This window comes from Grus americana, chromosome 8 (assembly GCF_028858705.1).
Source record: "Grus americana isolate bGruAme1 chromosome 8, bGruAme1.mat, whole genome shotgun sequence".
NCBI lineage: Eukaryota > Metazoa > Chordata > Aves > Gruiformes > Gruidae > Grus > Grus americana.
The window spans coordinates 9092722-9229497 of record NC_072859.1 but is presented as its reverse complement, the minus strand read 5'-3'; the positions used below and the strand labels follow the sequence as shown (position 1 = coordinate 9229497).

Genomic DNA, 136776 nt, shown 5'->3' with positions numbered 1-136776 from the left:
CGCTGACTGGCTCAGCTCCCTGATGTGGCTACAGTTCCTCTGCACTGAGGTGCTAACTACTGCAAAATTATCGAACCCAGAGCCAACAGTTTCTTGGGGTAAAGGCTGGAGGCTGCTCTGTAGCAGGTCACCATGCCAGGCTGGGCATGCATCCCCCAGGGAGGGTGTGAGCACCAGCAGAGGTGGGTGCCTTCACACCCTCTTGCGTGTAGCCAAAGCTGCTCCAAACGAACGAACCCTCTGCAGTTATGGATGGGACTATATGGGAAGGGGGCCCTCTCAGGCAGCTGAATGAAAACAGATTAAGGCAGCAAGTGTGTTTATATGAATATGAGCTTAACCCACTAACCAGATCAATCAAAGCTGCAAGCGATGCTTTTCCCCTGGAGGGCCTCGCTATTCCTGCGCCTGTTCCTACATCGCTGCAGGAAAAGAAGCTTTGCCTGGCATATACGGCAGCTGCCCTCCTACATCTGGACCCGCTTTATCTATGCAGGCCAGCCACAACCTTAATTTCCAACCATATTAACAAGCGATACTGGAGATTGCTATGAGGGACCTGTGGCCGTGCCAGGTATGGCAGGAAGGCCTCACTTCTGAGTTGGAGCACCAATATAGTTGGGATGTGAAGTCTTGCAAAGCAGGGCAATTTAGAGCACAGTCCTGGTCGCTTATCACACTTATGCTGAATAGTGCTTCACTTACACAACCTCTAAGGTTGCTTCTTCAGTGAGGCGAAGCCAGCTGACTATTTGTTAATCTAATAACTCTTACTTGCGTTTACTGTGCAGCTTAATATTGTCAACACTCCTTCATTTCGGTGTGAGATTGCTTTTACAGTGAAATATAACAGTAGAGGTTAATTTGCAGAAATGTAACTTTCCAACAGGCCCATATCGGTGGAGTTTATAGCTGGAGAGATTTGCACATCATCACACCTGGCCTCGCGCACACCGCAGGCTGCTTACCCGGTTACTTCTGCACCTTGTGTTTGCCTTGGCCATACCTACTGTTTTCTTCAGCGTGGAGCACACCTGTGTTTCCAGATCACTCGTGAGCCCTGCTGAACCTCCCGAGACCGTGTCTCTCGGTGTCCCGTGCCTGCAGGTCCACGCTGCCTTACCTCCCAGGTATGCTGGGTGGCAGGAGACGTTGCAGAGCAGGCAGCGTGCAGGACCTGAGCTCAGAGAGTTTAACGGTGAATCAAAGCACTGGGCCATTTGAGCCAGGTCAGAACAAGGTTTAAAGATTTTAAGGGTCCCTGTTTGGAAATATGTTAGTTGGTTGTCTGTGTCATAAATCTCCCCATTTATCCTGCTGGAGCTGAATGAATAATTGAAGAGAGGTTTGTGGCTAATTGATTTGCTGATCAGTGGAAAGAAATCATGAATAATTTATCTGATGAATATTATTCAACCAGCCGTAAAGCTGGTCAGTTTCTGAAAATAATTAGCTGCAAACACTCGATTTTTCAGCCGATGACTTTGTCTGTTTGCAAACGCACCTCACACTTCTCACTCTCCAGAGTGGATCCCTGTGGATTCCTCCCGGACTCGGTGCAGAGGCTGCCCTTCAAAACAGCCTCAGCACTTCCCCATGGCTCTTTCGCTCCATCCCCTACTTCATGTGCAACTGGCAGGAGCTCTTTTCTGCTTCATCCTCACATTGCACAGCTTCCCCTCCCTGCCCGTGTCCTTGCAAGTGCAGGTGCTCTGGGTTGCACCGAACTTTCAAAGTGGGATTCAGCAAACAACCTCCACGCGGGGATCAAGGCGTTTCGCAGCTTTGTTGGTGGAAGGGGAAAATGCGAGTGCATATGTGGGTGACACCATTTGCTCCTGGCTCTTTCCAAGCGGCAGCTTTGCTGTGTTGGTTTAGTCCCGCTGAAGGTACCTGTACATCCAAACTTCAGGGCAGAGATGGTGCCTCTCGCCTGCACGGCTCGGCCAGCGAAGGACCGGAACAGAGGGCTGAGGCAAGCACAGCAGAGGAGGAATATCCTACCTCTGCACCAGGGCAGAACCAGGCTCTAATTCCATTTTTAAGCTTACACCTTTAAGCAGGCCACATAAGCCTGTCATTTTTCCTGTCCTGGTCCGCCCTTTGCAGGCATCCCTTGCAGCGCCGAGCGCACTAAGCAGGCCAGACCTGCACAGCCACCTCTTCTGGATTCAAAAAAAAAAAAAAAAAAAAAAAAAAAGAGGAAAAAAGAGATTTTGTGGTTTCTTTAAAATTTCTGTTTATTTGCCAGTTCTTGCATGTTAATATTACTGAGAAAACAAACAATCTCCGGAGGCTAGTTGATGTTATTTGCCTTCTAGCAGAAACCCTATCAGATTCTCCTGTGGTTCCCAGATCTGGTGGGGGCAGCTCCACTCCCTCCTCCTTTTCCACCCCCAAGCAACACACAGGCACCCTCCCCATTGAATTAACGTCATCCTTCCCCTGCAGCATCCTCTCTGAGTGACTTCCTGGGCTCACAAGCAGTCACAAATTTGCTCTCTCCGTGGCTGGGGATACCAAGCAGCAGGATCCAGGAACTGCCTAACGTGTACGTGCTCCTGTGCCAGGCTGCTCTTGATGAAAATCTCCTATTCCAGTTGAACCTGGGGAAATTTGGAAACCCCTACAGAAATCCGGCTATGTTTAAGTTTGATGGAAATAGCACACTTGTCTGAGGGCACGAGCTTGCTGTCCCCGTTCGGGTGCAGAGAGCTCCCTCCCTGTGGGAACCCCACGAGTTTGTGCTGCACCCGCAAGCCTTGAGCGGTTTGGGGGAGTGATTTTGTGGCGAGCTCAGAGGATGCCCAGCCTCGAGCAGGGCCCGTGAACGCCCCTGAACGTGAGCTGGCACTGCTGCTGTACCCTTGAAGGGGTGCTGCTGCAGTCTGCGCCCGCCTGCAGGAAGTTCACAGCCTGGGACCGGGGGGCTAATTTCATTATGCGATATTTGTAACCAGAGTCAGGAGTTTAATTACCTCTTTCCTTTTCTTGCTGGCTCTCGGCAAAGCCACGTCCGCTTTGCTCTGTGCAATGCTCAGCCATGCCTGCGATAAAGTGGGCTTGTTGCGCAGCAGGGAGGTGGGGGATGGAGGCTGCAGATCTAAGGGTCTGCAGTTGAAGTTCCTGCTTTGGGCGCTTGCCTCTGGCCGCAGGTCGCCGATGCCAGGCTGGGAATTTGCACGTGGTCCTTATGGTCCAGGGAGAGGGGATGTGCACGGTCCCCTGGGTCTGGGACCCCAGCTCCCCTGGTGCCTCGGAGCGTCCCCCCACGCCGGGCTGCAGCAGCTCCGTTGCTGTGTGCAGCCCACGAGGGTCAGGATGCAGCCCGGGACAGCAGCTCTTCCAGGCCACTCACAGCTGGCGCTGGGGGCCCAGCCAATACCCCTTCTCCTTCGTCCTCTCTCTCTCGGGACTGTCCTCCCACGGGACTCCGCGTGCTGCCAGGGCCAGCTAACCCTGGCTGCTGGGGAGCTGGGGCTGCTCCGCCACCCGAATTTACAGTGCTTTAATGTATTCCTGCCCGCCCCTTGCAGCAGATGCTCTGTGTAAATCATCACCGCAGATGAGCCATGCTGCTCTACACCAGCTGGGACTTTTGGCCCTAGAAGACTTTGTTGTGGCCTCCAATAAATACGAGAGGCATTAGCCCAGGCTGAGCCGCCTGTCAGCCCACCCAGAGACGCTCCTGCAGCCTTTACCAGCATTGGGGGAGCCGGGATGGTCCCGAGAGCAATGGAGAGGAGACGTCTTGCCTGTGCACATCCCTTTGCAGGGGGAAAAGGACTGTGAGAGAGTTGTCCTTGATGCCCATCCTATCTTGATGCCTTTATCTTTGCAACCAGCTCTGGAGACAGCCTGCCTGCAAGCAACGGCAGCGATGCACGGGTATTTTTCACCTTCGGATTTGCTGTTGAGCTTGTTTAGGTGGAGGATGGGCTTAATGGTCCAGGCTTAGCAGAAAGAAGGGGGAAAGTTTGCTCAAGACAACCTAATTGATCTTAATGAGACAGGAAGGGCTTTGTGCTGCAAACACCAGTGTTTGTTTTGTGGGTTTAATGCGATTTCTGGCGGGGTTTGATTACTCTGGGGAAGTCCTCCGGCCTAATAAACAGAGCCATAGGGAATTAACTCTGATAATTTCAGATGCTGCTCTCAGCCCGAAACAGCACAGCCTTCCAGGGTGGAAACAGAGCAGGGAGGAAAAGGTAATTGCAAATGGATTCAGTCAGCTCCCAATTACCAGACAGTTTGGGCTGCTCTGGTGGGTGGGCAGCGACCAGGGCTGGGTGCCCAGGCAGAGGGGAGTGGGGTGACACCGAGCACCCTCAGGCACCCAACGGGGGCTGGTGCTCCCAAAGAGCCAGGAAATTGTCAGTGGAAAGGCTTGTGTTGTTCTTTTATCCAGTTGATAATGATGAAAGCAGTTCTTTTCAGTGTGAAAATTATTTTTCAAACCTTGGGCGTTTGGATTGTGACTTTCCTAGAAAATGGTGTAATTCCTGCTTTCCTCTAAACTGAAAAATGGGACCACAATGTGGTTTTGTGCTTGTATTGTATTGGTATCTCCTTAAATGGAAGGGGAAAAAATGACTTTGAATCTCAGAGCTGCTGCTGAAAAAGTGGCTCTCCAGAGAGCAATGGTTCCACTGAGAGGTTTCTTCATGCCTGTTAGCGGCTGCCTGTCCCCGTGGGCTCCCTGGGGTGCATCCCTGTGCAAACCTGCCCCAAGCGAGGGATGGGGCGAGGAGCTGGCCGAGCTCGAGATGCACCTTGCTTCTGCAGCCATGCCCCCCCAGCCGTGGCCGAGAAATGCCCCGAGATGCCAAGACCTGGCATGCCTCGGGAAAATGAGCACGGGGACGGTGCCCAGCTCCCGCTGCCATCCCCGGCACCGCTTGCTGCACCCTCGCCGGGCACCTCCCTGCTTGTCCCCCCGGCACGGTTCTCCTGCTGCTGTTGATGCCAGGGGAAGGCAGGCAGTGCCCTCGAAGGGACGCCAACCATCTGAGTCAAGTGATGCCTTCTTACGGCAAGGGGAGGAGTTGGGGAAAACACAGCCGTTTCTTAGCGCTTTCCTTCTAGACAAGCAAAACATGGAGACAAATCACCTCAAGCTCTCCTTGCTTCCATCAGGAGGAGGGAAAGGAAATGCTCATTCATCTTTTTTTTTCCCCCTTTCTTTCTTCTTTTTTCCCCCTTTGCAAACAAAACTCACTAAAAAGATCCTCCCTCCCTGAAACTCCTTCCCCCTCCTCCGAATCCATCCCTGTGGATATGGCACATGGCCGGTACAAGGCTCTCACGGCTGTAGGGACAGGACAAAGCCACCTCCCCATCGTCCCCAGCCCATCCTCGCTGCTCAGCCTCCCGCCAGAGAGGTGCCAGCGCCGCGGGGACAGGCAGAGTCACGGTGGCAGGGGCTGAGTCACGGGCAAGCCATGCCTCTGCATCCCAGGGAACGTCATGGGAAGAGCGGAGAGGGAGATAAAGATTATTTATAGCTGCAAGAGCAATTATACGGAGCTGGTGTAGAGGAGCTGGCAGGCTGCCGGCTGTACAGGAACGATCAGCCCTGGGAGGCAGCGGGCCGGGGGGCCGGGGGGGGAAGGCTGTTCCTGCCGGGGCATGCCTGAGCGTCCGGCTGGCTGCGCTCCGTAGGAAAACCAGGAATAATAGTCACTGTCCGCCTCTGCCTTTTCCACATCAGCATAGCGCTGGGTTATGGTCCCCTGCTCCCCATTGCTCGGCTTCCTTCAGAGCCTGGAAAATCCCCTTTGCTGTTTTCTTGCCCCCTTGGACCAGGGATTTGTTCTGCTCATCGCTTTTACTTCCCAGATCAATTTGCTGCGTCTCACATTGATTGCTGTCTTTTTTCCCACTCTGGCTGTTGGTGGCTTTTGCTTTTTATTGCTAATTACTCTTCTTGCTCCTCTGCTGGGGGAAATACTTCCCGGTTCGTTTTTAACTGATGTTAAGGGTGTTAAACAATATTTACTAGAGATAAATATTTTTAAATCGGTGGCTCTGGACAGGCTTCTGGTGGCTGCCTGGCTTGCAGCTCTTGCCAGGGGCTGGTGATACCCTGAGATACTCTCTCGTACACAAACACGTCAGGGCTGAGACGATGCCACGATCTCACTGTGCAATTTATGGTTGGAGACCAAACGACTGTATTGGGAATGCACAGCTGGAGACCACGCGGGTGAGACAACAGCTCCCCGCAGAAGCCCAGGCAGCTGCAAAGTTGGGTTATATTTAATTTCAAACGCCTGGAAGGTTCCCGTTTGATTTCTCCGAGGATTTCAGACTGAGAGCTAATAGGGGTACAGTTGAGGTACGGCTAAGGCTCTTTGCAAACAGCGTACGGGCACTTGCTGGGCTTTTCCGGAGAAGTTGGCACGGTGCTGATTTCTTTGCTCAGCGAGGAGGAGAGGTCCCAGGCGGGAGGAAGGCCAGGGAAGGGGGGGTTGCACGGCCCGTGCACATCACAGGCAGGGCAGCGGGCAGGCAAGCTTCAGGCAGCAGCACGGCCGCAGGAGGACAAACAGCCCAGAAATGGCTCTGGAGGCAACCGATGGCCTTTCAATGTGTTTTAGAGAGAGACAAATGATTCAGGCCCAGAGCTGCGGAGGAGCAATTTGGATAACAAGAACTTCTGTCTGATGAGATAGATCTGTCAGCAGAGGTTTATTAATCCGAAACCCCGGCTGAAGCTGTGTGGTGGGTTGACCCAGGTTGGATGCCAGGTGCCCCCCAAAGCCGCTCTATCACTCTTCTCAACTGCACAGGGGAGAGACAATATAACGAAAGGCTCGTGGGTTGAGATAAGGGCAGGGAGAGATCACTCACCAATTACCGTCACGGGCAAAACGGAGCCGACTTGGGGAAATTAGTTTAATTTATTACCAATCAAATCAGAGTAGAGTAATGAGAAATAAAACCAAATCTTAAAAACACGTCCCACCACCCCTCCCTTCTTCCCAGGCTTAGCTTTACTCCCAAATTCTCTCCCTCCTCCCCCCCAGCAGCACTGGGGAATGGGGGTCAGGGTCAGTTCATCACACGGTGTCTCTGCCATCCTTCCTCCTCAGGGGGAGGACTCCTCACACTCCTCACAGCTCCAGCCTGGGGTCCTTCCCACAGGCTGCGGGTGGATATCTGCTCCACCATGGCCCTCCATGGGCTGCAGGGGGACAGCCTGCTTCACCATGGTCTTCTGCAGGGGAATCTCTGCTCCAGCACCCGGAGCACCTCCTCCTCCTTCTTCTGCACTGACCTTGGGGTCCACAGAGTTGTTCCTCTCACATCTCTCCTCTCTCTGGCTGCAATTGCTGCTCCTAGTTGTTTTTTTTTTCCTTCTTAACTCTGTTATCCCAGAGGTGCTACCACCATCTCTGATGGGCTTGGCCTTGGCCAGAGGCAGGTCCGTCTTGGAGCCGGCTGGCATTGGCTCTATCAGACACAGGGGAAGCTTCTGGCAGCTTCTCGCAGAAGCCACCCCTGTAGCCCCCCTGCTATCAAAACCTTGCCATGCAAACCCAATGCAAGCTATAAATCAAGGACCGGAGCTGCTGTTCTTGCTCCTTGCCCTGTGAGTCAGCCGGCTTGGCGAGGCAAAGGCAGGGGAAAGCTCTGCACATCATCCCTCCTTTCTCTTGGTTTGTTTGGGGCTTTTTTTTGGTTTTTTTAGCCATTGGAAAACTTAAAAAAAAAAAAAGAGGTTGGGAAATTTCACCAAAGCCTCCGTTAAAAGGCTGCAAGCTCAGGCTTCAGAAATTAGGCAAGGCTAGTTTTATGGTAGTTGGTTTGACCTTCGTTCTGCCCCCATTTACATTACGATGCAGTGTTTAGTTAAATGATCACTTACTCCTTTCTCCTGGGGCTTTTCTCTCATTCCAGCGCACATGGAGCAAAATTAAAGTTGCACAGGAACCACAAATCTGGCCTGTCCCAACATTTGAGTACTTAACTTGCCGCCTGAGCAGTATTTCTTTTAACAGAGCTTTTTGGCCGTAGTATCCTAAATAATTCGGTACCAGTTCCATTCCCACAGAATCCGTCAGGTAATTAGCTCTTGGTTATGAGTGAGCAGCATACAGCATTGTTACATTGCACGGTGTCACCGTGCTACGGTTTTTCTATTAAAGCGGACTGGTTGGGAAATGCCCCAAGAGGCTCTCTTGATTCACATGCTGCAGACCAGGCTTCTATATTAAAAACCCATTTAAAGTTCCCCAGCAAAATGTGTGAATTAGAAAAGTTAAATTGTATTAATTCTTTCTCGAATGTCCCAAGGATAAGCAAAGCCAGGATGCTGCTCTCTGTTCCCGTACGCTGCTCCGTGCTAACGTGCGCTAATTTTCCTGGGGAGCTGGAGACATCGCTGTCAAGCGGTGCTCTTACAAATAGGTTACTGGAGCTTTGTGCAGGGAAAATGGGTTTATTTTCTGCAGAGAGGATGGTGAATTTGCATCTCAATGAATACTTTTTCCTTGAAGGAATTTTCCATTGTAGGAGTAATAAATTCTTCTCGTGGGTAAACTGCTCCCAACCATCTCACCTGTGGGATGCGCATTCCCGCAGCCTCATCACGAAGGTGCTGGCAGGGAAACCCTGGCCTGGCCAAAGGGTGCTATTAAAAGGCAAGGAGTGAAGACAAGCCACCCCTGCTCTGTGGGCTGCCTGCATTGCACAAGTAGCCGGGCTGGAGATGACTGGTACCACGGGCAAAGCTGCCCGACGTCTACCTGAGGCTGAAAAAGCCAGAGCAGCTGGAGCCGAGGAGAGGCCATGGGGAGGGAGGGGGTCATGAATTGTAGCTGCATGGGAAGACACGGCTCTGGAAAGGAGCAGATAATCGCGGTGGTGATGAACTGCATGAATCATTTAGAGGGATGTAATCTTGCGCCATATGTTATGTGTCAGTACGTGGAGAACGTGTCACATCCATTAGGATAATAATTGCACAGTTCATCTTCTTTTTTGGAAAAAAAACCCCCACAAAACGTTCTCCAGACTCAGCAGCACCTGTAGGGCAGAGATAGGCTGCCCGTAGCACCGCGTTCCTGCGGCGGAGAGACTGGGTACCAAGGGCAGGCTGTGTCGAAGGAGAGGAGAGGGAAACCGCTGCGGGAAGGGAGCTGGGGGGAGGAAATGTTGCTTCAGGAGGCCAAGAGGGCTAAATAAAACATGAGCTCTTCTGTGGGCATCTGCAAGGAGGTCAGGATGGATGCCAGGCCCTGGGTGTAGGAAAGCCAAAGGCTTTTGCACACTCACATAATCCTTATTTCCAGCCAGAAATGCTCTGGCCTCTGAATTTTGTTAAGCCTTGTCATGAGATCAGCCCCCCCCCCCCGCTGCTAGAAATGCCCTCCTTGCTAGGGCTCTGCCGCGGTGCTTGGTGCTCCTGCCCTTCTGCAGCCCCCTGGGAGGCTGTGCCCGAGAGCCCTGCAGAGCAGGACGGGTGGCACGGGCACGGGGCGAGCGGCTGCCGTCCCCGAAGGACCCCACGCGCTGCGGGGGCAGCAGGCGATCCCTGCGGGCGGCGTGCGCGGGAGGGGTGGCCACGTGTGCGGCCGAACCACCCTTCCAAGGTGCGCAGGGTGTCGCGGCTCTGGGCAGGAATTAGTTTTCATTAGCAGTTTTCCAGGCTTTTAGGCAGCCAAGCAGCCATGCCTGAAAGACTCTGGGGTGAGCTGTCACTATCGCAAAAAGGTAGCTAAGCTCCCAAATCCTATTAGAGGAAAAGGAAGAGATACTGCGAATGGCCCGAGGCAAGGCAGCATCCAGCTGTGACAGCCAGGGAAGGGCAGCGTCACCTTCCCGCACACCTCGCCGTACCCCACACCTCACCTTCCCGCACACCTCGCCGTACCCCACACCTCGCCGTACCCCACACCTCACCTTCCCACACGCCAGCAAGGCTGATGGTCTTTTCTCCCCCAGACCAGCCACATCAGTGCAGCCCGTATCCTTCCAAAACCACACAGCATCCGTGGTACCCACTGTCCCTGCCGGGAACTGCCCGTACCACCCACCTTCTGCCACCGTCCCCCCGGGCTCCTCTGCCCACTCCCGGCTCCGTGAGTGCCTTTATACATCGAGGAGCTAAAATCCAGCCCCCCGGCTCCGCCATTGAGTAAAGCCGTGGCTGTGGATCCCCTGCCGACTTATACTGGCTCGGCGGGTGAAGGTGACTGTGCAAATTAAGCATATTTAGCCTCCCAGGCTTCTGTGAGACACTTGATTCCAGCATTACATGACGTTTCAATTTTAAAAAATAGTGCTACCTAACGTCAATACAGCATAAGTTAAGGGGCAGAAAAATTGGCCAAGGCTAGGAATTGCCATCAGCAGGGAGTCATCTCCCAGGACTGCCGCCGGTGAGGCGGGGAGGCCTCCGGGCTATCCCGTGCCGCGGGCAGGGAGCAGTGCCCTGCGACGGGCAATGCCCGGGATCAGTCCCACGGGCACGCACGGGCCCTCGCACACACGCGCGGGGATGTTTGAGGGGACGGGGCCACATTTTCACTCCAGGGGACTGATGGAGAGAGAGCTCTCGTGCACAGCCTCTCCCGTCTCGTGCTGCCCGTCCTGCCGCGGAGCGCTCGGGGGGGGAGAGCATCACCCCAAGTGGGGGGTGTCTCTGCTCAGCTCATACACCATTGCTTTCCACACTCCAGCATTGATTTTTTGGTCCAAAGGGCTGAAAATAATCACACAAGGGAACGGTGGGCTGACTTTTCTTTCCAAGCAATTTTTATCCTTCTCTGATTGCCTGGAGTGTTCCTTGGACTTTCTAGTAATAAACTGCCAAAAAACCACCAGTGGTCCCTGCCGTTTCTGTATCCTTCTTAATGGCAGAGCACTGCAAAGGGCTCAACAACCTCCCCACCACGACACGGGGGAACGGCGGCTGCCCTGCATCTCCAGCTCCCAAACTGGGAGGACTGGGAAATTTTTCCTTCACCAGAAATTCCAGAGGAAATTTTAAGAAGAAAATGCCATTACTCAGAAGGGAACGTGGCCGTGGCTGGAGGTGCAGCTGGGTGTTTGCCTAGGACGTGCACGCTTGTTGGAGATCCGTGGGGCTCCTTTTCGGGTCCAGCACCCAGACCAGGATTTTGGGGAGCAGACACCAACCTCACACCCCCCAGAGCCATTTTACTTCCGTGTGCCACCCTGCCGGTGCAGGGGAGGCTGGGAGCAGGGGAGGATGAGAGCACAGGCAGCTCCAGTGAACTTGCTGAGGCTTTCCGCGTGTTATACTCGCCATCGAGTGATTTTCACCCCACAGCAAGTTCGAGGGAGTGCAGTGCGTAGCGAAGAATTACAATAAAAATGAATTATTCTGGCGTGAGAAATTTTTCTCCTTGCCATTTGTCAAGCTTTCTGCATCTCGTTCCAAAGCAAAGAAAAATCACCCGGCGATCCGTCAGAAGGGAAGAAAACTATAAAGCCTCTGCACCAGGTGTGCCGGTGGGAGGGCACAACATCCGAGCAGCCCCCGGGGTGCTCAGGCTGTCTGCCGGGCTGCTGGACACCCCCCCCCCAACCCCCCTGGTGTCGTACCCCTCCGACCCCAGCACCAAAGCAATTTCTGACAAAATAATCTGCAGCAAAATAACTGGTGTATAACGTGGGGCAGAACAGTCCCGGGTGAGGCTGTTTCCAGGGCGAGGGTTTATTTTGCCCCCGTGGGAGCTGGAAGTGGGGTGGTATCGCAGAGGTTGTGCTCTCCTGACCCCCCCCGTACAGCGTGCCGGGGAGGATTCACCTGCAAAGATGAATTTCATATCGATTTCTATAGCGAGATGCCCAGTCTGCTGCAATTCTTTATCAGGAAGCTGAGCAGCACACAGTGACGGGAAACTGCAAGGAGGGCTTGAACTGCAGAGGGGTTTTCTGAAAATCCAGGAGAAACTCGTATTGACACAGATCTGATGGAAATAACTTGGATTTTTGTTAGCAATATAGGGAAATGAAGCAAATTGCTGCCCTTCCCTCTTCTGTCCCAAAAAAGTAATTTTGACTTGGTCAAACTTTGGGAAACTGGAATGGAACGGAATTTAGCTTGCATTTTTTACACTGTTTTTCGCCCCAGAAAAGTTGGGGCGGGGGGGGGGGAAATAAAAGAGTCAAAGATTTGTCACAGTACACTGAGATTTATTTATTCAGAAAGCAGAAATCTAAATTTTGACCTCCCTGATGCCATCCCCAGCCCTGCTCCAGACTTGTACTGGGGTTTGTTAAAGTACAAAGGAAATGCCATATAAAGGAGGAGGAAAATATTCTGTTCTAAAAGGGACAGATGAGCAGATGGGGAGTTTAGTAGGGAATGTGTTTCTTCTTTCTTCTGAAGTGAGATTATACCCAAATTCACAACTTCCTCTGGAAGATTTTGATGAAGTACCATTTTTTGACCGAAATGACTGTGTCAAAAGGTGGCCAGCCAACTCTATTCTGCTTTACCACATCTGTTTTATCTGCGAATGCTGCTTCTCTCAACAGACCAAGGACTTTCTCTCTATTCCCTTTTTTTTGGCCTAGAAAAGGTCAATCTCATAGTTTGTTTGAACTTCGTAGAAGAAGCTGTATTGAACTTGGCATATGTCATCGGGGGTTGGAAGGGCTGGGGAACGGGACAATTCGGCACACACGGCAGAACTGGTGCTCAGAGCAGAGCACCAAGAGGGGACCGAGGTGACTCCAGGGGTGCTGGGTCCCCTCACCGTCCCCTCCTGCCATGCGGCTCGGCCAGGGTCTCCGGCCCCTCCGCTCAGATGCTCTCGTTAGTGCTGCTGGAACCGTAGCGCTGATTATGGCCGCCGGCCCTGGCGGATAACGAGCCGCGCGCTTGCTCAATCCACCAGCCGCGGTTCTCAATGGTTCAGCAAACGCTGGGGACGGGACACAAGCATTTGCCCGGGGTCCGCGGGAGGTGAGGGGCTGCTCCCCGGCCAAGGAGACCGAGCCCCGCAGACCTCCCACCCTCCAGCCCCCCCGTGCCCCCAGCCCGGCGGTTTCACGGCTGCTCACGGTTGCAGACATCGGATCCCACCAGTTAGCTAGGGGCAGCCCCCTACACCACGGGCAGAAGGAGCAGAGTATCAGCAACGCCAGAAACCTCCATCCTTGCCTTGGGAAGGGTTGACTATGTGTCCTGAGGGTTTGCTCCCTGTCCTTCGAGCTCCGGGTGCTGCCCGCAGTACGCTGCGTCTCTGTCTGAGCGGAGGCTGCCTGCACGGTGCCAGCTGGCAGGAGTTCCCTTTGACAGCCCGAATCTGTCAGCAGCCAGATACCTTGAACTCCGGAAAGTACAGCTGTAGATATTAAAGGAAAAAAAAAAAAAAAACAAAAAAAGGGCTGTCTTTTCAAAGAATTTTTTTTTCTTAAGAAAAGGAAGCCACAAACCTTTATCCTGTTCAAAAAAAAAAAAAAAAGTTTAAATATCAGTGCTTTTTGCTTTATTCTGTATAAAGCTGTTCTTAAAAATTGCTTTGCAGAGGGGTGCTTTGCCCCCACCCAGCAATGCTCCCCGGGGCCAGGCTCTGCCTCAGCACCACCCTGCTTTTTCAGGGTGCAGAGCTGGACAAGTCAACGAATCTCTGCTCTTTTGCTCCTCTGACAATTTTGAAGAGCAGGAATGACCTGTCGTGGTTATTTTGTGTCAGTGTCAACACAACATAACACTTCTTCAGACTTTTTGGTGGCTCAGAAATACCAAATAAATTAATAATGTCATTTACCGTTATGCAAGAAACCATTTCCTTGAATTTCAAATGAGAGAGGCTTTCAGATGTGACTGGTTTGTCACTAGTTTTAGGTTTCCCTTTGAACACAGCTAATAATTCTGTTGCTTCGAATTAAAAAAGGAAAAGGAAGTATTACATATGGAGTGAGTTTTGCAACTCAACTTCACCATTTTTTTTTCTCTTTTTTGAGAGTGACGAGGCAAATCCAACTTCCCAAATTCTCCTCCAAGACATTTGGCCGAAGGTTTCCCCTGGCCCTGAGCAGCGATGCACAGGAACCCTTGGCTGGGAATGCGATGCCGGGAACTTCACCGCTGCCTTCTCTGACGGCCAGTGCCACTCCTCCATCCCCTCCATCTTCTCCATCCTCTCCATCCCCTCCATGGTCTCTCCCAGCCCGCTCTGGGGAAACGCTGCTGCTTCTCGGAGGTCGCAAGCACGCGTGCCGTAGGAACCTCTGTGCCTACCAAACCTGCTCTCGGATAAGCAAGAAATACACATTATCTAATTAGCAGTGTCCTGTAAGAGCAAATATTTAGCTAGTGAAATCAAGGTAAGGAAAAAAGAGCTTGTTTAAAATAGAGCCAGGTGGGCTTTATACAAATGACATCCTTCCCAAAAGCAATGTCGCTCTCTGAGCTCGTGGAGACATTGTGTCCCCAGCACGGCACCTCTGCCTGGCCACGTACCTCAGCCAGCTGGAGACCGAGCATGAGGGACCTCGACACGACTTTGAGCCCCAAGCCCGGCGATCACCCGCTTTTGCAGCAGAAAGGCAGTTTGCACGGCCTCCCTCTGCAGACACCCCGGTCCCGGGCAGGGCCAGCCCTGGGGAGCACGCCGACCCCCCGCCCCGCCGTAGGGCAGCCTCGCGTCCAGCTTGCATGGATGGTCATCTCCTGGCAGCGCCGAGCACTGCGGCTCTGTGCTGGCTCCTCACCGGCACGCTCCTTGCGTTGGCTCCTGCCCACGTCCCCATCGCCCTTCATCCCCTGGGGCTCGTTTCTCCCTCTCCACGGGTACGCACAGCTCCAGCGCAGGACCCTCATGAGTGTTACTGGTGAGAAATGTTTACTGGGAAGCGTATGTGAGGTTTGTAGTCAGAAAGCCCCAGATATCCAGTGAAACCTTGCACTTTCTATCGGCACTCCACCTTTGCTTTACTGCTTGTGCTCACAGAGCGGGACCAAGCAGCCCCATGCGCCAGAGGTGACGCTTGGGAGTCACGAGCCTTTCCAAGGCTGCCAGAGCCAGAGCGCACCAGCTCCTAGCTGCCACGAGCAGGGGCAGAACGGGGTCGGTCCTGGTGCTCAGCCCCCGCGCATCACCCAGAGGCACCAGCATCTCCCCCTGGGGTTATTGCTATTGGGCTCTGCTGGCTTGACTCATGAAGCTTGATGTTTTCTCCACGCGTTTCAGATCTCTCCTGAGCTCCAATTCGCATCTCTCTGCGAGTTAACAGAGCCATCGCTCCGCCGCGTTCCCTGCAGGACCAGCTCCCCGCGTCCCTCACAGACCCCAGGCAACGAACGCGAGGGACTGTCCGTAGGGAAAGCAAGAGCAGAGCCTTTCCTCCAGAACTGGCCTTAACTACGCACTAAATTTGGGTTAATTATGAGCACATGCTCCAAGATAAAACTTGAAGCAAGAGCTGAGCATCAAATACACAATGAATCTGATTAACGTGAACACAGCTAATTAGATTTGAATCTGCCCACAATATCGTGTGCGTGCTTGAAACTGCTGGCTTTATGGGAGTAATTAAAAAAAGTTAAGTGGGGCTGGATTCACACATTAAGCAGCACCAATGATTTCCTTTTAAGCATGTGGTCTTTCCATATATTGTTGTTTTATTTGATTTCTTGAAGAAACTGTTAGTTGTGGACCATTTATTCCTCCAGAAGCTGTCAGATTTGAGTTCCCAGAGCTGCCGCCGCACAGGGAGATGGGGATTTGCAGGAGGAGCCATTCGGCATGACCCTTTAGGGGAAAAAAAATGCCTCCTGCCTGGGAAATCACCTGCAAAAGCAGCAAGGACAGTAGCCTGGCAAGTACTTGGCCAGCCAGGTTGGGTTGGTCAGATCCAAACTTCTCCCAAACCCCCCCAGGGGCGTCCCATGGTTGGGAATGATGGAGATCAAGGCAGGTCCAGCCTATGCAGGCTGTCCTCCTTGCTGCGAGCCTGTCCTGCTCCTGAGGCTGGACCACGGCTGCTGAGCACACCTGGGCAGCACTGGGAGGTGGTGGGTAGGAAGCTTCCCAGGGGCAGCCCAGGTGATGGGAATCGGCCTGGGGCAGGGCTGCTGGGGGATAAAAGGCAGCTCTGGGCTCACAGTAAGGTTTTTGGGGTGGGAGCAGGGCTGGGGGTGTAGTGCAGGCTCTCAGGAAGAATTGGAAGCTGCTGTGAGGTTTTTCATGCCAGCTCTGGGATACTGGAGGGGGAGAAGATGATGAATTTTTGGCTGAGAAACTGGTGTTTTGCTTATTCCTATGACATCTAGAAATGGTGAGTACCTGCAGGAGCAGCTGTTCTCCCTAGGGGGGTGGGGGCAACCAAGGGATGGAGCCTCTTGGAGCTCTGTTGGGGTGAGCCTGGACATGGGGAGGCTCCTGGAGAAGGGCTGTGTGTGACAGCAAATTCTGCTAGTCCCCCCAAAACACAGTGCAGCTCCTGGGTCCCTTGCAGTCTGCTGTCTAGTGATGGAGGGGGCCTCTGTATGCAGTGGAAGTACATACATTAAATAAGAGGTATCACATGCGTTAGAAGGGCTTAGCCCCTCATGAAATTGGACTATGCTGAGTCCTTAAGGCTGTTGCTTTGGCAATTTATTTGATTTTACTTCGTCAGTTGTAAAGGAGGAGGGAGTTGCGCTCTTGGTCTGCGTTTCGTGTTTCTAACTCTAGCTTCTCACCGCCACATAAAGCTGTGGTCTGGTTTAAGCTCCTGACAGCCTCTTGAGGCCTGGAAAGCCACCATGGCTGAAGCTGCTCGTTAAAGGTTGCCCTTGCGTTCCCATCCTCTGGTCAGTGGGATGGGGTGTCCAGCCGGGACCAAAGCCCTGAATGCACCCTGCAGCACGCACAGTCCCTGACGTGCATCTTATGCCCCATCCCTGCTGCCCCGGGAGCCTCCTGCCTGGCTTTGTTGCGTCGTACCTGGGAAAAAATGGCTTTTTGTTCAAACTGTTTACAAAGCGAGGAAATGAACTGCAGGGTGGGGGAGATGCAATGGAAACCTGCCTGGGAATTTCAGATACTAGTGCATCCAGCAGAGGCAGTCGGCTTTACTTAATTAAAGTGATTGTTGTGCTGAAATACCTAATTAGATTCAGGCACCTGTAGCTAGACAACCGCAGTATTATGCATCAGCTATCATGGTGGAGATGTCGCTGCTGCAGTCACCAGCTCTGGTCTGGCGCTGTGTCAGATGGCTGCCCTGGTTCATTGGGCTGTCTTCTCTGGGCACAGCTCACGTGGGTCGGAAGCAGGGTGCCGGTGCTGTGTCCCCCTCTTGGGGACAGCCTCTTGTCCCTGCCTGTGGGACCATCCTGGAGAGATGGGAGAAAGCGTTGCATCCCTTGGTCGTGGCGCAGTGGGCTGCTACGTGCTCCCACAGCTGAGATGTGTGTCACCTCTGCCTGCTCCATCATCCTGTGCTCTGCTCAGCAGCCGCTGCCCTTCAGGCAAACCACTTCTCAGGCTGAAACTTGTCACCCAGGTCGCGTGTTGTGTCGCTTCCCAGGGCACATGCCTGCCACAGCCCACGGTACACCAGGTGGTATGCCCTGCAGTGCTTCTGGGAACAATTTTCCAGCATGAAAAAAATGAGCTTGACCTTTTGCGTGCACCTTTCAGCCAAAGTGCCTGAAGGTTTAGCTGATCAGGAAATATCTTCTGTCACCATCCTGGTAGCAAACACTTAATGGGCACTGAGACAGGCCATAGCAGCAGCCATGGGTTTCAGGAAAGGTGAGTTTCTAAGACTCCCAGCCCTGAGATCAGAGGCTGGAAAAGTTGGATCTATGGGATATGCTCCTTGTTGGAAATGCTCAGCTCACACAACCATCTCCAGGGCTGCGATGAGCTGGAGCAGGCAGTGATGTACATGCTGGGCCCCTGTCATGCATGTTGCATGCACAGTCCTGGGGGTGGAGGGTGGTGTCTGCTTGTGATGAAATAGCCACGTGGCGATGTGCAGACCCTTGGGTTGGTGTCACTGCCTGCTGGTACGGTGCAGAGCTTCCTTCCAGCTCTGGCAGCAGCTCCCAGGACCTGCCACTTGCAAGCTGCCTGTGCAACGCCGACGTGGTGCACAGACCATCACAGCACCCCGCATCGGACACCACAAACCCTCCAGACCTTCCCCAAGCTGGGATCACTGGGAGAAGGGTCTCCAGGGCATGGTTTCAGTGGCTGAGCTCAGGTGGCTCTGTCAGGCCATCTGCATGGGAGCTTGCTGGAGTCAAGACCAGGAGAGTGCCAAGTGCTGACGTGCAGCTTTATCGCATGATGGATCCAGTGACGGAGGGAACTGGGAGTTAATGAAGCCAGCCGTGGAGTTAGACAGGTGAGGATTGCTTGTGTTCTCTTAATGGGGATGAATCACCAGCGATGCCTTCCCATTCCTTACTGCCGGAGCAAGACGGATGGGCTCCCCCACCGCCCCCAGCCCTGCTCAGGAGGTGCCGCAGGGGCGTGATGCAGCAGGGTGCCTGGCCGCGAAACTGGAAGAGGAACAACCATGCTTCCTGAGGAGATGGGATACTGCATGGGGAGCAGCAGCCAGGCCACAATTTTGGGTGCTGGGAGGGAGAGCGAAACTCCCCTGAGCCGCCGGAGCAATTTCATGAGTCACTGAATCCTGAATTTCACTCCAGCCCACCCATCTGTCATGACTTGGCTGCAAGACAGAGTCATGAATGAGTGATCTTCCCACACAGAGCAGAGCAGAAACAGACGGGAAAACGCCCTGTATTTTCAAAGTGGAGGTTTTGATTACCACGGAGCACAATAACTGACAAGCGCCTTGTGGAGTAATTATTGTTGTGAAAGTAAAACCACCACCGCTTGCCATGGGATGTGCTGCAAAGCACTGCTTTGGCAGCACAAGATGCAGCACCAAAAAGGGATGTCTGTCTTGCAGCATGGCAATGAATGTGTCTGGGGACGAGGAATAGGGGGTCTAACGGGGAGAGGGAAGTGTGGCCACAGAGCGTTGAAGCCTTTTGCCTCTGCAAGCTCCTCCGGGAACTCAGCCAGGATGTGGCAAGGCTCCAGCAGAAGATCCTGTAGATCATTGTAATGTGACTATGTCTTACAACTGCACAGTGTGTGCAAGAAAGGGATGTTGAGATCAGCTGAGCTTTGTCCTTTTAGAAACTGTGAGCTGATCTATTGCCCTGTTTGAAGACCTTTGACAGCTCAGTGATGCTCGCAAGCCCCTCTGCCAGCAGCAGGGGACAGGGAGGCTGGAGGAGATGGGTGTGTGGTCTGCTCCTCATGCTGAGCCCTCTCCCTCCCGTCAGCTGTGCAAATTGGAATTATTGCCACAGCATTTCCCAGCCTCCTTGGATCCAAAAGCACATCAGTACTTATTTTGTTTAATTTAGGCTCAGTCTTCTGCAAGGAGCTTCTTACAGTTCTATCCCAAAAAATACGTTCAGAGGAAAAGGTCAGCTCTTCAGGGCCCAGCACTTTATAAAGCCCGTAGCAAGGGGATGTAATATTGCGGCTAGAGTAGAATTGGTTTCTCTGTTAACGAAACCCCCTCAGGTTGCTGGTGTGTTTGCCAGGCTCTGAGTAATTAATTTCTATCCATTTCAGCCATTTCCCAGAGCACTTCCCACGGGGCGCTTGGCACCCCCACTGCCCAGCTCGGAGCTGCGGCGTGCAGAAAGCCTTGCTGCTGGGAGGACTCCCAAGCCTGACAGTAGGAGCTGGGTTTGGAAATGACACTTTGACCCTCCTTGCTCACAAAGTCTTTGCTAGTGGCAAAGTGATATTTCGGGGCGGGGGGGGAGGGAGGGAACCTCACCTCTTCATTGCTCCCTGAACAGCTCACTTGTTCAGCTTTTACTGCTTGAGTAGTACCAGGCAATTTTGGAACCAGTCCTGGTCCAAAGTCCATTTCATTTCAGAGCAAATCAAACTCTCGTTGTTTTCTTCCAATTGTATTTCTGGCTTGTGAGGAGCTGAGGCAGTTCCAAACAATGCTCTTTCTCTTGAATGCTAATGACTACCAGGTTTTATGGAGCTATCGGAGATCTTCCCAGCAGACTCAATGTACTGGGTTTTCTTAAAGGGCAGGGGGGAGATTTTTTTTCCCCTCTCCTAGCTTTGGCATCCTTTTCAAACCAGTCATGGTTAGGATGGCTCCCAGTTCCCTGCGTGCTTCTGTAGGTAGTGCTGAGACCCCCGAGGACATCTTTCGCAGGGGAAAGAAGCTGCTCCATGCCTCAGCGGGCTGTGTGGCTTCCAGACTGGGGAGGGAGGTAGAGAGAAGGTGACCTGAACCTGTGTGGGAAAGCTGGATGTCAGGCTGGGTAAAGCCTTGAACCTGTATTTGGGGAAGCACCCAAACATGCACATGTACTCGTTATCAGCCAAGTTACCTTCCTAAACTCATTTGCAGAGATACATTTAGAGCAGCACTCTGAAGAAAAAAAAAATTTTCTTACTGGTTCAGTGACCAGAGGTTTTTTAAAAAAAAATCCTTATTTCACATTGAACGAAGCACTCGATTCAACTCAAAAGAAAATACTTTGTTTTTGTTCTGCAGTGCTTACCGTTCTCATTTAAATTTAGCTTGATTTCTAAATGAAACATTTCTAACGGATCACTGGAGCCTTTCAGGATTGTTTCTATTTAACATTATGACTTAGAAACCATAATATTTTGGGGGAAGGAAAAACACTTTGCCAAACGTACAATCATTTAGGTGAGTCTGAAATGGCAAACCGCCTCTAAACAGATGACTGTTTCCTGAGTCTTGTTTGGAGCCCACTGATGCCAAGTGGCTGGGCTGGTCCTTCCAGACCTGGGGGAGCTCCAGTTTTTTCTCTTTGCCCATCCCAGGCTGGGTGCTGTTTTGGCAGGGTGTGCAGGCAGGGCACCGGAGTCGACAGGCTTCATCCTGGGAGGGAGTGCGGCTGGTTTTGGTTGGGGGCACTCCCAGCCCCATCCTGGCCCTTTGGGTGCCAGGGTCTCTGCCCCAAGTCATGGGCTGGGTGGGGGGCTTTAAAGGCTCTTCCCCATTTCTCACCATGCCTCCCACACCCTAAATTATTCATTTTATTGCAGACATCTCATGAATTATTGATCCTGAGTTTGGTGTCTCCTAGCAACCTGTTTACTTATTCCATCACCATCCCTGTCCAGGCTCTTGGACACACACGGATTGTCTCTGGCCCTTCTCCCAACCGCCTCCCCTCGCTCCCCCTGCCCGGAGCAGGGTGTCACAGCATGGCTGAGCCCTTCCCTCTAGCGCTGCTGGGGGAGATGGGAAGGGTTTGCTCAAAGCTCTGAAATGAAACTCCTCCCTAAAAACAAAACCTGTGGGCTTGATGCTGTCTTGGGAAGAGTCAGTGCTACCCTGTGGATGCTCCTGTCTACCCTGAGCTGAATCGGCTGCTTCAAAGCTGCTTGCTGCTGCCAGAGCCCGGATCGCTCTGTGTGAGTCTGGGAGTCACCTCTTGGAAACCTCCGGGAGGTTTCCCGCCTCTGCAAAAGCAGGGAAAGGAGGACTGAGGAAAGCAAGCCAGCAGGGATGAACTTTTCCAGATAGTGTTGCTGGGAGGAGAAAAACCACCCCAAAACTACCTCTGTGTTGTTGTTGCAAACTCACTTCTTTGGCCGTTTCCCTGGGAGAGCAGATGACACAGAGCTTTGCAGCACTTCCCAGCGGTGGTGTCCCCCCTGTGTCTCCACCGCTGCCCCATTGCTGCAGCCTGCATGGCTGTTACAGGAGACCACCCTGCAGCGGGATGGGTGTGCAGGGGGGCAGCAGCTGGCCGTTGTCCTCCCCACCCAGCTGTGCAGGCGCCCTACTGAGCGGGGTCCCGGAGGAGCCAGGCTGGGTGCAGCTGGATGGAGCTGGGCTTCCCTGCACAGGGCTGCTTCAAGCGATGCCTCGATAGGCTGCTCCTTGGCAGAGTGTTCTGCGTGGAGGCACCTCGCTCAGATGGATGGGATCCACGTGCTGTGTTTCTCAGGATTATCCCTGCGCCGACACGGGGCTGGTGGCCACTGGACAAGGGGAACCTTGAGCACGTGGGTTCCCTTAGAAAACCTCTGCCCTTTATTGCTCCCTTCTAAGCTTCTCTGTGCTTTAAGCTGAGCCTGCAGCTGGCTGTGGGGCTGGCGCGGGTTCAGAAGGTGTACCTGGAGCAAACCTTCCCTTCCAGGTCCTGTGCTCAGAGCGGGTGCCTGACTGAATCCCCAGTGCCCCTGTGAAGAAGGGGCTGATGCAGCCCCATGCTACAATTTCCTATAAAATGCCACCTTCTCTCCCTATCTTTCATGCATAATTCAGAGGATCCTCTAAAAATAAAGTAGTGTAACGCTGTGGGGGTTTCAAAGAACCATGTTGTAAAGAGTAAGGGTAGCATAGGTTGTTCATTAATAAGGTAATAGCAGCGAGAACTATACCTAGCTGTTACACGTTGACTTACCTGAGTATACAATCATGTCTGCTACCAAATTGAGAGCCGTATAAGGTAAAATACAGTACATCTGCCTGTGGGGATGTGTTTTGAGTCTGCTTTGTCACCCCCAACTCAAGGTTTAATACCCCTAGGTAACACTAAAAAAATAAAAAAGCAAAATCCCACCCTACCTTTCGATGTCCTCTGCTCTGAGATACCTTACTGAATTCAGGTTTTATGCACTTAGGTCCTACTATCCAACCAGTGCTCGTCTTTATCCATAGTTAGTGACTCGGTATAACATTTGAAAGACCACAAAGGGCAAAGCTGGAAATTCTGTTCTCTCCTGTTTTCAGTGTGCTGGCAACCCACAAATTATCTGCTATAAATTCTTTTCTGATCAATGGACTGATATAGGATAAGGGAGGTCCTTGGGTTTTAATTATACCAATTAATTATGTTTCACTCTACCTGGAGAAAGATCCCTGCCTATTTGCCTGCAAATCTGTGGCGAGGGCAGGCGTTTCCGTGGGTGGGAGTGACAGGCGGGCAGCACAGTGGATCCCAGTTCTTCCCTTGGTTAATGGCCTTGGCAGCAAATCCCAGGAAAAGCGGAGCGTGATCAAAGCCGCCAACCTGCTCTGTTTGCTGCTCAGCCCTGGGCATTTCCAGGGCTCGCTAACAGCCTCGCCTGTGCCCAAAGGAAACCTGAGCAGCCAGAAGTGGGTGGTTTGGTCAGAAATAAGAATATGATGGGCAGCAGACAGGAGTCCCTTTGCATTTTCTGCTGGTCCATTAGGCCTCTCCTGATTTCCCAAAATAGCAACCAAAAGAAATAGTTCTTTTGTACTAGTATGATGATAATAAATGGTTTGGGAGCAGCTCTGTGCCCTGCTTGGGCAGGGATGCAATCCTGAGCTCCTCTGAATAAAGCATCCTGCTGTGCGTACCAGTGTGACTCCAAGTGCCAGCCCAGCAGTCTGTACTGGTGAGGTCTGGAAGACCAGGACAATCCCTGTACATTAGACCTCCTTACTCCTTTCTACGTGGTGGGTACTTAAAGGGCGGGCCTCAGCATCACAGGGTGCGGTGGGTAATAAGCATCTGCATGGCTTTGAAGGGTTTCTAGGCGATTAATTGACAATGAAGCTGTCACGGACAACTACACACAGCAGCGGGGCTGGTTTTGCTCTCGGATGGCCGTGCTCTGTCACGCCCCGCGTGTCGCCTGTGACTCTGCTGTGCAGCCGATGCTCGTGCAGCTGGTGACCACCATCGTTGTGCGAGTTTGGTGGGCGCCCTGCAGCAAGCTGCCCACGGGCAGGCCTGGGCTTTGCACGGGTATGTGCACAAAGGAGGTTCGTCCGAAGGAACGATGTTTGCAGCATCTCCAGTACCCTGTGACAGGCAGGTGTGTGGCGACGCTTCTGTTACAGCCTGAGAGACAAGGGCACGGTGCTAGGCGATGGCTGTAAATTTAAAATAATGTTTCTAGGCTGTTGATATAGCACCTCTGCTTCTGCTGCTTTTGAAACAGACCTCATCTCTTTTTTCCTGTTTTACTCCAAGCTCTCTGGAAGGCAATGGAGAGAGTCCAGGTCTTGCTGATGGTCAGGGCTCTCCTTGCCCGTGCCAGCCTGAGCGCGGGGCTCCAGCCCCACGACTGCGACTTCAGCGAGGCTGGGAAATGGCTGAGATATATCTTATTGGGCAGGAAATCAATATCTAGTTTTAAGATACTTTTCTATTGCTGTTGATTGCTTTATATTATATTAAGAAGCAGTATATTCACTTGGCTCGCTACTGGGTTATTTTAGAGCTTAGGAGTTCATGGCAATGTTGAATATATTTTTTTTGCTCTTCCATCAAAGATGCGAATTCTTCCCCATCCCCTGACCTTCTGTGTTAGCAAAAATAATGCTTCTTGCTTTGCCACTAATGGTTTCAGAATGGAAAATATGTGTAATTGAATTGGAGACAGCTGCTAGGATTTGCAGAGAGCCTGAAATAGTTACTGCAAGACACAAACCGCTGTGTGCATTTCACTGTGCTCCTACTCTCAGCGCAGGAGGGTTTTTCATTATGTGCTTATCAGCACGTCCAGGGAAGAAGAGATCCAACAGAGCTGTAATGCAGCAAAATGAAGGGAGAAAGAAGATGTGCAAATTTAGCTGTGCCATCTGGTAGCAGCTTGTGAAGGCTGCAGAGAATGTCCCTGGGCACCTTGGTGTTGCAGGGGCATCCAGCACTCAAAGCTTCTCCTTCACCAGGGTCAGAAAGCACAAACCTTGTCGAGGTCCAGGCGTTGAAGCGGATGGAAATCAGAGAAGTTCCCAGCCATCCCTGGGGCAATTAAGCAAGTCCTTTGGCTGCAGAGGAAGACACCCCTCCTGCACCCAAAAGCTGCTGTTCCCAGAGCGGCTGGGACATGAGGCAGCTGCTTTTTTTCTTTTTAATCTAAGCAAAGCAGGACCCCGGCGGGGGGTAGCAGAGCATGGCTCAAATGCCGGGGGGGTTGTGTAAGCAGGAAGACAGAGGGACCCTTGAGGGATCCTTGATCTCATTACCCATCCACGGGAACGGCAGGATTCACCTTTTGCCATATCGTTCCCACCGAATTACAGAGCGGCGCTGGCCGAAGCTCCGGTCACGGCGCTGGCAGGACTGCTCTCACAGGCAGCGTGGGCCGCAACGGCTCTCTGCGCTCTTCTGGACGGATGGGCAGCGAGGGCTAAATGCGAGCGCTGAGCTGAGCTGTGACACGTGAGGGCTGAAACAGCCTGCGGGGGCTCGGGTCTCCGCACACCATCGGCTCCTCGCAGCGAGGAGGAGAGGGCAAGCTGCGGCTCACGAGCTCCGGGCTGGGTCTGTGCTCCCGGAGATGCACCGCAGGTCGGGCCATCACCGGCGTCTGACACTGGCTCCAATGTTTTATTTCCCACGGAAGCGGCCAGCTGAGAATAACGCTGTGGAATAGTGCAGGGAGAAAAGGAAACTTTGCGAACACTGACAGCCTCTGCCTGCATCTGTGTTTGGTGAAAACAAGGTCGTTTCTCCAAGTACGGTTCCCTGCAAAGTGTTTCCGGCAGAGTCGATAAGCAGCTCTCCCTTTTGCTAGGAGGCTCCTTCGGGCCTTTTTTGAGATGCAGACAAAGACATCCCCTGTCTTTCAGAGCATCTCAGCTACAGTGGGAACGTGCAGAGCATCAAAACGACCCACCCCCCGCCACCACACACCTCTGCTGTGGCTCCTTGCAAGACGAGCGCCAAACCCGCTATGTCCTCGCCCCCCCTTGTCCCCTCAGCCCTGGCCATGCTTATCACCCCAGCACTGGGTAGGCAGCACCTGCATTCCTGGGGGTGCTGTGTCAGGCACCCCAGCTGACTGGCACCTAAATGGGCTTGTTTGGCCGCCACTGAGGACCTCTGGGGAACACCACCTTCCCGTCCCCAGCAGCGATGCTCTGCTTGGAGCAGCTCTGAGGACAGGCTGTTGCTCTTCCTCTGCTCTTTCAGCTGCTTTGCCTGGTGGAGGGGCCCACAGTCCTGCCAAGCCTACGGGCTGGTGCCACCTTGGTGCATCCTCTGTAGCTAGATTCAGCCCTAAAGTGTGGTGGGAATCTGCCCCCATTGCAACGAGGGTCACAGATTAAGTGTCTGGAAACAAAGTTTGGGGCAGGTGATGGTGCATCGGCAGTAAACCTGCCCTGCGACCAAGCTCTCCTCCGGCTGGCAGCAGCAGGCAGCTGCCTGTGTCAGCTTCTGCCTGAGAAAATGAGATGCTTGCTCCTCCGCACCTGGCAGGGTAACGCGCGCTCTGAGGGCTAAGCACGGCTTTCTGCTCCCCAGTCCTCAGGTGTGGAGGGCAGGCACTTTGTGTAGGTTACAATCACGCATTTCCAGCCCTGGGGGAAGGCTCTGCAGCCCTGCTTTCCATCCTGCCTGCAGGCAGCTCGGCCCCTGCCCTCCCACTTGCCTTCCACCTGCCCTGGCCAAGCGCAGCCCCATCAGAGCCCGCTCCTGCTCCTGCCGGTCACTGCTGGCAGACTCCTCCGACCGGCCCCTTGGGTTGCAGTAAGCGGCCGCGATCACCCCGTCCCGTGCCGGTGCACTTGTTGTCTTGCATGGGAACTTCTGTTTGAACAGAAGGAGCCTCAGCCACGCACCGGCACCCGAGCGATGCTGCGGCTGCCAGCTAGAGAGAGGTGTTCGGATATCTGCCCCTTTACAGTACTTTATAAATTTAGGTTGGGAATATTTGTTTTAATGGCGTGGCCCATTTAGCACATTCAAACGTCTCCTGCTGAAGTGACAGTTTTAACATTTCCCTTTAACCAGTACAGATTGTGCCACCCCTGGGTAATGTGTTAGCAAATCACGTTGTTAGCGCTGTGCAATAAACCACTTTTATCTCGTGCTGGGAGAAGCTGCAGAGACCTCACTGCGATCACGTTGGCTTCCCAAGCTGGGGGCCAGGGCTGGAGCCGGCTGATATTGGCTGGCCAGCACCATGCACAAAAGCTGAGCCTCTGCGAGGGGGTGATGCTCTACCTGAAGTGGGGGCGTCACGACTCTCAGGGGTGCTGTGCACCACTACACGAATGATCTCAGCACCACCCGAAGGCAGAACAAGCGGCAGAGGCTAAACTCTCCTCTGTCCTCCCATTGCTTGCTCTAAAGGACCGCCCTGGGACAAGGGGAAGGCAGCAACAGTGAACGCCGAATCCTTCGGCAGCGGCAGCCCTGCCAGTCCCATGCTGCATCCCTGAGTGCTGAAGAAATCTTAATTTGCGGTTTTCAAGAAGAATTAAAAATTGTCATTTGATGTTCCTTTCAAATCCTGGAGGTGAGAAAATGGGACGAGGTGCCTCAATATCTCAGCATCTCACCAGAGAGCCTGTGACGGAGGATGCCAAAGGAAGCTTGGCATGATATACTTATTATTCCCATACAAGTGAATTCTTCAGGTTTTTTGTCAGATGGCTCCCTTGATACAGACCCATCTATTTACTGAGGTGGCCAGATCTATGTAACTTTAAACACTGGGGGGGAAAAGAGTAAGCATTGGGGAGCATCAAGTTATTTGGGACATCAGAGGAACCTTTAAAGTTCACCTACATAACGACCTGCCGTCTCCTCCCTCCGTGCCCTCACACCCTGTGCTACACCAAGAGTAAAGCTGCAGGATGTGGCTGGATTTTTCTGGCTGATGGAGGTGGGCTTTTGCTCAGCGCTTCTGCTCAGCTGGGCAGTAATTCAAAAGCCAAAGGTAGCCCTTCAAGTCCTTCAAAAATAGTAATCTTTCTCCAGAAAAGCTCACGGACCCAATGGTAACTGCCATGTCAAGTCCGGTGAAACAGCAACCTCAGGAGAAGACAAATGGCTTTGTCCAGAAGAACCACCACCAAATACAGATGGAGGGATGTGCAGCCCCTGCACTACCCCCAAGGTGTAGCCCTCCAGAAAACTTCTTCCCACCTGCTGGGCTCCAGTCCAAGCCTGGTACTTCCCAGGGAACGTGGGCATCCCTTAGCCCCCTCCCACCCACGCCTGCTCCGCATGGTGCTCCCCACGCCATGGCCGCCTCAGCCTCTGCCCTGAGCCCCTGCGCCCACCTCCTGCCCTCGGGGGATCAGAGACACCCCCCGCAGCCCGGTGCTCTCTAAGCACGTGTCCAGGGCAGGCGTGCGGGCTCTGGTACGCCTTCGGTTGGATCTGTGCTGCAGGTGATGCTTTCTGGGTGCTGTCCTGGCACCATAAATTACATCTAATGTACATCTGTCACCTGCAGAAAGGAAAAAACCCAGATCTCTTTGGCCAGGCGTGTCTGGTAGGGCAGATTGCTGTAGAAGTTCAGAGCGATTTTGGCAGTTGTGCAGGTTGGAGGTTCCTGTGTTTTGCTATGGGGAGGAGAGGGCAGCACTGGCCAGCACAGTGCAAGAGCTCTTAAATCCTGTAGCAGAACTAATGCCGTGCATATCAGTTTTTACTGACCCTAAAAGCCACGGGATGAATTTGCCGCTTAAGAGGAGGTTTTTAATGTACTTTACATGCTTTAGCATCGTTAATGGCTTAATGAATTAGGCTAATTATGACTTTTGAGTTGCATATAGGCCTACATACAAATGCTTAGCCTGCGCCATGGGACTGAAAAGATAATTTCCCTTTCCTTTCAGGCCATTAGGCAGGCTGGGAAGAAGAGGAGATGCGCAGATGCTGAAAGTGGTTGGAGATGCGATGCTGTGCCAGGCAGCACTGCTGTGTACCTGACCGTCCGACCAGGAGAGCTCTGCGAGTGATGGGTCCCGGGAAGGCGGCTGAGGCCGAGCGAAGGAACTGGGAAACATGCGGAAAGGGCGTTGCATGCCCTTTGGGAGCCAGAGGGAGAAAGAAATGGGGGGGACGGGACCAGCAAGAGAATAAATGCAGGGGACAGAGCCTGGGACAGGGTGGCTGGGGAGGAGATCTGTGATGGCTTCAGTTCCTGCTGAAACACCACTTGCGATAAAGCTACGTGCTCTGCACCAAGACCGTTTCTGGAGCACTGAACCCAGCTGCTCGCTGGCATCCTTGTGCAGCCAGCCGTAGCGGGGAGCCTGCTCCGGCCAGGTTAGCGACCCAGCAGCCTGTGTTTCTGTACTGCTCCTATCCTGTCCCTACCACAGTCCTGCCGTGGGGACTCTGCAAACCTTGCCCCTGAAGAGCCTGGAGGTCTTCGGTTTGACTGTCTGCCCTGGGATGCTCAGGGCTGTTGCCATCATGGGAAGGACTTAGCTGCTGTCTCTGCCTAAGGGTACGTAATACACTGCCTCCAGATCTGCTGCCAGCACCATTTTTTTCCTTCACTAAGTAAAAGAGAAGAGGAACTGGTGCGCTGTAATGATTTTCCTCTCCTTAGGCTTGGCTGAATATTGATACTGGCTCAAACACGAGGAGGCACAGCAATATCGAAGGAGCAGCAGCCACAGGCAGGCTCTCAGGAAAGCCTTGCATCTCTAAACCAGGCCTGGCCTCATGGCTGCAAGGCTCCGAGAGAAGCAAAACGATGGTCTCTGCCCTGGATGCACAAGAAAAATGAGCAGCACGAGAAGGATGTGGATATACTGGAGTGAGTCTGGTGGAGGCCACCAAGGCGTTGAGGTGGGCAGAGCACGGGACAGCCGAGGAGAGGCCAAGGGCACCAGGTCTGCTCAGAAAAGAAGGGTTAGGGGGTGATACTGCTGTCTGCAACTACCACACAGGGGGGTTATTGAGAGGACGGATGAATTTAACACAGAAAGAAATTTAGAGTAAAGCTTCCCGAGGAACAGACCTGAAGGAAATGCAACACTTCCCACCGTCCCCACATCTCTATGCAACCTTTCTCCTGCCCCTCCTGAACGGGCAGAGTGCCTCGCATGGGTTTTGCTTGTACACCTCTGGTGGTTCCCTCCCGGTGCAATCTCTTCCTCTTGAAATAGCGCTCCCAGCAGCCACGAGATGGAAAGATGAGTTATGTCTGGCTTATGAAGTTGCCAGCTGGAGTTACAATGAACTGTACTTATATCATAAATCACGTGCCCGGCCCCTCTTCCAACCGTGGCTCGGCTACAACTTCTCTAATGGGAAAAACACTCCAAGGGTGGAAGCAGCACTATGTCCTGGTCAGGAATAAGAAGCTCACAGCTCCAGCTAGTACTCAGGTGAACGTAGGTTACCCCAAAACCTCTCTTAGAGGATTATCCCTCTAAAAATTTCACACTCATGATTCAGTGGGACATTGATCATGCAGGCTTTTATTAATGATCGAGGACTGTGATGATCAGCCAGGTAGCACATACGACGTAATTCTTCCAAAGTGCTGTGCAGTTGCGGATGAAGACACTGTCAGGATGCAGAGGAATTATGAGTGCTCATGAGGAGTTTAATGCTGTGCACAAATGGACTGATGAGCTCCTTGGACGAATAAAAAGGAAAAAGCTAAGCAGAGATATGGGCTGGTACTGGCACTTACTGACTTGCCTACGTATCTAAAAGCACAGGTAGGAAAACCATGAGAGCTCAGAGGAGGGTCATCTCTAAAAGCCACTTTACAGGGAGAAACCTAATGGTCTCAATCCATTTAGTTTGTCCAAAGATTGAGATGGTTTGAACACAATTTTGTAAGAATCTATGTGAGGAGATTATACTTCTAGGTCTATTTATTTAAGGGCTTGTTTATATACAGGGCTCTTAAATCTACCAGGCAAAGCCATAAAAAAGATTAAGGACAGAATGTTTTTATGCAGGGAGTGTAATTGACCCTCAGATGCTCCACCACAACTCCAGGCAAGCTGTTCCATCATGCGGCTCTCAAAGCCAGATTTCCATGACTCTCTAAAGAACCAGAGTGTAGCTAGAGGTAAAACCTCTTGCTAAGCCGGTTGGAACAAGCACACGATGCGCTGGGGGGTCTGAGCAATGCTCAGTGCCGCGTCTCTTGGAGCGGGTGCCCTCCCATGGAGCGAGGAGCACCCACGGATGGCTGGGGATGGGCAGCCCTGCCAGCGTCGTGCCGGGGCTGTCCCCACGCCTGGCCGAGGAGCGGGCAACAAAAGGAGCCTCCAACCAAAGTGTTGGCGTGCCAGGGAGGAGGACGGTGGCCAGCCAGGTGGCAGCTGACGGCCCAGGAGATGCCACCCACCCCTGCATCTGCACGCAGAGCCCACCAAGGACACCGGGGAGAAAACAGGCTCTGCTCCTCTGCCCCCCTCGCCGCCCGTTCCCTTTATTTTTCGCTGCCTTGTTGCTGGGTAACTCTGTTTGCCCAGCGTGGAGGGACTCTGTTTTCAGAAGAATTCAAACCCAAAGCATTTCTTCTTCAAACACAGGAAATGATTAATCAGAAACTTTGCTTGCTTTTTTTGTTTAGATTTTCTATATAACTACAGCTGGTAGGGAAAAAAAAAAAAAAAAAGAAAAGGAATAGGCTTAAAAACTTTTGACTACAAACACGAACAGATCTCTTTGTTGCTCTTGGCTAACCTCGCCTTAGAATTAAATCGGACTTTGAGGTTTCAAGGCTCTCATAGGTGGGTACCGCTTAAGACAAGCAGAGAGCGAGCCATGGATGTGGCGTGCCGGGGGGGAGAGTCCTTCCCCTGGCCAGGCAGGGGCCCTTGCCCTGTCTCAACGCACGATCTTCCAGGCCACGGGCTGCTCTTCATCTCGAGGACAACCTGCTTCTGCTGCTACGGCTGCGGCGTTTGCAAATGCCCAGCGGCTTCTCTACGTTAAGCACCCAGCCCTCCGCAAAGCCAGGAAAAGCTTCGGTTTCTCTCTTCTCTCACGGCACAGAGCCTGCTCACGCGGCTTGTCGCAGGCTTAAAGATAGCTTGAAAAATGGCCATCAAGCTGGACAGCCCAAATACCTCCCAGTGCTTTTTTCTGAGAGCGGGTCACCTCTCTGCAGGGATGGTTACGGGAGCCAGCAGCGCCTCTGCCTCGTACGCTGCCTGCGGGGACCTGGACTTTCCCTGGCAGACTTTTCTTTCCCAAGTGCAGATCAGATTAAACTGTTATCTCAATCTAAAATGCAATGGGTTTCTCTTCTGGCTGCCGCAGCCCACGTCAGAAGCAGATATTATAGCACAACACAGCCTGTGAAACGCTAATCAGACACCTAACGGGAAATGCTTAGAATAATGAGCTGGGGGGGGGGGGGGGGGAAGCTCTGAAATTCATTCCCTGTGGCAAGGGGGAAGCTGGAGGGAAGACAATTTGCTGTGGTCCAGGAAAGTGCTGTATTTCTCAAAAAGAGAGATGTGAAACAGTCCTAAGCCTATCTTCTGAAAATTGCTTGGCACGCATTAAATCAGTTAGCATTGGCATGATGGGATTTTTTTCATAAAGCAGTGGGTCACTGCATAGCTTTTATTTGTGTGTATAAATAACAGCATGTAGAGAAGAGTGTACAAATAAGAGCGAAGAATTCAGAAGTCGCAGGGAAGCAGCTCTGCGCCTTAACCTGGGCAAGACATGCCATGTCCAGGCTGCGATGAATTCGCAGCGGTGACCTCCCAGAGCTTTGGGGCAGGTCCTCCTCCTCTCCCTCTGCTCCTCCTGCCTTCAAGCCGTGCCCTGCCCCGACCCACACTCCCGCCGCATCCATTGCCATTGCACTCAGGCTTCGCCGCGGCGTTCATCAAAGAGCAGGCTGTTGATGGATGTGATCTCGTTGATCTCATGCAAACTCTGGTGAGAAATACATAATACATGATCCTGGATTTAGATATAGCAAGCTGAATCACCGCTTCTTCCCGCGTTTTAAAGACTCTTTTTGGCTGTACGGGACCTTGGGTCGGATCAGGCGTGGCGGGATTAGCTGGCTGACACCAGCTGCAGACAAGTGTTTTTCCTTGATGTTTGCAGGAGCGCCTGCATTTTCCCACCCACGTGATGCTCGGGCTTCATCTTCTGCCTCCAAGGCCAGGCAGCACGGGATTGCACTCAGAAACCGCGCGTGATTTATCGCACCTCCCTGCAGGAGAGACCAAAGGGAAATATGACTGACATCAAGGTACATAACTAGCCAAATCTTTTCATTTGGGTGCTGGTATTAGCAGCTCTTTGGTCGTAAACTCTGCTCAGAGGCTTTCCGCGGGACGACTGCTCCTACATATGCCCAGTCTGGACTGCAACCAGCTCCAACAAATAAATGGCTAAAAACCAGGTAAAATGAGAGGCAGCCTTTCCCCCAGTACCTAATGCTCACAGGAGCTGGTTTGTCAGTCCCCGACAGTGGGGGACGGCTCGAGGCCAGGGGAGCTGGCGTTCCCCCTCCATCCGCGCTGCTCTCCCGGCCAGGCAGGGGCAGGGGTGGGCACCGGCCAGCTCCGGCCAGCACAGCTCGCTCCTCCCTCGGGATTTACTCCTCCGAGCAGCTGCCCTGGCTTTTTGCTGCCGCACGATCCCGCTTGATTAGTTCCTGGAAATACGGAGCAATATTTCCATTGCAATTTATTACAGCCACTGAGATGTAAATTCAGGAGGAAGGGAACAACAGGATCCTGCAGGAAAAGGCTTTCAGAAGGCAGGGGGGAAAGAAAAGAAAACAAAACAAACCCCTCTCTCTTTATTAGCTTACAAAACCTTATTGTAACTTAACGCTGTGGAGGAGCCATATCTGCCTGGAGTCACGGGCAAGGACACTGCTGGGAGGCAGCGCTGAAGAAATCAGATGGCAGAGCAGAAAATAGGGGAGCAGGACAGGCACGGCACAGCAGCGAGTGCTGAGAAAGGGCTAACAGGAGGAGACGAGCTAATTGCACTTGGAGTGGATTTAGCAACCGTCTCTGTTCTCGCAGGATGCATCGCCCTTTGCACTCCCTCGGAGGGAGATAGAGAGGAGATGTTCTTCCGAATATTGAAAATCAATGCTCCTGTCGGTATTTAGAGAATTACTACCAGGTACTATGTATCAGTATTGCATCAGATAATGGTGCAAAATATGGGAAGAGTTGAGGTTTGCTGCTGTGGCTCCAAGGTGCCCAGCGGGGACCACGTGCCTCACCCAGAAGCAGCATCCCACCTCGGCAGCAGCGTGCTTATCACTGCACGGACGCCTGTCAGAGCAGCAAGAGCAGCCTTTCAGTAGGAGGAGCAGGCACTTCACTGGCACTTGGTTAAATTCAGACTGAAACCAGCCTGTGGGTGGGTGCTTGAATCCTCGCCAGTGGGAAAGAAGGGGGGGGGGAATAAAATTACTTCTTTACAAGTGACCTTTTTCTCTTGGGTTTATCTTGATTCTCAATGTTGTTCTCCATCAGCTGAAGAAGACAAAATGAAAGGCAAATTCATTTAATTAAAACATAGCTGAAAAAGAAAATACACTGATTAGAAATAATGATATCCTAGTGTAAATGTCCAACACATCCCACTTTGCAAGGCCAGGAGGTGAACGGTCCCCCTGCAACCCCTGTAAAAGCTCCGAAAATGGAGAGGCACCTGAGCGAGGGAACCCCAGGAACAGATTGAGCCAATTTTGATGTGGTTTGCAGGTGAGTCACGTCTGTGTGAGAGACGAAATCTGCTCGGGACATCATGGGAACTTCATAGCTGTGCTTTTCCAGCACACAGCCGCTGTGCTGGCCATCCCACTGGGGGCCAGAAGAGCATTTCCATGCTCCAAACTCATCTTCTCCACAGGGTCCAGCCAGGCAAGGCAAGGACTGAAGCGTGTTGATTGCTTTGTGCCAACGGACTTATGCAATGAAAAACCGTGGGGGTTTTGCTCAATAACATGTACAAAGGGGGAAAAAAAGCTATGAATTTGAAGCTATTTATGATTGAAGCACTGAGCTCCTTCTGCCAGGCTGGGTATTCAGGCAGGTACAAGTGCGATGGACACGCTCTGTTGCTACTTCAGCAGCAGCAAAGGCCGGGGATGGGGAGTGTCCTGCACAAGGGACGAGTCTGGGAGCAGCTCCCAAAACCTCGAGTCAGTCCTCAGTACATGGGATTTAAGCACTGGGTTGCAGTCAGATAATGCATGTAGGGTGGAGGTGGATGTGCGGATGGAAACTGCTCCAGCCACCAAGAATACCTCTGCGGAGCTGCGGCCAGATCCTGGAGGGGCTGGGTTAAGGGATGGGGCTGGAGATGCTGAGGTTTTCACGGGCAGACTGAGGATGAGCCATGTGGCAACCAAGTGGCTTAAGGCACGTGCAAGTAGCACGGGGTCCTGGCACGTCGTCCTTCCCTCCCGACGGAGAGCAGCGGGGAGAAATGACCGTGGAGCCAGGGCCAGGGAGGAGAGAGAGGGAAGAAGGCAGCAAGCATTATAAATATCCCCCAAAAGCTACGGCTACGCTCAGCAGGAAGGTGTGACTCTCCAACTAGATGAGCAGCAATTAGACGTGAAGCAGGAAATGTGATGAGGATGGTGAAGCCGATGGCGTAAAACCCGCACTCAGGTGGCCATCAACACGTGTCAGCAACTCACCTTCGATGTCTCAGCGGCTCGAACCATCCCACGGCGCCAAGAGCCTGAATTTGAGGTGCAGCTTGCACGAAAAAAAAAAAAAAACCAACCTGTGTGCACACTGGAAATGGGAAAAAGCAGCCTGCCTGCGCTGCCCAGCACGGTGGCCTCCGGCCAGGGACACCGGAGCTGGGTGTGCAGAGCAGTAATTGCCTGTGGCACGCCGGGGCTTGGGGTCTCTGACGGAGGCAAAATCTTTTGAACCGACCGTCTAATCGGTGTGGGGAGCAGATGCAGTCAGCCAGACCCTGCCATAGAAAAAGGTCTGCTGTTGCTGAGCCGGTAATCGGTGATGATTTTAACGGTGTGCTCGAGCCCCGCAGGAGAAGCCGTGCTGCTTCAGGGAAGATGAGCCTTGACACAGGTTTCTAAGCAGGCCAGGCAAAACACCGCAGCGAGCAATGCAATCAGAGACCGTCCTGCTAGTGTCAGCATCTCACTGGGAAGCCGGCGTCAAAAGGAATAGGGTCGAGAGGCTTAGAAATCCCCGGCGATCCTGGTGCCCGGTAGAGGCTGGGGCGCCTCGCAGGGCTGGGCAGGGCAGGCAGACACGCCAGGCTGCGGGCAGGGCGATGCCCGGCGTCGGCAGGCAGTGCCGAGTCTCCAGGGCCACGCGTCCCCCGGGCCGCGCGTCCCCCGGGCTTTGAGTTCGGCAGAACAGACGGCCCCGTGGCGACAGCCAAAACTCGTTTATTCTGAGAGCTGAGCTCAGGCTCTCTGTGAGAATAACCCAGCGTGCAGATAACGTCTCCTGTCGCTGAGAAGGCCTGAGGCTGAGTTACTAGCTTACTTCTACATTTAGTAACCTAGGCTTAACGAGAGCAAATGGGGGCTCAAGCCATAAACGCGGGCATGCAGATGATGGGTCTCTCCTCCCTCCACAGAAGCAGAACTCTCTTGTGGCTGTAATGTTGCCTGAAATAAGATTTTTTTTTTTTTTTCCTGCGTTTTAAAGGATTTGCATTTGGGGATGCAGTTGGGGAACTCTAAAAGCAGCTCAGAGCTCCCCGGTGCTGCCGCGCTGACCCTCGGGGAGCTCACAGGGAGCAGGGTCCAGCTCCAGTAGCACCCAGAGGACGCCCCGAGAGGACTCCGGGGGTGTTCTCTGCTAAATAACATATCAGCCCTGAAGTTAAGCACACACCGAATAATTCATAAGAAGAAATGAATTATTAAATAACTTTTCATTATTGCCATTCTAATTACACACTGTTAATTTCATACCTAAAAGATGCTGTAATATTCTTGCTGAATCATATCTTGCTGGTCTCAAGTTTGAGGGTTTCAACACGCCTCTGGGGTTGGAAGATAAAAGCAAAGCTGGGAGGAGCCAGGGCAAGCATTTCAGGGGCAATTTCACCGTTCGCTTTGCAGAAAAATAGTTAATTTTTAAAATCTCCTTTCCCCAAACCCTGGGCAATTTCCAACCCCCCCAAATCACTGCGCTTCTTTCCTCTTACTGTATACAATTAAAATATATTTTAACAGGAGGGGCAGTCTGGAGGCCAGAGGGTCAGTCTGCAGGACAAGGATCAGTTTGTTGAAAACCAAACCTTGTCCCAAGGGTCTGGCAGTGCCCGGGTACTCCTGTGGAGCAGCGAGCCTGCCCGCGGTGCTTCATCGGGTCCGGGGTGCCGAGTTTGCCAGGGGAAGCCACCGCGCCGGGACCTCTCCAGGCAGCTCCTGGTGATGGGCTGTGTGCTTTGGCAGCTTCCCCAGCATCGCCGGGGTCTCCGAGGAGCGATTGCTCATGGGCTCCGCGCAGGTCCCCGTTGCTGAGAGAAGAAAGGATCGTTCCGGGGAAACGGCAGTTTTGCCTGATTTGTGTGAGTTTCTTTGTGCTTTTATGGCAGTCCATAAAACGGATCATCTGTCTTAAAAGATGTGGGCAGGTAACCGCAAGCTCGGCTGAGGTCTGCCTCGCGTACCGGGGGACCACGGGAGGAGCCGGGGGGAGGCTCTAAGCCACCGGCCCCATGCGGAGCAGGCGGCCACGTCCCAGCTCTATTTGCACCGGCAGATCGAGCTATCCGGGGACTTCTCAGAAAAAGTGCCTGGGTGCGGGGGGAGGGATGCCCCGTTCTCCTTAGGAGAGCGCGAGACAGCCACAACTGCATTTGCAGCTGAGGTTTCCAAGGCGCTTGTATACCAGCACTGCCCACGAAAGCTGTTACCGCATCGGCACTGCTGGCAGCTCTGTTTGGAGCCGACTTTTCGGGAAAGCACCTCAAGAGCGCTGGAGCCGGTGCCGGGGCTTTGTAGGAAGGTCACGGCAGCCACGTGCACTTGCCCAGCCCTGAAACCCGTTAATCAGCATCCCAGCACAGGGACTCCGCTCTCCTTGCCCTTGCTGGGACAAAACCAGTCCCTGATGACTGGTGCAGGGGGTCAGTAAGTGTCCCCAGGGTGCTGCCTGTTTTGGGAGAAGGACCTGGGCTCTCCCCACTGCAGAACAGTCCCTGCCGCTGGATCTTGACCAGCCACTGCCGGGGTGATGTGTCTGGCAGTGGCTGGTGCCACGATGATGCCAGCATCCTGCTCAGCATCGCCCGCTGAGCCTGTCTCATCAGCCAGGTCCAAACCTGCCATGTCCATACTTGATCTTCTCACCACGCCTGGGATGTGCCAGGACTCAGGAAAGGCCTTCCCGGAGGTCATGGTGTTATATATTCTGTGCTGCTCTCGGCTGGTCATTAGGTTAATTACCTGGCAAGTCACTTGGCTTTGCCTGGATGAATTTCTTTATTGCACCCCATCCTGCTCACGTCTCCCAGGCGCACAAGCCATGAAGAGCTTCTCCCAAGCGGTGATGGAAGTGGCTGGCGTCCTCAGGAGCTGCACCAGGAGACACCGAGCTGCTCCAGCGGAGCAGGGAGCAGCACTGGGATGGGCACAACCACCCTTCGCGTGCCCGTTTGCAGGGTAGCATCCACGTAGGGGTCTTGTCCTGTGCTCCAGCTGCTGCTGTTACCGCCGGGACCCCCATCCTATGCACCCCGACTGCCCGGTGCCACATCAAGGCAAGCTCAGGAGCCGGCGGGCTGCCGTCCTGGCAGCAGCCTGGGGCATCCGGCCCTGGTCTGGCCGGGGTCTCCGTCCCTGCGGAGCTGCCACGGACACCCGGGGGAGCGAGGGTGCGCTCCTCCCTGCGGGGAGGGAGATGAGGCAGGGGGCTGCAATGTCCCATCCTGTCCCGTTTCAACAGCCCCAACGGAGCAGGGTGGGGGAGGCGATTTGGGGAGCGTCGTGTGAAGTTTCCAGCCTCACATCAGTCTCCCATCAATTTCCTGAAGTAATGAAGAGGTAATTAAATTTTGCAGGGGAAAGGAAGCTTCACCGATGGCAGGAGCATATTGAAGCTCCCGATCTCATCAGGGGAAATGCTAGGCTCCAAATTAAATGCATTTACTGTTTCACGTACCCTCGCTTACAATCGTTGTAATGAATCTGGGAATTAATTGTTTGCCCATTTAAAACAAGTCCCCTCTTCCACTATGCCGTGCTCCCCTCCTCCCAGCCCTCCGTAATTTGATATTCCGGTTACAAAACAAATTGGCATTCATTGGAAAATCAATCTTTTCATTGTTTAACTCTCATTTCTCCGGGGAACGTGTGGGAATGGAATTACATCCTCTGATATGAACCCTCTCTGAATGCCTAATTGCGGCTGGGGAGCAGAGAGGCTGCCCGCATCCCGGGAGCCGCTGGGACCCCGCGCCGGCAGCATCCACGGCGCTGCCTAAGGAGGTGCACGGCGTCGGTCCGCACTGGAGAATATCAGCCAGTCGCCCCGGTAATGAGCCCAATAATAGAGTCTGTCATTTATTAGCTGGGATAAAATGGAAAGTGCTTGTTACAGCGGGGGAGATGACAACAAGCAGTGTGCTGAAAAGCCTGAAGACACACCGTATTGTGTTTATTCAGGCTGAGGAGAGGAAGAACAAACAAAATATGTCCTTTCACGCCAGTTTGAGAAGAGCCTGGCTCCTGTGCATCCGCATCCCAACACGCCGCTGGTCCTGCAGCGCTCGGCCTCGGGCCACCAAGGTCCCCAGGGTCCTCTCCGCACAAGGACAGAGCAGTACCTGCTCTAGCCTGCTTTTTGCTTGTAAGAGGGCACTTTCTAACCACGACAGGCAGCTGGCCTGGCAATGATGCTTTTTGCTTCCCGTGGAGGCACTTGCTACTGAAATAAACTGCTATTTTTATGTGTAACATTGGTTGTCTTTTACACTTACTGCAGGAAAATGAATAGCCACATTTATGTAAAAAGGTTTTACTGTGATATCAGAAAGCACTAATGAATATACGGAACCAAATTATATGGTACCCCGTGAGTCAAAACTCCCGGACAGAGACTTACAGCAAAACGAGTAGCGGGCAAAGATAAAAGCCTGCAACCAAAGCGGGTCATATAATTAATTGGGGACAACAAATTTCTGAAAAATTGAGCTGTCAGTCCCTTCTGTCCGGACGCCCAGCTCCATTTCAAAGCTAAATAACTTGTAGTCACAAAGAGTTAACGCGGCAGATAAAGCACCACCGCAAAAGCAGCTTCTGCATTTGCAAGGGACGAGGTTTCCTGCGACCCACCCCAGCCTACCAGGACGCGCTGGGCAGGCGCTTCGGTGCGCAGGAGCCCCCGGAGCATCACCCCCCTCGGGGCACGGGCAGCGGAGGGGCTCCCTGCCCACCTACCAGAGCTGCAAACCCCTGCCAGCAGCTTTCCCTCCGCCAAAACGAGAGGTCCCATCGCTTGGCCCCGTGGGACAGCGCTGCATTTGTCCGTGAGCCCAGGGCACACGTTCGTCCCCCGGCTGGGCTGTCACTCAGTCACTCGCGTTTCCTCCTCCCCTCCCTCTCCCTGTTCACAAATTAGCAACAATCACGTTCCGGGTTGTACTAATTAGTTTGTTTGGAAGATTTCAAGGAACCTTTTGGGCGAGCATATGCCACCGCCAGGAGCCGGCTCTGGCAGGCTGCCTCCCCACCGCCGCCTGGCAGCCCCCCCACAGCCTCCCCCTGCCCACTGGTGTCCCCCGTGGGGCACCTGCCCAACGCAGCGGGTCCACTCCCCCGCTTCTTACAGCCCCGGCAGGCCCCGAGGGAAAAGTTGGGGTCCCCAAAGTTGGGTATACAAGCTGCGGTCACGCTGCCGGCATCCTTTTGCACGGGGCGGGCTTCGGGTCCCCAGAGCCAGCTTGCCCCTCGCCCGTTTTGGCTCCGACGTGCATTTGGCGCAGGGGGCATCACCGGGGGTGCCGCGAAAGATGGTGTGTCGCTCTCGGCAGCATCCCCTCCCTTTTCTCATATTCTCATTTAGCAACACTATATGAGCATCTTTGTCAGGCACATATTAGGAAACATTCTTCATAAAAAATTAAGGGCTACGGAAATAAAGTGACCTCTCTGAAGGCTTCAATTACACTGTAAGGTAATTGTGCCTTCCCCAGGCCTCCATCACGGTGTTTGGGAGTCTTCAGCAACAATTTATGTATTTATTACAGTTTAAGTATCCTTAGCCCTCAGTTCTTTCCAGTAATGAAAATATATAGCACAAAACCCAGCAAATACAGACTGAGCTGCACATAAAATACGATGGCAACCCTCCCGGCCATCGCACCGCAGAGAAGCGGCAGTAAACACACACGCACCCTCGCAGGGCTGCAAAGCCGGTGCCGTGTGCTGGGCTCCGAGACCTCCGTAGGGCACGTACGGGGGCAGGACACGGGGAACCACGGCAAAGGGGTGGAGCTAAAACCATCCCGGGAAAGAAATACAGATTTATTTATTATTGTACTTGGCACTAAAGGTTGCTTGGAATTGGGACAGAAGGGCAAAGCAGGCTTTTCTTTTTCTGCAAAGCCTTTTTTTGTGTGCAAATTTTTTTTTTTTTTTTTTTTTTCAGGGAAGGAGCAGGGAAGGGCTGCAGCAGCAGGAGACAGGTTCAGCTCGTTACACATCAGGGGAGCATCCCCGGGGCCAGCTGAGGCCTCTCCAGCTATAAAGGGAGCGGGGCTGGGACCAGGGCTCCCTCTGCCTGGGGGTTTGCCCAAAGCAGAGCTGGGACAGTGAGGCTTTACTTCACCTCTCGAGGTGCTGCCGATGGGATGCAGGTGAACCCCAGCAGCCGTGCCCCGTGTTTCAACGTGAGCTGGTGGATCTGGCCAGGGGAGCCACTGTGAATAGGAGAAGAAATGCTGTAAAAAAACAAGGTAATTGGGGTCCTTCCCTGCCATTCCCACCCTTGAAGGGGTCCGAGCGTGTTGGCAGGGAAAAGTAGTGTGAAGGGACCAGGCTTTCTTTCCCCCTCAGCTCTGAGGAGCAGGTTCTCCTGGGTTACTCAGCACAGCAGAAATCAGTCTTGAAGATGCGACAGAAAAAAGAGCCTTGTAAGATGCCATTGGAAAAAAAGAAAGACAAAAAGCAAATTTTTTTGTCTTGTCAGAAAGACACCAAGTCCTACACCTCGGGTGAGACAGAGATGATTTAACAAGAAAAAGATGTCACTGAATCCCTGAGCTATAAATCACTCTTCCTGCAGTCTTGCAGCAAAAGTACTTAACAGCTGTTCTGTGCACTATCAGCACAGGAGCCTGTGTTGGGGATTGCACCTGATCTGGGGTAAATGGGGCCCAGCCACTTGTTTTACAGTTGTAGGAGAATTATACAGCAGCTGGGAAATATTTCCTGCCCCTGCTGCGTTACAGACTGATGTCATGAAGATGGTGCTATCTGCATGAGATGTGCCTGAAAGCCTCAGGGACTATCTGCTGGGGGCACCCTGGGAGAGGGTGGTGTAATAAAAACGTTTTGATCGTTCGTGCATGAGGCATCATCGAGCAATTTAGGGATTTTTTTCCTTGGCAAATAGAAAAAAGAAAAAAAAAAAAAAGCCTGAGTTAAAGCAGAGATCAGTGTCAGGTCCCGGCAACCTCCCTCCTGCGGGGTCCGGGTGGTGATGCTGTGGGGAAACCTCCCCCGGGGATGTGGGCGTCAGGAGAGTTTCCAAAGGGTTCAGATGGACAATTCCTGATAAACTGTTAAGCCAGTTGCGAGAGGATGCTGTGTTGCTGCAATGATTTAATTGCTAAAGAAGTGGTAATTGCTTAGGGAGTAGTGACCGTGATCTGATTATGGTTGGTACAAGCAGAGAGAGGGCAGCCCCAGCCAGTACTGCAGCCACGAGATGCTTCCAAAGGGCTGAGATAAATCAGGGGAAATTACTAGCAAAACTGACTGGGTGGAAAAAACAATAATTAAATGATTGTGAATGGAAAGTTAAAGAGCTCTTTAAAAAGTGTTTAAGACTTGGTGAAGGAAACAATTTTGCCAGAAGTTTAGCCTGACAGCTGTTAAAAATAAGAAAACAATAGCTGGAAAAGAAGGAAGGGAAATGTGTCTGTGAAGATGATGAGAAGCAAAGTAATAAGACAATTTTCAATGTTGGTATAGATGCCGTTCCCTTCCAAGGAGGGAAATTTAAACAGAGTTAAAAAAGAGAAAGCGGATCCTCCCATGGGCAGAAAGGGCTTGCAATTCAGAAGGGGCAGGCAGGTGTGATTGAAAGAAGGAGGGCATGCGTTTGTACCAGCTGAAGGTGATGGATGCTCTCTCTTCTACTTCCACTGAAGAGGCATATTTTAAAATTGGCTGACCTACCGAGCTGCCTCTCCAGAGCCCGCAGCATTGCCTGCACGACTCCTGCCCCATGGTCAGCGGCTGAACCAGACAGGAGCTGCCCTCCCCTGGCTGGAGCGGATGAAAACAGATGGGAACCGTGGGGCTGTGGACACCACCCAGGGACAGATGGTGGTGGGGATGTTGCTCAAGCCACAGTGATGCCACCACCCTCCTGCTCCCCACGTGCTTTGCAGGGCTGACCTCCCACGACGAGAGCAGCCGTGTGCCCACCGCTCCCCGGTGCCCGCAGACTGGGAGAGAAGGGGCCAAAAGCAGTGTGTCCAGCTGGGAGCTGAGGAGACCATACCAGCCTCGGTGTCCTGGCTCTTAGGCACCAGGTGTGGCCTTGTTATTGACTTGCTGGACCTGAGCTCAACCTCCACTTCAAGGGTAAACAAAGAAGGCTTTCAGGTGTGGTGCAACAGGCAATGTCTCCTGGGGGAAAGGCCAGCCGGTCCAGCTGAGCAGCAGCATCCCTGGCTGGAGAGGCAGGACCTGCTGTGGATGGGCTGTTTCAGGAGCACTGCTGCTCCCCCGGGCAGCTTCGCTCACCCAAGGGAAGCCACTGTTCTGGTAAGTGACTGCTCAGTATTTCACTGCCCTTTTCCCCATGGAAGCTTTCGGGAAGAAAGCACCACAGAAGCCCTCTGCCCTGATTTTCAGGTTCAGCTAAGCATCAAAAAGCAGATCTGCCGCCTAGCCGGAGTGCAATTTGGAGAGCTGCCGGCATGGCTGAGGACATCACCTCCTAATTGCAGCAGGGTCACCTCTTGGGTTGCCTGCTTTACCATCGGACCGAAACGACTTGATCACATTTTACTTTTGGTTTAAATCTTTCCATTTTGATCCCCAGGAGAGCAGCCAGGAGTTAATAAGTGTCATTTGTTTCTCAAACCCTGCTAGTGCCACAGCAGTGAAGGTGTAATTATCTCGAGCTGGACATTAACCTACACATAAGCCTGGTCTTGCTGCTATTCATTCCCTTGTTTTTATTGATCTTTTTTTTTTTTTTGACTCGTTCTTGCCTCCTCTTTTTAAAGACTTCTAAATCTATGGCCAGATCAAAGGGAGCACTGCTGTTGTAATGAAAAAATATAGCAGTTTGGTGCTCTAACTTTCTGGCTGTTTTCTTGGGCCCTCATTACGTTTGTTTTCATCTGAACACCATTTCCGTATAACGGTTGCAAACAATATTGTATTAGCCTTAATTCTGACCTTGCTGCAATTTCTACCAGAAAATTGTTTCGGCTCGGAAATGGCCAGATTTACTCTTCAGGCCAATGAAAATAAGTCTGCAAGGTTGAAAAGAAGATGTCAAAAGCAGGCACTAAAGATCACTTTAAATGATAACAGTTGTACTTGAAGCAAAAATAATATACAAAGCTTTCATCTAGCAATTTCCATCCTTGGACAGCAAAGTGCTTTACAGCCAAGTTCACCGTCAGCAGCCCTGTTTTTAAAGGCGAGCAGAAATACGGCTTTTGCTTTCTTTGCTGTGTTGTTCTACCCAAAACCAGCTTGTTAATCCGAGACTTGCCGGCTCTCCTGCTCCCCCAGGACATGCCTGTGCCCGCCTGGCCGAGCAAAGATATTCGCAATGACTGCCCCACGGGACCTGCAGGGTCCGGCACCGAGGCCAGGAAGAGGTTTGCTCTTGCCTGATTAGCTGAATCCTCCTTTTTTTTTTGTTTTCCTATTGAATATAGAGAGTTGGATTTAGTCTGGGCCGGGGGCAGGGGGGTGGGTAAAGCTGCTTGGCTTTTGTGCCCCGTTGGCTCATCCTCGCGCTGCAGAGGCGGCTGGAGCCAAGGGCTCGCTACCCCACCGAAACATGTCCTGTATCCCCTGGTTGTGTGGCTCAACCTGGGGGCTGAGCACCATGGCATGGTGTGAGCCAAACCTTGGCTGAGGACAGGGCAAACACATCCTGAATGTCCCCAAACTCATCAGAGCAGTTCTATGCGTAAAGAAGATGCATCCTGCAAGAGCAAGTACCAGGGACTGGCACGGACACCTGAGGGTGGTTCACCCCTGGGTTGGGCATCCCTCAGCTACCATCACGTCTGAAAGCAAAACACTTCTCCCTGTATTGAATGGGGCAGCACCAGCCTGCTCAGGGGGACTAAAATAAGAGGTAAAATGGCAACTTCCCGCTCACCAGCACTTTGTTTTGTGGGACGTGGGGCACTGCGGGGCCTTGCTGCAGCTCTCCGTGCAACACCCCAGAACACTTCATCTCTGTGGGTGAATGCTGTTTGTTAAGTAAACCTTGGTTTCTCACATTAATAATTCTGGAAAGCCTATTTCTTGTCTTTGTGTCCCTGGGGATGAGGACTAATTGGGACAAAACACTCACTGCAGAGGCTGAGTTAAAGGAGCCACTGCTGGGTGGTCCCCGTTGCCCCAGGAATGGCTGCTCTTCACCCCAGAAGTGCAGGCTGCGAAATGCAGGTGCCTTTGAAGGTCCGATGCCTGGGGAAACGCAGGCAGAGCACAGCCCTGCGATGCTGGCTCCTACCTCTGCAGGTAGGTGCGGGGTCCCAGGGGGGACAACGGGGACCCTCCTCACGCCATGGCTCAGCTAGGCAGCTGCACGGGGTGTGTGGTGCACCAAACACCTGGCTGCCTGCTGCCTGCCCCGGGGCTATCGGGCACTTTCGGTCTGTTTCCGAGCTGAACTCTTTTAATCGAGTGGTTTTCCTAAGCGCTGCTGAACGCAGGTGGGTTTTTCCCGAGCTGAGCGCTGCCTGATGGCACCCTGCCACCTACCACTGGTTCTTCTCACCTTATGCTCTTTCTGCAAAGTATCTGAGCAAGCCCCGAGAGGCACCAGAAATGCCTGCTGAAATAACTGCAGAGGGTCTTTGTTTAATCCCATCAGCTGGCCAAGAGGCAGGAGGCTGCACCTCTGGCTGGGTTCGTGCTGGGCTTTGCCTTTGCACCTCCCTACTGCTATGGAAATGCCGGCACTGCAGAGTTTGCTGCCAGGTAAAGCTCAGCAAGGAAATCATTCCTGCAGGAAGTTTAATTGCAGCCATTAAGCCTTTAATCTAACCATGGTTTGTATCTCTAAATGGCGATGCCGTCCCTGAAATGCAGGCATACATCCACGTACCTGCTCACTGCTTGTTTAGCATTGTGTTTACGGCTATTTTTAGTGAACCAGAAGCAGGTAGTTGCACACTTATTTGGCCATAAAATTAATTTAAAAAGAAAAAAAAAAACCCCACACAAAAGCAAACCTATCCATCCTTGAAAAATAACCCCCCCTACTCGCAGTTTCACTGAGCATGAGAGCCGTTTGCGGCTGGCTGCCTCTGCCTGGGTTTCTGCCGGGGAGTCACCTGAGCCCACCTGGGACACAGAGACCCCCCCACCCCACCGGCTCAGCCCCCTCCCTGCCGCTGCAGCTGAGTCCTGGCCCCAGCCTGGGGTCACTGCAGGGTGTACCGGGGTGCGCAGGCGAGCGGGAACAGCCCATCGGCATATGGTGCTCTGACTCTCTCTAATTAGCACAGACCAGCCTAGCCTGACGGAACTGCTCCCCTTCTGTGCTTGTGACAGCGACGTCACCTGCCTGCGCCATCACGCTGTGCGCGGTTCCTCCAACGTGCTCACAGATGCTCACGGCAATTTGCGATCCTCGTGCTCGGGATGAACAGATGTCCCAGACCTTAGTACTAACGGGATGTGTTGCATGGTGATAAAAAAGGACAACCAGCACGGCTCGCTCACCTGGTGAGGCTGGGGAAGAGGATGATGGTGACCAGCATGGGTCCGTTCGCTAATGGAGGCTGCTGGTACGACTGTGCTCCAAGTCCCTTTCTCCAGCTCTTCATCAGCAAGGAAAAGCCCGGGAGATCCCAGCAGAGCCCTCTGGGGCTGTGTGACGGGCATGAAGCCTCCCCACGGGGATGGATGGCTGCCAGAGACCCACCGGCTTCCCAGCCTGCCTTACGACCTGTAAAGCAGAAAGAGCTTTTATTTTTTTTTTTTTGTCCAGCCAAGTTTAAATGAGCTGTCCTGTGAGAAAACAGATACTTAGAAGTTATAGACAAACACAAAGTGGGATACCCCCCAAAAGACTGCTTTAAATAGAGACTTCATTTCATCTGGATGTCTTATTCCAGTAAAATCTTATCTGCAAGTTTCAGGGTTGCCTGGGAAATCTTGCTGCCTCACCAGGGAAAAGGATATTTAAAAAGGATTAAATCTGACAGTCTTATACTGAAAGTGGATTTTTAAGACATAAGCAAAGATTCAAGAGGAAAAGGTTAGTGGGCTGTTGAAAATGCAACTGCATTTAGGCTAATAAAGCTTAATTTCTAGTTAGATATTAACAGACTGAATGTGATGAGCCATGCTGACTGCTGGGCTCTGGTACTGATGAAAGCAGGAAGATGCTGTGGCGGTGACGGGGTGGGAGGGGACCCAGAGCCCCCCCTTCAGCACAGACTCCCACCAGCCATGTGTCCCCACTGGGCTAGTCACCCCAAAATGCTGCTGAGTCCTGGGTGAGCAGCAAGCATGTTTCGGGGCGAACAATAGCAGGCTCATGAAAGCAGGTGGTAAGAAAGGGTTGGCCAGTGTATTTACACCCCAGAGTTGAGAAAAGTTTTGGCCTGAATTTAAAGTACATTACCCACCAAAGAGCACACTTCTCCTTCTAGGCAGGAGGTCTTGCTCTTTTCCCCATCCCACAGAAAAGCTCTTGCATCGATTAGGGCTCGGCTCACCCTACAGCTATGGAGTAACCAACTCCAAGCAATCAAACACACTGGCTCCTTGGCCATTAAGGCTTGCTCCAATTAGCTCCAGGTTTAAAACAGAGCAAGTAAGATATACGTTGTGTTTCACAAAGCTGCCGTCTATCTTTCTCGCCAAATATTGAAATGACATCTCTGCCCGCTGAAAACAGGACCTTGGAAAAGACTCTCTAGATAGTTCATTTGCTAGAAAAAGAATTGACAGCCCAATTAATCTCACAGCCTGTGACTTTTAAACCAGGGCTGTCAGCATAGGTGCTCTGGGATGAGAGCACGAGAGACTGGATAACAATCACGCGACGCTGCTGTCCCAGAGACGCCGAGCCTCCTCCCGGTGCCTCGCACCGCACCCTGGTCTGCCCGCCAGCCCCGAGGACGGTGTAACCGCCTGGGTGTCCGTGGGGTGCCCCCAGCTCAGCCCCGGCTCCGCGTCCCTTTGTGCAGAGCTGCACGGACATGGCCGGTGGGACAGGGACCGGGGTCCCTACCCAACTCAGCTCTGAACTCGCCTGGTACAGTGCAGCCACCCAGCCGGGTGAGAGCCGAGCCGTGCCATGCCGTGCCGTGCCGCGCTGTGCCATGCCGTGCCACAGAGGCACCAGCACTATTGATCAAAGGTGCTGTCCCGCACAGGGCACCCACAGCCTGCAGCCAGCACAGAAAAGGTCCCAAAAAAGGAAGCACTTTGCTCCCCATTTTCTTTTCTAGCTAACGATCTCACTGTGCGATCGCCTCCCTCCTTTGCTACCGATGCTCTCCAGATATTTGCCTCTTGTTTTCAGCGCAGAGAAGCCCAGGGCTGGGCGATCTGTGCACAGCGAGCTCCTGGCCCCAGCCCTCCATCGGCTGCCAACACAAACGCCCCTTGCAAAACAACTCTGCACGCGCTTGTGAAAGGGCAGCCGCCGCCGCGCAGCTCAGCCCTACCAAACAAGCCCCCCAAGCCACCAGCCACGGCACCGGCAGCTCTCCAAGGTCGGCTCTCCGTCACACGTCTGCCCCCCAGCATGGATTTGGGGGCACAGCTCAGATGGCCGCGCCTGGCACCTCGTCGGCCGTGCTTTCGGGAGGTGTGGGCAGGGGGAGGCAGTGACGGCTCTGCAGGCAGCTGGCCGTGTCTGCGACCTTGCCGGGTGCAAACCATTCCCGTGCTTCCCACGCAAATGATCCGATCGGCCTTTCAGTCCATTTTAGCATGTTAATTACCTTGCTCCTCATTTTTATTATTATTATTCTCCTCTCTCCGGGTATAGAAACACCTCGGGCTCTCAGGTGCTGTTGTGGCAACAGCTTAAACCTCTCTGACTCCGGCACGTAATCTCGGCTACGCGAAAGCCCTCGGCTGGGTATCAGTTTCCTCAGCCCCATCTCTGAAGTGCCAGAAGAAACAGCAGCGCTTTCACGCCGGTTTGTTCTTGCTGCTATCTCCTGACCCGCAGAGTGAATACATCACGCTGTCTTCTCCTAGCCTTGATCCCGAGGCCAGATTAATGCGATTAACTTCCAGCCTTTTTTACAACCTTTCTCCCAAGAGCTGAGTTAAGTAACGCGCGGTGACATCCCTCAGCATCCCGTGCTGTGCCCCGGCGTCCCCTCGCATCCTGCCCTGGCAGCCGTTCCCAGGCCAGAAGATGCCCCGGAAGGACAGGATGGTCCAAGGCCCGAGTTTTCCCCCCCCTCAATGGCCCAAACGCTGCCAAGGCGGGATTGCTGTGACCCGAGCTGCGTTAAGTGCCATCAAGAGCCCGGCAATTGCTGGGAGCTGCCCGCTGCCCCCTCTCCCCACCCGCAGCCTGTTTCTAAATTCACTGGAGAACAGAGCAGCTCATTCCAATGCAGACCAAAAATTCCCACCGTGGCCCACACCGCAAACAAGTTAGATCTCTGCGCTGCCCCTAACGCACAGGAAAATTGCTTTTTGACTCTGCACTAACAAAAAGCAGCCGTGCATCACTTACCGATATCGAGTCCGTTTATAAAAACATGTTTTTGCTCCGCTCTAATTGCTTCAAATGAAGCAATTGCATTACGCTCCCTCCCTTCATTGCACCTTGCCGACAGACACTCTCCACCAGCTTGCTAAGTTTGCCCTCAACATGAATTAGATCTCAGTGCTCAGGTGGTGGAAAAGTCCTGCCTGTCATACCTTGCTGGGATGCAAACGGGCTCTCACAGGTTTCCCAAACCCCTCATGCAGGCTGGCAGCAGGAGACCAGGAACCAACCAGGTTGGGCAGAGGTCCTCTTCCAGCTTCACCAGGGGGTTAATTTAGGAAAGAGAGAGACCAGGCAGACCTTTTCTGCAAAGCAGAGATGCGGCCACGCTCCTTTGCTCGCTCGCTTTGGCTCCTAAGCAGGGCTTTTGGTGCTGTTTCTGCATCCAGCCTGGCTCTGCTCCTGTCCCAGCAGGTTTCCAGGTACCGGGGGAGATGCCTGGAGTCTTGCAAGCTCTGGACAGCAAGGCGTCACTTCTGTGCCAACTGAGCGCCTAAGGTGAAAAGCAGAATAAATAGTCTTATATAGCTGGCACACCTAAATATGATACAAGTTAGGTCATAATTCACCTGACCTTGTATTTCACATCATTTCTAACAGCATTTGTCATTAATAAGCAGCCTGTCACTTCCCTCTGCTCTCGGGCTGCAGCTGCAGAGCACGGGGTGTCCCTCCCGCAGGCATTCGCACCTGTGAGACGCTCCCCTTCCACGGGCAATGTCACTGCTCTGGGTTTATTCCCTCTCCTGCCACCATTTCCCCGTGCAACGGTTAGCAGCCAGCAAGGAACACAGCACCAAAGGGACTGGGACCCTTCTGCTTGGGGATGGCCCTGTGCCACCAGCTCCAGGCCAAAAAGCAGAGGGACTCGCATCTTCTCCAGGGACAGCACCACCGGGGATGGAGCGGGAATGTCACCTCCTTAGCGCCCGGAGCTGAGCCGCCCCGGGCTTTGCTGCGGAAGAGCCGCGCAAAGGGGAGCGCTAGGGTGCGGGGGTCGCAGCGCCGGCAGCGTCGGCACTGCTGGCACGATGGCTCGGAAACCTCCGGGCACTGGCCCGGGGCTGGTTGCTCTCCTGCGCTCGCCATGCCACGGCTCCCCACGTGTGCGCGCACACGCATGCACACACACACGCACACTCCTCCTGCCTGCGGGAATCTGCCCATTGCCATGGAAACAGCGGTGACATCAGGCACTGCTAACATTACTCCAATGACTAATTGCGTTACGAACCGCAAGCCAAATTACTGAAACAATTCCCAGCCCCCAGAGATCCGTACCTGGCATCTCAGGCAGATGCCAGGACACGTCCTTCACCTGCGGGGATGCCAGGCAGGGCTGGACGGGGACGCCTGGGGACCCTCACCTGGGCTTGGATGTGGGGCACAGAGGGGCTGTTTGGGCTCCAACCCGCTTTTACTTTGAATCCTAATTTTCTGAGGCTCCTGGAGAGTTGTTTTGTACCTGTTTAAGCTGCATGGGTAGCGTCTCAAGGGCTGCTCTTGCTGGTGGTTGCTGCACCACTGCCGCATGTGTGCAGCAGCCTGGACACCCAGAGAGGGTGATGATGGACCAGCAGCATCTGCCTCCAGAAAAAACAGATCCAGGCTTCTTTATTTCCCCTCCAACTTTGTTAAATTTAGCAATTTTCCCCAAAACCTTTAAGGGCACCTTCCACCCTGTTGCGGAGCAGGGAGGAGCATCGTACCCAGAGCCATCCTACTGCACAGTGAGCATGCGGGCAGGGGGATGCTGGTTGTCCTCTCGGCACATAATTTTGGAGATTTCATCAGAGTTCAGGACAAGGGAAAACTCTGGGGAGAAGGCACTTTGCCACAACAGCCGATGTGAAAGGCAGTCAGGGGGTTACCTGTTCAACTATTTTGCTTTTAAATGACAAATACCATAATAAAGGCCTCAGTCAGAGGCAACTCACGGGACGGGATGATGAAACTCCTGCTCTCAGCAGACAGCAGCCGTGTGCAGGGCTGAATGCTTGCAGACTCCTTTTCTTGGTAATCTGCTGAATCCTGGAGCCATCTGAAAATAAACAGGCCAGCTCTGTTTGTTTATTCATTTATATGTTTTAAATCCTTTCCTTAAGATAACATGATAGCTTATTGCATCAGCAATTTATAACTCCTGGCTCCCTACAGCATCCTAGCTGTTTACGGTTCCGTATTATTTACTGCCTGACACTGAAATAAGAAACATTACGAAAATATCTTAAGGAATTATTCGGGCGCCCCGGATGCAGCCTGAAACGCATCGCTGTTCACATCCTGTAACGTATTTAACCCTCCATTGCCCAACGTGCAGGCAGGGCAGTAGCTGTCCCTTCCTTCCCGCAGCCCCCACGCTCCGGCCGCATCCTCCTCCAGGCCCTCGAGGACACGGCGGGAGCGGGTGCTGACTGTGCGTAATCATGTTAATTAGTGAAAGACGCTGATTTCACCCTTGCGCCACTCTAGGAAGCATTAATTACAGCAGAAGGCACCACTAACACAGAGGTATTTCTGCCTGTGCCCAAGACCTTGGCGACATCCAGCCCCTGGGGAGGCCGGGTGGTGTGCCAGTATTTCAGAATTACTGCGGCACGTTCTTACAGGGCTCCACGAATACACTGAACACAGCAGCTCTTCTCATAAATCCCCATCCATCACAAAATGTTAGTCCCTCCTAGAGTGATGTCCTTTAAGTTAAGAACAGACTGAGCATTTTTTTCCCCAACAAATTAAAAAAAAATATTATTTCTCCTTTTTTTTTTTCCCTTTTCTTTTCTGTTCCACACAAAGTGCACTTTCCCCACGCTGGACAGAAACACGGGTTTCCCCGTGGGCTGCTGGGACTCGGGCTGCAGCCTGGGCAAACCGCTCGGCTGTGGCCGACGTGGCAGGGAGCCCGCATCAGCTCTTCCCCATTAATCGGTTCATTTAGGCAGCCGTCCCCCGCAGCGCCCATTAACACACATGAGAGAGTGCCCGGAGGTGAGAGCTTCACTAATCAAATGTGCTATTAAGATCCTAATCCATTTCATTAGCCCGTTTCATTTGACACTTAGTGAGGCTCAGAGACGCTCTGTGGAACGGGGACAATGGCGCACGGCCTGTCCTGTGGAAAAATAATCCTTTTCATTAGACCCTTAATTCCCTTTTATCCTTTATTAGTTTATTTCTAAAGCCAAAGGGCACCGGGGATGTGCAGCTCTGGCAGAGATGCCGTGGATTTTCCCTTTGCGTTTGCGTCACCATGCAGAGTGTAAGACTGGGAGGGATGCACAAACAGCAGCAGTATCCCCCCCCCCAAAAAAAAAGCCCTGAAAAATAGGCCATGCGATTATTTGATTACATATTACTGGACCATATTTGGGGGATCTTATCTAGAAGACCCTCCACTGAATATTTCGGAGACTGAAATGATTAAATACTTTAGCCCCATTTGAAGTAATTCCTAATTTCTTTCTTCCTTTGATTGGTAGCCACGTGAGATGGTCTCAAAGGCCAGCAGAGAGGCGGGATGCGGAATTAAACACAGATTGTTCAGGAGGCTGATAAACCAGCAAGCTGAACGGGCACCGATGCATTAGGCAGACAGGCTGACATCACTTAATTTTCAGTACAGATTCTGTGCCGCCTCTTCAAAACAAATGAACACGACGAGGCGTGACTCCGCCTGGGAACTGTACACAACCGTGGGGATTTTGTGCGTAGGGAAAGGTCTTAAGTTATCAAATAAGCATTCCTAAATACATGGACTTTCTGCACAGAAACACACTTGAAAGTGCATTAAACCGTCTCCCCGGGTGTCCCAGGGTTATGTGCTGGCACTGAAACCTCCCCGAGCTCACCCAGCGGGTGGGCAGGAGAGGAGGTGAGCTGGCTGAACCCGGCTGGGCAGCAGCTCGGTCCTCGCTAGGTCAGGCTGGCAGGGCACGAAGGCGGTAGAGGCAGCCCCGGAGCACCCTGTACCATCCCGCCCTGGCCACACAGTTCCAGTGGCAGAACCCCAGGTCTGCCCGGCTTCACCTCGCTCAAGAACACATCGCTGCCCTTGGTCCAGGACAGCAGCACACACCTTGGTTTCCACGCCTGAGCCACATGTGAAAGGAGAGGAGATGCAGCCTGGAGATGTCCTCCTCACTTTTTCTCGCTGGGGTTGCTACTTGAGATGGGGAGACAGGGAGAGGCCCCATCCCCATAGCCAGAGGTGGCAGTGGAGGGGATGAGCAGCAGATGGAGCATCTCTTACAGCAGGACTCTTAGGGGGACTCAGGCCCTTTTGATAATTTATTAGCATGCAGAGTCCCTGCAGCCAAAACAGCAAAATCCCTCTTTCTTCCTCTGTTCTAACCCATTTCTTCTGAGACAAACAATTTCTGAGCAACTGATAGAAAAAATATTTTAAAAAGCATCTTTGCCCTTAGAAATTCAATCCCATCTGCTCCCTCAGCATTGCCTGGGGCATTCGCGTCCTCCTGCACAGCCGTCGGAGGAAAGCCGGCTCCCACCCGCTCCCGCCGGGACCCCGGGGCTGCTGCTTCAAAGCGCTCCTGGGGGGGATCCCTGGGAAGGCGGCTCTGTCACAGGCACCGCGGTGCTCCGTAGGGTCCCTGCCGGAACACGGAGCTCAAAGGTGAGTGCCGCGTTGCTGAGCTTGGGAAAATGGTGCCGAGAGAGGGGAGCAACGTGCAGCGCTGCTGGCAGGGAGCTGCCGGGTGGGCTTCAGACACCCACGGGTGCTGCCCTCGGCGATGCAGCCCAGGGCCAAGTGCACGTCTAGCTGGGGCTCGCGTTCGAGAGCAGCAGTAATGCTGAGCTGTAGCTGAAACGGGAGGGAACATCCACACCAGCTCCTTGGCGCAGGCTCGGCGTGCCCCACATGAACTACTCGTGGCACGACTGTGTTAAGCACCACCAGGGCAGCACCGGGAAACTTCAGCCTCAGGTCTTCTCCTCATGTACAAGACAGATTTTTAAAATGCACCATCATCTCCAAACAAAATTAAACACAGGCGAGGGATGAGAGAAAAATCCCCCCCAAGCAGCAAGACCATAAATCACTCCCTTTCCTATCCCTGCCGGCCGCAGAGGCTGGAGCACAGCCGTGGCCGGCGGGCAGGGGCACACTGTCACAGAAATCACGCTCTCCAACCCCCTGGGCGCTCTCATTTTCTCCCTGGGAAGTTCCACGGCCCTGAGAGCCCGCCCCGTCACCACTGCAGCTCCCAGGGGAGCGGGAAAGCTGTGCACCCCCACGGCTGGGCTGACCGCAGCGGCACGTCCCCAAGGCACCCTCGGGGGGATGGCAGCTCGGGGTGACGCCATACCTCCCCACTGCTGCCCTGCCCATCCCTCCTTCCCCACAGCACCTACAGCCCAAATCGCGTCCAGTGTGTGCCCGTCCCGTGCCGTGAGCCACCTGCCTGGCCACGCAACAGAGGTGCAGACCCCAAGCACATCAATGAAAAGCTCTTCTTGACTTAGCGATACGAGTTACAGCGTGATATAAAGGCCTATTAAACGCTGCCTTCTAGAACAAATGCTGCCCTGGTGGCTAATCAGCAGAATATTCCCTTCATTGAGAGACAAAATTAATATCGTTGTTTGGCAGACGCTACGATGCCAAGTAAATAACTTGCAATTGAGCTTTATTGTTACGATGCCTTTTGTTGCTGGTCTTGGCCTCGAGAGGGTGGCAATGAAAAAGGGAGAATACAAATGGAAACCTGTAAGAGCCTGAAATAAATACGTGGGGATCGATAGGGGACGTCACCGCGCACGGCTGTGCTGCCCTGTCCCCTGCGGTGGTACCCAACAGGCAGAGGGATGGGCACGCAGCCTTGGCCAGGACATCTCCGGGCACCCTGGGCAGCCCAGACCCTCGGCTGTGGGTTTTACAGGGTACTTGCATTTTTAAAAGGTGTTTGTAAAGAGAGAAGACGCTATGTCAAAGCCATGAAAGCTGGCGTTAATCAAGGGTGATAGCGTGGTCTCCTCATGGGTGGTTAGCATTATAAAATACATATTAGCATTTTTAATATTAATCAGTACAAGCAAGAAAAATCCTTTTAAAAAAGCTAATTAGAAAGCTCATTTACTTACAGGACCAGAATGAATTAATGCCACATCTCAGGGCCATGAAGCACTGGCACAGTGTGAACTTCCCCCACACCTCGCACGCCCAACACCCCACCCAGGACCCTCTCCTCCCGGCACAGACCAGGGGCTAATCCTGCTCCAGGATCCACAAACCACCTTGTGCCAGACACGGGATGAACCGCGCTTTGGAGCTCACCATCAGCCTAAGCCTTCTCCCCGCTCCTGGCTGCACCCGCAGCAGGAGCCGGCGTTTTACGGCATTAATGGTGCAACCTGGAGAAACCAAGTCATTACAGGGGCCCGACACTGCCGAGCGATGGGCAAGAGGCGGCGATTTCTGTGCTTACAGAAGATGCACAGGCTTTTCCCTGCTTTCATCCCTCCCCGGCAAGGGATGCAGAGAGGCCACAGCGGCAGGAGAACCCGCCAGCTCCCCTGCTACGCTTCAAGGCCAACGCCGTTCAACAGGGAGCCTTCACGTAAAAGCCTCCTGAGAAAACCTCTGCCTGCCCCCTTTCCATGGGCAGACCCCTCAATGCACTGCGTCCTCCTGGGACCTGGCTGTCAGTGCAGCCCCGGCACCCGGCAGCACACGGCCCAGGGAAGCTGCAAATCCCACGTGGAAGCCAAGAGGCAGGCATGATTAAGCAAAATTCTTTACTTGCCCCCCAAGCGCTAGAGAAGATTTTGCCAGCTGAGCAGTCGGAATAGCAGCAAACACCAGTTTTTTACCTTAAATTTGTATTTGTAACCTAAAGGGCATCTGGTGGCTCCTGCAAGACAAGCTCAAGGGCAGGCACGGTCCTGCCGCACCGGCTCAGCCCCTGCATCCTGCTCCCTCCCCGCGCTCCGGTCGTGCTCCACTGAGCCATTCAGTCCTTCCAGAGGTTTCGCAGCTCCGCTCCCTCCAGAATGGCTGTGGGATGCTGCAAGGCAAAGGAGGCATCTTGCAAAACAACCAGGCTGCATTAATAAGGTCAGATGGGAGAAGGAGAGCGTTAGCGAGGGCTGAGAGCCTGCTTTGACAGCTACTCTAGCAAATTCCTTGTTTGCTTGTCTTTGAGGCAGCCAGCCACGCTAGAAACCTAACGCTCAAATATTTCTTAGCTGTACTCAGTGCTAAATCAAAGCACGAGCCACCAAGAGAGCACGGCTCCCTCCCAGCGCGGCTGCCCACCCAGACCAGCCTGGCTGCTGGGACCGTGCCGCTGCTGTCCCTCCCTGCTGCCCGTCAGCCCCGGGAGCCGCAGGGGTTGCTTGCCCCGGCTGCCGGCGCTGCCCAAGGCACAGGCGTTTCCCTGGGGGTCCTGCAGGACTGAGGAGAGGTCAGCCCTCTGCCTCCCACTTTAAAAGGGTGAAACAAATGAGAGCCAACGGGCAAGGAAAGGTCAAAGTCGGGGGAACTGCCTTACTTACAGGCTTGCAAAGTGTTGCACTCCTTTTATTCACGTTCAGCGTCTAGATGTACCTGCACAAGGAGTATTTCCTGGTGAGTAAAGGCCTCTCCAGCCCCACAGAAGAAAACAAACCAGACGTTAAGATTCATGCTGGGAAATAAGATGGCACAGTTAACAGCGAAGGTACCCGACTGCTGCAGCTCCTTGGCTTAGCAGGGCACGGCTGCCTGGTCACAGGGGACGATGGTGCGAGAATGCCAGAGTTTTGCTGCACAAAGCTCAGGGGACCCCGGAGCTGGGGGCTCGGACAGGCATCACCACCCCGGGCCAGGAGCTTGCATTGCACAAGACTGGATGCTTGCACGGTCCCCGTGGCCTGCACACCTCCGCTTTCCTTGTCATCCCTTTCAGGGTAGCTGGGGAACAAAACCCCTTGGATGGAGACGGACAGGGCTCTGGCCGCAGGTGGGACACAGAGCAGGTGCAGAGAGCTGCAAGCAGTCGGCTCCAGGAGGCAAAGGGCGAGGGTGAAAGCCCCAAAGCTCTCGCTGCAAGTGGCTGAGGGGCAGAGGCGAGCAAGCATGATCATCAGGCATGTGTTAACTCCCACTGAGCATGCACTGTGCTGCCATACACACACACGCTCACACCAACTGCTACCAGCTCATCCTCCTGCAGGAGCCGGTGGAGGAATCCCACAGGGAACCCAAAACACTCTGTGCTGGAAATCACTACTCCCAGCAGCTCTTATTTTTAAACATAGGTTGCAGCCCTTATTTACCAGCAGGCGCAGCGTTGTCAGGAGCAGTGACTGCAGATGCCTCGCTTGCCTTTTGCAAAGTAAACCTCCTGTTTTGACTGCAAGCTGATTGATGCTCAGTTATTTGGGGAGGAGTATTTCTAGCTGCACAGTGCAAGCCAGAGTTATCAGCCAATTAAGTATTTATGGCTAATTCCACTTTCCTTGCAAGATGTGTGGAAAGCAAGCACCGGTTACATCAGAGAAACGGGTTAAACTATGCTCTTCTATAAACACCTCCGTGCTGGACTACCAGAAACTACAGACACAGAAGTCCTATAAAAGCTGCTCTTAAGGTTACACTCAGAAGCAATCCATCACCAGAAAGAGTGTGGTTTAAACACCGCAGCAGTAACTCAGCCTGTCTTCAGTGAAGCATTACCAAAGCACGAAGCAAAAGGCCATGCGCTCCCAGCCCCGCAGGAGGAGGGTTAGCTGGTACGGGGGCTTCCTACAGACTGGCTTTGCTGTGAGCTATCACCAGGTGAACATCTGGGACAGCTCTCTACGGCCTGACCCTTGTCAGGTGCACCCACAACCACATGCGGCATTGCTGGCGGGTGCGGATTTAACCCTGGTTTCCTGCTTTTCCAGCATGGGCCATCAGCTCTAATATGCTCCTGTCTTCCTGAGATCGCTTAGAAACCATGGATCCAAACCCAAACCAAACTAAGGCCCTTTAGGATGCACCAAGAGGGAGAACTGCTATTGTAGCCTCTTCAAAAAACCAAAACCCAAACCAAATGCTGCTGCCCGTTCCAGATGTTAGGGCAGCATCACCACCAGCCTTCCCCCACCACTTCGGTTCAGCAACCAGTTGCACTCAGCGGGCGACCCACTCTCTCCCAGCTTCCCCAGCAGATACCCACCCTTCTCTGTTCAACTCCACCAACAATTTTAGGGCAGATTCCTGCTTTCACAAGGAAATGTACAACCAGCGTGGTGATGTGGGAAAGGACAAACCGCTTAACAGCTTGTATCTTTGCTTTTCAGTCTGCAGTGGGTTGTTTACAACACTCTCCAATTTCTGTGAAGTAATACTTAACATTTACCGAGCATGCTTGAGCCCATGGATGAAATGTACGGCTGGAGTCATCTTCCGCCTGTCGCAGCATCTGCCAGAGACCAACCCGTCGTTTGGTTGCCGGTTGCCACACGTCTCCCAGAGCAGCCATTCCCCCTTCTACAGCATCTTCAACTGCTGACACGGGGCCAAGCCCTCGTGACCGAGAAGGTCATTGCAGCCTTTAAAACCAGCGAGTGGGCTACAAAGGTGGGTGAGAGAAGTCAGCCTAAACAAGGAAAGGAAAACACTTTGAATGCCACGGTAATGGTATGAGGTGACAAAGATCCATTTGTTTCTGGGTTATATCCCATTAAGTGGCACTGTGGTCACCCAGCTCACTTTACTGCCCTCACTGCAGCTGGTGTTAATCCAGGGATGATTTTCTTAGGCTTTTAAGTAGTATTTATTATACAGCATCTCCCAGCAGGACTGGACAGACAGCTGATGCCTCGCCAAGCTCACAGGGACTGGAAAGCATCTGTATTTCAGATGCATCGATATGCCTCAGAAACGATCAGAAGTTGTGACCAGTCACCGAGGCACGACCACAGCTCAGTCCCTTTGTGTCCAACTCCTGCGGAGGGGCTGTGATTTTTGAAAGGCAGCCTTCACAGGAAAACCACCCTCCAAAATGTAGTGTGAGAGCACCAAGCCCTTAAAGTACCTCCTGCTTTGTGCTCTCCATGCTGGTGCTGAGAAGGGGGGCAAAGGGAAGAGGGAGCTGCAGGTATTTGTTTTAAAACCACTGCCAGCTCAAAACACCCTGCTGACCCTCAAAGGGGACCGCAGACTATCTGCGGTACCTGAAACAAAAGGCAGTGGGAAATTGGTGCCAGAACATAAAACCTATACTTGCCTATGCCCTTTGCATGAGGTGTCTGAAGCGTGCAACACCAGGACAGCACCACAGGTGGAAAGGTGATCTTCTTTTAAACTGCTTTCGGCTGTAGCCCCTCTCGATGTACACAGGAGGACGAGCAGCTCCAGCTCCAACCCGCTGGCTCTCCTGACAGCTTCCCATAGGGCCACCTCGGTACAGCGATTTCTGCCATGCGGTAAGTGCAGCTGTCTGCGATTCACTGTAGGCACTTTTATACATCACACACACATAGACATACTGAGCACCATCATTTTTACATGCCACCAGAGAGAAAAATAATTCTTCAGGGTCAAGCAGGGGAAAGGCGCTGCCAGTTCCGGTCTCCTTGGCTGAACACTGAAGCACGCTGCACTACGTACTGCGCCGTAACAAATATTTGATACTAGGAAATAAGTCATCCCATGAGTGACTACCGCCAGTTTAAGTGGATGGCAGCAAAATACATCATGGTATTGAGCATTAAGCCAACTGTGATAGACCACAGCAAGGCAGGAGCTAGACCTACACTTGAATCCGAGTGCTCTCGCCCTGCTCAAGAATATTTGCCAACTCTTCTCTGCTGAAAATCCCAGGAGAACAAAGGATCTTTTGAGGGCAATGTTTTAAACCTGAATGTGATGCAATATGAAAATTCCCTTGTATAAAAGCTGAAGGAGGATATAAAATGTTCAGAGAGAGAGAGACTGGTGCTGCCACTCTTGTTAGTTCTAGGATATACTGTTTCTTTCCCATTCATAAATAATTTTCTGTGAAATCTGTGTCTGAATAAGTCCTCTTGTGCATTGAATTTCCACAGCCCTGGAGCCAACACCCTCCCAAAGCTGTACCAGCTTGAAACAGCTCAGTGCTTGGTACCCTGCACCTACAGAGATGGTTTGAAAAGCAGAGCCATGTGGACAGGCTTCTTAAGGCCAGGGCTATTCTTCAGAAGCAGCAGCCTGGGGCCACTTGCCCCAGAGATGGATTTCACTACTCCACTGGGGTTTTCTGCTCCAGGACCATGTTTGTTACCCCCAGTGCCAGCTCACAGCAGGCACACCGGTTGTGACTGACAGCCTCGGCCAACACACGCAAACACCCTGCTCCCAGGAGCTGACCCATCTGCGTAGGGCTGACTGGAGTTGAGGTCTGGCTGAGAACTGCAGTTCCCACCAACCTTGCCCAAGCTTGGTCCTTGAAGGAGCCACTGGGTTCACACAGAGGAAAGGCTGTCTGAAACAGCCCATAATTAAACTGAGCTTGCTTATTCCTGGCTTACAGGCAATGCTGCATTCAACAGGGTGAAACCAGGGCAAAGCAGCCCTGCGCAGGTGGCTCTCTGCTGCTATTTGCATTGCCACTCACTTCTGCAAAAACTGCGTGAGAATGAACAGGTGGTGCAGATGAGCAGGGTCTGGAAGCATCTGAAGCACAGCAGAAACCAGGAGACCTGAGCCTTGTCCACCCACTCCCACCTGCACACCGTCTCTCTGCAGAGCTGCAATCCTACCAATGCCTGGAAAGAGGCTCCTTAATGATCCCTTGGCATTTGGCTGCTGAGTGAGCCCTGAGCAGCTCGCAATCAGCGACACCGCCAAGCTGGGTTAGTAAACAGAAATCCAGATGGAGGAAAGCCCGTTGCTCATAGAAATCCACAAATGAAAAGCAAACTGTTTTTTTAATTTATTTATTCCTGAAAGTGTACAACTAGAATATAAAAATATTCCTTGGTGAAAGCAAAACAGAAAAGGGTAGGAAATGAACGCCAAGTGAAAAACGTTTGCATGTTCCAGGGGAAGAAGCCTCCCAAGACAGAGCTTGGAGACTCTTCAAGCTTGGAAGTTAATGTTGTATTTCTATTTTACAGAAACTTCCTATAGCAGATCCATAAGTTATCTCATTGTGACTCATAAGTCAGTGCAATGGGTTTCTAGTTTGTTTCCTTTGAGAACCCAATTACTTCAAGTGCATCACACCAGTAAATGAAATCTGTGTGCTGCTTTATTTATTATTGGGCATTTGTTTTTCCTTCTGGTGACTGCATTATAGCTGCCACAAATATGCAAACCAGCTGAATTAAACCAGCACACTTTCTTAAACATTTCCAATCTCTCTAAGTCTTGGTACTTTGCATGTTCTTCCATACCTGGATTTTTCTGACTAATGAACTCTTCCATTTGCTGAAAAATATTGAATGCAATTAGTGCTTCAATGCGCAGCCTCAATGTATGCCGTGCCTAGCAGCTGAGCACTGTAGAAGAGTGCAGCGCTTGGCAGAAGAATTAGAAATTCAAAAGATAAAAGGGAGATTTACACAAACTCCCACCAAGGCCTGCTGCAGAATTTAATTGGCAAGATTAGCAATAAAGGGGCTGCAGAAAGAACCACCAAGGTTATGGGCCCACTGCAAGTCAAAGCAGTAACAAGTTACAATTTCCGGGCTTAAAAAGTAGAAATTGCATTTGGTTCCTCACCTCACACTCCCCCATGCCAAGCTGCACAATGTGTTCTGATCAAGTCATTCTATTCCTTTGCTCTTCTCAGTCCAGCTTTCTCTCTTCAAGGGGAAATACAAATCACTCCATCCAACCCTTCTGCAATTTCATCCAGCCTCTGCCTGCACTCTTGCTGCAGCTGCTTCAGCTCTCTCTCCAGGCTGGCCTCTCTCATTTGCAGTTCTCTGATCACCTCTGTAGCACTGACAGCTGAAACAGGCTCCCTGGATACAGACCTACTGAAGCCCGTTTTGCTAGCAGGATGTTTGCTTCTGAACACCAGTCTGCACGGACCATGCATTTTATTTTTTTTGGGAGCACAAAGATGTACCAATTTTAGTTCGACACTTTCCTGTATCTTTCTAGCAGTGGCAGAGAACCCCTCCTTCTCTAGTTCTTCCTCTCTCGCTTTCACCTGTAGAGAGAAGAAAAAGAAGGGGGAGGGGAAAGTATGGTAGATTTCTGTGAAAAAGTCCTCCCACCAGGAAATTACACAAAATGTCATGTTTGGACTAGGATGTACCAAAGAGACCCAACTGTGAGTGTAAAGCTAAGCGTGTGGCAGTGAAAACTGAATTATGCTAACAGTGCTTTCTATCAGGTAGTGGCCTCAGTGACCAAAAAGCTGCCTGTAGTCATCTGTTTGCAGATTCACAGTCTGCTAGCCCCTCCACTGATGCCTAATACACAAGGGCTCTGCACGCTTCCCTCTTAATGGGGAGTGGGTGGTTTGACTTCAGAGCAAAACACGCAGAGCAAAAAGGGAGACCCAGCAGAGCGACCCTCATCACCATTGTGCTTTAAAGCCACCACGTTGTCATAACAGATTAATTGCCACATGACTAAACAGCAGTAATTCAGTTTGCAATTGCTTTCTGTACTTGGCAATGCTAAAACATAGGGATGAGAACTGTAAGCTAGAAATTCCTTTATTCTCATTATTGGGTAACAAATAGGGAAAGGAAAATAAGAGAGCAGAGACAAAAAAAGTGGAGGCTAAGACCAGAATGAATACCAGGCAGCACACTTTCACTGAAGATAGGCCCAATAAAACAAAGCTTTTCTTGTGACAGAATCACAGACACTGGATGATAAAAGCAATTGTTTATACTGGGATTTCTCCAAAGGATTCGATTTAATGTTCTCTAACAATTTGATCTGAAGAACTTGCAAGATGGCAATTGCCTTACCAATTTTGCTAGTGGATTAAACATTAATTCAGTGACTCATCTCAAAATGTAGTTTTCAGTTGGGAAACATCCACAAGAAGAGGTAAGGTACCCTGCTAAGGCCTTCAGGGAAACAGTTCTTGGTCCAACGGTGTTTTCTGTTTCTCCTACGGCAGCAAGCTGCCAAATCGGCTCAGCCAAAAAGCAGCAAAGTTTCAGAAAAGCGAAGCTGCCTCTGCAACCTGTACAAAGCCCAGAGCTCTCCTGGAACTTGTGTGCAGTTCTGGAGTTCAAACTTAAAAAAAAAAAACCACTACAGGGAAATAGAGAGTAGGATTCAAAGGCAGGTCACACAATGACTCAGAGCCCAGAAAACAAGCCTTATAGTATGAAATTTCAAGAGCTCAAAGTATTCCATTCATGAAGACAGATATATCATTTGTTTTAGATCCTAAAAGAAAGTGGAAAAGAAAGTGGTGAGAGAAGAGACATTGCTGAGAAAGCCCTAAGAAGATCAAATGGATGAAAATTTGAGTTAGATATTCAGCTTCAGAATAAGACATTGTTTCCTACTGTGAGGATAATGAACCATGAAATGCTTCATTGCAGCTCCAGGGATAAATCCTTTGGCCAAAGCTCAGCTCAGGTCAAGCTCAGTGCTAATGATACCCCCTTCCAGCCTTGAAACTGCTCTGCAACCCCTCCCTTCCCTGGCCACGGGTGAGACTGAACAACTCCTTGGGGGTTTAGATCTGCAGATCTGCATTAAGACAGTGGTATCTCACATATTAGGGCTTTGACAAGTTCCCTGTAAAGTCAGGGATATTTTGGCATCTCTCTGAAGCACCAGAGATCGGTCAGAGCTGAAAGCAGCACCAGCTGCAAGGACAAGACTCCTAAGGTAGCAAAGCCCTCCCTGCCTCTCCCACTGCCAAGCTACAACTGCTCAGGGTCAAACCAGCTGCCGTATCTGCGGACAAAAGGCTTTTTTCCATAGATCAGTAGGGAAGGTTTCACACCTGAAACAAATTCAGACACTTATGACATACAGGGGATCAGACTATGTTCTCTTACAGTGCAAAACACCGCAGGCACGAGGGCTGCAGTCACAGTTAAATTTCCACACTGACATCAACTTCATCAGGGCTTCACTCACTCATCCCACATCTTTCATCAGAATATCTTCATGAGTTTTGCAGCCAAGTAATTAATCCCCTCCACAGTCTTCTGATGGGTTATTGTCCCCCTCCCCCTCTGCTCAGAAAAGATTAAGAAAATCAATCAAATCAGAAAAGGAGTAAATTTCTCTGAATTTTTCCTAACACATTAAAGGCTTTATCGATGCAGAACCATCTGTTAAAGGAGACCTCTGGTGATTAAGGCATTTGAATAAAGAGTTGAAGCCGAGAGAAGACTATCCTTGCCCTTGTATAAGGACAAGGGTCCCTCTTTATCACAATCCCCAAGGAACCCCAGGACATCTCTTGCTGTTGGCTAAAAGAATATCTGAGGTCCAATTCTCTAAAACCACTTTAGAAGAAACAAAACTGAAAAAATAAATTCAATGTTATCTAGTCTCCCCACTGCCAATGAATAAATGGAAAACTATGTTTGCACAAAGTGGATTTAACACTGGAATCCAGGATACGAAAAATTTCCCGTTACTTACAAAGAACAAAATCACTCAGCAAACAGAGTCCACAAAATGTTATTTATTTTTTGCATTAAACTGAGGCAGAACACTAGGAGGGCTGCATAAAAGGACTCCAAATGAAACACAGGTTTTCATACTCTCCACTGGCCAAAAGTGGAGAATTTTATTATCCATTGTGCAAGGCACATGATGGAAGAGCGTGTTCCTATCAGCACTAAGTGCATTGAGTTCTAACTCACAGCAATAGCAGGAATAGGAATTACTATACCGAAGCAGGAGCAGCTGTAAGGACAAGGACAACAGCCTTACAGTTAGGCAGTCAGGGAAGCAGAAGTATAACAAATTCTGACATCTGAGTATCAGAAGGGCACTGCATGTCATCTTCTATGAAGAGGACCGGTATTTCCTAGGACAACGTTAGATAAATGTAACAGTGGAAATTTCCAAAATAATGAATATGGAATAAGAGAACAAGTTTAGCAAAGCACTATTTATTTCATATCAGCACAATCTGGAGTTGGAAAGCTAGCTCGAGTTTTTTTTTTTGCACGGTTCTTCCTGGCAAGCTGTGCAACCATATGTATGTCCACAAATACTCTTGTTGCGGTTTGTAGATTTCAATTGCTAAAAATTCTCTAAGGGTTACCTTCAAGTAATATTCTTTACTCTTCACATCCTCAACACTTGTGAAAATACTCAATAACCTCCTCCTGTATGGTTAATTGATGCTCTTTAACAGCTTGCTGTCTCCCATTAGTCAGCACACAATGATTATTCTACACTGCAAAACAATCTCAGCAGACCACTTTGTATTAAACAAACATATTGTAAAAGATTAGGAGCCTCAGCATTTTGTGTCTGCCCGTCTCTATCCCACAGCTCTGCCTTTCAGTCTCAATCTACCAGCTGGAAGTTGAATTCCCAATTAGGTACGTAGTGCTGTCTGACAACTGCTGCACATCCTCTCCGAATAAATACAACAACATGATAATAATCTTTTCCACTTCTACAGAACCAACCTCATCCCAAAGGGACCTGGTGCATTTTGAGAAAAGCCACGCCAGACATAGAGGGAATCAGCTGATGAGGAATCAGCATCTTCAAACTGACACATATCGCACGCTGGGGCGAGTACTGATCTGGTTAGCTGTTCACAGCAGCCCAACAGAGCAGTCACTGTAGCTGAGCCCGTGGAAGTGTGCTATCCCTCTGCGCACTCCAGCGTCAACATACCCTACCAGGTTTCACGCTCCCAAGACCAAATAAGCTAGCAGGAACCTCCCATGGCATGCAAGTGTCCTCACCAGGCCTGCGAGGGCTGCAGATGGACTGATGCCATGAGTGTACACCGAGGCAAGTACTCCTGCTGGGGTCCTCCTAGCTCTTTGCCTCACCATGTCACCGACCAGTGCTAGGGACGGGATAGCAGCCAAACTGACACCAGTACTCCCGGATGGTTTCCTTTAAAATAACAAGTCTTCTAAAAGACTACCATGGGTTTTCAAAAGGTATTAAAAACTAAAAGCAACTATAATAATTTTCATGTTCTAAGGAGAAGCCAACAAGCCAGTGTAGTGCAGAGAGGAGTACTGCATCTTAGATCACAGACTGCAAAGGGACAGAAGTGACAGACAGCCTGTGCTGCCCTTCCCAAACCTGGCACAGTGCAAAGGGTTGTGGCGTGCACGGACGCTGCTGCCAGAATCACACACAGGAATGTACAAAGGAATAAGCACTAAAATAAAACAGATGTCTCCAACATCGGCCAGAGGGTGGGCAGAGACAGGTGGTCTCTAGTTCCTGACGTGGTGGAATTAAGCCAGGTGGGACATCCATCAAGTGTGGAAGGCATTTACCATCTCCCCAGGGACAGTGCCATGACTGATGCTGCATTTCCAAAAATGTTCAGGCTGAGGTTTAATTGAGGAAAATGGCCAAGCCAAAACAGAAATGGGTGGGCCCAGTCCAGAGACCCAAAGGGGCAGTGAGGTGAGGCACATCCAAAACACAGGCTGAGCAGGCAAGCTTGGCTTAGTCCCCACCACGGTGGATTAATTTATGCACTGATGAATAGGAGAGACTTCAAGCCTGCCAACACCTACACACATGATCAACTTCCCCAGCGCTTCTTCATCCCTACCTTCCCTGAAATTTCTTCTAACCTAAGATACAACTGGCTGTCCTTTCCATCCAGACAGTTATCTCAGGTGTTTTCAGTCCTGGGAATCCTCTGGCTTTGAATAAATTTCATAGCAATGAGTTCAGCAGGCAAATCATGGAAAAGGTAACACATTTTAAATAAGCTGCCTTCCAGTTTCTTTGCATGTTCCGCTGTTTTGAGGCCAGAACAGTAATATCTAGATTCACCTCCTCTGGACACGTGCTAATTTGTCATGTGGACAGTCCCAGTCTTTCAGTTGCCCATCTTGTGGAGGTCTACTTCTAGCAACTGCTTAGGTGACCTACACATTTAGCTCATTTGATCTCTCCTCTAAGAGGAGACCTTCCAGCCCTTCACAATTACTGCTGTGGTTTCCTCAGCTCCCTCACATTTGCCTGCACCTTGCTGGTAATGAGCTTCCCAGAGCTTTGTGTCTCATTCCATGTGGCTCAAACATCCCCAAGAGGCTGATCTGTTTCAGAGTTTTAACAGCTCACTAATGAAAAGTGCTGTAAAAATTAGGCACAAAACGGTTCTTTTTCTGCCAAGAAGCAAGCTGGATATGAACTTATTTGGAGAGAATTTTACCAAACATGCAAGATATCCCAAAGAGATGCTAAGAAATCTGGATAACCACATAACGTTATTTAAATAATTTCCAGTGACAAAAGTGACAATCTTACAAATGCTGGAAGTCAACATTTCAGCTTGTTGACGTGGCAACCCGAAAGCCTCAGAAGGCAAATGAATGCTCTGCCTCTCAGTTACATACTTGAAGGAAGCCACTAGCTAGAGATGAAGTTTAAAATGCAGCAGCAATGAAAGGTCCAAACACCTATTTCAAGGAAGAGAGCAGGGGGAGGCATAGGAGCATTTCCATTCTACGATCACTGTTCTGCCAACTTCAAGGAAGAAGCAGCAAACCAAATTGTTGGAGCTCCTCTGGAAGTGGATGATAGAGACCAGAACCATGTCATTATTTTTAAATTGCTATCTCTTCGAATTATTCTAGGAGTTTTGCAGAAATGGCTATAACAACAGTATTGTTCAGAAAAACAAACTGCACAAGCCAAGAAATGGCACATTTTCTGCCTCCAGTCCTATCTGTCCACTCCTCCTCTGTTGTATTTGTCTTATGAGTAGGGAGAAGACCCCATATGCATACAGCATGAAATACAAATTATTCTTGCCATTCTGTACAGATACTACAAACCGCGATGCCTGCCTTTGCTGGAAAACACAGTGCAGCCTGCTCCTTTGTGCTCCGAGTCACAAGGAACAAACAGAAAAATCTCAGTTCTTGTCTTTGAGTTGGGGAGTGAAAGGAAATTAGGAAATATAAATGGATGCAATATTCAAGTCACCAAGTCATACTGCCTTTGCTATCAGGGCATAATCACCCAATACCTTTCAAACTCATCTAGCTCCTCTGAAAACATCAAACAGCATTTGACTTGCAGAATTTTTTATTCCTACAGGAAGCTCATTTCCAAGCTTTATTTTAAACCTATCATGTCTAAAATGGCCCCCTGTACCCGGGTGAAAAGGGTGAAGTGAAATATTACATGCTTGGAAACATATGATTAATGAGGGGCCAGACTGCAGAAATAGAAAAGACCTGCCAGGCCAGCCGGTGCACTCACCCGCCTGGCTCCAAACAGCTCCCCGGCACATCACAATATCCCAAGCACAGGCACAGAGAGGTGTTCCCCATGTTAGAGGAGCTGCCCAGAGCTCTCAGTCTGCATGTGTACCAAGCAGACTCTCATTCAATAGGCAAGCATCAATTATAGATAAAGATCTATAAGTAAAAAATGAAAGCGGGATAAGCATGGAGACATTGGCATCGCTCAGAGACTGGCAGCACGGATGCTGCGCAGAAATCCTGACAGCTGAGCGCTGGAAACCAGGCACTGTAAATTAAGGCTAGTTTAAGGAATTTTCAGTTTCCAGATTGGAATCCAGATCAGTCCAAGGGCTGAACCTTGCAAACACTTGTCTTTAATCAGTACAAGCCTGAATAACACTTCATAAATTACCATTATTTATACTTTTTGCTGTCTTACAGTTTATCTCTAGTGTTTATTCCACCTCCATCCCCTCCAACCCCCCCAAGAAAAACCTTGCAGAACTGCAATCCCAGCTGACAGTATCCGGGATACAGAAAACAGGATAAAGGGATTTACAGACAACTTCTAAGAAAGCCCTCCTTGTCAGCACTGTAAAAAAAGCACCAAGTACAAAAGGAAAGAGAGCAAAAGGAAATAAGCAAATGTATCAATAACATAGAAGGGGGAAGAGCAGAGTCCACTCTAAGCCTAGCAGAAAGATCTGTAAGTATTAAATAAAAGTGGAATACTATAAAAATAGTCACGGGGATCCCACAATTCCCACCCACACCCTCTTTGTGCTCCTATACAAGAATTTACTGGCTATACAACATGCATTCAGCACCTTACCGCACACACAGCAGCACTGAAAAACATGCCCCATGGTCTGTGAAAGATGTCCGAGCAGAGTTCATCTCAAACACCATTAGAGAATCGCAAGGACTGAACAAGCCAACGCCGTTGTTCTCTGTATTTGTCACTGTTTTCTATACAGAAAAGTTATGAATAACCCAAGTGTTGTCTGTGCTTGTCTGTCCCTAAAGGCATAGAAATAAAACCTTTTTCACACATAAGTAGGGTGAGGGCTTTACACGTTAACAATAAACAAATAATAATTGGGCTGGGAGGCCAGTTTCTTTTAAGAAAAATGTTTGCTTTTTTTTTGGAACAATAATGGTTAAGTGTATGACAAATGCTTTCCTTCCTTAGCTATAGACAGTGACCCATTCAGCCTCAGAGATGCAGAGAAAGGCACCATTTCAAGGGATGCTGTGAATGCCTAAGTGATGGAAAACCAAATCCTGCAGCTCCTACTTCTGGGAAAAATTATGGAGCTGGGGGGCCAGGACCCTGCAGAGCCTATGAAGTTCAAACATTTGCTGAACAGTGACTTCCAAGAAAATCAGACTCCCAAGCTTCAGAAAAACATTTAAAGGCATTTGCTGCTTATATAAAAAACCCTGAGTTAAAGCAAAAGCAATATCTGCAATCAGGTATTCCGGAAACACTATAACACTGACTAAGCAGGTGTTTTACTATAAAAAAATACCTTACTCTGATTTCAAATTCATGTCTTCTAGTAACTTGCCCAAATGTAATTTCAAACCTCTAAGAAAGTTACAGTTAGTACTGCAGCTCTCTAAAACTTGTCTCATTGAATCAAGCTTCTTTGCTATAAGCTTTCAAGGTTTCTAATTTTCTGCAGCAATTGCTACACACTGAAGAGTAACCAGTTAAAAATGCTGGAAACCGTCATTTTCTATTTTAATAGCTGAACACTTCCCACACTGTCCTGCTTAAATGAGGTTGCTTTCTTCTTGTGTGATCCTTGATTGTATACGAAGAGACTTGACATTTTTCTGAAATAGCCCATTTAATACCAATGCTAACGCATTCACGGATTTAAAGTCATAATAAACTGTTTGATTAGTCTAACCTACCACAAAGCGCAGGCTATAGTATCTCACCTAGTAATTTCTGCAACGTTCTACTACATTTTGGTAAGCTACAGGGTCTCTTCTAGAAACATATACTTTTGGGTTTTTAAACACAAGCTCCAAAGACCAAGAAAGTACCCTATCACAGTATTATTTCAGCAGTGAAATACATTTATGGTTAAAAATGTGCACCTTTCCAGTGAGTTCCACCTCAGCAACTGGGTCATCTTACATCACCTTTCATCTAAAGAGTCTTCTACCCTTAAAACTCCTCTTCTGTCTAGGAACTTACAGAACACGATCCAGCTATAACTTTGACATGGTTAAATTACACTCTTCTCACCTCTCAAAAAGACAGACTGAATTAATTCCTTTATTACCTCTCCTTTAATCCTTTCCAACTTTTCAACCATTTTCTAACTGTGATGGTGGTGTAAGTGGGGACAACACATTTCATTAAGCTCTGAATTGTGATCTGTATCTTATCTGTCATTTAATGACCAGTAGCAGATACCAACACTTAGTTGCTGATAACCTAACAACTTTTCCATCACCTTCTACTCCATAAGGCCATGAAATGGAAAGGTTTGCACATAGCCAAAACCTGAAGCTGAAAGCAGATCAAACTGATTTGAGGTACACGCATGGGTATTTCTTACTAAAACTAAACCCCAGCAACAGTAAGAAACTCAGAGAATTTCTTTTGGCTTAACGATAATGACAATAGCTATAGCAAAACTGCATCATAATATAACTATTAATTTCTAACACTTGTTCAGCAAGAGGAAAAACCTTAGGCCTATGGAATTGGTGGAGAATAAGTGCAAGAGGGGGGGGGTGATCCCAAAGTAGTATTAATGGAGGCATTATTTGTACCATAAACTATGAAGACATTTTAGAAGGGTTATAAAGCTGAGCTATAGCAACTGACAGAAGATGTAATTACACAAGCAGCTGCATTCCAAATTTTGCCCAGATTTGCAATTTCCAGCAATTAGAGAAGAATGTATGCATCCCCATCTTACGCATTTTAAGCAAGACATTCACTATTCAAATGCTAGCTCCCAGGCACACCTATTGTCATTCCAAAACAAACTGACAGGGAAGCCGCAGAGAGGCAATGTACCCATTTATCTAGGAACAGAAGGCCATCTTTTAACAGGGGTGTGTGTAGGAGTCCTCTGAGGAGAAACTAAAAATATAGTTTTTAATACCGAGAACACACATAGATGCATCCAATGAGAACAGTTACCACAGTCTGGCACAGCACTGCTATTGTGTGCTTTTTTTTATTGTACGTTGAATACTGTAAAGCACTTTGTAGGCCTTCAGAACAGCATCCACGTTGTTCTCCAATGGAAAGCTTTTAGACAGTGAGGAAGCACAGTAATGGAAAGTTAGAAGTTAATTAAAGCATTTGAATGAGAATTTCATAAAGAGGAGTGACCTGATTCTGATCTTGTCTTAATGGATACCATATTTTTGTTGGTTTTGTTTCGTTTGGGAGGTTTTTTCTGCCCTTTTTTTTTTTAAGATAATCAAATGGGTCTGTATTTAGACTCATGTATCTAAATACATTGATAGGAGTCAGAAAAGTCAGTTTAGCTTAAAATAAAGGAAAAGGATATAAGATTAAGAAAACAGGAAAAGAACAACATTAAGATTTTTCAGGGTCTTTACCAGAAAAAGGCAAAGCATACTTTCAAATACCAATACGAAACACAAAAGCACATGACTGATAAGAGCATTGCCTGTTTGTTGAGCCTACAAATATCTATCACAGGAAAAGCAAGAAGAAAATTAATCCTTTTAGGCCTAAAAGCAACTGAACTCTAACTGTGTACAGTGAGCCCATGTGAGCAGACTTGCTTACAGTAAGGGCTTCACCGAGCTCTCCTCCAGTGACGGAAACGCACTGGATCCTACCCTTGAAGCGATGCACAAAGAGGCAGTTGCTTCAAGGACAGCCTTTGGGTTGGATTGCTAAAGGACATACCTGAGGCAAACAGCCCAGATCGAAGGCAAGCTATGCTGAAAGCCCCATGAGATACATCCCTCTTCCATCAAGCTACAAAAAAGTTTCCTGTTGTAAGGACATTTCTGGCATGAGTAATTTGCTTTTCCAGTGGTTAACTTTTAAGGAGAACAACTGAACTCAAAAAAGAAAAAAATGGGAGTCAAAAGTGTAATGTGATTATTCTATTGCAGTAACTCTGTGGGCAGAACCCGTCAGGGACAAATCTTAAAATAATAAATGGTCTCCAAAGAAATCAGCAATTTCTGCATCACCTCTGTTCAGCTAAAAAGGATGCCAGCACAAAAAGAGCAGACATGAAGCATTAGCACAAGCATACAACAAGATGGCCAGAATCTCTGTGCTCCGGAGCCAGGAGCTCACTGAAACCTCTTCAGCTACTTCCTGAGAAGATATACAAGCCTGCCACCCACTGCTCTCGGGAAAGTGGGAAAGTTCCAGGCAGGAGCATCAAACTTGCACATTCTTTACCATCAACCACAAGGAGACACAGTTCAGACTTGTGAAAGTCCCATATGCCACGCAATTCCGAATGCACACCACATGAATAAGGGAATAAGAGATAAAGACCTGTTTCCTTCTCCAAATTTTAAATCTTCAGCATTTTACAGTTATAAAAAAATCCATTCCAACAGCCCAGCCTTTTATAATGCATTTCTTTTTAACTACAGTTTTATCTCCAGACTTTTCAAAATCCTTTAATTCAATTAGAAGATCACACAAATTAACGTAGTAATAGGCACATACTGAGAAGATATGATATGAAAACAAGAGTATGTCAGTGTAAGTAATTTAGACACTTGCAAAAAGGCTGCAGTGCTACTTTGAAAAAGACCCTGACAACTACAAATTGCAAAAGAAGGCAACAGACAAGCATTGCTTCATATAATAAGTTGCTCACTTATTTTTCAATTTGTTCTTCCAAACTTTTATCTTGGGCAGCAGAGACAAACACTGATGATATGAGATATCATCTCAGATCTAAGTGACTTGCAGAGGCTTGGAGGGCCCCACTTTGTTTTAGGCAGAGCTTTATCTCTGTGCAACATGAAAGTAGCCACTTAGGAACAAGAGTGCTGCTTCTGAATTGCACTTCTCTATAGTATCCTGCTTTGGGAGAACAGGATGGGAAACAAATTCAAGCAATGTAGTCCCCGTATACACGGCCAAAAAAAGAACGTTTATACAAACCACTCCTGAAATACAGAGATGAGATGAAGGTATTACCACCTAGGCATACCAATTTTCAGAAAAGGGTTGGTCTTATGCAAAAATTACAAGGAAAATGGAAAAAAAATCCAAAGCCCCACAACTTTTAGGGAGTTTGTTCACGCCCAAACCAGCTTGATTTTCAGTTGGCACACACTCCCTTGTCCCCTCCAGGGGCTTTGCACGACTGCTGCAGAACCTCCACCAGCACCCAGCCCTGCAGCTCTTCTCTCTGCTTTTGGGGGAGGCAGGAGCAGTGCAGCCAGAGCAGCAAGGGTCGCTCCAGGAACCCAGCCTATCCACAACCACCACATGAGGCAAATGAAGTTTAACTGCCAGCTAGGGATTTGTCTACATAAAACATTTTCAGAGTTTCAGTGAAAAAGCAGACATTTTCCAAAGTCGCTACTTTTAGAATGCATTCAGCAGTTTCTCTTATTAGCTCACAGTTTTGATGGCGAGTAGAAGCTCTAGGTGGATGTGAAGCTGCTTGAGCAGCCACCATGGCTCTTGTAGCAGTCAAAGGCCAGGCCCTACAGCTAGCCTGCAAAGGGAAAAATCAAACAGCTGGTAAGATGAAGAGCTAAAAGTAGTGAATTCTGAGCTCAGAAGTGTAGTAAAGCTTTATTTACATGCATTTCTGGCTGGGAAGAAGAGATGTGACAATATTAAATTACAGATTTACTTTTATGTCAGATCTTCTACAAACACAAGGGACAAAGACACAGAAATCAGTTGGATACTTTTTCCTCTTATGATCGAGTACCTTCAATTTCAGGGCAGAAGACTGAAAGAACAAGGCCAAAGTTTTAAGAACAAAGGAAACTTAAAGTTAAGCTTTGAATGCATGAACGCAAACAGTCCTTCCAAAAGCACCTCTATTAACTCATCTAAGCACCAAGCAATCCTGCAAAGTATGCAACACTTCTAACTCCTGCTTGCAGAGGAGGAACCCATCCCAACAGCCTGCTCGGAGCTGTAAAGCAAACCAGATACCTCCTGGAAGTTACTGTCCCCAAAACCCACTCTGCAGGGTTCAGTAAAACACACTAACAGTGCTTCACATAGAGCTGCTCTAAAACACAGCCAAGGGCTATGGTGTTTAATACGGCCTCTGTCAGCCAGAATTAGCTACGTCCCCAAGAGGACGCCCTTGAGGAGGACGACATTTGTCACAGTGGCTCAGTACTCTCTCACAAGAGTCTCAAAATCCAGCAACCTTGTGGTCTCAGGTACCTCAAATCCCCACCCATCAAGCTCCAAGCTTTTCACATTCAAAAGATAAAGGTGGTGATACTACCTGAGATCTTATATACCTTATGAATCTGAGCCCTACAGGCATTCCTAGTCTTTGTCCATGTTTTGTTGTGTGTTTTAACTGTGAGAACATAAGTACTACACTTATTTCTTAAAAATGCACTAAAACATTTACAGTGGCTACAAAACATGTTCTCTCATTGGAATGTTTTGGGGTTTTTTTTACAGTTTATTGTTAAATAAAGCTCATCTAAAATTTATTGGAGTGTAATTCTTCAGCTGCATTTACTACATGTTTCACTGCCTTGGTCAGTATCCAACATCTTGGCAAATAATACGAGTAAAATATCAACACTGGTTATTGATTATACTTTCACTGATCCTGTCACCTGAGCAAACACTCTGCATTTCAGCAAATAAAAGGGAAAACAGCATCTTTTGGGAAGCAAGAAAAACTTTCACCCACGCTTACTTCAAACCCCAGAGTTGCGCACACAAAATAGAAGACAGCACTCAAGTTTTTAATGTTTCTCTCTTCCCTAAGGAGCTGGAGTCTTTTAGAATATATAAGCCCCATGAAAAATGTCAGGCTGGGTAATTTCAGTTACAGTTTTTGTGTCTGTTTGAAATCAGTTTGCTGATTTAGCAACTGGTACATAGAGTCTCTCTGTCTCTCCCACAGTTCAGCACTCATTCAGCAATCTGCACAGCAAGTTACATCTGCAAATGAAGAATACATACTTATCTTTTTCATCTCTTTGTAGGCTGCAAGCTTAATATTGACTATTCAAATCTGACCAACCTGAACAGAGTTCTCAGAAGTGAGCAAGTTTCTTTCAAAAGTCTCCCAGCTCTGCTTATCTGCAGTAACTTTCCACATGCATGCCAGCCTTAAACCAGACTAACTAGGGGCTTCAGGTCTAACACAAATGTTAGATCTTGCTGTTATGAGAAGAACTGATGCACAGGGACGGCTTCTTTCCTCCCTCCTACACAGAGAGCACACTGCCCTCCAGGAACAATCACTTAGATTTCCACAGCAGTCTCCACTGGCACTCACCAGAAGCAAGTCAGCCTCAGATCTCCTGCTAGGAATATCGATGAGTGACAAATAAACCAATGCAAGAAAAGACACGAGTAAAAAGTGAACACAAACATTAGGACCTTACTTCCTACTGTTTACAGCAGATCCGTGCTTTCTAATAACCTAAATCTGCTAATACCATGGCAGTTCCATCAGCAGCAAATTTAATCCTACATTTTACTAAATAATAACTACACATAAAAGCCATTAGCCTTGTCCCTCCTTGCCATCCTCCTGTCCATGTCCTCCATTGCTCCCTTTGATGAATGTTTCTGTTGATCTCTTTGGGTTTCCTCCTCCTACCCAGGCATCTGGGCCCAGCGAACCATGCATTTCCAAAAGCTGCTCTTGTGGCCTTGCTAGTTCTTCAATTTCTTTTTGCATGAAAAGCTCCACTGACAGCTGCTTGCTGCTCCAGATGGAGGTTTGCGAACACAGAGTGGAACACAGAAATGCTCTGGGACTGGGGAAGGGGCAGGGGAAGGGAATGTGCTGACTGAGGAAATACGCCGCCACTGAACCATTCCCTACTGCTCCTCCTCTTCCTGCACCCCAGACAGCTTGGATAATTAACTATTCGCTATATTAACATCTTCATATTAGCTGAAAGCCCAGAGAACTAGAATAAACAGCAAAGATGAAATGTGAACAGTTTGCTTGAAAAAAAATAGAGCTTTTGACAAGCCTTCAGAGAGTTCTCCACCAAGAGCTCCGCTCTCCCTTTGCCAAAAGCCCTGGGTTTAAGGCAGCAGAAACACAATCCGGTCCCACACTGGTGGAGGAGGGAACGCAGCACACCAGGAGCCAGTCCAATCCCCACTGTCGCCCCTCACCATTCACATGGTAGAAAAAAAAGACTTTATTTCCCTCATCTACATACATACAATGCACATGCCTTTATTTTCATGCAGGTTAGCTGCACACACAGCACAGCTACCAAGCACTGGCAGTGGCTACTAAGGTACTCACAGCTCCTCATCCCCCCCTCCAATTCATTATGAGGCTTACAGAAAAACTTTGGAAGTGCACTTGAGTAGATAAAATTCAACTCAATCTCGGTAAGAAAAAAAAACAACCCATCCAAAACCAGAAGGATGCAGGACTATGTTTCAGCATCAGCCTCTGGAGCTGCTTCCCTACTTCAAATAGTGAAGCCTTAAATCAAAGTGCATCAAAAACCATTCAGTCTTTTATAAATGTAAGATATTTGGGAAAAAAATCTCCTTTTATTAGACTCTACAAGGTCTCCAGCACCGTGCTGTGATGAGTTGGCAATAGCAAAAAGTTTAAGTGAATCACAGGACTCTTGGGATGGAGGGAAAGCATCTCCGCATTTCAGCCCCTGCCATCCCCACTTGATGGAGCGTCCCAGGTCATTCCTGCCACCACCACTGACCAGCCCCGCACCTCCCTTCTCCCCAGCGACAGAAAATAAAACATCCCTCTCCCATACAGCCCCCTCCCAACACACTATGAATCCAAAGGGCATCACTGCTGAAACGGGCAGCCCTGCATTCTCCCACCCCTATCAAGGCTGCGGGTGCAACAGTTTGGGGAGGTTGGGGGTTACTGAATGGAAGAGGAGGTGACCGATCAGAAGAAAAATACAGAAACACAGACAAAACGTAGGTTTCAGTGTGCTCTTCCGCTGTCATTACGGAACTCTGGTATGGGCCAGGGATCACAGCCTCCTAAGTCTCAACTCTTGGTACTCAGGCACAATGTGAGCCAAGCATGCAATCACAGCCATCAGCATTTCTGGAGAGGACTCTAGTGTGGAAAGAGCATGTTCAAACTTGGATTAATGGCTCTAAGTCTTTCTGGGCCGTGTTTCAGATGTGTATGCATGAGCAAGCTCCATCCCATCACATCACCATCTCAGAGGAGTCTGACTTGCTTTTAAATGCTAATGAACACAGAGGATCCCAAGATACAATATCCCAAATTTCAACAAAAGCTCAGTATGGTGTGAGCATTTATGTGATGAAAACTGAAACAATCACCATTTGGAACAAATACTCTGCACTCCAGCTTGTGTATGCCAAATCTTTAACACAGACAGAAATCAAATCCCCCTCTCAAATAGAGTAGATAACATGAAATATTCAGAAAGGAAAAAGCAAACAAACAAGTTCTCTTCTGGAATTAGGAGATTTCATCTTTTGCAGTTAAGTTTGTTTCTAAGAAGAGAAACATTTTTAAAGCTTAACCATTTCACTCAACTTTTTGATCATTTACAAATCCCCTAAATGTCACCAAAGAAATGACGATTATTTGCCCTGGACTGCATGGAAAAGAACAAAGCTAACAATAAGAAAGCCCCATATATTCAGATCACACCTCTGTCATATGCCTCTTCTCCTCCAAGATACTGAACACATTACTGCCTAGAGATGGCTATCAGTTAAAATGTCATATTAATCAGGGTTTCACAAATCACCCAAATCCCATGGCAACATCCAGATGTCTTCTAGTGAATGTCCCTTGAAAGGGGAAATGGTTTCAGGGTCATTCCAAGCACATATCCAAAGAAAGAGCTGGAGGCTGGCAGAAACAGACAAAGGAAAACAAGGAAACAAGGAAACAAACAAAATAATGTAAGGAAACAAACAAAATAATGTAAGGAAACAAACAAAATAATGTAAGGAAAAGAAGTTCCATAATTTTAAAAGATTTAGGAATCCCAATGTGCAAATGTTCAAACTTGCAACAAATAGACACACTGCCCCTGAAACACCATCCTGAATAATAAGCAGTTGTGTTTAGTGGTGCAAACCAGACATTGCGGCATAGCAATGACTAAAACACCTGAAATACCTCTACATAATCCAAAATAAATAAATGAATAAATCACAGGCTTGCATAAGTGAAAGAGACTTCCAAAGGTGTTCAAGTCCAATCCACAGTCTTAGAGCAGGTCCAACTCCTCTTCAGCCACCCCTGACATATTTGCATAACCTGCTTGGTGCAGGATCCAAGAATGGAGACTTCACAGCTCACCAGGCAACCTACTGCAATGTTTCTCTGCCCTGGGCATTAGGAATCTTTTTCCTTGGTATCTAATTAGAATCTCTGTGTTGCAATTTACATATATTCTTGTCCCATTCACTGAGGACATGGGGAAAAAAAAAATAATCTTTCCCCTACAGAAAACTTCTTCATATTCAGAGAATCATATACCTTACATCAGTCTTTCAATTTTTAACACAAAGACCTTATGTTTCAGACTTAACGATTATTTTAATTTTTCTCTTTTGGACTGTCCCCAATTTCTCTCCCGAATTGTGATGCTCAAAACTGGATGTACCTTGTTATATCAAAGCTCCATCTAACCCAGCACTGTCTCCAATAGCCTTCAATAGCAAATAGCTAGGGAATAAGTATAGGACTAGACAAATATGTAATAATACCTCACTGGAAGATACAACTTCCTAAACTCCAGTAGTTTGCAGTTGAAGGATTTTCCTGACGAGAAAATACTTTCCATATTCCTTGCTTAACAATGATTTTTCTTTTCCATTAATTTGTCCAGTAATTCCCTCTAGGTTCACCCATCATAAAAACCAAGGAACAACAGAAAAAAACATTTCCTCCCGCTCCAGTGCGGTACCTCTCTTCATTCTCTCCTCACCTAGGCTAGGGCTCCTTGCACTAGGAAAAATTCCTCGCAGAGAAACCCTTTCATAACTTGGGTCACCACCGCTTCCCCTCCCTGTGCCTTTTCAGCTCACCCACTTTTTTTTTTTAAGTTATGACTGGGACCAGAACTGCACACAGCATTCAAGGAACGGATAGGAATATATTCAGTTTTGCTTTCTTCTGCTTTCCTAACAATCCTTAGGATTCGGTTTACTATTTCTGACCACTGACACCACCACAGAACTATTGTTATAAGCCCAAGAGCACATTCACGTGCCGTGACAGTCAGATCAGAAAAAACACATGTAAAATTATGATTCACCCTTCAGATCCATCTCCATGCAATTTTATCTGACATTTTACCACTTCACTACTCGGTACAAGGACCCTCAACAATCCTTTGCCATTGTCCTTCACGTGCTCTCAGGGATTTAGTCTCACCTCTCCACCTGGGCACCTCACTCTCCACCTCCCTTTCCAGAACAGTTACCCACACACTTAGCAACACGGGGCCGTGCGGCTCCACCGGTGACCACCTCTGCAAACCCATCACAGCTGCCTCCTCTCCGCTTCCTGCCCTGCTGTTTGCTCAAGGGTGAAAGAGCCAGCCACATGGGCAGTTTGGTTTTGTTGGGAATCTTTGACTTTATCAAATGCCATTTGTAAATGCAATTAAACTACGCCAATCCAACTTCCCTTGCCCACATGCTCAGTGGTCCCTTCAAAGAGCTCCGACAGATTTTAGATTCATGATTCCTCTCTGCAAAAACTGTGCTGTCTCTTCCGCAGTATATCACATTTAATCATGTGTCCTCAATTCTTTTGTTCAGAACAGTTTCTACTCAGTTGCCTGGCACAGACATCAGGTCTACTGGTAACAACAGACATAATTACTCTGTAGATTATCACATTTTTTGTGATGTACAAGGTAGTGGGCACAAGAGCTATAATAAACTGTACTGTCCCTCAGCCGGGCGTGCTTGTGAGAGCCAAGATAATTTCCAGATGTCTCAGTATCGCTAGATACAAAGTTAGAGATAATGACCACTTTAGCTACTGCTCTATCTTTTCTTTGTTTGACTAAAAAAATAATATAGAAGGAAAGATTTGATAAGCTTATTTCTCCAGGGAAAATACTGAAGGAGGCACAAACATACAATTGACAGAAGAGCCTGCATTCAGCAAGCATCCTGACTGTGGGGAAAAAAGGGAAAAAAGACAGACTACAGGCAGAAAGCATCACATAAGCAGCAATGCTGTTCAAAGGAAGGGTTGATATAAAGAGGATTGATGGAGAGTCATCTGACCCCCAGCATCCCAAAAAATGTTGTCGTGTAGCATTACAAAATAATTCTGTTCCAGGACATGTAGAAGAGGCGGCACTTGTGATAAACCATCCTTTTAACAGCACACTAAGATGCACTCCATTTGTTTCCCACAGTCAAACTCATGTAACATTCACCAAATCTCAGAAACGCTGGAACTTGACCAACCATCCTTCAAATGCAATCAGTGCATCTATTTCAAAGTACAATGAAGAACTCATCGGTTAATCTTTTTGGACTTAATTTCCAAATTTAAGCATTAAAAAGATTACTGTGTGATTTTATATAATATTAACAGCATACATATTGTTACATATAAGAGAAGTCAGGGCATATCTTGCTTTGGAAATCATGCATTGGAAATTTATTTTTAGAATTCAAGGTCTGAGTTGTCCTGCAACAGTCACGTCCGTTTTGCCAGAAAAGGAACCAAATCTGATGACGCTAGAGACCTGCCTAGTCCAGTACCCTATCACTGACAGTGATCGACAGCAAGTGCCTACAGAAGACTAAGACAAAGGCAAATATATGAAGATACTTCCTCAGAACATTCCCCTAGTCTGCAATCATTTGTACTCCTACAACTTCCTAAGCTTGTAATTTGTATCTGTATATTTAAAAGTCTTTGATTGATTTAATCTTCCAAGAACATGTCCGACAGATTTCGAGTCCATGCACACTGTTGATATCCACAGTGCCCTGTGGGAAGAAGTTCCACATTCTGCATCAAGCAGCAGCTCCTTGTGCCTGTCCCTATCCAACTGATCCTAACTGGTTTCTTGTTGTTACCGTGGAAGAGAGTGTGATTAGCTCTCCACACACTTTTTCCATGCCAGACCCTTTTAACTCTTGGGTAAATACCTCTTGATCTGACAACCTGATACTTTTAATTTTGTCAGCTGATCTATAATCCTGTCTACCAACACCTCAATCTAAAAAAACAACCAACCAACCACAAGCACAAAAACCCCTTCTCCTGAGTTAACACAGACACAAAACAATGATACAGAGTTTTTGTTACTACTCATTCTGCCTCAACTGTTTCCTTCGCTTCTAGGAGTTTCATAGATTCTCTGGTATCCTTTTTTTCCTCTTGATGCCTGAAAAAAATGACTAGTTTTTATGTCTGCATCTTCATCCTATCTTCTCCTTCTGATAGCATGTTAATATTCAGATTCACCTTCTACATCTACATTAACAGCTCCTTTATTCATGCCCCACCACTGCCTTCAGGTGCTTCCCAGTGTCTCCCCATCCCTATGTCAGCGAATACCATGTACACTTCCTTCATATCACCTGCTCTCCTCCGCAGCCAGCCTCCCACAGCCAGTCTGTTCTTCCACCAAATCTTGTGCTTAGTCCCTTCTCTCACTTCACAGGTTTCAAATCCTTCTTATTCCTTCCCCCACCAGGCATTTCAAAGACTACTAACTCAGTGAAAGATGACAAGCTCTGGCCTCTCCCACCCTCCTTTCCCTGCAAATACCTATCTTTATTTTTCTCACTATAACCATTACTGATGCTTTCAACCTGCTGCCTCTATCCCCTCCGGGGGCTGCCATGATTTCCTCCTGTTCTCTTCTCTCCTCTGCAACCCCTATCCTTTGATGCCTTCCCTTCCAAAAGAACACTTATTTTGTTTTAGCATGCTGTCTCTCTGGGACAGATGCCTACTTTGTGTTTGAAAGAGCACCTGGCATGCTGTGGGCATAAACAGACAAGTAACTGACATCAAGATTGCAGCAAGGCTGACACAGAGCAGCAACAGGGAGGCTGCCCTAGGATGGGCCGTTGCAAGACAGCTAAAAGACATGGGATCTTAGAAGTCTCTAATGATCAATAACGCCACCCAAAGCCTTACCTTCTCACACCATGCAGCCTTTCGGTGAGTTACAAGCTCATGCAGTCGATCACGGAGAGTCATTAGATCTCTGGATAGTCCGTCAATTTGCCCAGTCAGACTGTCGGCCCAGGGGCAGCCTGAGGTCACTTTTGGCAGCCCATTTTTCTCCACGTGAGCATCCTGGGACTCGCATATATTTCCCTCTTCAGCCATATTATCTAACACAGTTTCCTAAAGGAAAAACAGTAAAAGTTACTTTTCAGAAGGAGCTAAAATAGGTCATCTCCCCCCAACATCTTCCTGGTAATTCATAACTACTAGGAATTCACTGCTGCCATCTCAGTATACAGTTGCTCCAGAATTTCAGAGTTATTTTAAGAGATAACCTCCTCAGTTCACTACAACATATTTCTAAATTAACAGAAAACTCATGTTACTGACCTAGCTTAGTTTAGAAAGCACTGCATACCGTGAGCTACTCTCCACTGCACTAAAGCATAACGTAACACTCATAGGACAGAGATCACCAGTATTGCAGAAGCCCTAGGTATGCCCCTTCCCCTCGAACTCCAAGGTTGGATGTACTTCTATGGCTTTTTGTAACAAAGTGATGACCAGGATGGAGACTGATCCTTAAGCTGTTCAGGAGAGCCCATCTGCTATGTGGCACAGTAAGTTGTGACACCCATGGGATCACTTGTGCCCATGTAAAACTGTTGGGGTTCCTCAACTTGTACAGTTCCCTGCTCCAGGCTGGTCAGGAGCCCTGTCAGCTCTGCTTGACCATGACCACCTGGCCGGTTCTGGAATTAATTCTGCAACTGCCTTCAGAGATAGCAACTGGTATTTGAAATACTCAGAAAAAATACCAAATAACTTCAGAGTCCTTGAAATGCATGTACCAATACACCGTGGTACACAGATTATGTAGAAACACAGAGTTTTCAAGCCAGGGTTGCAGAGCATAACTAAAGGATCCAGGCCTCCTCACTCAAAGAGTATTAGATATTTATTTCCATACTGTTATCAAAAAAGACATTAAATAGGAAAGGTCATAATCTCTTTTAAGGACATAATTTGCATTCAAAATTATCTTTCAAAATTGGAGAATTTGAAAACAGTGAGAGGAAATTCCATAGTTGAGCAGCACAGTCTACACACAGGCAAGGAAAAACCAAATGCATAATTACTGGCTCAGCAGCAACATTGCTGGAAGAGATGCCAAAAAAACAGAAGTCACCAATGTCATACTGTTAAAGTCAAGTACCATTTTAGAAAGTATAAACACAAGTCACTGTGATAGAAGAGCGCTGACCGCTAACACTAGCGTACAGGTGAGGTGCCTGAAGTTAAACACAGACAAATGGGAAGGAAAATCCCACATGAGAGCAACAACAACCATCAGAAGTTTGAGGGAATGGCCTACAAGGGGACATTAGGAGAACCAATTTTGTTTAGGCTAGCAGCTGGACTGGGAAGGCAGTGACATGCTAACAGCCTTCACTTATATGAAAGATTGCTATGAAGAGGACGGGAATTTTTTTCCCCTCTTTCTCTCTCTTCTCTGCAGGTAGGTTAAAAACTCTGGCTTAATTCACAGCAAGAGATTTTTAGGCTCATACAAGAAAAAAATATTGTAAGATAGCTAAGAATGGCAAAAGACACTCTACAAAACCTCCTTTCTCAGTGAGCATCAGCACTGCAAGTTGGCACAATGCTGTGCTGGGGCCAGCAGCTCATGCTGACCAAAGCCCCAGCTCATGACAATACCAACATGCTCTGGGCACTAACGGGCTAACAAACTGCATGGAAATAAAACAAAGCTTTTCTGTTTTTTTGTTGGAGGTATTTTCCTTTTTTTTTTTGGTGTGTGTGTGTTGGTTGGGTTTTTAATTTGAAATTAATTAAATGATAGGATTTTAAAGCAACATTACTGCTGTAGTTATGTAGTTATGTCAGGGTCTGTCATGCTCCTGCCCACAACCTTGAGGAAGACCTGGCAGTAGCTATGCAAGAATAATCCCATCCATCACATCAGCAATTCAAAACATAGGTTAAGTAGAGAGAGAAATGTATCCTCTCATTCCCTTACATCCTACAGCATCAGGGAACAACCACCATCATCAGCAAAACAAAAGAAAAAGGCAAATCCGCCATCCAGCCTTTTGAACAGATTAAAAAGATGTGCTGATCAGATTTTTTTTTGCAAGTATTTATTTAGGACATAACTCCAGGAAGCACACTAACACAATACTCCCCTCACCATTCAACATGTCAGAGGCAAAGGTTTTGCTGTAATGTTTGCAGTTACATTTTGCAGATTTGGAGCCAGGCTTCTGCTAGTGCTGATGCTTTCCAAACAACCCTATGATAGTAGACATGTAAAGCAAAAACCATTGTATAACTAATTGCAATCCAAATGGCTTTGCACTGGAAGTATTCTTCAAGACAGGTGACATAATTTTACACTCCTTTGCCTTGCTTTTAGTGTAGAACAAGGTATATGGGCAATTAACAGTCAGGTCACTGATTCTCAAGATTTTGTAAACTCATACAATTAATGTGGTGCTCTAAATTATTTTCAGCAACAGTGAATGGGCAAAAGTTGTAGAGAGAAGCGAGATGGATGGTAATGTTTACACGCGCTTGAGAAATGGTAAGATGCAGAGAGAAAGGCTTATTGATTTTCTTATGATCATTCAACACAGTTCAAGGGGAAATCAGCAATTTCAACACATTATTTGGCTGGGAAAAGTAAAGTTGCTTTCAATATCAGCTGCTTGCAAATTTAGTTGTTCTCAAGTCCGCAATAAAGCTTAGAGGCCCTCTTCTGAAAAGCCATTTAATTTTAACAAAATGTACAATTGCCGCGTTTAAAAAACATTAAAGAGATGAAGATCAGACATTTTCATTTGTGTTAACTGTATGAAATTCTGCCACTCTGCCCTGCAATTCCTCAGCTTAGCTGGGTGAGTCTTACTCAAGAAAAACAGAGGGATGACGGAGAAGCAAGAAAACACTCCTTACTTTACCAAAGGCTTTTTTCCCTTCTCAAGTGCTGTTGAACAGTTGGTTTGCAGTATTTATTGTTGTAGGAAGGGGTCTTTGGAAGCGGTCAGCTATTTGTTAGAGGCAAGAAAGCTGCACCCTTTGAAATTAGTTTGATTTATTACCATCCAGTGCCAATAAACTGGTTCCAGTTGCTTCCACTCCAGAAAGGCTTCTAGTTGCATGGTTTCAGACTCCAGAAGCTGTAATAGCTAGAGGAAAGGAGACAAAGGAAAGAAAATCAGGTAACATTGGTCACTTGTGAACTAAATGAAATGTGTGTTTGGTCTAAATTACACAAAAGAGTGTTGGTGGTACACGGGAAAACAGTGGGTTACTTTACAAGAATGTTGTAAAACCAGCTGCGGAAACCACGTGAATCACTTTTCCCAGCATCACCAATTAACTCCTCACCCCAAACGTACAAATACCCTCAGCTTTTACATACATAAATGTGAGTTTCCATATTGGTTTTAGGGATCAAAGGGCCATAATTCTGATATATTAGGCCTAGATGCATGATCACCTTTAAATCTTCTACGCTTCTTGACTACCAAAATAAGTTATGTTTCGCCAAGAGTATTTTTTTCAATCCACCCATTCACTCCTATTTATCAAGGCTGTAAGGTCTGAACACCTTCTTCTCTTCAAGGCCATGTACGGCCTCTTCTTAGCTAAAACTTACACAGTTGGTCTTTGACTGGGTCTCCTCACATTCGATAAGATACACAGGTACCTCTACTAGCCCAATGTTATCTCCTTCCCATGCTGCTCCCACACCTGGAGAAAACTCAGAACTCTACTATCACCAGTCCTCTCTGCCTCCTCCCAAAACGTTTCATCCCTTATTCAGATCACTCAAACTGAGATGATCTCTGATGCTCCAAAATAGCATGGAAGAACATGGAAGAAAAAATGTTATGTATTTTATAAGTTGTCTGATCTGCTGCATGAGGAATCACTCCCTTTACCTGAGAGCACTTGAGAGAGGTTATGTTCTAGCTGTACAAACTATAAATTTTTCACAAATATATACATAACACATGTATGCACACAGGTATAAAGAGACATTTCAAGACTAAATATTTATGTATCAGTAAAACAAAAGTTCTTGAAAGAATATACGAACAAATTAGGTATAAATCAGAGCTTACCAGCTTTAACAATTTCAGTACTGGCCATATATTTGAAATGAACAATTTTAACAGCAATCTGACGCCAAAAGCAACTTTTTAAGATGACACACAAACAGTATGTGGTCTCGAAGAGAATGATAAAGACCAGATCAGCACCAGTTAAACTCACCTTATATAGGTAACTATCTTCTGCTAGCTTTGTTGGGTTTAGTTACTTACTACATAACATATAATTTAAGGAACTGCTAAGCATGAGTTGACTTTGCAGTTTTATTCTGCAGATATAACTTGACAATAAACCAAAGAAAGGAACGCACTTTGGAAGAGTAACTGCTAGAAATTATGAGCAGCTTGCTCCAAAACACTGCTGGATCCAAAATACAATTATTACGCATTTGATTTGTTCGCACAACTGACACTTGGCATTACATTTAACGACTCTGCTAGTCTCAAGCTCAGCTAGTATATGAAAGGTGGAACAATGGGTTTCTGCCTCTTTTTATAGGTGTATCTAAAGCACAAATGGCTTACATTATGGGATCTGATGCTGGCAATATAACCCAGCCAAAAAGTTGATTAAATATTCAGGCAACAGCTAAGTTACTTGATTTTAAAGTAACTTCGTAATGTGGTCATGAGCTGTATGTGATTGTAGTTATGAACATGTCTTGTGACAGCTAGAGAGGGCTGAAGGTTGTAATGGGGAGCTTTTCATTCTAAGCCTTCAAAAAAAAAATCTTAGTAAAAACATAGTCATCATGCTTAGTTTTAGTCTCACTAGAGGAGCTCCTGAATGTTAAAAAAAAGCCATATGCCACTTGCTTTCACACCACAACTGAAAGAATATGGTTCTGAAACTTCACCAAACCTGTAAAATGATCTGTTAGAGTTAACTGACCTTGACAACAGCCAAGGCTTCCTGAGTTGTCTCCTAGTCTCAAGTCTTTCAGGATCTTTTGCATTTTGGGGGTTTTTTTGGGTGTGTTCCCCCTCCCCCCACCCCTTTTTCTTTTTTTAAACTGCTCCATTTGTCATGCCAAACTTGACCAGCTCATTTGAAAGCATTCATCTGACTCACCTATTTATTGCATTCTCGCTTTCACTAAGGTATTACCACTGTCAGAAATATCAGGCCAGCAACTGTGTGCTAGATTGTGTAAGCCATAAATCAGTAATGGGATGACTACAGTGCTCATCCTAGGAGGACAGTTTTCAACCTCGCTGGAGCAGCCCATGACAGTGTTAGGCAGCCTGCAATAGCCAACATTTGAGTTTCTGCCCAAGGGACTGAAGGCACTGTTCCTGGATGCCAATACCCTTTGCCATCCTTTATATGAGCCTTGCAAGACTCTGATGTTATTGGAGAATAAAGCAGAACACAATAAAAACTAATGTACTACAAATATCCTTGAGATACCTTAGCAAAAGCCATAAAAAAAACAAATAAACGTTCAAGGCAGGGTCAGGACAACGGATTGTATGTCTGCATGCCGTGAATTTGGTCACAAGGACAGTCTCCACATGACCCAGGAGTGACAGGCTTTCACTTAGACATACCTGCACTTAGCAAATGAACAGCTATCCGTATCAGTCAGCTTATTTCCCCCAACCTCATCCTTTACTCAAGCTTCTCATGAACATCTATGGTTCTTTAACTAAGCTACTCATTTTGTGACTTTGATGTCAATGGCATACATTTTCTTAGGTCACTTGTCACAGTCATTTCAGCTGTATTTGCAACTGTGGAAACCAAAGCCCGACTTGTACCTCTGCATTCTCCCCAAATACAGTACGTCTCCTTATTCATTTAGTACCAAGAACAATTCACACAGAGATGCCTTTATATGCAATGAGCAGTTCCACTTCTGCTGCTACATAAACCTCTCAAAATTTAAGACAAACTCACAAGCTGCACCTAAAACTGTCTGCTCATTTTCATTGACCCAAGGACCCAGATGTTGTCATGCCTCCTAATGAAATTTAAAGACTAACATCTGCAGAAGAGCATTAATTTTGTCTCATGAACAAAGTGAAGCAGCAAGTCAAAAATATGCCTTACATGGATATCTAAGTGATGCTTAGGGATAACGTATGAAAATTGTCTTTCCCTCTATACAGAATTAAGACAATGAAATCCATTTCCTTCGTTCTTCTGGAAGAAGTTACTGCTCTAAAATACTCACAGAGAAAAAGTAATGACAAATTCAAATTGCTAATCTCTGTGGAGAAGTAAATTCCATAATGAATGCTGAGAGCAAACACTTTGCAGTAACAACTTCTCTAAAATCATTGTAAAGAAATCACCACTGGTGCAAACGACTTGCAAGCAACAGCTTTGCTATAGAGGCTAAACTGTGCTTAACTGAGCTGCCTCAGAGCAGGCTGCCAGGAACCCTCAGAGCGATGCAGAAGAAATCAAACTCTGTAAAGAACAAGCCTTGCTTCCTCTGACACGTGGCTGTGATCTCCAAAGCCAAACGTCCCGCATCCAACGCGGCTCGGAAAACTACATTTTTCCTGGACCTTGGGAAACTTTGGGAACTTCAGCTGCAGAAGTCCTAGGTGACAACAGCATCTAGGTGGTTTTGGTTACTCAACAAGAGGCCAAAGCTGAGTCCTCTTTGGTATCCACAAATCTAACTTGCACCAAAATCATTAAACGTATTTGTAATTACTCTTTTCTCTTGAGATATTAATCTTTTTCATATTATTTACTAGCATATTGCTAAATTCATTGATGCCTGCAGAGTGTGACAGAAATCAGTATTTAATAATTTGCAGCATAATGCATCCTTTTCACAGTGTCAGTTCCAGAGAGCTCCCTCAACAAGTATTTAATCTCTGATGTCCACAGATCATAATTCAACTACCATATCAGTGGCAAAAGTATTTTTAATCAAAAATTGCTCTGCCTAAATATTCAGAAAATTATCCTATTGTTAGACAGACAAAAAACAGTCTTTCAGCAATAAATTATGTTTCTTGGCTCAGAGACAAAATACTGCTGATTCATGACCTATTCATGTGTGACTGTAGACAGAAAACTTGCACTGGACTCCAGACCACTGCAAAATTCGCTCCAAATGCCAAGATCTCAAAAGTATGACTAAAGACTCGAGACAGGGTTGGCTTCGTATGAAAGCCTATATGGGGAAAGTATCAAGAGACTATTTCATACTTTTATTTACTTATTAGGAAATAGCTTTATTCGACTTGAATTTTGGTAATCTGAATACTACTACTGAATATTTAAGAACTGTGGGAGAGAAGAAAAGCAGAGAAGTTCCTTCCAAAAAACACAAAGGGGTAAACACCCATGAAAAGGTTACATAATTTACATTACCAGAATTAAACCATAACTGGGATTAAGGCTTTAGAGACCTAACCAAGCACCAGGTGAAAGAAATTACAACACAGCTTCAACCAGTACAAAACTCCCTTACCAAAAAAACAAGCAAATCTTGACAAACGAGCACCTCTCAGCAGGCAAGCTGTTAGCTGGATGATATTTGGTTTTAAATGGCATATACTGCCCAAATTGCACTTTAGCAGGGCTAAGTTTTGAGACCTCCCTCACCCAAAAACCAGAGAAAAATCTTGATATCATAAACCTCTGAGGCTGGGACAAAAGACAACGCTGTAGGTGGACACACTCATTGCTCCAAGATTCAGTTCCACATTGCAATTTTTCCAGAAGCAAAGCTGATTTAAGACATTCCCCTATATCCCTTGAAGGCTGAAGTGAAAATAAATAGGCCTGAAAAGTAGAAAGTCACACTGGAGTAGTGTGAAGTACAAGCAGCTGAAGAGCTAAAACCAACGGACCAATAAGCAGCCTCTAACCACAAGGCAAATAAAGATCTACTCAAGTAGTCATTTCTTTGCCTGTGAAATAGCGCTGAGGGGCGAGACAGAGCAGGAGAAAGACTGCATGCAGCCCAGCCGTGGCAAGGCGGGTGGATCAGAAAGGCTCCTGGATGACAAAAGTAGATCAGAACTTCTCCCACCACCAGCTGTGGACCCCATAAGGACCTTGAACAAACCACTAGTAGGGATGGGGAAGCAAGTATTTCTGCATCTGCTGACCATCATTGCTTTTGGAATTGTAATGGCACTTTTTTTTGTTTTTCCCCTGTGGTGCAGACTGTAAGAGAAAACACGGATCTTCTGCAGAAGATAAAATACATAAAATACAAAACCCAGCAGCTTTGGATAGAGGAGTGTAATTCCAGATGCCTGGATGTGTGCAAAACCTCCAACACCTAAACCAAAATATGTGACTTTTCTACTCACCAACACCAGTTTTATACCACCACGACTCAAACTTCAATTGAGCTATCTCAGTTTTACATTGCTGAGAGCAGGGAATCAAACCACTAGTTAAAAACTTAAGTGACAAAGATCATCATTATAAAACATAATTGCTATTTGTGGAGGGATTTAGAAAACAGCTGTTTAAAATGAAACTGAAAGAAAATGGAATTTAAAGCAAACAAAATGAGGCATTTGGCACATAAAAATTGTACTACAGCGCTCACGTTGCTAGGCAATGAACTGGGATGTACTAACAACGACATTAATTTGCAGAGGAACGGGTCAATGAATGGACCAGTTTGCATTCTTCCCTGTGGAAATGGCACATATTAAAACAGGGGAAAAAAGATCAGGAAAAAGACAACTGAAGTGCAAGTTTTATACTTTAACAGCCAAGATCAAGGTGAATGAGAATGGAAGTGGTACACATTTTCTTACCTAAAAGTACCACTGATTTTGGGTGCCTAACGGCATACCTCAAGAGCCAAATTTTCAGGCAGTACTAAGTACCTTTAGCTCAATATATGCTCAGTTAAAGCACATCCAGTAGGTACCAAAAATCACAATTTACTTTAGAGAAATCTCAGCCAGAGGATTTGAAAGAAAAGCACCAAATTATATCACAGTACTGCCTGACAGCTGTTCATATTATACTGCCAACCAGAACCTCCATGTAGCTGATGTCAAAAAAAAAAAAAAGGCCATTATTCATCTGGTTTTATTCAGACTGTTTCCATACACAGAACAAAGCATTATCCATACTGAGGTTTTTTTTTTTCCCCCCTCCATATACTTGCCCACTTTCCTACATTTTTAACAGACCACAAAACCACACATAGAAATCAACAGGAACAAGCAATTTCTAATTTGCTTTTATACTCATCTGAATTCAGAACTGATGCTACACTTCTGAACAGTATTCTGAACTTCTGAACAGGTTTCTATGTTTCCACACTGGATGTTACCACACCATGAAGAAGCGCTAGTCATAAGAGGAGCATTTCCTTTCCTTTGTGTGTGTGTTCTGACTACTAACTTCAGCAGGGGAACTAACCTTTTAGGTTTTACCCTTCCCCCCTTAATTATCCCATCCATCCTTGCCACCAGCTTATTATATCCACCTACTGTGTCCTTCCTTGACATCCTTATCCTGCATTTGGCAATGAATAGGCAAAACCACTATCTTTATACAAAGCTAAAGAAATGCCTTTTTTTTTAAAAAATCAGTCTGTATTGCAAACACCTACTAAGCCAAGGGGTTGGCTTTTTTTTCTTCCCTTGAGCTTCAGTACTTTCTCTTCAAAATAAAGGGCTATGTAGCACAACTTGTGCACAAGTGATGTCTTACCCTCCTGCGGGTGCTTTTCCGTATTGGTTCATCTATTTTCAACAGAGCACACCACAGGCTGCCAGTCCCAAAGGCCATGTAAGGCTCCCGAGCCTCCTTCTCCCTCCCCATCTGCTCCCTGGAAGAACAGGGGCTCGGAGGCTCAAGGGAACTGCCTGCCTCATGCAGACCTTCCCACAGGCACCTACCAGCTCCCTGCCACCTTCTTTGCCTACTGGCCTGTAAGGACCAGGTCATCCTTAACCTAGGACTGGATGAGCAGTGACATCCAGGGCTTCCTCAGTTCAGCTTCAAGGGACAGCTCATCAGGGACGGAGCTGCATGGCTTCACCTGCACTCCCCAGGCATCATCAGATGTACACCATGACTAGGACTGGCATGTACAGCATCCACAGCTACAGAAACACAACCTCTAAGCACCAAAAAAAAAAAAAGGTTATAAGTGTTACATAAAATCTAGCTCTCACCCAAAGACAGAAAAAGGAACACAAAAAGAATGGCTTCCACTATTGGAGACCCAACAGCACACAGAATTACCACAGATGTTCATGTTAGTTAAACAATGAATTTGAAAAGTTATTCGATATGCAGATTAGTCTAAGCTTGCTAACTTGATATGAATACCATTTCTCCCAGTCTAGCTCTTCTTTGAAAAGTCATCATAGCTTATCATGTGTGCAGGTATTTGCATACATTTTAAAATATCCATTACTGACTAGAGAAACTACTAAAGTCTGCTACAGTCTCCCTTATGTCAATTCATTTCTCTTCCTAGTCTCTTAACACAGTCCTTTAAGTGACAAACATATTTAAAAAGGATCACAAATCTGAAACCACTTGCAAAGCATGAGTAACAGCTGATTTTATAACTCTATTTCCTTTCCTTCCTGGCTATCTAAAAAAACCAAAAATACCTGCCAGTAGAGCTGAGTTAACATTATGGGCCAATTGCACAGAAAGTTTAATTTTACAAGGCTATAAAAAAAACTCTACCAGTCTCTTCCCAATCTGAGCTGCATTCTCACCTTTAAAAAACAGATTTCAGTTCAACTTTCCAGTAACAGTTCAGCTGTGACCAAAGCCATTGCAATATATGAATTTAACTGTAGTTCGCTTCCTTACCAAGCATGAGGCTGGAGAATGCAGTGGTCCTGTTCTGCTTGACTTTCTGGATGGGTTAAGTGTCTTTTTGATGCAGCGGTGAACGGAGGACAACAGTGAGGGATCACAAGATCATCATAGCTCTGGGGCACTTCTGGGGCACTTCAGTTTCAGCCTTCATCAATAGCCATATTTTGGTACAAGAGAAGAGTAACAAGCCTGAAGTCCCTTTTCTGCTAGAAGCTGATAACTGGTTTCTCTTTTCAATGAAAAGAACAGTAATGACTCCACAAGCAAAGATGCTCTGCACTCTCTAGTGGCTACTGTTAGCTTCAAGGCACAATTCAGGAGATGGGTTATGAGTTTTAAAGTTCCTCACCTTAAGATTGTTTCCTAAGACTTATTTTGTTCCTTCAGGGCCCAATACCCCAGTTAAGATCCACTAGGCTGGACCAATGAGACCCCTTCAGACTCCATCAAAGAATGGCAGCAAGTAAGCAACTCTTTGAAGTCTCCTCCCAAGGAAGGTTGAGAGGCAGCATGACCAGGGTATTTTGATGTGAATATGGAGACCAGACACACCTCTCACACCACACATGCCCCTACACATCAGCCTCAGCTGACCCAGCTGATAAGTGGGAATTTCATCATTCAGCTTACAGACACAAGATACGATGCTGGTACAACCTTTTCCGTAGCACCGCAGGGGACCACAGAGCCTGCCTGGCCTCCCTCTGCTGGTCCAAAGCATCACCTGAGCTGGGGCAGCCTGCTCCTATCGCTGGGTTTGTTAGCACTTCCACCAAAAAAAAGTTATCCAATGCCAACTGATGACAAAGCACCTCAGCCTTGTCTCTCTGGCTTATTAATTCCAGCTGCATTGTCTCAGGTGGAATTATATTATAGTATGTTACTGTCATTGTCACTGTCACAGCATTCAAATTATGTTAAGTACAGCATAAAACAAGCAAAAGCACAAAAGCAGCAGTGAAACTCAGTATCACCCTATCGGTTTTTCTGTCACTGGCAATCACAACCAAGCGTTCATATCAGTCAAGCCACATAGCATAGTTCCTACTTCAGTGCAGTATCTATAGTGTTTCAGAGATACTGTCCTTTCTGATGGTGTAGGAGACTAAGATATTGCTGCTACACAGTCCAACAATTTATGGAGTCTGTGATGAACCACTGCATCGTTTTTCAAGGACCAAGAACTCTACATGCTTGGTCAATAAAATGTGCTAAGCAATAACTCATCCCCAAAAAAATGGTGATGGCAACTCCAGAACTGCAGCTCTATTAACTCTTTTTTTTTTTTTTTTTTGTATGGATAAGTTTAGCTGAAGGCAATATTAGTGACAAATTGCAGCCTGGGGAAATTTTCAGATCAAGGTAATAATGCCATGAGGTAGAATGATTTGCTTTAGTGTTGCTATATAATGCTGCCAGTTCTTCCAATGGGACACTAATTGCAGCCAGAGGCCACCTTGCTTAAAAAATATCTAAAGAAATATTTTAGCACTAAAACTGTCTGGAGTAATAAAAAAAATAAAGCATCCTTCCCAAGAAGGGGCACTGGGAAAGTGAAATCAGGTACAGAGTTCAACAACTAAATGATTCACAGCTGGATGACAAGCTAGTGCTTGTCAGTTGAAGAAGCTGGTCTCACACTAACACCATCAGCTGCAGAGCAGAACCACAGAGGTGGGAAGGGACCTCTGGAGGTCTCTAATACAATCTTCTGCTGAAAGCAAGGTGCTCAGGACTCTGTCCAGCAAGCCCTGAACATTGACAACAGAGATGTCAGCCCTTCTCCAGGATCTTGTTCCAGAGTTTGACCACCCTCATGGCAACTTTCCCCCTTATATCTGGCCAGAATTTCTCATGTTCCAACTTGTGACCATTGCCCCTTTTCCTGTCCCAGTGCACCTTTGAGAGGAGCCTGGCCCACATTCCAGCCCTGGCCACCTCAGTGGCTTTACTGGACTTGCTCCTGTATGCCACTGTCCTCGTGCTGGGGAACCCAAACCAGCCACCTAGCACTCAGTCTCACAAGCGCTGGGCAGAGGGACAGGATCCCTCCCTTTGCCCTGCCAGCTGCACTCCTGCTAACACAGCCCAGGATGCTGCCAGTCTTTGCTGCCTGGGCACACTACTGGCTCCTGGGCAACTTTTTGTCCACCGGACCCCCACAGGTTGGGGTTTGGGGTAGGTTTTTTTTGGTTTGTTAGTTTTTGGTTTTTTTGCAAAGCTGCTTATTAAGCAGTCAGCTCCCAGCCTGTACCACTGCAAGGTGCTATTCCACCCAGAGGCAGGCCCTCATGCTAGCCTTTACTGAGCTTCCTGAGGCTCCTCTCAGCTCATTTCTCCAGTCCATTTTGGTCCCCCTGAACAGCAGCGCTGCCCTCCAGTGTATTCACTGCTATGCCAAATTTGGTATTGTCCACACACTTGCTGGTGGTGTGCTCCATCCCATCAAGTCACGAATAAAATGTTAAACAGCTGGCCCAAAAAGCTGATCCCAGATGGATACCACTAACAACCAGACACCAATCTGAGTTCAGTGGCCCAAGCAATTTTCCACTCACGCCATCCAGCCCATCTTTAACCAACTTGGCTATAAGTATTCTCCTTTCGTGATACATAAACATAGGCACATTCTCTGTCCCTATCTGCCTTTCTCGAAGCTCTTTAATTACATGTGTCTGCCTCCTCCTGGGATGGGATACTCCCCACTGCTTTGAAAGGGAAGGGCCAGCAGGATCTGAGGGCTGCAGAGGTGGAAAGTGCCCATCCCTGAGCAGGCGGAACTGAACCAGCCGGTAACAGCAGGCATCAGATGAGCAGAAAACCATCTGACACTGCAGACAGTTGCAGGAAAGGAGAAACAGAAGAGATTGTTTTGATCATATTCATTCTTTGAGATTTAAGCAGTTTAGCTCCTGCAGTGGTTTGTTTCTTTCTTTCTACAGCATGAGGAAGAGTCACTCCATACATTTCCAGCCTCTCCAACCTCCCCAAATTAACTCTCCCATGGGTACCCATTCATCCCTTCTCCTGTCATCAACCCCAAACTTCCAAACTGACCTCCAGCTGCTTCTTGGCTCTGGATTGTCCTTGTCCATCTTCCAGACCCGATCTGGAAGCCAAGCCTCACTGCTTCCAGAGGAGGGGTAAAACCTCAGGCAGCAACACAACAGGGACAACCAGGGAAGTTAGAAGAGGAATTCCTCGCCCAAGACAAGTGGTCTGCTGTCTGCCCCGACAGGAGACCACACAAAGCATCCAAAGGCAAGTCATTTATATTTAACCTTTTTTCCCAAAGTCATCCCTTCTAAAAATTGACTTGAATCTGCCTTCAAAATATCAATATACATTATCTTGCACAATTTGATTGCTCTTGCTACTATGGTGCCCAGCTGGCCAGAGCCTTTCACTTTCTTAAGAAGGATCAGGAACTCAGCTACAAGTAGACACTGTCTAAAAGCAGCTTTGAAGCCATTTGGCTTCTGTAGTTCTTCCTGATTTTACACAGATGACAAGATCTGCTCTGCCTTATTTTTGCAAATGAGTACCTGGATCCATTGTTTCCAACAGGTTTTAATAACTACTATACCAAACCATGTTTTATGTGATAAATGTCAGCAAATTAACTGAAAACTAATTGCCTATGGTATTTCAGAAGGAAAATGATATGGCAGCCTACTCCCTCTTTCTATAGAGTGAAACATTAAAAAAAAGCAAGAGTAAAATTCTTTGTTCCTGCCATGCAGCACGGGGTGGGAAGCACATGCTGTCATTAACAGGGGTTTTTTTGCTTTCTTAGTGCTTATTTTTTCCTTGCAATGAAATGCAAGAAGGAAAAGTGATACCTGAATCAACAAGAGGGGTTTTTATTTCATTTTTTGTTTTCTCCGTAACCACTCTCCTACTCTACAGGAAATACATAACCAAATCACCCCATTTGTAAGACAGTATCCACTACTGCTCCAGTAATTATAAGGAGAGGTTCCCACATATACAGCCAGAAGAAACAAAATACAACAGCTTTTTCCAATTTCAATAACATTCAACGTACAAAGCTTCAAACCAACCAAGGCTTCTCCCAGAAAAACAACAATAAGTAGTAAGCATTCTGGATTTTAAAGGTGATCTACGCAATCCAGCTAGTAGGACCAAAATACTTTAGTATATGGTGCTGAACATCCTCACGCCCAAGGAAGATGTGGGTTTCCCAGTTTCCCATCCTCCCTGCAGGCTCCAAAACTCTACCCATCCCAGCGCAGCAGATTTCACTGTGCACAGCACCACGGCAGGCACCCTGCTCCTGACATTACACCACCAAAAGACCAAACTAGAGATATCTAGAGAGAAAAACAAAATAAATCTTTCAACCAATATAACCCATGGGGGTTTAAAGCCAGTTCCTTCTCCATCATTCAGCTCACCAGTATCAGGAGAAAGCAGTAGTCTAGCACAGGACAGGACTCTCAGACAGGGCCAGAAAGCCAGCTCAGACCAGCCGAGTATCACTGACATGCTTCTGACCCTGCTCATCATACAGCAGCACAGAGGCTAGATTTTGTTTGACTCTGCAGGTGACCTTCTTGTTAAATCCATCCTTACAGCCTCTGCTCTTTCTTCTTTGAACAACCACCATCAAAAAAATCAAGTACTCTGGATCATTCAGCTCCCTTGAGCTTTCTTGTGTGAGCCTCCAGGCCTTCTGCATTTAGGTGCTGGAGCCCCATATATAATTCAATATGTTATCAGATCTGTTCTCCTCTGCAATATTAATATGTTAGCTCCCATGTTAGTTCTCACCAATCTGACTACCATGCATGTAAAATGTCTAAAGTAACTGCGGCTGGAACAACAACACAAAACATTAATTTAACAGAGGGGAAAAAGCATTGGCTTTGACTGGCAGTGTTGTTCAGAGCACATGGCAGTAAGTATGTTTTACACTTTTAATGCACAATCCAGCAAGATAACTGCTAAGGTTGGAAAGTGAAGCATTCAAAGTTAAAGAGTGCCAGAATTCAAGCTGCCTAAACGACACTAATTTGACCATCCTATGTATATAAGGTCTACAATTACATGACCAAAATATTTCCCTTCATAATCTGTCTCACCAAGGGCATATAATGGCTGGTGCTCACTCCACAAGCTATTCCTTTTTAAATTGCATATTATTCTGTTTATTCTTCAGAGGACATGGACTTATTTGCCACACATCATTCAAATCCCATTCTGAAGGCAGAATTTTTATCTTCCACATAAACAAGTTATCTTTCCTAATGACCCATGTGAGATGAGATGATAGTATTACTGTCCTTTTAGAAATGGGAAATGAAAGCAAAGAGATGAAAGTAAAATGCTTCCATTTCTTTTGGATGCCTTAACTGAGACTTCTGAGACCCAGTTTTCAGAGAATTTAAAAATTACCATAAAGCACTTCATGGATACATCTACCCAGCGCAACTCAACAACTTGCAGAGATGCTTTAGGTAGTTTTCATTGAGTTATTTCCTGAGCCAACATAGCCATGGCACACTGTCTCAGCTGATCAGCTCTAGTGGGAGAAACCAGGCAGCTGGCCCAGGCTGCATTAACACACACCACTCCACTGACTCCAGGATCCAGCCTAATACTTCAGCAGAGCAGTAGTGCGTCCTTGCAGCACACATCATCTGGAGTTAAATCTGACATTTCTAGATGATGCTTCCTGCAGTGCTGAAACTCTTGAGGGGCTCCAAGCAGAGGTCCCACCAAATTCAGTAACGGCTAGGAAAACTCAACGTTTCCACAAATCAAATCCCTGAGCATCAAATTGGACACACAAAAGAGGGGAAACACTCCATCAGCAGCCCACCATGGAAAGTCTAGTTTAAGTAACTTGCCATGGGGAACTTGAGAACCCAGAGGCAGAGGAGTATTGCAGCTCTCCAGGACAAAGCCCCACTGCCTCAGCTATTAAGGCTCCCTTCTTCCAATTACTCTCCCACTCTTACTGCTATTTCTTCACCTTCATCAACCATTTCTTCATCACAACTCTGACTCAGAAACAAGGCACTCTGCACTCTGAATGATACCATAGTTTTAGCATAAAATATCCTCATAAACATATTTAAAGTATTGTTATACTGCATCATCTTACTCCGATTTAGACTATTAATTTCTTTGCTTTGTTAAAAAGATACTTTTGAAAATTCCTCCTGCAGCAGCATACCCATTGCTTATCTGCAGCATCAGACTCTTGGGTCAGACTAATTAACAGCAGTAGTAGGTTGTCCGCAGGACTACTGGTTGTCCACTGGAGCATCACTGGAGGGAGATGACGTTGTCCTGCAGGTAAGAAATTATTTGGAATCCCACAAGAAGCAAGACAATGATTCAAGTCTCTAGACAGACTCATCTTCCTGTTCACGGCTCCCTGTCCTAATTCTCCTCTCCAGTCATGACCTTTCTGTCTATATTCAGCCCCTCCTGCCACAGCCTCTCTTCAGTGCCTGCCTCAGTCTCTTTTCACCCAGTCTGAATTCTTTCACACCAAAGCCACCTTGCCTCCCCGCTGCCCTCATGCAGGCCTCTTGTCCAGGGGTCTCTTCCAGCTCCTGACTTCCCTGAACAAGAGCCAGAGCAAAGAGACTCTTTGCTGTCCATCCTACCCCTTTCCTCTGCCTGTCCAGAGCCCTACATCTACTCCCAGCCCGCAGCTCCTAACACAGTCGGTCCATGTTCCCTGTGTTCTTCGGTGAATAATGTTAGAATGGCTTAGCAAAAGCAAGTTAAAGACAGGAAGAGAGGAAAACCTGAATACTTTAAAAGGGCAAAGCATTTGCTATTTTTATTTAAAGTGCTGTGGTGAGCATAATTATGCAAATTAAAAAAACTTGTCATAATTGACCTTTTCAAAACATGTGTGTCCATGGGTCTAACATACAACTCATTGGTGAACCCTGAAATTTATTAAAGGTCAGTTCTAGAACTTCTCATTTGATCATTAAAGAACTTAAGATGCACCCAGCAGCAATTATCAATGAAAACAAACTTGCTTAAAAACAGGTAAAAATTTTGATGCATTGGATTAGAAAAACCTGTATCTTAAGAGCTCTGTAAAAGGAAAAGAAAAAAATTGTTCTTGCTACAGAATCTATCAGCTTCCTTGTTGTTCTGAAAATGCAACAATGCCAGAATCCAAAGATTCTGGTCATGTGAAGCCCTGTAAGCAGATTTAGTAAACGGTCAGAAGTCACTACCGATTCAAACTGAGTTTATTCTGGCAGCGTGTAGAGTAACTCTAAAAATCTCATTGTGTTTAGATCCTTTGGGGCTTGGCTGTCTCTTCTGCCCTATTGCTCCAAGAACTGTGTCACAGACATTTGTATTCCTTTGGGGAAGATTGCTCTCCACCTTTCTGATCTCATTCACAGCAGCATGGTCTCTCCCTACCTTGAAAATCGGTTCATGCTACAATCTTTCTACGAAGAGCTCACACAGAGCCTGGCATAACACTGAGTAAAATGAATCTCCATGAAGATTTCTGTGGAGTCAAGACTGGCCAAGGATGGATTTCAGACAGAACCCCCACATTTTCACATATACTCACAAGCCCTGATGTAATTACTCTTGAACTTTATGCTGTATTAATTTTTTATGCAGGGTCCACTTGAGAAATTTCAAGTACTTTTTTCCTTTCAGGAAACTGAAACATGACGACAAATAGGCAAAGCTGTCCTTAGTTAGAAGGGTAGTTACAACATGAGAAACAGATCCCATTCCATGACAGAAATGGCAGAACTATGGCTATTACCAAGGGAATTAAGCAATGAACATATAAAAAGCTGAGTGCCAGATCAAACAGAATTAGTTGCCAGAGCATCACAGAAGATAATGAATCTACAACAATTTATACCAGTGAAGGCAGCTTGTCCTTGAAGCTCAAGGTCATTTTTTTTTTTTAGAAAAGAACAAATCTTTTTTCTGGAATTTGCATGCAGTACAAGCCTTTTCTTCCTGAATTAATCTTCTACGCAGCAGCATCATGGACTATAGCTATGGATGTAATTTCTTTTTTTTTTTTTCTCCATCGGTATCTACACTCCGAGAAATGTGTTGGTTCAAGGGCTTCTTGTACAACAGATGGAAGGACATCATAAAATATTAGATGGTCCCCTAGCACGCTGTTTGAAATTCAAATAAGGTTATATATCCTTAACCCCTACCATACAAGACCATAACAGGGTTGATTATAGAAATACTAGATACTAGCACAGGTCTGTGTCAAATCAGTAATGTGACATGGTGTCAAGCTAAGCAGCAGGGTTTTAACTGTTTATTTTCATTTAGCGCCTCCCTGCAGCATCTGTCACCACCGGGAATGTTCCACGAAGTCCCAAACAACCAGCACAAGGACACCAAATATAGCCTGGCACACAGCAGCTGGAATTATCCTGCCATAGTTATTCCATTTTCATCCAAGGAGGTCAGCAACTTAGGATCCATTTCTGAGATAATGCAATACCATAGCAATTATTCAGTAACTGGCTGAATAACTTGTACTGGATAACAGACTTCACTTTCGCTGCTCTGCCCTCAGATACGTTCCAGGAGGTAGTGCTCGCACTCGGATGGAAATGGACCAAAAACTCTCACATGGTGTTTGTGCACTGAATATACTGGTTGATCTTACCTTTTAACAGGCCTACGCAGATAAAGTACTTCAGCAGTTCAGAAGGACTTTATGCAAGAAGTGCACAAGCCCACATGTGCATGTACACGATGCAAACTGAAGACTCAAATTTCATGCAAAGTAACTATTAAATGCATGTCCAACATTTTTGAAAATTCAAAGCCTATCAGTTCCTAATGCTCCCAAACTGAACATACTTGTTCTGAAAAGAACCAAAGGTCTTTAGTGCTTTGCATGAATTCAAACCATAGGATATTACTCACAGAGAATAAACCTGTTGTGTCACCCATCTGTAACAGCCATCTGGGACAGATGTTTTAAGTGGAAACTGCCACAAGATTTAGGATCCACAATCAACTTATTTTTCAGCTTGATCATTTACCCCTTGAATGTCCCAAGAAGATATTATGGAGTCCCTTCTGACTGAAGGAAGCAATACACATACCGTACATTGGCTTCCTTCCCTGATACGTGAACAGTCAAGAAAGCAGATCAATGCTACGCTCGTACTGTCCTATCCCATCCCACCCAATCCCTGCTGCTTGGAGAGCTAAAGCTCACCTGAATTTTTTATGGACATGGAATTGACCATACATAATGTATGCAAAGTCAGACAGACTATTTGTTTGCTCTTTCTTACTTGCTACCAAGCACCTTAGATCCTTAAGCCAGAGAAATTCCCTTTAAAATGTGTTAATGAGCAACAAGCATAAATATTTTTCACAAAATTCTGAAACAAAATTATTAGCTATTCACTCCCAAGTACTATGAATTTCTCTGCATGTCTATCTGGCACACAGCTGTATTATTTATTTGCTGTCACACGCAGTAAATTGATCTACTGGCATTTAAAGGTGTCATCTTTACTCATTACAATTTCAGTAATCACTTCAGCACTGCCAGCACTGTACCAATGACCTGAGTTCTGACTACAACTTTTAATCTCGGCTAATCACAAAACCTGCAAGATTGAATTCCGCATAAAAAGCGGTATAAGAAGAGAGAAAAATTGAAGGACTAGGGTGCTTTGCTTCAGAGTTCATTGATCTCTATATGGTAACAATTTGATGAGAGAGTTAATGACTCTGAAGTACAACATACATTTTTCGAGCTCAAGGTAAAACATCAGAACTGGTGATGCTGCAATGCAGAATTAAGGTAAATGGGCTTCATATGCAAGAATGGGATTTTATTATGTGCACAATTAAAAACTACCCAATCGCTCCCACATCACAATCACTGTCCTCACAGTTGCAAGAGGAACGTGACTCACAGCCAGACAATACTGCCCTGGAGAATTTGGGGCAGATGTTGCCTACCCTCAGCCACATCCTCTGCATGCTCTCCCCAGTACACTTCCAAACTATTTCAGCTGCAACACCAGAGACCAGAATTCTATTTCTGCCCTGAGATATTTCAGGCTGCCAAATAAGAGCAGCCCCTCAGTCACACTGGGGAACTGTTTAAAAGCAAGCAGTACCAGTACAGCTTGGAAAATGTACCAAAGCACAAAGACATTCAAGATGCGCTAGATCATGTTCTAGCATACTCTAAGCAATACAGGCAAGAGGTTTTAAAGACAAGACACAATGAACATCCAGGGACCCTAGCACTGCACAGGCTGTTGCACGCTGCCGCACTGTAATTGTCCCCAATTTGCACACTCTAGCACAGCCTCACAGGCAAACAGCTCCATAACCATCACCACTGACTGAGGCACTTCTGCTGAGAAAATGACCACCAGTATGTTTCTCATGCACCACTCTGCAGCCCAGAGAGTGTTCAAAAAGTCACGACAGCATCCTGGGAAAGAAAGGACATGCATGTGGAGGTCAAGAGCTAAAGTGAGCACGCATATGTACTTCAACTGGAAGTGGAACACCAGCTGAAATAACATCACCTCCCCTTCACTGATACCCCTGGGCAGCACAGGAACTAAACACAGAGGTGACCTGCGTCTCACAGCCACATGCATATATAACCACACATATATAACCGCAGCCAAGCCAAACTGCAGGGAAAGTTGGAATTTTGATCATGTCTCACTAGAGAAAAACATAATTAAAACTATTACACTTGGAAAACTTCCAGCTCTATGAATCTGACAAAGACATTTATGATGATAAAAGAATAATAATGTCCAGTAAAATCCCTGTACATAAAAGCACACTAAAAAGTTTTATAGGCAGAAATCCACAAGAAGAACATTCTAAACAAGTTAATGTGCAACTTCTATAGTAAAGGGGCAGCATGACTTTTCCATTTCATAAAATAAAGTTTAACTTCACAGCTATCTGTATCCTATCACACTTTTCCTGTCAGACTAAACATCTCTTGTTTTATTACAGGACAGAGCAACTTATCTCTTGGGGTATTTTTGATGAAAATAAACTCTATGCTTCAATAAAACCAACCCAATGTCCCTTCTGCGATAATTTTAACACTTCAATCCACTTTGCATTTCTATCCTTTGAAGGATGCCTAACACAAGAAGGAATTCATAACACTATCCACCAACAGGGGTGCATTACAGTAAGACATATTGACATGCTTGCTCTTTTTATTGATCCATACAGCAGGTTGTTACTTGAGGTAACATTAACAGAAGTGTCACATTACTTAAAGAGAAAAAATTATTTCACAGGTTTTGGAAAAAACATTTGGCAGAGTGGTGCCATCTGCAACAATATTTGAAAACCAAGCTATTCAAATATGCATAATTTACTTAATCTTATCAAGATATTTGAAAATTAGAGGCTTTTTATTACATTTTCCAAAGAAGCATCACTTTGCATATTGAGTATTATATCCATCTGGAAAACTGACATTTGAAACAGCCTTGCCTTTTCAAGTCCATACCACCTTGTTATATTGGGCTCTTCATACATACTGAGCATATGACTTCTGGAAGCTGTTTTGGGGAAATAAGGGTAAAGAAAGACAAAAATGACAAAGTTTGCTCAAATGTAAGTCTCTTGAAAATATGTCTACTGAAGCGTTGTGATGATTTCCTGCAATTTTTCCTGCTTATTTTAGAATCAGGGACAGAAGAACAGCTTAGAGGACCCTCTTTTCTTGAATAGGTTCAAGAGCTTCAAGAGGTTAAGAATTTCACAGCTGATTATGCTGACAAACAATTCCAATTTTGGACTATTCCAAGCAGTGACATAAGAATTTCTAACACGTGAGCACTGGAGCCTGTTTGAAATTGCACCTGTTAGAGCCCAGAAACTGCAGATGGAGACTGTGGCCACTCAGTTTATTTGAAGAAAACATCTTCTGCCAACCTGCCTCTGTCCCTTTCAGTCATGACGCTGGTTTTGAAGGGGCGGGGAGAGGGGGGTCCCTTGTTTCATGTATTTGCACGCTCTAGCACAGCCTCACAGGCAAACAGCTCCATAACCATCACCACTGACTGAGGCACTTCTGCTGAGAAAGTGACCACCAGCATGTTTCTCGTGGAACACTCTGCAAGTCCGAGGGTAGAATGAAGACCCCACAGATTTTAACCAAGTAACGTAGCTGCCCGCTAAACCTTCTTGACTGTAGTACTTTACCTAACCACAACATTTAAAATACAAAAAGATTCTTTCCATTTTATCCTAATCCTCCACTGAACAGCACACCTGAAGCAGATGTCCAGGAAAGGGAGCAGCATGCAAGAAAGAAAACTCCTGGAATGAAGGTGGTGAGGCACTGGCACAGGTTGCCCAGAGAAGCTGTGGATGCCCCATCCCTGGAAGTGTTCAAGGCCAGGCTGGATGGGGCTTTGGGCAACGTGGGCTAGTGGAGGGTGTCCCTGCCCATGGCAGGAGGTTGGAACTAGATGATCTTCAAGGTCCCTTCAAACCTAAACCATTCTGTGATTCTATGATTCATTAACAGCATGGTCAAAACCAAACAGGCTTTATTAGAGTATCGTTATGCTTTACTGTATCAGATCAGTGACATATTCAGGGCAAGGCTTTGGAAAAAGATAGTTGCAAAGTCCTTCTACACAAGCCTGGAAGTTTCTAGTACCAGCCCACCAGACCCTTCTAGACACTTGCTAAGCTCTGGAAGACTATAGAGTACAGGCTTCAGAGGACTGTGCTGCTGTGTGTTCTGAGTTGCTGAGCAAATCATAGGAGGGGGACTGAAGCAGATATGAAAAAGAAATCTCAAGGTGACTTAGCCATTTGCTCTAGAAAAAACAATAACTTTCCAGGAAAGTGTTCTTAACAGCTGGACCTTATCAAGAGGCTGGATGTAAACCGTTCATTCAAGGAATGCTCAGCAATGAAAGATTTTAGTCTACTTTATTTTAGGAGGTTTGAACATAAGACTACCTCCCATCTTCAAGTCTACTTTTCTTAATTTCTTTATGTGCGATATTTACAATGCCCACTTCTGTTCTCAACATAGCAGCAGAAAGAGTATCTTCTCTGAGTAAACAGATCTAGACAGACTGCTAGAAGTTTGCCAAATACTGATTTTGTTAGGGCTGAGCTTAAAATTTCAATCTTGTTTCGTTTTCACATAGAATGAACTTTTACAAACTGATTTGTAGAACAAATGTATTATATTGTATTAAAACAAGTGAATTGCACTACTTCAAATAAACTGAAACATCTATGATGACTGAGTATTTGAGAGCAGCACAAATACATCCTTGAGGGTAAAACAGTACACTAAGAAAAATGATGTCCTAGGAGGTTCTGTCTGAACACATAAGGACACACTTTTTTTTACTGTGAGGATGACCAAGCACAGAGCAGGTCACCCAGAGAAGCTGTGGAGTCTCCATCCTTGGAGATATTCAAAAGCCATCTGGACATGGTCATGGGCAGCCTGCTCGAGGTGACTCTGCTTGAGCAGGGGGGTTGGACCAGGTTGATCTCCAGAGGTCCCTTCCAACCTCAACCATCCTGTGCTTCTAAAATATTTCTCAAAATAAAGCCCCTTACTACCATCCAAAAAGGTAGTCAACTTGTATAATTTCAGAAACTAATGAATGCTAGTGTCAGATATGCTTTGGCTCTCTTGGAGAGATAAAACAGCTCTCTCCATGTTCTCACTGACAACCCACTCTGGCAAGGACACAGGCAGACACTCTGCCTGGCTGGCCCAGATGTGATTACTGGTAGTATACAACAGCAGTCAGCCAACTGATCTAGGTTTTATTCCACAAATCTTTTCTTCAGTGCAACTTTCAGTCAGGTCTCTCCCCACTCCCTGTCTACCAGTTTTTATAAAGCTTAGCATAATATCCTTGTGTCTATGTTCTGTCAAGCTGGAAGAAATCATTTGGTGAATACAATTTATAAATGAGCAAACTGACAATTCAATAAATAAGCCCTTATTTTGGTTGGAAACCAAGTTAAAAACATGTTGCAAGGAGTGCAGTCTTCTGCTGAACAATGTTTGTGTAAAGCATACCAAACATCCAACAATTACAGGAGAAGCATTACCTGCTTGTAGTTCTCCGGTTGTCTAACGAGATCTGTTTCTGTGACAGAAAAATGTCCAAGGATCTGGTCCATATGGGAGCCACTAGTGAATAAATGGATCTGGAATAGATTAGAAGATATTTGTCAGCACAAGGACCAGATCATTAACAACATCATTAGCTACCATCTAACGGCTGCATGGATTGGAATGGTGATGTGAAACCAGTGGTTACAAGCCCATTCCCAATGGACAAGTACAAGTGTAACTACTACCACCAATACAACAGACCTTTTTAAAACAGCCTGCAGGAAATTATGATCATGCACCACAATCATCTCACAAATTGGTCCATATGGTATTGTTACCAGAACCACATGCGGAAATTGCTACTGCTGCCACCACAGTGAAACTGAAATATTTCTCTTTTCATCCTAAAGTCTTTTTCCTTACACTACACACACTCTTGTGCACAGCGTGAAAGGAGAAAACAGAAAGCAGAAGTCTTAACAGAGGTAAAGGATACCCTCAGCATAATTTTTTATTTCTTCCTTTAAAGTAGAAAATGCTACCTAGTTACAGTAAGTTTCTCTTTTGCTGCTATATATTGTTGGCTTTTGCTTACTGGGACCTTGTCCCAGCTGTGCTGGTGATGGTATCATCAATTACTTGACGAAGAAGCTTCCCAAGTTAGTCAAGGGAACAATAAAAAGCAATTCCTCCTATTCAGAGCTGATCCCTTTGTTAGTGTAATAACTGCAGCTGCCAAACAAGATAGCAGTCCACATTTGTCAGACAATCGCTCATATTTCATTAATATTTCTGCCAGAAGACAGAAAATGTTTCCTGCTTTTCTTCCTTTATTCTAATATGAACTTTATCATACACTTGGGTACTGACAACTATTTTAAAGTTGACAGGCACTGGGTAATTATCAACCCTTCCCTGAAACTTCAGAATATTTTAGCGTTCCTTTCCCAAAACTCACTTCTGGTGACAACCATCTGTCACATGTGCAGAGCTATGCGAGTTTAAAAATAAAAGAGCACCTCCCCACACAATGTTCTTCCTTTCTACTTGCCACTCCTCTCCCTGCTGCATTCTTGCGTAACTCCGGCTGCCAAACCTTTGGGCCTTCAGCACCAGGAATGAATTTCAGTCCCTCTTCAAAAGTATGCCACAACAGCATCACTGCTTAAAGCCCAAAACAAATACTCTAAAGCTGTAACAACAGAGGAATAAGGTGTTCCCCTGAGACCAGACTAGATGGATACTGGAATAATCCAGTATTTATAACTGAAATAATCCAGTATTTGTATTTTTACAATCTGTTACCGATAACCACAACATACTGAAGATGAAACAAGGCTTAAAGAGGGAAACAGTACCAAGGTAAAAGAAGCAGGAGAGAGGGTGAAAGACAGAGAACGTATAGCTGTTGCTATGTGGCACTGGAATGGACTGAGGCAGCCGCAGGTCTGATTTAACCATACACTAACCTTTGCATGAGAATACAGGCACAGCCCCCCACTGAGCACCACTTCTGGTGAGTTTCCAGTACCAATTCCTAAACGCCCTTGCGCTTAGACACCCTGCAGGGAGATCAGCTTGTCTAATTCACCTAAGAGAAGATGAAAAGGGGGCTTGTTCATAGTTCACACACACTTGCACGAGAGGAAAAACTTCTACTGCATTAAAGAATGTGCTATTGAGATCTGATGGCAAATTCACTTCGGGGAAAAAAAAAAAAAGATTTTCAAACCAAATATCTCAAGACAAAAAAAAGATACAATTAACTAATGTAGTAATTTACAGAGTAACATAGTAGATTCTTCATGCCAAGATGCAGATGCATCTAAAAATTGCAGTTTAGCTCACTCAAATTACTGACAATGAGGTAATCACCCAGCACCAGTCTCTGCCCTCTGTTCTTCAGAGATCAAGACTTTGTCCTTGTCCCTCTACTCTCTTACTACAACATCAGATATATACATACAACTGATCTTTTTTTATATTGTTTAATCTTAGATGAGGAAGCACAAGAAAGTACTCCGTTCATAGAAGGTATTTCCCAGTGCTGCTCTGCATTCTTACTGACAGAATACCATTCTTGCTCTTACAGTTTCCAAGCATATTACAACCATTATTGTCATTTTACCGTGATCTGATACTGCCAATTATGTTAACTCTTCTATCATCAAGAATTCCATTCAATATAACTTTATTTCTAGTAACTTATATCCATAGTCCACAATCAGATGATGTTCACCTGCTTAACAAAGTTCATCTCTGAACCCAATCTAATCTTTCCCTATTTTAGGTGTGGTTTCTGTCCTAGTCTTTAGCAGATGGAAGATAGCTGAAAATACCCACAGGAAATCCATCACTTTTGCAGAAACTCATTTGTTCCGCTATTTCTTTTCACACACTGATCATGGCATAGTGAATTTAACAGACCCAAAAAGCAATGCCAGTTTTAAACTACACAGGTTCTTACCTGTTTTTCTGAAACTATGTAAGGCTTCTCATTCACATTTTTTAAGGCAAAGTGGTAGTTCAAAGCCTAACTAAAAACAGCTGCTCTACTCTAAGAATTCAAGAGGGATCAAAATCCAGGCAGATAGCTATTCCTCTGGCACTTGACACAAAGAGGAAGAAACAGAGTATAAGGAACCAAGAGGCATGCTTTAACACAGTAATTTATCCTTCATGCTTCCACATATTTGAACGTGTATCAGGTAAATATGTACCACTGAGAATTGAGGGAATTATAATGGTATTACTATATTATACTTCCAAAGCAGGCCAACCTATCCATGTTTAGAAGCCATTATAATGTTATTTAACAGCTTGTAGCCTCAGGCTGCAAAATTTCTCAGCAACAGAGAGGTTAAGATTTCCCTGAGGAAGTCTTCCTCCTACAGCAGGACATGTGTGAGTCTGTAAGCTTCAACATGCCTTCTGGGAGCTGAAGTCACTGAAAAGCAGCTCATCAGATGAGCTAGCAAAGAGGAACAGCCAGTCAGACCACCTAACAAGCAATTCCCAACACATGACCAGCTGTAGCTCCAGGAAGGCTTCCCTCTTCAGTAACCTACACTGGTTACTACAGAACTTCATACCACCAAACTTAAATGGCTGTGGGCAGGACACAGTAGATAGAGGCCCCAGCAATCAGTTTCAATTATCATTTGTGTACTTTAGAGAAAGAACAGCCATTTATTTTTGCCTTTTTCCCCCTCATATTTCCCTCCTACTGCTCCCTTACCCTTTCTTCAGGCAGTACAGTACTATTTCACTAAGACATGAGTCATCACTTCTAACATGCAAGTACCTGTCTCTGATCACCCAAGCAATTCAGAATTTTTTCACAAAAATCATAGAAATGGAAAAGACCTTTGGAGGTTGTTAGTCCTACCTCCCGCTCTAACAAGGACCATCTCCAACATCAGTTTGTGGCTTTGTGCATGTGAGTCTTTGAAACCTCTGAGGATCAGAGACCATTCAGCATCTCTGATGACCTGCTCCTATGCTGCCCATCATCCCAGAGAAGCTTTTTCTAATATGCCTGACCCTGCCAAGCCATAATCAGTGGTCCCTTCCCCTTTGTCTTCTGGTACAGCTGAGAAGACCATGGATCCATCTTTGTAACTACCCATCCAATAGTTATTAGGTGACCTCTCCCTCAGCCTCCTCTCCATCAGAGCAAACAAGCCCAACTCCCTCAAACTCTTCTTGGGGGTCATGTCCAACTTAGCTAGTCCTTGACTATCTTGGTAGCCTCTTGCTGGATTCTCTATGTACAATTCTTACTGCCAGTAGCAATATCCATACTAAAAAAATACAGAGTGGAAAAGTAGTCATCTCCTGAGTAAGAACATAGTTTCCAAGTGTAATGTGTTTTCCTCAGAAAGCCCCAAATAGAGAATATGGTATTTTAGAGCCTGGGTGAGTCACAGAATGAAATCTGTGGAAGTGTCGCCACTATTTGGCAAAAAATTATAGCTTGTGATCAGCAGTAAATAAGACTGTTCCACAGTTGAGATACATAACCTGTTAAGTTATTAAACAGAGCAAGTAAAAGCCATAATTATCATTTTGTAGAGAAAGCCCTCTGTAAATCTGTCAGCATAATTAAAAAACATAACACTCATTAGCCTTTTGCATACTGTGTTTGTAGTTTATATGAGAAAAGCAGCATATCATATAGAGGTCATATTGGGTCAGATGAGTCTTCCAACACAGGCTAATTTAAAAGTTTTAAAATCAATGCAGTAGCACAGACAATTTCTCTATAGAGTCAGGAAATATTAATTACTGTTTATGCAGCTGTTAAATTGTGTATGTTAGTTACATTTTATATTAGTGTACATGTTAACATTCATGTGGTGCTATAATGAAGTCCCTTCCAAAGTCACTTTTACCTTTCAATGTTCCTGCTTTTAATTCAGGCTAAAATACAGATCAGAGCACTGCACTTTACTACAGCTCTGAACAGAACTCCCACAGTTGCACATACGTATTTGAGCACACATAATATCAGCGTGTGATCACACATGGAGGAGCTTGACTCCTATCTATCCTCCTATGTATACGTCCATGATGGCAGTCCTCTACATACACCATAGAACATAGTCTGATGATAAGAATCATCACCAGCACCACTTACTGTTTTCAATTTAGTCCAATGATGACTGCTGAAGAAGGCAGTAATGGCAGCTTTTGGAAACTAGATGAACAGAGTAACATTCTCCCTCCTGATTATTCCTCCAGATTCTGGAATTCGTGGTCCAGGGAACTGCAGCATAACTAACCTGTCTCATATTTGTCTGACTGCAACAGCCCTAACTTTAGCAAACATTCTCCCTTTGATACCCACAGGGGAAAAAAAGTCCGAGTTTATTTCAAAGTACAATCCCCATAGGAGGTCATCATTTTCCCTGTCAACAAGTTTAGCACATTGCCCAATCAGCACATCTCTTCATCATTGCAGTGGCTGATCTGGACCACAGAGTATCTCTGTTTGTACTCAAGCCCCCAGGTTCGACCTGCTCTTAATTCTTCCTTAGTCTCATTAACTGCAAGCTGAGGTATTGAAGTTGCCTAATGATTTGTTACTGCCAAGTACTACATAAATCAGAGTACTGATGATGAGTTGCAGAGGTATTTGCCTCACATACTATAAAAATCAGCATACCTTAAATAGAGGTAGCTTATCAAGGGGAGAAGATGCCAATCATTTCATTTGAGTTTTCTATCACTAAGCCACCTCTCCCAATAGCATCACTGTCTGCAATCAGTGCAAAAGCCAAGGACTGCACCTGCACTTACAGTGAATTGCTATCTTTATTCGCAGATCAGGAAAGCACATTCACAGTGGGCAATGAGAAGCAAAAGGTTATTTGAGATGCTGCACACACAGCACCTGATCTTCCCCTAGGGCTGTCAATCAGACATCTTCCCTAGCAATCAATTCATGTAAAGAACAAAATGTAACCTCATTATAGTTTTCAGCATTGCTCTGTCAGACACAGGATTAAAACCAAGAAGGCATCTTCATTCAAAACCCTCTTGTTCCGATTCTGACAACTTTTTGATAAATGTTGTTCTTTGAGGAGAAATTTCTCAAAACTGTTCTTAGTCTCAAAAAGGTCTTCTGTGAAAGTTCTGGCTACAATACCAAGTGGCTCCACATAAGTTACCTAAAGAGATGTGAACGGAGAAAGGGCACCCAGAGAAAATATTACTGAATAACTTTTAGGGCTATCTTTAGAACACTTTTTTTTTTTTAACTTTGTCTCTGCAGTCACCATCACTGTCAACTTTGGGACTGCAGGCCGTTTTCCATCCTAAGCAGACACGATGCTCCCAGATGTCTGTGATTTTCAGACAGGCATATAAACATTATTCAAAAAAATGGGAACAGAAATGGAATCTTAGCAACGTAGAGACCACTATTGATTCCTGATTCAAAAGCAGGCAGATTTTGGGTTCTGCTCAGATGCTCCCTAGTACTTCAGAAAGGGAAACTGCATTTTATTTTGCTGCTATTACTTTCAACATCTGTGCTCAATATTTTGAATTCACATTTCTGATGAACTTATAGTTCTGAATCACTACTACTTGTCTGTGGGACCAGAATGCTCTGTCTTGCTTCTACCAGGCATTTTCTGAGAACAAAAACGGAGACAGCCTATGGTTGCAGAAGTGACTAATGTGCCAGCCTGCAAAAGAGACTTTTATACAACAGTTATAACCTTGCAAGCACTGTATATGCTTCATTTTTTCATGGTTCTGCCCCACTGGGGAAAGGTGGGGGTATTCATATTTAAAGTAATTCACTCTTATCTACAGAAAATGCAGAACTAACAAACAAGAATAATTTGTACATTTAGCACTAGCTGACAAGGCTTTTAAATAATAAACAATGCCACAGTGAGTTAGAAGAACCATTTACCTTGTGCAAAAGTTTGCAATGCTCTTGGTGCTGAGCGTGCAAACTCCGCCACTGGAACCTCAGCCTCCCATTTAACCACTGAAGGTATCGAACATCTACTCTGTCTTCTAGCCCATATTCAGGCGTTATTTCAGTTGTACCTTTCTGGCTGTTAGGCAGATCATCTTCACACTAAAGTCAGGAAAGAATATCAAAATGTTTAAAGTTAGCTTCAACACTTTCAAATCATTCAGTACTGAAGAACATACAAGGCAAATAGGCCAATGAGGAAAAAATAGCCCAAAAAAAAGAAGTAAGTTCCAGCAGTAGAGAGAAATTGTAATCTTCTAGCATACAGGACTGGGAAGAGCCTAAACAAGTATTGAAGTCTGGAATAAATATCAGCTTCTCAGCTATGACATGGTGCACTGTCTCCTCTCCCATCTTTCAATTTCCGTACCCAGGAAGACACAGTGTTCCTGAGACAGCAAGCATGTTCTTTACCCAGATGGGGGGGGGGAAATCACATTTTGACTAGATTCTAATAAGTCAAAGAACATAAAAAACAGATTTAGCTCCTCCAGCATCTCTGAAAAGTGCTGCAGGCTGTATATGGTGACCCAATTTTGTAAATCAATGCCTTATATAGGGACCGCATTGTGGGCTTGTGCTTACCCAGCTATTTTCTTTTCTCCATCCAGCATTTCCCCTCTTGCAGGATAGAGGAAAAGAAACAATCATCCAGCTGACATTAGCCAGAAGTCCACAGAGGCACTTCCAGCTACAGTTGCACCACCTGTCTTGCCTTGTTTTGCCTTTCTCTAGAGTAATTTGGAAGGAAGAAGGAAGAAGCAGAGTTTCCTTTTGCTCATCTTGTCCCACTTTCCTTCTGCTGCAGAAAAAAAACCAAAACAAAACCCAACCACTTTCATCTTCTGGATGAAACTTCTGCTTGGCCAATGGCATAGAGCAAGCAAGACATTTCTGTCATATCTCTTTTGCAAGGAACATGGGGGGAATTCCACCTCCTCTAGCCTCTTGCACAAAGAGATCATTCACATTTACAAACAGATCTCTCTCTCCATTTTCAGCTAAGACTCCTGCAGATTGCAAATTAAAAGGTGAAGACATGGGTTGTTTTAATTCTGATGCCAGTAACATCACTTAAAGTAAGGCTGAGCTGTCAACTTCATCCAGTGTATAGAAAGTACACGCAACAAACACAATCCATAACTCCAAGTTTTTTACTATAGCATATCACGAGAAGTAGAAATGACACAGAACTGTGAGGGCCTGGTTAATCAGAACGGGTGTTCACCAGCTAAGAAAGTCTCTCCCAGTTGTTAGACTCTCAAGACATCTCTATAAAGTGGAAATTTAAAGAGTCTACTTGAAACATGACTGTTTTCAAGAAAACACTCAAGCAGATATTTGGACCCATAGACCTTGATGGTATTTAAACATATGTGCTTCCCTGCTTCACAGACTTCCATGTTCAATAAAATCTTACAAAGATTCAGTCGGCAGGCAACGCTTGAATGTAATTCCAATGTGGATCCTAAACTAAAAATGCAAACTGTAAAACGAAGCGAGTTTAATCTTGCCTTCAATGCAGATTTCAGCAGAAGTGTATCTATAGCCATGATCAAAGGACCCCCTAATGCTTGTTTTAACCTAAACATGACCTCAGTTGACAGGGCCTCTAATACAATGAGTGTTCATATTATTTATAAGCACAAAAATGCTGTTCTGGTCACATAACAAAATGTATCAAGATTACAGTTTTTTTCCCCTTTGCTGTGTGGCTCAGATAAATGCATGTTATAAATCACAGGCACGCAGGGTTGGTAAAGGGCTTTTCCTTTTAAAGGCACAGATTCTTCTTTAAAAAAAAAAAAAAGACAGTATCTCCTTTGTGCCAACTGCAATGTAACTCTTTCCTCAGATGCCTTCAGCCCCGTGCCCCTAAATCAAAAGGCACTACGGTCCTAGCTAAGTACCTTCATGGTTCAGGTTCTCTTGCCCCCACCAGGAGAGGTTTCTGGACTACAAAACCATATAGATATGATTACCAAGTTGTCCATAAACATGATGAGCCAAGCAATTGGATATTAGTCACTACAGCAGAGAAGACACATCTGTAAACAACATTAAAAGACTTCACATAAGCAGCCAGAAAACTGCAAGGCCAAAGACAGACTTGGGATTCCCAGATTAAAATCTGCATTTTCCATAATTTACAGTTCAACTCCAGCTTCCCTGGTTAGAGGTTTCAGAACAGCACAAATACTGCTCTCCTGGGGATTCATTTCAGGAAGGAATGGCATTAGACTCGATTGCTTTGGCAGTACAGTGACAAACACCATGCAGAGCTAATTTTATTGTAGCAACCTGCCTTATTAATATTAAAATAAGGAAGCCAGCCAATGCATTTTTAACAGGATCTCTCTATTATTTATTTCACAAACTGCACAAAAAATTTACTTTTGCTATGAAATACTTAGCCTGGCATAAAGTAAACAAGGTAAAAAAAGAAGTCTTGCATATTATACTGTGACCTCAATTTCTAGTCCCATCTTTACAATCTGAGACTATTTACTGCTCTCCCAGCGGGAGAAAAATCACTAAAATACCAGCCCAAGCTAGAGCCTTTGCTTCAAATATCACTGTGAACTTATCTAATCTATGCAGCAATGTGGGTACACACCTACATTCACTTCTGAGATACAGAAGTGCATATTATTTAGTCAAAGTCATAAAGAGAGAAGCCAAGGCCACTACCCAGGGCTCTCAATGGCCTCCCCGCAGTCAGAATGCTCCCCACCAGCTCTGGAAGAGATCATTTCATAGCCACTTACCAGAAAAGCTTTTTGCTTGTAAACTGTTTGCTGCAATTAATGTCTCTCCCTCGTTCTGTTTCAGAGAAGGGAAGTGCACAGACTCCAGCTACAAAACAGTGCCACAGGCTCACAGTACAAAAGGCACATCAACACGTATCGATATCCTTATTGCAGTGTCAGAGTCTTTTCCCATTACATTGGCGATATCAGAGCTAGTCTTGTCAAACTGGACAACGTGGACTCAACAGAGCATCTGTGATTAGCGTAACTTAAGCAGAAGCTAGAATGAAGACCCTCAATTCCACTCCCACTGTAAGTCACCTCAATCAAGCTTTTTCATCCTAAAAGCTCAAAGTACTGCTGTTAGAAGATCTCAATATCCATTTATTGCCAAGACTCAGAAAAGCAAGCGTAAGCCTGAGGAAGATGACATGCGTATAATTACACAAACTCTCTTCAAGCCAATTCCTGAACTATCACCTTGCCTGCAATTAGGCAGAACTCAAACCCAGCTCTCCTGTGGCAAAAGATCCAGTTAAATAACCAGCTAAGCCCCATAATAAATACACATTCCAGAACACCACATATCACCATCCCAGCTAAGGCAGTTCACAAACTACAAAACCTTCCCCAAGCTCCTAAATACATCTCTAGCTTAGTCAGAGCTAAACATTGTTTATATCCTAAGAGCATATATTTAAAATTTTTGCAAGGCAGCTTAGAATTCAGTGTCCAACACCACACGAGTTTTGCCCTAAGCATTACTCCCCAGGCTATTTCAAGTCCAACTGTTATGAAAAAAGATGCCACATCATTCTCAAAATGCATGAATGGACTGGTAGTTACATAATGTAGCAAGTGCAAAAAAGCCAACACAGTCCTCATGGCAGAAGTGCTCTGAGTAGGAAACACACTGAACTGAAAAAAGCCATCAGATATAAAAGTACTTAGAGGAAAAGAAAAAGGGGTGATAGAAAGAAGGGTGTGAAAAAGACAACACGGTAATATATCAGTTTTTATTCACATTCCATACATCTGAGCAAACAACTTGCACGCAACATGCTCAGAGAGAAATTAAAGATTAAGGAGTTTCAACTTTTATAGCAGAAGTAAAGCTCTTCTTTCTGGTTTGAAATATAAAGCAATCCTATGTTATTGGAAATCAGAGAGCAGTTCTACCAACAGTGGATGGAAAGAAGTTAAACAAGTATTTCATCATATAAATAGTTTATCAAAGAACAACATAAGCATCAATGTGTTTGTGGACATGCAAGAAGGGAGCATTTTTTTTTCACTACTAGCTCCATTTGAGGATTTTAGTGACCTGGTATGTGGTTGACCTTGCCCTGTTCATACGCTTTGAATTAAACTCCAAAAATTGTTTTAAAGCAAAATTCTTTGCAGATTCAGTGGAGATCTTACAATATGCCACAAGCAGTACTGCAAAGAAAACCCTTTGTTGTGCAACTTCATCACACATCTACACTTTCTGTACTTTTCCAATTCACATAGGTCTCTTAATGCTTATAAATTCTTACCTTAATAAATTTACTATGCCCTGTACACACAATGGAAATGAAAAGACCTATGCTGCCCGCATTGCTGTAAAAGTAAGGCGATGGCAGGGCTAGTTCCCTGAGACATGCTCTTTTGTGACTACGAGCTGCCACCTCTCGGTAAAGGACAGGTCCCAGCAGCCATCAGCTTATCCCTGGCATGCTGTGGCTTTTCCCCAGACATCTTCCAAATCCCTTTAAGGACCAGCTCTCTGCTTCCATATTTGGACAGACAGCAAACAGCTTGCTGCTCTTCCCATGGAGAAGCAACCCTATTGGAACATGGATAACACGTTTAATCCATGGATATATGCATTAAGTCAACTCCCTGACATTAATTCTTGAGCAGAGCAAAATAAACCAACTGTCAGTTGAAACCTCCAACGCATGATCCCAGCCCACTCTTCACCTTGACCTGAGTTAATCTGGGTCCAGACAGAAACTCTTTACTCTCAGGTACTACTCAAATCTTAAATACACTAAGCAGGCAGCCTGGTTTCACAAAGGTGGGAAGAAGCATATCTAGATCCCTCACTGCAGGACTCTGGAAAGGCAAAGCAATCACATCAATCAAGCCAATAAAGTGCTTCTGCAGCTTTTACTGAGCACTCGTTCTGAACTGCTCATAATTCAGACAATGGTTTTAATGTGACATAACATATGTTAACCTGTGTAATTACAGATCTTTAAACGGAGTGTAATTTTTTTTTAAAATTAAACACCATAGCCAGAAATAACAGTATCAGACATGCTTTCCTAATTAATACAGCCATATATCTATATGCAGGAGGGGAAAATGTGAAAAGAAACAATTTGAACAGATGAATGTGAGAAGGACAACACTATTTTCAATAACAGCACCATCAACAACACTAATTGATTTCCTCCTAGACAAGGTAGGATCCAGATTAGACATATGCATGGAAAGATAGATGGTATAAGAACCCACTCCTGGATGATACACATACCAGTTAAATATCCAGATATTTGCACAGAAGAGTATGTTTTCCACAAACATAAGTGCTTACAACATAGAAGTTATGCTCATAGTGTATTCAGCAATTAAAAAACCCAGTAAAGTCCTATTTTTCCGCAAGGCCTTTTAGCTTTTAAATTGCAATGCCTTTTGCAAAAATTACTACTCACAACAGCACTCCCAAGAGCTCTGCTAGTATGTGATTGGCAAAGAGTGAAAGAGAGAAAGTGCTGAGAGGAAAGAGAAAATATGAACGCAGTTCCTACGCATGCCTGCCTTGCTCAAACAAGTCTGTCTGGCAGTAGCCACAGGCCTGAGGCCCTAAAGTAAGTCAGTCCCTTATCCCATCCCTCCTCATTCATTCAGGAGATTACTTAAGAGACCTGCAATAGAGCAAAAGCACTATGCCTTTAACAGAGCACAGCAGCATTGCCTAATCTTCAGAGCTGCAAGGTCAAGGGTACCACTTTTAAAATAACATTTAAATCCCAAAGTTTACCGCATCATGTAAAACAAGACATGGAAACCAAATATACAAAAACAAACACATGGCAGGGTAGACCTTAACTCAGAGCACTGCGCTGTGCAGGGCTCAGGAAATGCAATCCAGGTAAGGTCTTGCACTGTGTTTCCTCTGCCTGCAGCCCTGCTTGCCCACGTCCATTTTGCTCCACTGTGACAGGGGGTAATCAGTGAAGAAAGATGCAGAATGCTACATCAGCAGCAAACCTGGAGCAAGAGGCCAACAGGAGAAGAAACAGTAACTGCCATCCAGGAGAGGAGAGACAGAGCTCTGTCATACGCAGAGGGCTTGCCATGCCCTTCTTTGCACACTCCTTTTGTCCTCCTGAGGAAAAAGTGCTTTATTTCAAAGATCCTCCAATGAGAGTTAAACCCTGATCACTTGAAGTGGGACACCCAAAGCAGAGGATGTTCTCATTTAAATCAAAAGGCCATAGAGCAAAGATAATCAGCAGGTACCAAAGGTACTGGCTGCTCCCCGCCACTGGAGGGCGGGAGAGGCACTAAAACATCTCAAAATCACTCGGTTTCCCCAACAGACATGGAAGAGGCTCCCCACACAGGATTTCAGCTAAGTACAGAGTACCAGTATGACCCTGCTAAGCCTTCCTATTGGCATGCCAGTCCTCATCTTCCTCTCTTCACGTGCAAGCTCAAGTGACTCCAATGCCTGTTGGTAGAACCCCATCCAGAACACATCAGCTGTAACGCCAGACTCAAGCAATTTTGCGTTTATTTGAAATTCAGACATTACCCAGAGAAACCGCAAATTCAATAAATTTTAAATCTTTGTGATAATTTCAGACTCCTCTTTTAGAACATTTTACCTTGACATACTGTCTAAAAAAAAATAAATCTTAAAAGCCTATTCACTGCATCAGGGAAAAATAGATGTTGTTAACCACAGGGTGCATGCACCACAGGAAAGTGGTTTTCATTGGGAGAAAGGTTCTATGACAAGTCTGAAGCATGGAATTAAAAAAAAACACCACAAAATATCACAAAGAATATCATGTACATATGCACATGCAGAACAACAGGGAGACAATTTCAGCTATCATCTGTAACTTGTGCTTTAACACACACACAAGTGCATTTCAAGAGTCCAAACTGAAACGTGCTCCAGTTCTTGTATGGCAAAAACATATTCCTAATTTCATCACCTCTGACCACAAAATACATTTAAGCCTACAAGCAATATCAATAACTAAGGAGATAAAAATTAACACTTCAGGGTTCAATAGTTATCTATTCAGGAAATTACTTTAAAAAGTAGAAAAGGCGGAAAAGCAAAATGCAAGGATTTTTCCCCTTTTCTGGTACAAGCCTTTACAGTGTGAGTAGCAGTGCAACAGGAGTGCTACATTAGACTTATCAGCCAGGCAGGAGCCCAGCGAGCTGCAAAGGTCCGGCCCTGGTGCTACCCCAGCAGAGGCAGCGTGGAGAGGGGTGCAGCACACACCAAAGGCATCAGGCTGTCCCAGGTGAAGCAGCACTGCTCACTGGCAAAAATGGAGGGAAAGTCTGCAAGAGAAACTTTAAGTATCCTGTACCCTCTGTTTAGGTTTCAGGGACAGCTTTTTTTTTAGAAAAAAAAAAGTGTTCCTTAGCAGCTACTGTAATATGGTAGTACTAGTAGCAAAAAAAGGGCAAAAAGATAAATGGTGAGAGTTACTAGGAAGACAGGAGGACAAAGAGAATAGAAGCGTAAGCACAGGGAATAAGGGAGGGAAATCAAAAAATGAAAGCTGACAGACTAATATAGCCCATAAAGATCTAGAAAGTAATTATGCTTCTGAGTCAGAATCAATAGGTTAATAAATTTCCCTCCTCCACCCTCACTGTAATAGGTGAAGAGGGAAAAAAACCCAGAGAATTTATATTTACTGAGACTAGTGCCAAAGGTTTCTGGTTTTCTGCTGGGGGGAACATCAAGCTTGGCTGCTACGTTAACACTTTCCTCTAATAAGATGGTTTATGGAACAGCAGTGATGGTCAAGATTTCCATAAGAGAAAGGCGTTTCAACAACACCAAGCATAAGCCTTACACTATATTCGAAATAGCCAGTGAGTCAAACTAGACCATGACAAACAAAAGATTAATCAAATTGCAAATCTCAGAGTCAGAAGGCATGTTTAGTTTCATTTTTTCCCCACCAGAAGTAATTAAACTGAGTTCGCTTTGGCATGCTAGAGACACACACATTAATTCCAACTATAATAGCCATAATAGCTCTATTTGTTGATTACTATAAATTCACAAAAGGGGAGGGGCGTCCAATTTCACTCAGAGGGCAAGAAGCAGGCAGAGGGAATTAGTGGAACCAAGAACCAGTGTTTGTACAGCATATCCTGGTGATAATGAGGGCTATAACATCACTACCCCCTTCTAAAAAGCTCAACAGCCTCCACACATAATTAAATTAGGGGCATACATAGATTAATTTCAGCTGTAGAAATAATACCAGTACAGGCAGTATTACTCCCTGGAAACAGAAGGAATACATGCTCACAGAGTACTGCTATTATCTGCACAAACCATCGTAGAACTGGAGAAATCTGTGATCGTGTCACTGAAATTTAAGAAGCGAAGCAAAAAAAATTAGTCAAATACTGAATGTGCTAAAAAGGCAGGTTTATATCAAACAATTATCTGCTTCAGAGAGAGAGAGAATGGAAAACTCCCCAGGTCTGCCTTCCAGGTTCAGTGAAGGACAGCATTTCACCTACTGGTTCTCAGATGTGTTTTGTACTCTAGGATTTTCATGTGTAAATAGGAATCAATGAATGGCACTTGAGAATAATCTGCATGTACACGATCACCAAAGCAACAAAAGATGTTAAGACCACATCACAGCAGTGCATATTTGAGATGGGAATACACAAGGGGTTTAAAGTCTTTGAAGACAACGTCCATCAATTAATCGCCCAGCGCTTTAACGCAATAACAACAGGCAAGAATTCCCAAGTAGACACTTCAGTAAATCGACGTGAACCTCCAATTCAGATTGTACTTAAGTCTTTATAGATCTAATAGAATTAGCCACTACTTTTTTTAAAGAGTTGACCAATGCAAGGTTTGAACTTTCACTTAGTGCTTCTGGCATCACCAACCTGCTGACAGATCAGCACTGTAAATTCAGGGAACGGACTTGCACTACAACAGCCAAGTACTAGAGCTTGACATTCACCATCCATCCCCTCTTTCCTCTCCTGTTCCTCCTGCACAGCAACATGGGCTCCACTCTTTCAACTGTCACCCCTGTATGTTTAACTTCACATACTGGAAGAGCGCCATGGGTGGAAGGCTAGAGAGGGCAGCAGCTCCTTCAGTCCTGCTCACTGGGGCATCCTGCAGCAAGTACGCAGTACCCTGGCTCAGGAGAGAGACTGCAGCACTGCCGTTCCAAAAAAAAAAAAAAAAAAAGGAACAAAAAAAAATGAACCGAGGCCACATGAGACAAGGTGCCCTGAAGGATTTTCTTACCTCACACACAAAAGCACTCAACCCATACAACCATGCTAGGCTATTAACCACACCTGTCCTTGCCAACAACTACCTCAAGATTATTTTTTTTTTTTTAATTACACTAGCCACATTAAGCCTCCTACCACCTTAAGCCTTCCCTCACGCTTTCACCACTGTTTAGTTTAAAATTTTAAGAATCACTTAACTTTTGATTCTGAAGATGTAAGTGCATGTAAAATTAAGCTTGTAGAAGCCTTCCCCAGCTCAGGATCTTAAGATTATGAATTCCTTGCAGAGGCTGAGCTCCATGTCCATCATGTGTCATGAATACCCTTGTCCCTCTATAAATAACCAGCCTGAAATCCTTTAGAGCTGATGGAAGTGTTCAATTTGCAGGGGAAGAAAACTGTGTTGCTAAGGAACTGCAAAGAAGAAAAGGCCAGAGAGTGGTAATCTGAAATGAAATGAAAGGAATTAATTTAATTGGCCCTTGATATGTTGGGCGTTTGGCATATTATCAGCAATTTACCAGGCTGTAGGCTTTGTTTCAAACTTAGGCTGAAAGAATAGTCAGAACACGATTGCACCCTTAATTTAGGGATTAGCTGCATTTTCTCTTCTTCATACAACAGATCCCTGTCTACTTTTGTGTGGATTTCAGTCAAAATTTTAGAAGCAAGCCATATGAATATCAGTTTGAACTACAACTATGCCTACAGTTCTTGAGACTCCATTTTTCTTAGATGAAGACAAAGGGTAAGGATTTTCTTCACATTTATTCTCACTAGTAGACCAACAGATGTGCTTTGCCAGTAAGTACTGGCTTTCATGCTTTGCTGATTCTGGCAGAGATCTCAGCAGTGCACTGAACCAAATCCTATTTCATGGATTTTAGTTTTGCAACATTTTCATTTCAGGAAAATATTTTCAATTGTTTATAATAATTTAAAAAAAAAGACTCCATATAGTGGAAGATTTTTCAAGCTCCTCAGCTGAAAATTTCAGTTGTTTTAAAGAGCATTTCCTTTTCTTTCTTCTTTTTTGAGACAGATCTTTCTATAGTGAAGTTTTTTTTCTTCTTGTTTTACCTTTTTCCTTCAATTGACTGCAGAGACTACATCTCTGGCACATTTAGAAACGCCTTCACGATTTGTTACACATCTTCCAACACTTCAGCTTAAGTATCACAAATGCCTGGTATTTAACATTCCCAGAGTCAAAATTCCAGTATTTCAATTGTTCGAGTTGTACTTTAACTCACAAGATGTTAAATATCAAACCAACACCCTCACCTTCTTCCTTTCTTACTATGATTTTAAGGGGCTATATTATTGAGCACTGATGAGTAGACTTTGCCACATGAAAGTATCCCATAAAATAAAAATATCAAACAACAATATATAACAAGCTATCACACTTTTATGCAACAAACAACAGGCTTTCATGAGTGGTTTACAAGAAACTGACTTACTAACCAAAATGAGGTGTGTGACCCACCTATCTTCTTCCTACCCACCATTACCTCCTTACATCCTTAATTGTGCATTCCTAGATCTTAATTTGGTTGGCTCTTACTGGTTGAATTTATCGGTTTTGTAATGCCTAGTTGATCAAATAAAAGCTAAAACCTCTCCTTCAAAATTCTCTTTTAACTTTCTAGTGAGGTAGAATCACAAAACACACTAGTTACGCTGTAACTACATTCTATCATTTTTTTCCCCATGTATTGGAGCATGAAAACTTGCTAGATGAATACCATACAAGAAAAGTTGCCATTAATGCAATGAACTTTACATACACATGCTAACTCCAACTCCCAGTCTATAAAATTTTTGTTTGGCCTATTGAAAAAAAATTTCCAGACCTGTAAACCTTTCCAAACACTGTTTTGGACGGTTATTGCATAAAAGCATGAACTATGTATTCCATGGGTTTTGAGACACAGAAGTAGAGCAGGTTAGAATTGCAGTGAAAGGCACAGCAGTAAGTTTCTCAGTGTGGCTGTAAGAGATAACATTGTATTACCATAGTTCTTTCATCTCTCTTAAGTTTTGCATTTTCCAAAGGCCGTCAGAGAAAAACAACATAGGCACTGCCCTATTTCCTGAATTCATGTCGCTGCTACACTTCACTCATCACTCTTTTGTAACAGAATTAAGGACACAAAAAAAATAATCTGCTACCAAACAAGAAAACGGTAAGAGAAGTTTAAAGTAAATTCTCCAGAAGCGTGTTTTTCCTAAAGTCACAAGGCACCCTTCACATTGCTGGAGGGCACCACCACTCACACCCCATGCACCAAGCATGGCCTCTTCAGTGCAGCAAACAATTGTAGTGTAGCACAAGTGGTCTGTTTCCTCAAAATACTGTTAGTAATGTTGTTACGAAGGTGACTCTTCCCTTTGAACTCTTTTCCATTTGTACAAGTGTTTTTCTTCTGAAGACACTGTATCTATATCATAGCTTTCCAAACTCTGGCTTTTCTGCTTTGCTGTCACTTAAAAAGATTCTAGAAAACCAGGCAGCCTACAGTCTACGGGACTACGTATATGGGACCATGAAGACCACCAGGTCTTAGACACTACGGGATATCAGCAGGTAGGGTTTCTGACCCACAGTGTCCTTTGCCAAAACATGAGACGATTCTCTAAGTTTGTCATTTTGAACCAGACTGACCAGCAATTAGTGTCTGACCTGATGAAGATGACTTAGAACAAACTTACAACCATCCAGAGAGGCCTCAGCCACACCAATGCATTGCACTGATCACTTTAAATTCAGCCTATGCTACCTGTTGTGTTAAGAGCAGGGATAGTTTATTTGCTACAAACAAGATATAAATATGGAAAAAACATCTTCTCTCCTGAGCTTCTAACTCTACACTCTAGAGCAACTGTCTATACAGTAACATGTGCACGCAGTCTTAAATGTAAGGAATGGATTTTAAAAGCAGTATCACCAAATATTATTAGACTGTGTTTTTGTGGGGTTTTTTGCCTCTTTTTTTGATCACACATATATATCACAGCTAAAGCAGACACACAGCTATCCTTAGCTTAATTCAAAGCAGGCTTTCTATGGGCTAACACCTTTTTATTGATGGAAACACAACAGTATACCCCACTGTTTTCTCAAGGAGGCTACAAGGTCATTAGTTACCCCAACAGCAGTAGCTGCCATTTAGATCTTGATGTTTTTAAAAAGTACTACTTGCTCTGCCCAGTGCCAACATTCACAGTTAACCTGTTTGCCTACACTGTAGAACCACTCATGATACAGTCTGGAAGCACAAAACTCAAGCACAGAGACCAAATCCATCCATGTACGTGCATTCCTCCACACTGGTCTCACCTATACTGGAAATAAAAATCAGGGAATTCAGGCAGGGGTGGGAGTTTGAGAACGAGAAGGAACCCAGATCACCTGCACACAGAAAGTTTAGAGAAGGGAAAAAAAACAGGTTCCAGATGCTGGCTTCTAAGTTTTTTTTAAAGCTGGAATAAGGCATTTATTTGTATAGGTACCAAGATACCACACATTACACACTAGTGATAACATGGCTGCTGTCACAGAACGTTACTTATGGACAGATAAGATGGAATGATACAAACGTGCTCACCGTGCACACAGAGGTTTCATCCCCAGTCTTTACTCTGTTCCAAGCCAAAAGCTGCTCCAAGAGGCCAAGTCTGTGCAGCAGCCAGGAAAACGTCAGCAGCAGCTCCCGACTACCCGCTGAGCCGTCAGAGGGGAGTCGATAGAGTTCTGGCCTGCCATAGCCATGGTACCACAATGCTGATTTTACAAACCTAATTTGGTTATCTGAAAAGAAGAAAACAGTTAAGAATAACACACTGCACTACTCAATGCATTTATCCATTCAGTTCCAGAAACTGCTGCCTCCTCGGAGAGTAAGATTTTTAATCAAGGCTAAGATCAGTGGAAGACAGTGGAGACTACGGTCTTTATCAATAACCGATAAAGGGTAAGCGTCTTCCTTATGTTGTCCTGTTCTGATCTACAGGAACTACTTCAAAAAAAAATGAAGAGTTGAGATCAAGGCCAATAACGGCCTCTTGGAGATTAACAAAGGCAAAACCAGGTAAATAGCCGTCCCCACTATAACAGGACTCCAATTCACCTATTCATTTTTTATGAGCCACCAAACATGCTATAAATTAGTAAACACTCTGGGTCACTTAACTCCTGAATGAAACTGGAATTTAGAGACAGGAATTTCACAGCCTGCTGCAAATCTCTGAGCACCAGTGAACAGGCAAAGATAATGCAGTACGCCATGCTGCATACCAGACTGCATGGGCTATTTAATTCTCAGGAATGCTCTGATCCATATTCCTTCACACCAGCAAATAGTACCTGACAGCCATGAGACAGGCACTACAGAACTGTAAAATACTGAGGAAACACAGAGGAAATTATTATTAAAAAAGGTTCTCACCACTAAGCCTCAGCTGTGTACTAAGTCAAAGCTATAATAAAGAACATAATTACGGGGCACAACAATAAACATACCGGGGAAGAACCAACAGTTGGTGTAAAAGGAAGTCCTGCTCAAAAAGCTACTTGAGTTCTCCAAAGGCAAGAACAAGCAAGTGATTAAGGTAGATTCAACCAATGCAGGACATTTAGGCTTCCCAGAGGGATTCAACTAGCACAAAGAAATTAAGCCACTGCGGTGGAGGGAGACAGAAGGCCCCTGAATCAATGACAAGTGCCTAGCAGACAAGAACCAGAGGGTAGGAACAAGCAGTGGTTTCACATGAAGGCTCTGTGCTAAACAGTTGCTGTTCAACCAACTCAGAATGACACACAGACAATGAGACAGTGACAGAAAATTTGGTGCTGATGTGATATTAGTCAGTAGTAAGGAATTCAGGCAGATTGTGAAGGATTGCAGAACCTAATGAGTCCAAGATTTAAAGTGACAGATAAAATTCTTTTAGAAAAAATGAAAAAGGATGCACATAAGGGAAAAAACAATCCTAACTTTACTGACATAGCAATGGGTTTGGAGCTGAACACTGGACTCAGGAACACAATCTTAGATAAGATTTTTCATGACATCATACTTGGTTCTCATATGCACCCAAAAGCAAACTGAATGTGAAAAACCCAGAAAGGAAACTCAAGAGAACAGAGGGAGCAACATTATATAGTTATCTGTATCCACTGTGATCCCACATGTCAAATTCACAGTGTTATTTTATTTCTTCAGTCCCAAAAAGGTTATAGACGACTTGGGGAAAAAAAAAAAGAGAGAAAGGACAAGTACAGAACAGCTTCATTGTAAGAACTGACAACATAGGCCAAGATGCTGACTGAGAATGGATATGACAAAATTCTTTAAAACCATGAGTGCTATGGAATGGGTGAATAGGGAATAATTTGTTTGCACAACATTCAATACAAGAACTGTGAGCCACCAAAGTTAGCAAGCATGTGAGTCAAAACAAGTTAAAGAGATGTTCTTCACACGTACAGCAAAGCTCTGAAATTTCTGGCCATGGGACACTGTGGACACAGAGTTATACAGGCTCAAGGAGGAACTGGATTTATGGAACAGGAGTTCATGGAAACTTATGAAATACCAAGATAACCTCTCTGGTTTGGGAAGTCTGAGAAGTAAATTACTGGAGGCTGAAAGAATACCTCCCTGAAAGCATCATTCTGTGTTTGCTCTGCCCTTTCCCCGGGCATCCACTTTTGACAGCTGCCACAGCTGGATGGAGCTAGAGGAACCTTCAAAATTTGATCCAGTTTAGGCATTCTTATGAAGTAAGGAACAAAGCTGCTCCCCTTTTCCAGTGTAATGCTTCAGTATTTTCATAGCATTTCATAAAAAAACATACACACTCATACACACAAAAAAACCAGGGAGTACAAACCCCGCTCAATCAGGGATTGTCACTGCTGTCCTTAATTAACATACCAATTAATTATATTACATACTCATTTGCCTGCTCCTTGCCACTTGTGGTAAAAACATCCCCTAGCATTGACACGTATCGCAATCTTTCTTTGTCTAGCATCAACTGCTGAAGCTCAAAAACCACATAATGACCAACTTCAAAGAAAAAAAAAAGAAAAAATCCTGTTGCTCTCAAAAGGAATTTGTTAATTACAAGAGCCTCTCACAGTGAAGAGTAGCTGACTTAACTTGATTTGCAAGATGCTAAAGGAGTCTTATCCACCAAAAGTAATACAAAGGCGACACACAGGGAGGAGCTATAAGCTGACCTATGCTAGTAACCCTATAGGAGCAGTACATTGCTACAGCACTCCTGAGGCTGGAAGGAGCTGGTAGTCATTAAGAGCCACTGAGCCCTTTGTGCCTTGACAAACCAGAGGAAGCTATATTGGCCAACTTTAGGATTTAGGGAAACAAGAGTGCTGATCCCTAAGGAGATACCTACTTTCAGAGTGTTCCTCAGTCCAAATACACAGCTGAAACTGTTATACACATTGCTACACATCTTCAGCAGTAGGAGCTGGAATACATGATTTGCCATGTGAAAGCTACAAATGAACTCCTGACAAAGACATTACCCATGACTGAAGAACAAAACACAAGATCAGGAGCATGATTAAGCAGCTGACACAATGGTGCAGAGCTACTAACTTTTTGCAGGACTAGTGTTTTGCATAGCAGAGCTTCTGCAGAGACACATGACAATGACAGTTGGACAATTGGTTTTAAACCTAGCTTGTTTCTGCATTACAGACACAGAAAGGAAATCTAAAACGCCTAAATCACTGTTTGCTCTTTTTGCAGAACCTGTGAATGTGAAAACAATCAGCTTCCCTTCATGATGCTAGGATGGCAGAAATGCCTATATGGTTTGCTAAAAATCTGCTGTAGATAATGCACTCCAATCACTCAGGCACAGGGGGAGCACTCAGGTATTAGAGATTTTATTCTGATCTCTTGAACATCCTCACATGAGCAGGATTTCATGTTGCCCTTTCTTTTCCTTTATGCATTTGTCAAGAAAGGAACTGCCGTAACAGGTAAAGGTAGAAATACTCCAAAAGGAAGGAAGATAAGTACCTACTTTCCTCCTCCTTTAGAGCAAACAAGCATCACATGCTGCCATCTGCAGTTCAGGGAGCTCCCCGAGAAATCACACATCAAAAAGAAGGAATAGAGAGCAAGCCAGGTGGGTTTTTTTTTTTTTCTTTTATTGTCATTTCCCTGCTCTGATATGTCACTTAGGACCAGATCCACCAAGGCAATTCACCACCTGGATTTCTGTGTTGCTTTGGTCCTTCATCTCCCCCTATTTCATCTCTCTCTCTCTGCAACACATTGCCCTCATATGAGAAGGTACAATTGGTGTGGGTATCAGGCAGGAATTGTGGGCGAGCAGTCAAAAGCACAGATCCAGAACTAGGGCTCAAAGAGCCTTTCCATGACCTTAGAGAAGTCACTTAGTTTTCCTCATCTCTACAGTGCTCTGCTTACAAGGAAACAGTGCTCAGATAAATGGCAGGAGATGCTATGTAAGTACCCAAGACCAAGATGGATTCCTCCAAAACGTGCAACCAAGAGAGAGAAAACCCATCACTCAGCAGATAACACCAGTCACTCAAACATCTCCTCTTTGACACCATATTCTTACAGCGTTTCATTAGGATTAGGCAATTTATAGAGAAAGACCCATACAGTCCTTCCAACGAAACCCCTTCTGCATGCACGTTATTTATAAAAGTATGTTCAGCAAGTAAAGACCAAGCTGTGGATGAACCTCAGGGTTCCGCTCTCTTAAAACTGTATTCAAGCTGTGCTCTTCCAAATCCTGCAGAATATTTTCAGTGAATTACAACATGATATTCAAATAAGGGTTATGCATTAGCCTAGCAGACTAAGATGGAAAGGAACTAAATCAAGTACAAGAACAGACACAGATACATTACTTCATGCGCTCAGGCAAGAAACACCTGCATAGGTAGTGGTATTATGGGAAACTACTGTTGCAGAAGAATGTTTTCTGCTTCATTTATCAAACAAAACTATACTGCAGCTCCAGACTCTTTCCCATAGCATAAAAAATGAATTGCAACTCCAGAAAAGAAACATTTCCTTCAAGTATCTAAATGCATATTGCACTGCTACCTGGTGTGGCTGTTCGGTTGTTAACCAAGTCCATCAGCTCTCAGCCTCTGAAGAAAGAGCAGCATGAAACCGCTAATCATGACTTCATCAGTAAGGTTATGCCTGGAGTACTCTTACACAGCTTACTTTGCCTTGTACTCCACTGATGAGAGACCCGTTTTTCTGACACTTTTAAGAGGCTGGACTGTATTAATGGCTTCCCACCAAAGTTCACAGTAAGTGCTTTTTACTGGGTGAAGAAAAAAATTCTTCCAAACCAAGAAAACAAGAGCACCATTAGCAGGATGTTATAACTGGCAGGCTTCAGTGGGGTTTCTGGTGTCTTTTTGCGAGAACACAATAGTTCCCACATTTTAAAACATCTATCTGTGTGGATTTTTTATATGTGATTTTTCAAATATTTTATTTTCTGCTAGCTGGCCAATAAAATATATCAAACCATTTAAAAGTGTGATGCGGAATGTTTTTCTAAACACCACCACATCACAACCACAACAAGGGAATGACTATTCAAAGCAAATTTTAATCTTCTCTAAAATTCACTTCTATAACAAGATCAGATAAACTACTGACTAATGAAAACTACTAACTCAAAACAAAAATACACACTAGAGTGCAACTTCAAAAGTCACTTGATAAAATGATTTCCCAGACTAAGAAAAAGTTTTCTGGAAAAATCTGTCCTTTTCTAGGGACAAAATCTGTAAGAGCTTCTGTCCTTGCAATGCACTGCTTTCTTCTGGGATCTCACAACTGTAAATGACCCATCATCAGGCACGCAGTCCCTGAAATATAGGTCTCACTCTACAGAGTAGTGAGAAGAACCACTGTGACCCCAACAACACACACAGACTACAGGCCAAAGCTCAACGTTTCCTTTGGAAAAACTTTTAGCCTAAAAAAAAAAAAAGGCTACAAGACCATTTGAGTATGGCTTCTCTCTTCCAGAAAGCTGTTCCTACGCACACAGTAACCCTCATACTGAAGGGGTCTTCACGGCCTTCCTCTGGGACCTGGCAACCACTGCTCTCCTTGTTTTAGCTACAATAATTAAGAGGTTGTACAAAAACAGCAAAGAAAGGAAAGTCTGATTCAGGGACTGAAGTACTAGACTTGGATTAGAAGAATCCATTTCAATTCTTTGCTGTGCTACAAGATCCCGTGCAAACCTGAGAAAGTTATTTAGCTCCTGTGCCCAAGGCTTCCACTTCATTTGCATTAACTAAATACATGAAAGACCACAAGTGCTCCAGAGCAGGGAGAGAGAAGAAAGGCAGTAAAATATTGATCATGTTCACAGCAGACAACTCATTCACTTGGCCAAGCAAAGGTAATTAGTGTAATTTGAAAAACAGTACAACTCTCCAACCTGAATTTCAGCTATAATCACCAAGTTGTGACTAAAGTTTCTTAAGAACCAGCTCAGCAGTTCTGAGCAGAACTACACATTTCTACCTTGCAATCTACCAGCAGAGGCTGGGTTTGCCCCCTCTGGAGCCAGCAACTTGCCACATGCATATGGAAATCCCATCTCCAAACGTTACAAGCAATTAGTATGGGAGCAGCCAGGATTCAATGAGGTTGCACTTGTGCAGGACCACCTCCACAAAGCTGCAGGAGACAGCCAATAAATTGACTTACCATACACAGCAGATTGTGGATGAGTGGAAAAGCAAAAACAGCCAAATGAAAAATAGCAGTCCTGTGAGTAGCACAGAACCATGCTGATTTCCTGCTGAGCTACCGGCAAAACTATGCTGGTTTTGCTCCGTGTTCCTTGAGATATCATCCACAATGCTTAGCCTTTTTTAACTCCATTTACAGAGCCATCAGGTTCCCAGCTCTTCAAGGGCTTAAACAATGTTTTGGTGTTTTTTTGCTTTCAAGGGCAAAAGTGGATTTTAAGTGGTCTTGGTCTGAGGAGAGCTTTATCCATCACAGACAATCCCACTCTCAAAACTTCCTCCAACAATGAAAGGACTCCAGATAGACATCTTTCAAGAGAAAAGTCTGAGGACTATCATACTTGGAATAACACACATTTAAGAAGTAAAGAGTACTCTGTCATTGTGAGAAGCCAACTTCCATCCAGCTTCTCCCTGGACTAGTGGCCCTGTTCACAGATATATTCATGGTCCCCCTAAAATAATCACACACACTTTACTTTTTGTTTTGTCTAGAACTTCAATCCAAAACACTGCCTTTACAGTTCATGTACTGATTCACAGCCCTGACATAAGACTTGATAGAAAATTAACCACAGAATCATGCATCATATCTGGAATGGGGAAAAAAGGGATCAAAGGAAAAATAAATCTATTTCTGTAATTACCTCTGCAGATGTAGAGAATGCATAAGATCACTGCAGAGACTTACCTGCAGTGGAATGTCCAAGGGAAGCAAGAGTGCCTAGCAGACACAAGAACATCCCAGTTTCCTGGACAGAGCAAGCCAAAGAGGATTAAACCTGCCTGCACACCTGTGATGCAACAGTAAGAGTCAGTGGCATAAACTAAGGTATTCGAAATGGAGCATTTCGACAGGGAGCAAGGAGCCAAAGAAAAGATGCTACAAGACCAGTCCCAGTAGTTCCCTGAGACAGAGAAATCACAGAGTCAGCCAGACTATCTAGGTTACCTATGGCATCAGACTCGGTCCACTTCCCTCCATGGATTTGTTTCAGAAGAGCATAGAGCAGCCTCCAGAAATCCAGGCTCTGCAAAAGAGAGGGGTGGGAGGAGATCAGCAGGCAAAAGATCTGTCACATATTTAGCCTTAATTAGGCAATTACACCCATATCTGAGCATCAGCTGTTACATGGAAGAGCACACGTGCATCCTGCCAACACTGTCAAATCAAGTAGGTTCGTGGATCAGCTGTCTTATGAACACTACCTACATTAAGGTGCACTCAGAAAGAGAAGGGCTACTAATGCTGGCTGTACAGCAACACCCAGTACTTCTCCCTGCAATCTGAGGGACACGCGCACGAGAGCATGGCTTCCAAAATATCTGCTCTGATATAACCACATATGGCACAACTCACCCGTAGCTTAACTAGCACTTGAAGACGCTGAAAAGACATGACCACGATAGTATCAAACTTCACAAACAAGAGGCAGCACACAATGAGTTGGAACTGGAAATCATTTCTTGGCTACACAAGGACAGCACACTGACAAACTGAAACAGTGATTCTTACAGTTGGAATTTCAGTCAACACTCATAAAATGCTTAAAATAGCTGAGCAAGTGCAGCACCCTGTGTGTGAGCTGGCAGCCTTGCAAGCATCGCCCTGTAAAGCCCTGAAGCAGAAAGGCCCAGGCTGGTGCACAATAAAGGGAAAAAACCCTCAGGTGACACTAGAGAAGGTGTTGCAGGCCACAGTGAAATACCAAACTCTAGGTTAAAACCATCAGAAAATAAAGCCCTTTCCAGAGCAGCGAGTTTCCCGAGAGTCACACGAGGCAGCGCCGGCTGGGCCCGCACACAAGTGTCCCCACGCAGCTGTCCTCGTCCCACCCGCACGGGGATCCCTGCCCCCCCACAGACACCCCCCACCACCACCCGGGGCCCGGCCCGAGCGGCTGTCCCTGAGGAAAGGCGAGGGGGAGCGACCAGGCAACTGCGGGGGCCGCCGGCCAAGGGTGTCCCGGAACAGCCCGCGCTCACCGCCTGCGGCCGGTCGAACCTGGCGCGGCGGAGGGTGTCGGGAGCGGGCCGGGCGTGGGGCGGCAGGGCCCGGCACAGGGCCGCAACAGCACCCGGCAGCGCCCGGCCCCGCCGCTGCTGCTCCCGCTGCTCCTGCCGCCGCCTCATCCCGCTCCGCCGCCGCTTCCCGCCCTCTGACGGGGCGCCGCGTGCGCATGCGCAGTGCGACGGAGCGCCCCCCCCTTCCGCTGAGCCCTCCCGCTGCGGCGCCCCCTGGGCGCTGGGAGGGAGCACTGCACCGCCGGCCCCTGGCGCCGCGTGGGGGCGACACGCGCGGGCCGCGTCCCGGGGAGGGGTGCGCTGTGACTGCGCGTGTCCCAGGGCTTTCCCCGGGCTTCGGGTGGCTCAGCGGTCCCCCCGTTATTCGTTCTGCCTGTGCCCGTGCCTCAGGGAAAAGAATTCACTTCACTTCTTGCCTCCCCAGGGAAGTGACCCACAGCCGAGTGGGAAGCGCCTGGGGGATGGCACACGTGCAGGTCACCTCTTGCTGCCCACGCGAGGCAAGGCAGGCGCGCCCTGAGCCACGGCCGCATCTCCTGCCCAGCCAAAAGCCGCAAAGCGAGTCCTGCAAGCTTCCCCCACCC

The 136776-nt window shown here is 46.7% G+C and overlaps 1 protein-coding gene across 5 annotated transcripts; it reads right to left on the bottom strand.

The window, feature by feature from the left end:
* Positions 1-50015: 50015 nt before the first annotated feature.
* On the bottom strand, positions 50016-136335 carry TEDC1 (tubulin epsilon and delta complex 1). 5 transcript variants are annotated; one of them, XR_008578113.1, is made up of 11 exons: positions 136154-136335; positions 135120-135198; positions 127968-128170; positions 115007-115177; positions 108573-108671; positions 86654-86740; positions 83499-83711; positions 62537-62972; positions 59190-59429; positions 51780-51883; positions 50149-50335 (listed from the first exon to the last, which is right to left on the bottom strand). XR_008578113.1 is itself a non-coding variant. In XM_054834185.1 (9 exons), exons 1-9 carry the CDS (start codon positions 136298-136300, stop codon positions 50197-50199), a joined length of 1119 nt encoding a protein of 372 aa, XP_054690160.1. In that variant the 5' UTR covers positions 136301-136335; the 3' UTR covers positions 50016-50196. The 5 variants fall into 5 exon arrangements, 4 of the variants coding, with proteins under 4 accessions (XP_054690160.1, XP_054690156.1, XP_054690158.1 ...); XM_054834185.1 differs by lacking the exons at positions 59190-59429; positions 62537-62972 and having other exon boundaries at positions 50016-50280; positions 51848-51883; XM_054834181.1 differs by lacking the exons at positions 50149-50335; positions 51780-51883; positions 59190-59429 and having other exon boundaries at positions 61736-62972.
* Between the last annotated feature and the right edge of the window lie 441 nt (positions 136336-136776).

Coding starts and splice junctions, on each gene's coding strand:
- TEDC1 (XM_054834181.1), bottom strand. CDS start 136,300: ATGAGGCGGCGGCAGGAGCAGCGGGAGCAGCAGCGGCGGGGCCGGGCG. Junction 83,712..86,653: donor CAGTTTATTGGCACTGGATG/GTAATAAATCAA, acceptor TTTTTCCTTTAG/GAAACTGTGTTAGATAATAT. Junction 62,973..83,498: donor AGGCTGCATGGTGTGAGAAG/GTAAGGCTTTGG, acceptor TTCTCTCTACAG/GTGAAAGCGAGAGAGGAAGA.